This window comes from Peromyscus californicus, unplaced genomic scaffold (genome assembly GCF_007827085.1).
Source record: "Peromyscus californicus insignis strain IS unplaced genomic scaffold, ASM782708v3 Scaffold_6__1_contigs__length_162567912, whole genome shotgun sequence".
NCBI classification, from domain to species: Eukaryota; Metazoa; Chordata; class Mammalia; order Rodentia; family Cricetidae; genus Peromyscus; species Peromyscus californicus.
Window position 1 is genome coordinate 101,785,759 of NW_026294584.1, and position 144,179 is coordinate 101,929,937.

General features: G+C 42.6%; 3 protein-coding genes across 9 annotated transcripts in view; all 3 read right to left on the reverse strand.

Annotated features, from left to right (window-relative positions):
• Positions 1 to 13,805: 13,805 nt before the first annotated feature.
• Gfpt1 (glutamine--fructose-6-phosphate transaminase 1) lies at positions 13,806 to 77,027 on the reverse strand. The gene is made up of 19 exons (XM_052719950.1): positions 76,860 to 77,027; positions 68,592 to 68,699; positions 65,161 to 65,268; positions 64,273 to 64,398; positions 61,787 to 61,845; positions 60,283 to 60,417; positions 58,261 to 58,322; positions 57,565 to 57,644; positions 52,265 to 52,370; positions 50,488 to 50,651; positions 48,623 to 48,718; positions 34,611 to 34,708; positions 31,713 to 31,833; positions 31,007 to 31,164; positions 23,055 to 23,169; positions 20,395 to 20,522; positions 19,281 to 19,448; positions 18,457 to 18,618; positions 13,806 to 17,698 (listed from the first exon to the last, which is right to left on the reverse strand). Exons 1-19 carry the CDS (start codon positions 76,864 to 76,866, stop codon positions 17,654 to 17,656), a joined length of 2,046 nt encoding a protein of 681 aa, XP_052575910.1. The 5' UTR covers positions 76,867 to 77,027; the 3' UTR covers positions 13,806 to 17,653.
• A 14,302-nt stretch (positions 77,028 to 91,329) lies between these two features.
• Positions 91,330 to 118,129, reverse strand: Nfu1 (NFU1 iron-sulfur cluster scaffold). Of its 2 annotated transcripts, XM_052720582.1 has the most exons (8): positions 118,005 to 118,129; positions 114,739 to 114,839; positions 112,057 to 112,192; positions 108,622 to 108,688; positions 106,878 to 106,992; positions 101,129 to 101,189; positions 95,983 to 96,157; positions 91,330 to 91,491 (listed from the first exon to the last, which is right to left on the reverse strand). In XM_052720582.1, the coding sequence occupies exons 1-8, from the start codon at positions 118,064 to 118,066 to the stop codon at positions 91,447 to 91,449; spliced, it is 762 nt and encodes a 253-aa protein (XP_052576542.1). In that variant the 5' UTR covers positions 118,067 to 118,129; the 3' UTR covers positions 91,330 to 91,446. The 2 variants fall into 2 exon arrangements, with proteins under 2 accessions (XP_052576542.1, XP_052576543.1); XM_052720583.1 differs by lacking the exons at positions 112,057 to 112,192; positions 118,005 to 118,129 and having other exon boundaries at positions 114,739 to 114,819.
• A 2,089-nt stretch (positions 118,130 to 120,218) lies between these two features.
• Aak1 (AP2 associated kinase 1) overlaps positions 120,219 to 144,179 on the reverse strand; it is a 168,846-nt gene continuing 144,885 nt past the window's right edge. For 3 of the 6 annotated variants that reach the window (XM_052719352.1, XM_052719353.1, XM_052719351.1), the window contains 5 exons: positions 142,375 to 142,476; positions 141,120 to 141,221; positions 139,665 to 139,775; positions 137,905 to 138,015; positions 132,258 to 137,064 (listed from right to left, as the gene is read on the reverse strand). In XM_052719352.1, coding sequence (XP_052575312.1) covers positions 136,970 to 137,064; positions 137,905 to 138,015; positions 139,665 to 139,775; positions 141,120 to 141,221; positions 142,375 to 142,476 — 521 coding nt within the window. In that variant the 3' untranslated portion in view covers positions 132,258 to 136,969. Of the gene's footprint in view, positions 127,447 to 132,257; positions 137,065 to 137,904; positions 138,016 to 139,664; positions 139,776 to 141,119; positions 141,222 to 142,374; positions 142,477 to 144,179 lie in introns of those variants that run through there. The other 3 variants (XM_052719349.1, XM_052719350.1, XM_052719348.1) reach the window with 1 other exon arrangement.

Genomic DNA, 144,179 nt, shown 5'->3' on the forward strand with positions numbered 1-144,179 from the left:
AGCCTCCATCACCACAGCCAGCTGCGCTTTCCTCACACCAGTGACGAGTTAAGAGGGTGTCAGTTGCCCCCTTCATGTATATATATATATATATATATATATATATATATATACATGAATGAAGGCTCCTCAGACCCTCTGGCAAACGGCTCTTGTACAGTTCTCAGACTGGCCTCTCAGACTAACCCGCATGTAAGATTTATAAGGGTGATCTGTTTTGACGTTTTAAAATAACGGTCTTTTCCGTTATTGTTGATAAAGTGTTGATTGAACATAAAAGAGAAAGCTAGTGAGTGATGATGACATGGTATCCCAGCCCTTGCCTTCCGGGAAGAACTGTGACCCCAGAAATGGCCTCTGTGGAGAAGTCTGTGCCTGAGCTTGGAAACGGGCCCTCCCCACTCCCCACTGGCCTAGAGGCCCCAGAAAGCATAGACAAGGACCCTGGGAGGGTAATGGACTGCTCCCAGATCCTGGCCAGCTGAGAGGAAAGCACTATTCTGGATAAAATGCAAATGAGTTTACTCCAGCTGCTGAGTTTTCTGGCCACTTTGTAAATTCCCAGGTCAAGGGTGCCCAAAAGCACTTCCCTCCGAACTCAAATTTCCAAACCTTGTAAGCTGAGTGGGTAGCTCGCTGGCGGGGCACTCACTCACCCAGCATATACGAGGCCCTGATCCTCAGAACTGAAACAAGAAAACTGTCCTAGAGACTGGAGTTGGGAATGGTAGCCAATGCAGACCAGGCAGGATCCGTTGGTTCCTGGATCTTATGTCTTCTCCAGCTGTGTGATCCAAAAATAAACCCTTTTCAGTTACCAGAACCCATCAATCCTCCTCTGCGTCAGTCCAGGAGTCAAGTATTATTACAACGGTGTCTTCTCACCACACAGGCATTTAAGATTTCACAGATAACCAGACAGGACTTAAAACGGGGAGTGGGTGCGCCTCTAAACAGTGCCCATGAAGGCTGCAGGGCCCTGGAGAGAAAGATGGGTGAGTGGCACACAGGTTTTGAACAGCACATGAACAGAATCAAAAGAGAAATCTCCACCACCACCACCCCGCAACCCCCCCCCCCAAATGCTCCGTTGGGGGCCAGGCCAGTAGACTCCAGCTCTGCGAAAGGCCTGCTTTGTGTTTTCATGTTGCTTGACCATGGCCCACAGCCCCTCCACACACCTCTCCCCAAGCACCTCTTGTTCTGCCCTTCTAGGTATCTGTACTTAATACTCTATTTCCAAGTGTTTTGGGTGTCGGAAAGCAACTCAATAATAAAATTCTTTGCAAGTTAGAATGGCATGAAGAGGCCCCTGTGGACTGAGGTTTATTAAATATGAAGTATGCTTGTCAGGGAAAAAAAAAACCTTTGTTTTTATAAACAGTAGAAGCATTGCCATGGTAACACTGCTTGGTTTGCTCTGCAACCCATAGAAGCCTGCAAGCCAAATTATGGCCGCCTTTCTCTCTGCTTGCCTACATTTCTAGAAAGATCGAAGCCAAAATTCCATGATCTGCCTGCCTGCTTTCCAAGCCCAGAAAATATCATTTAAAAGTATTAGGGACACAGAGGAAGCCACTGCCAAAGTTTCTAAATGAAAGTTATTTCTCACATATACACAAAGACAAATTCTGTCTGCCAAACTACAGTATGCCTGTCCTTTTTCAAATTTCTATTTTATGTAACCCAAGTTTCCTTGGGCCTTACAAGCTCTTGGGGCTAATGAAATAGCATTAGCATGTGACCCATAGTGACTCCTATTCCCCTCTCTCTGAGTTTTTCTCCCACCTGCTCACAAAGGCTATGAGCCTCCTGTATATGCTCCTGAGAACCTGGGGTGAGGGCTGGTGGTGATCACATGTGGTGCAGACAAAAATCTACTTCCAGGAGCAGGGTAGCCTATCAGCATCCGTGTCCCCAGCATCTCCCATCCATGCTGAGATTGTCCCAGAAGCTAAGCAAGCACTTGACAATGTGTGAAGCAGCCTGGAAAAGTACCCCCCATCTCTGTGTGTCACTCCATGCCCTCTGTCATGTTGGCATTTTTCAGTGGTAGGCTTAAACTGTGACTCACACACCCCGCAATGCAGAGAACCCAGCACCCATCCAATGGCCAGGGATCTGGACTCTTCCACGTAGCCACACTGGAAGCATGCCTGTACCCTTATCCCCAAGTAGGGATTCCCTTGTTCGTGTGACAAGAGACCACTAATGTAACAGTGACAGCCACCCTGCATCTGATGGAGTGGAGGAGAGCTGGCACCCAGCAGTGGAGGAAAGGGTTGCTCCACTCCAAGAGAAAAGCAAGTGGACAGCAGATTATTTTCCTACAGTGCGTCCCACTTCAGTCCAACTCATTGGTAACAAAGTCAACGGGATGGAGAACTTTATTGCTTGCAAGCACATAGAGTATGAGATTTATGGCTGAGCCTGGGAGATGGCTTTGACCTGAAACAGTCTCAGAGATACCAGGGAGATGTCCTGGCATGGAACTAGACTTTCAGACTCTGATCCTGCAATAAATCAAGTTACAGTTGTTTATCAAGTTTGGGCAGATTTCGGGTTTCTCTATTTTTCTTATTTGGGTCACTATAGTTTTCCTTTCTTTTTCCATGTTTTTAAAGTCCTAAAGAAAGAAGCAGGCCACCCCTCTCAAATACCTGCTCCGTGTTCACATTTTGAATGAGCGTTACCTCCCGTGTGTTACATACATTACTGCACTGAAAGGCCTTTTTAAGAGACATTTAAAAGCTTTAAGACTGCAGTTTATTATCTGTTTTCAGTATCCGCTCAGGCTTCAAGTCACACATCTCTAATTCCAGGGAGGGTAGCTGGGAACCAAGATGGCACAGAGGAGAGTACATTCTGGAGGTTCAGTCCAGTAGAGAAGGAAAGGGCAGCTCTGCTCTGGCACCACCCAAAGAGCAGGGAGAGAGACACTAGACTGTTTGGAATCCGTTAGGATTTCCGCATCACTGTTTTCCTCAAAGTATTATAAACATTTGAGCATTAAGGGCAAGGAACTTCTGATCTCATTTCCTTGAGATTGAGATCTGCAGGAGCGTGCAGGCTCCCTCCATGCAGAGGTTTAGAAGGTCAAGAGGACATAAGTAAACTGCCCATGTATGTGAAGAGGTGAACAGTGCTGACTGGGCTCCCTGTTGTAAGATCTGGAGCTGTGACTCCGGCACACTCTGGCCGCAGGTTAATGGTGGACTCAATCAAGTATGAGAGCAAAAGATGGTGTTGTGTGCCTCTGCCCTCTCTGCCTGCTCATCATTGGTGATTGTTAAAAATGCAGATTCCTGGCTGGGCAGTGGTGTCGCACAGCCTTTGATCCCAGCACTTGGGAAGCAGAGGCAGATGGATCTCTGAGTTCGAGCCAGCCTGGTCTACAGAGCTAGTTCTAGGACAGCTAGAGCTGCACAGGGAAACCCTGTTTTGAAAAACAAACAAACAAAAATGCAAATTCCTACAACCACCAGAGAACCTCGGCTGTTGGCCAGGAGTCTGTCCCTCAGACATAATAACTTTTAAGAGCTAGCTCTCTTTATGAGGCTGGACTCTGCCGGGAACCATTGATGACCAGGACACCAACATAGTCTTTGAGGATCCAGAACTGTGCAGATCTGAGACACAAATTTACATCATCAAAGGTACAGCCAAAAGCCAGGCGTGCAGGAAGCAGCTTTGGGCTTGAGAGTCTCTGGCACATCATAGACCAAAGCGAATGCTCTTAAAGAATTCCCAGAAGTAATTTCCCAAGAATAACAAAGTACACAAGAAACCAAACACTAGGACCTAGTATAGACAGTCCAAATACCTGTTACCAACCTAAAATGACACACACATCATGCTTAAAGAAGTAAAAATGATGACGCTCAGAAAAAGACATAATGGTAATAATAGTAATAATAACATTAATAACAATGACTGAGATGCACTTAACCAAAATGAGCCTGGCTGAAAGCACAAGAAAGTAAGGTGTGAGGGGCTATGGCAGAAGAACTACAAGTCTGAAGCTAGCCTAGACCCTATCTCAAAAAATGCAAATGTATATATCCCTGATATCTGACATTTAAAGTCAGTGTATGGATTGTAGTGCAGCACTATGAGAACACTCAAAGCTCACAGGACCCGAAGAGTTTCCTCATAGACCTGTTGTAAGGCTGGAGAGAAGGTTCAGCAGTTAAGCACACATACTGCTTTTTTCCAAGGACCTGAGTTCAGATCCCAGCACCCACCCACACCAAGCAATTCAAAAGCACCGGTAACTCCAGCTCCAGGGGATCCAACACCTCTGACCTCCAGGAGCATCTGCACCAAGGACATCCACAGGAAGCCAGCCCATAGAGGAAGCTGAAGAGATAGGGCAAAAATAAAGACAAATGTGGGGAAATCTAAATGAACACTGACAGCATACAGTGGTTTTGTGATGTTAAGTAGAAGTATTATTTATATGTTAACAATGACATGTGAGTAAGGAAGAGATAGAGGACACTTTCTAAGGCCATCCTCTCTGGGACATGCCAAGCAAAACAGTGAAGTTCATATTTGGATGTGTTGGACCTGGATTCTGTAATTTCTACTAACCCCTAAGAGAACAGAAGCAGGGTGCCACAGCCAGGCAAGCAGATAAGAGAAAGTGATGATGTTTAGTCCCTTGGGGGCCAAACAGAAAACACAAATAAGATCACAGATGTAAACTATTTTCAATGGAAAGACATACATGTAAAAGACAATTTCAAGCTCATTTCTGTCCAGTAATATGTTGTTTATATGAATTCATATCTAAGATAAAGATTCAAAAGGCTGAAAATAGAGATTTAAAGTGAGTATTAGCTAGGCACGGTGTGGTGCATGCCTGCAGTCCCTGCACTTGATGGTGTGGTGCATGCCTGCAGTCCCAGCACTTGATGGTGTGGTGCATGCCTGCAGTCCCAGCACTTGATGGTGTGGTGCATGCCTGCAGTCCCTGCACTTGATGGTGTGGTGCATGCCTGCAGTCCCTGTACTTGATGGTGTGGTGCATGCCTGCAGTCCCTGCACTTGATGGTGTGATGCATTCCTGCAGTCACAGCCGTGGGGAGGTAGAGGGGGAAGGGTCTCTGTCAGCTCTAGGCCAGGCAGAGATACATAGTGTGAGACCCATCTCAAAATAACAAATAACAAATAATAAAAATATGTATCTATATACAAATATCAGCCAGAAAGAAGTTAGTGAATTCCATTCCTAGCCAACAGGCTACATTTTCAAGTGAAAACTGTAACTAATGGATTAATCTCTTTCATAAGAAACGATCCATAAGAACTTTAAGTGGGCATTTCCTGAAGAACAACGGCAAACTGAAAGAAAAGGCACACACGAAAGAAACAGCAATGAGAAGGAATGAGACAAGCCCCTATGGAAGAGCGAAGCAACTCCCCCAGCAGCAGACAGAACAAACAGGGCTTCAATGAGAACAACGTGATTGGAGGAGCACACAAATGACAGGTGACATTGCGGGCATCAGTAGAACTCCCCATGAGATCTGGGGAATCCTGGAGAACACTGTCCGTCCACCACACTGACAGCTAGTTCCAAGAGTAGAAAGATAACAACACCCTAGAGCCTGTGCCCTGGCCATGCTGAGTTCAGAGACAGAGATAAACAAAAGCACATGTGTGGAAATTAAGAAACACTTCCAAGGAACTATGAGTCAAAAACCTCATAAGGCTAATTTGAACATATCTTGAACTGAATAACTCAAATATATATTATAAAGCAACCCATAAAGGGAAATTTTCAGTCCCCAAACAACCAAATTGATTATCCCGGAAGACAATGTCATCCAACTCACAGATAAAAGATAGGCTTGGCTGATGTGATAGTTTGAATATAATTGGCCCCTATAATCTCATAGGGAGTGGCACTATTAGGAGGTGTGGCTTTGCTGGAGTGGGTGTGGCCTTGTTGAAGGAAGAGTGTCACTGTAGGGGTGAGCTTTGAGGTTTCCTATGTTCAGCATACTGCCCAGTGTCTCAGTCAACTTCCTGTTGCCCACAAGATAGAGGACTCTCAGCCACTACTCCAGTCTGCCTGCACGCTGCCATGCTGTCTACCATGATGATAATGGACTGAACGGCTGAAACTGTAAGCCACCACCTCAATTAAATGTTTCCTTTATAAGAGTTGTGGTAGTCATGGTGTCTCTTCACAGCAATAGAAACCCTAACTAAGACAACCAAGCACCTATAATCCCACATTGTGTAATAGTTTCCTCCAAGATTGAAACATTCCATCCGGAGGGGACACTCTTTTCAACAGAAAGTAAACAACTCAAAAATAGCTTCAGGAAGTCCCTGAAACTGACCAGATTCACTAGACCCCTCCCTGCCAGATTAAGTGAAGCTGATCTGAGAAGACAGGCGGAGCGGCGGAGCTGCCAAGACCACCCTGGAAGCTGAGCTGCAAACACAAGCCAAGCTACAAAGTCACTAGGAAAGGGCACTCTCCAACCTGTTGAGCTGCCTTGGTGATGCTGCTGTCCTTTCTGCTTTTGTAACCCCTCACCCATACTCCTGTAAGTAGCTCCAGTAAAACTCACTGGCTCATCAAGTTGGACTTTGGTGGTATCATACTTTAATCTGTCATAAGATTCCTATCTGGGGTAAGTGTGTTGTGGCTCTCCAAGGAGAGTTTTGTCACACAACACCCCAGCACTGGGGTGAGGGACAGAGACAGGAGGATCCAGCAACCCTTGCCAAAACAAACCACAGAGCTCCAGATTCAGGGAAAGAACCTGTCTCAGAGGAGTAACGTGAAGAGACACCCAATACCCTACTCTAGCCTCTGCATGCACAGGCCAGGGTATGAGGACTCACACACACACACACACACACACACACACACACACACACACACACACACAGATAAATGTTGCACGAATCCTAAACAGTCTTATAATAGAAACCTGGAACCAGATATAAGGGTAAAAGCTGAAAGATCAGAGAAGCAGAGCAAGCACAGCCATCACCTCTTTACCTCACCAACTCCTCAGCCTGAAAGAGCATGAATTCCAGTCTTTCTCTGCCCAGCCATATCCTGTCTCAACCTTCTTAGTGCTGGGATTAAAGGTGTATGATCCCAAGTGCTGGAATTAAAGATGTGTATCACCACTGCCTGGCTCTGTTTCTCTTTCAGACTGGATTAATCTCATGTAGCCCAGTGTGGCCTTGAACTCACAGAAATCCAGACAGATCTCTGCCTCTGCCTCCCAAGTGCTAGGGGTGTGCCACCACTGCCTGATCTCTATGGCTAACTCTGGCTAGCTCTGTCCTCTGATCTTCAGGCACCCTTATTTCCTAGATTACAAACAATATATAACCGCAGATAAAAGAAGGGCTCGGGACACCCCTCCATTAGGAGAATGCTCACTAGCATTCATGAAGCACCAAATAAACTGGATGCATCTGTGTACACCACTAATCCCACCAAAGGCAGGAAGATTTGAAATTCAAGGTCATCCTCAGCTACACAGTGAGTTCAAGGCCAACCTGGGACTCAGAAATCCTGTCTTTCAAACAAACAAAAAGGAAGCAGAGAAGGGACGGAGGGAGGAGAAATAACAGGAAGAAAAAAATCAAAACAAAAAAATCTTTTATAAAAATCAAGACTAGTAAAGGATTAAACAAAACACAAGCCCCTGGAACTGAGGGTGTGGCTCAGTGATACCGTGCTGGGGCGGTGTGGCTTCTGGAACCTGATAAAGTATCATATATGTGGTAACTCTGGGCTCTGTAACTTCAGAGCCAGCAGTCAGTTCAGAGTCTCTTCCTTAAGCATTCTTTTTTTTTTTTTTTTTTTTTTTTTTTTTGAGACAGGGTTTCTCTGTGTAGCTTTGCGCCTTTCCTGGAACTCACTTGGTAGTCCAGGCTGGCCTCGAACTCACAGAGATCCTCCTGCCTCTGCCTCCCGAGTGCTGGGATTAAAGGCGTGCGCCACCACCGCCCGGCTCCTTAAGCATTCTTATTGCAGTCCCGGGTTTCCTTTCAGCTGTCTCTAAAGTCTCCCTTATCTTTTTGCTCCTCTGCCATGTTTGAAGGAGACCCCCCCCCCAAAAAAAAGTGGGGGCTTCCTCCCAGACCCGGGATTAGGCACAAACTACACCCAAACACCTGTTTCCCTCTATTAAGCAGGAAAAAGAAAGTGGCCGCTTTCTGACTCAGCAGAAAAGAGCAGCCAATGACCTTGCAGGTGTAATTGTTAAGAGAAGAAGGGGAGGTCTGTGTTAGAATGGGCTAGGATGCAGTGGTAAAGGAGATAGGGGATGAGGGAGAAGGGGAAGGGACAGTAAGAGAGGGAAGGGGCATTTGTCCTGGAGGAACAAAGGACTGACTGCCTCTGGATGGAGGGGAGACAGATGCGGCACATAGGCAAATGCTTTATAAAGGTACCGGGGGAAACCCCATATTAGGATGAGGTGTTCAATTTTTTTTTTTTTTTTTTTTTTTGGTTTTTCGAGACAGGGTTTCTCTGTGTAGCTTTGCGCCTTTCCTGGAACTCACTTGGTAGCCCAGGCTGGCCTCGAACTCACAGAGATCCGCCTGGCTCTGCCTCCCGAGTGCTGGGATTAAAGGCGTGCGCCACCACCGCCCGGCTGAGGTGTTCAATTTTAATTGGGCATGTTAATTAGGTGAACCAAAGGGGGCTTCTGATTGCTGGACTTCTGTAGTGAGTCTCAAGAGGAGGAAGTGGCCTAATAAGGGAATATTAAATAATTAAATAAAGTGGCTAGCTTTAGGAATGTAACCTAATGGTTTTTTTTTTTTTTCCTTTTTTTTATTTTTTTTTATTAATTTATTTTGCAATACAATTCAGTTCTACATATCAGCCACGGATTCCCTTGTTCTCCCCCCTCCCGTCCCCCTCACCTTCCCCCCAACCCCGCCCCCCCCCCCCCCATTCCCATCTCCTCCAGGGCAAAGCCTTCCCCACAGACTGAGGTCAACCTGGTAGACTCAGTCCAGGTAGGTCTAGTCCCCTCCTCCCAGGCCGAGCCAAACAATCCTGCATAGGCCCCAGGTTTCAAACAGCCAACTCATGCAATGAGCACAAGATCTGGTCCCACTGCCTGGATGCCTCCCAAACAGATCAAGCAAATCAACTGTCTCACCCATTCGGAGGGCCTGATCCAGTGTGGACCCCTCAGCCATTGGTTCATAGTTCATGTGTTTCCATTCATTTGGCTATTTGTCCCTGTGCTTTATCCAACCTTGGTCTCAACAATTCTCGATCATATAAACCCTCCTCATTCTCGCTAATTGGACTCCCAGACACCTTATGCTGGAGAGGATGTGGAGCTAGGGGAACTCTCCTCCACTGCTGGTGGGAATGCAAGCTTGTACAACCACTTTGGAAATCAATATGGCGCTTTCTTAGAAAATTGGGAATCAATCTCCCCCAAGATCCAGCTATACCACTCTTGGGCATATACCCAAGAAATGCTCAACCACACCATAAGAGCACTTGTTCAGTTATGTTCATATCAGCATTGTTTGTAATAGCCAGAACATGGAAACAACCCAGATGCCCTTCAACTGAAGAATGGATAAACAAAATGTGGTACATATACACAATGGAATACTACTCAGCAGAGAAAAACAATGGCATCATGAGGTTTGCAGACAAATGGATGGATCTAGAAAAAATCATCCTGAGTGAGGTAACCCAGACTCAGAAAGACAAACATGGTATGTACTCACTCATAGCAGGATACTAGACATGTAACCTAATGGTTTTTAGCAAGGCAGAGGGAACGGGGAAAGGGCAACGCCCGCCAGAGCCATGCTCGCCACACTCCTGTCACTTCTGCACAGTTTTGGAGGCTCTGTAAATTTGAGTCGATCATTTGCCATTTTACGTTCTGGATTCTGAGCTTGTGGGAAGTGCTCTAAAGCTTGTGTTCTAAGTACGTTATTCTAGAAAGGGGTTTGGGGTTGCTTTTAAAGTGCTTGGGGCACTACTGAGAGTCATGGTAAATAAGCCCAGCTGGAGACTTTTCGGCGGGAGTTCTGTTGGGAGACTTCTGCCCCTAGTGCTGAGGCCTGCATCATCCATCCCTCTCATATGCATCTGACGAGCTTCATTTGTAGCATGACCTGGTTAGGATGCCATGTTCTACTCTGCTCAGACTTCCTGTCTTTAACCAGCTTTATCTGTTTCCTGACTTGGTGTCCAGCCACTAAAATAGACACCTAACAGATGCCCCTCCTGGAAAGCCAGAGGCTTCTGTACTTGGTACTCTCTGTTCTTTGTGCTTCTTAGGAGTCTTTTATTTCTTGATAGGTCACCTATTTAATTTGAATTTGGGGGTTCAAGGTTGTTTTTGTGTTCATTTTTAGCCAGCCTAAGTTTTCTGAGTAAGTTTCTTGGGTTACCCACCCATCAGACATTCCTTAAGACACACACACACTCAGTACAGCCTTGCTAGAAAGAGGAAATTCACATCCTGTGCTGATGAGTCACAACCACCTGGTGTACAGTAAAAGGCACAAAGATAACAGAAGATAAAATAGATACATATAATACTCTTGGGTATTTGTGTATATTAAATAAACACTTGCAAAATTAGAATCTTACTGGCAATACTTAACTCTCTTACTTGAAGCTTGCCCTCAAAGTGCTGGAAGGTGCTATACAGACTGCTGGGAGAAAACTGTCATCAATAGTATGGACCCTGCAAACAACACTGACCAGCCAGGCCTGATGGGCCCATTGATGCAAGTGGCAAGTTTGTTGGTCGAGAGTAATAAAAATACTTACTGGATTTGAGGCCACTCCCCACGGAGGGAATTCACATTTGGTACTGTAAACTCATTCAGAAGCCCAGGGCTGGGAAAGCCATAGGCCCTAGGGCAGAATCTGCTGCAGTTAGATTGCCTTCTAAGTAAGTATGCTTACATCTGTAGATTCGAGCTGCTGTCAGCTTTGATGAAAGAAACTTCTTGCAGTGGCCAGTACAAATGCAGAAAGCCATCCCTGGTTAAAGTCATGAGAGTGACTGCATTGAATGGGTCACCTACAGCACCCCCTTGGAGGCTCAGGGAACATGGAAGAAGGGCAAAGAACCTGAAAGCTGAAGGGAGGGGGAGGGGGAGTGGATGGAGCACTGATATCTGTACATCATGGCTGGTGCACTCTTGAACTCACAGCATCTACGGTTACCTGCTCAAGACTTGGCCTGTCAATATCCTGTCGTGGAGGAGGAAGGTACTCATGGCACCCCACTCTTCCCTTAAGGATTTATATGTAGTGACGATTACCAAGAGAGGAAAGACATTTTCTCATATGGTGTAGCCACTGGTGAGGTGCCCATGTTTGTGTGAACAAACCCTTGCTCATGCGCCTGTAAACAACCCTAATGAGACTCACTGAGTTACAAAAAAAGAACTGAAAGTAGAAGAGGCTAATTGAGAAAATGAAAGGTCAACAGACCGTAATAGGATGGTGATTATGATCAAAACACAATATACACAACAAAAATGTCACAATGGAACCCATCATTGTGTAAAATTAATATATAATATGGACCACTTTAAAAATACCTTGGGGACTGGAGAGATGGCTCACCAGTTAAGAGCACTTAATGTTCTTCTAGAGGACCTGTGTTCAATTATTAGCACTCACATCGGGTCACTCACAACCATGTAATTCCAGCTCTAGGGAATCTGACCTCCTCTGCTGGTCTCTGCAGGTACCTGCACACATGGCATACAATCACACAGCCACACATACACACAAAAACAAAATGTTTCCAAGTCCCATGGTGTAACTTACTTGTTGCTTTGTTTTTTAAGTGCTACATACTTTCTTTCTTAAAAGATTTTGGATTTATTTTTAATCATATATATATATATATATATATATATATATATATATATATATATATATATATATATTTTGTGAGAGTACACATGAGTCTGGTGCCTGTGAACGGCAAAAGAGGGTATAGGATCCCATGAAGCTGGAGTTACAGTGGTTGTGAGCTGCCCTACATAGGTGCTGAGAACCACGCTCAGGTCTTCTTGTAGTGAGTAGCCTTTTGGAATGATCTTTGTAACATACCATTTACCTACGCTCTAGACTTCTCTGGAACCTTCTTATTTAGACAAAAAGGGGGAGATATAGTGGGTAGCCATTCCAGCTTTGGTCTGGAAGTTCCAACCCCCATTGAGGCTCCAGTAACTATCACGCCTACAAGGCGGGGCCAAGGGAGGGCCCTGAAAACCGAGATGAGAATGTGCCATGCTCTCTTCCTGCTTGGACCGTGGACGCTAGAGGTAGACCAAGGAGAGTTCTCCAGAGAACACCGCCGGACTGCGCTGCGTCTTTCCCAGAACCCGCCACCTACCTATCCCTTCATTTGTAAGTTACGCCATTAAATAAATCTCCCTTTTAACTACATGGAGTGGCCTTAATAATTTCACCAATATCTTCTAAAAGAGCAGTACAAGCTCTTAACCACTGAGCCATCTCTCCAGCCCATTAGATGTGTCTAAACCACTCAGCATACCACTGAAATTAACAAAATTAAATGTTTTACTTGTCTTCACCCCAATGAGCATGAGCTTCTAAATTTACTCAAAACATATAGAGGTATACTGGTAAACAAATGGGAATAATAACTGTATCCAGAAAGTTTTCTGATTATTTGAAGGCTTTTTTTCAATCCATATTGTCAATTAACATCCATACTTCATATTCAAAATCTCCTGAATACTGTATATGGTTCTATCTAAGCACTCTCTGACAGAATTCCTAGGTGACCTTTGGCATCTGAGCCAAAGAGTTAACATCCAGCTCACCAGTGCGCCCTTCAGTCTTGGAAATAACTTGTGCTCACAGTCACTCAAGAATGGCAACCTCACAGGTACATGCTCACTTCCTGCAAGCATCATCTGGGAAGGCCACTCACAGTCTAGTAACTTCCCTCTACTTTAGCAGGTGTATTGCTAGTAAGTGAAAAAGAGAGACTAATTTACCTTCAGACCTCTGCTGTGTCCCCTCATCGGGGCAGCTGAAGACCCTTCTGCTCTCAGTGCCACCCCCGGGAAAGCAGATTCACTTTTAGGACTCTAAGTGCTCAGTAAAACCAACATGCAACTGAGGCAAATTTAAAGAGATTGAGTTTTATATCAAAACCATGGTGAGGAGGTGAGGAGGTACATGATCCTTGTAGCAGAGAGCAGAGGAAAAGAAGAGGGGAGCAACAAATGCCGAGGTTGAGCTGTGTGAGTGGCAGCCAGCCTGGGGACACGTCAGCATGGACCTGCTGTTTCAGCTCTACAGCGAACATCTTATCTATGACGGGCCAAGTGCCAGGCCAGGTATGACAGCCACACCCCTCACTCTTCCTGCTCTTGCAGCTATCGGTGCACTTTAAACTTTCTGACCACTATTGTCCAAACCTGCTAACAAATTATTTTTAAAAAATGTAAAGTGCTATGTGAAAGTATATATATGGACTGTGATATCAGAGTTTTATCTAATGATTCTTCACAAAACAACTGGGAAGCTGGGGTATAGACATGTGGTTCTGGATATTTGCATAATCATTTATTTTTTTTGAAGCAACAGAAATAAAACACGAGCAATGCTTACTAACAATGAAAGCAAAACACTGGCTATATTAAGGCAGTACCAATTTTAAAATGCTACATGTGTGTGTTTCAAACACCGGTAAATCCTTCAAAATGATTGTAGCCTAGCGTGTAAGGCCTGGGATGCCGTCCCATGCCCTACCAAAAAGGAGTAAACACACAGCAAGGTTTCGGGTAATTTATTCACAGTTCCGGTGTAGTCACTGGATTGAACAGGACATGAGGATGAAATAACCATCTGGCTCAGAAAACTAAACATTCATTTAAAAGAATACAAAATCAAAACAGAGCAATGATTATTCTAAACCCCCAGTCCCACAGAAGTATAATTTAAACAAATATCAAAACTTTATTAATGGAAAAACACATTCAACCAGAGGACATTCAAAAAGTTAACAGGACCATTTCTACCCCCGCTCTGGAAACTAGTACAGAAAACAAGATAATGTGAGAATTTCTAGCTAAGATGTCCTCAGCCTTGTGGTGGCTTTTACAACACATCAGTCTCAAGCTAGTATGGACTTACAGTTAACACAGCAGAACTGAACAGTCTTGCTTAACTATGGACACTACTACTGGAAGCCAATGTCAGTTTCACTATTTGTCACCATCCCAGATCTGAGGGTATGTTTAACTCAACAAGCTATGATGATACTGAAACACATAACAATCTTTAAATACAGTGAGAAAGACCAACTTATATGCTACAACTTTTCAACTTGAGAGTAAACAGAGTCATGGGAAGTCCGTCTCCAAGTTGACGGATTCTTGGAGACACAACTCACTAAACATGTGGATGTCATGAACCAAAATGTCTTTACCACTCCCTTCCATTTCTTTGGCCTTTCTAAATTCAATGTGAATTATGAATTCTCTTTTAATAAACACTTTCCAATGACATTGTGCTTTTAATTTTTTTAGAAAAATCATACCAGTTATAGTATATAATAAACAGAATACCTTAGTTTCCTTTATTGCTATAGAATATCCTAATTGTAAAAAAGATAAAAGACTGACCCCCCCAACTGAAAGTGTGTTTGTTAAAGTTCAGCTGGTCTCCTTCTCTAAAGGGTGACAAATGACTCTCAGAGGAGTATTACAAGGGACCAGAAGTGGGCTCCTTTCCCCCACCTTCACCACTCCTCAGGTAAGAGCCCTGGACTCAAAGGGAGACAGATGACTGGATCATCTCACAAACAACCCGCGACACAGAAAAGCTCATGTGCAGGAGCTAACAGCCTCCTGCACAGTACCCTGTGACATCCCTCTGAGGAGCAGGGACACACATCTTGGCCTATTATTAACTACTGTTCTTTATAGTACCATAGATCCATGTATCATGGACAGACTGGGACAGCTGCTTATGAACATGTTCCAAAATGTAAACCACTGTTTTAGTAAACAAATCCATTCACAGCATTTAACACCTCCGTCCAACTCCATCTTTCCACTCTCCCACCTGTGCCTTCACAAGAACAGGTCCACCAGGGACAGACAAAACTGCTCTGAAGATGTAGTTCTGCTGCCCAGCACAGCAACCTGCTCACAGCAGGTGTTCATCCACAGCTGCTGACAGTCACAAACTAAGAGTGAGCAGTGCACTTTCTGCAGCCATTTTACTCCTATGGCATAGATGATTTTCTTTTTTAAAGCTGACTTCAAAGTAGCCATCAACTGGGCCATGTATCAGGTGCCCCACAGTTCTCCCTGCCTGGAAAAGGCTCCCAGGAAACGATGTATGTGTGAACTTAAACTTTAAACACACTACACAAAAGAACTTTTATAGAAAGCCTCTCTTTTGCAGGGTATTTTTGTTTTGAAAATTAGATTTCCATGCCCTGTATTATATCAATTTTAACTGGGCCTACCCATTACTCAATGGCTTGCCTCACTAAAGTATCGGGGTGTTAAGAATTAACTTAATAAGAGAATTTAAAATCATTACATTAACCAGGATAGAAAGCAAAATGCGATAGGAAGGAGAATAATATTTGTTTAGAAAATATTCCTCTGGTCTTCATTTGGGCTTCTGACTGTTTGGTTTTAGGATTGTCCTAGCTTGGAGTGTGTATGGAAGGGAAAACTGGTGAGTGGATTCTAAGTCAGAGCCCGAGAGAAGAGAGTTCCAATGTTCCATGACACAGGGTGATTAGCAGAACTGAGCTGTCTAATTCAAAACGGCTCCAAGAGGACTCTGGGTTTGTAACTGAGGTGATGGATGACCTAAGAACACTGTGATCATTTCACAATGTCTCAGTGTACCAACATCACCCTTTACTCCAGAGCAACACATGAAAAAAACCAACAACAACAAAAAACACACACAACCATGTGTAGCCATGCTATTACATCAAACATAAGAAATGACATTATACACATGCTAAGCTAACATAAAATCTGGAAATAATTAGAACACAGAAACATAACTAATACTGCTACATGGGGTAGAAACTGTGGCCCTGTCTTACGTTTTAAAAAAAATCAGGTTTCCAGTCTCGTCGATGCGAGTGACGCCTTCCCAAACACCTCAACTCTGTCTTCACCCCACCTACACAAGAAGCCTACACTTCTGTCACAGCATGAGCTGCTTCTCAAGTTCAAACACAAAGAGTGAGCTACCAACTCCACTATTCACTTTCACGTTGTAAAAGTGAAAGCTTTTGAAAGATATGGACCTGACTGAACATAACATACCTCTACAGCCCACATGATCTGACCCAAATAGATCCATGAAGAAATTATTCCACACATTTTTGAGGTGTTAAACAATGCTCTATTTTAAATACTTTATCCCAATTGTTGACACCCATTTCTGACACTATCAGTGTGAAGGCATGTCAACATCACTTACTTATATTGCATTCATTCCTAAACAGGAGTCAAGACAATACAAAGGAAAGCAACCCTAAATTTCATGTCATTCCACAGTGGAAAGTATATGATGTTCGAAGCCTCATCTACAACATACATTGAAGATCTAATCACCAGTGAAAGTGTGCAAATCTCACAAGGAATCAAAAAGAACCTCCAAACTGGCACCAAGGGATACTTTGCTGCAAAAAGGCAGGGAAGGAATTAAAATTAACCTGCAGGAAACTCGTGGGACAAAGCTGGAGAGAACTGAACATGCCAATACCAATTTGAGACACTTGATAGCAACTCTGTGCTGTGATTTCAAAGGAAACAAAGTATGTCATTCAACAGTACTTTTTGTTTTTGTTTTTAATTAAGCTCTACAGCTTCAAGGAAATACAAACCTCTCTTAGGAGATGAAGAAACATGAGTAGGATGTCCATGTCCTATCTTCAAATGTCCAGCCACACTGTCAGTGTCTAAAGCAGTTCAGATTTGTAGTGCTACAAAACTCTGCATGGTCTTCTAGTCAAGTGTGGGGGACACAGTTGTAACACACACACACCCTACATTCCCTCGACCTACAGATGACAGCCATGTTTAGACCATTTAACTGAACTTAGACACAAATCTCACCAGGTTTTTTAGGTGTACAGTTTGATTTAAAAACAAGACAGAGACGAGCTTCAAAATAAACCACAGCCTCTTCTACTTATAAATAATGTAGCAAAGCCTTGAGCAGGTGTCCAGGCACTAGCACACACTGGCTTTTGACTTTGAGTACTCCAATTAAATGCACAGGTCTTTCAACAGTCTAACTGAATCCAGGCATGGTAAAACAACAATCATCTCAAAACCTCATCAATCCTCCTTGACTGAGTGGAGGACCAAGAAATTCATTATCCAGTTCTTTAAACAACACTGCAGCTAAAATCTCTCTGATTTTAGGTTTAGATTTAAATTCTATTAATCAAACTCCCCCATGGATTATTGAAAATGAGGCAATTGCACAAAAATCATTAATTGAGTGGGATAATTATAACTGATATATAAATAAGAATTTACTTAAAAAGGCTTTCAGGCAGCAACAGTTTAAATCAAAAATTTAAATACAAAAGGAGTCTTATGTTGCTTAACTGTCTTAAGTTTCAGATGCCTTTTACTCTACAGTTACAGATTTGGCAAGATTCCGTGGGAAATCAACCTGCAAAAAAGAGAATTACATTAGAAAATACAGTCACATAATTTATCTTGGAAAAATAACTGAAAAACAATAGAAGAAGGTGCTAACATACACAGGGAGAGCTACCTCGGTCCCTCTATGGAGATGGACCTCACAGGGAACCCTGGAAATACAACAGGTTATTTTGGTTCCCACACTAGCAAGAGGACTAAGAATGCTACAAGTCCATCAGCCCTCACTGTGGCAGAGATCCAAACAACATAGACTTGCCCCACCCCGAAATGCCAATCACTGCCTAGTAAGAAAACAGCCCCTGCCCCCAGTCAGTCTCAGGCCTGGAGTAAACACCAAGGTTTCTTCAAGTCCTATGGGTAAGAAGAAACCAGTGTAAACTATGAACTGGGCTGTGAGAAGATACAGGTGTAACGTAGATGGGATAGATTTTCAAGTGCTACTGTTAAAACGTTGGGAGGGGCTGGTGAGATAGAGCAAGCAGAGGTGCTTGCTACCAAACCTGAGTTCAATTCTTAGGACCCACATGATGGAAGGAAAGAACCGATTCCCACAAGTTGTCCTCTGACCTCCACCCATGAACTGTGACACATGTATACACACACACACACACACACACACACACACACACACACACACACACACACAAACAAAATACATACATACATACATACATAAATTTTTTTTTTTTAAAGGGTGGGACTAACTGTACCAAGATGCACCCGAGTCAAAAGCCACCCCAGACTTCTACAGAGGCGGTCACTCACGTCATAGCCTCTCAGCACAGCCAGATGGAAAGCCAGGAGCTGTAAAGGGATCACACTGAGAATGCCCTGCAAGCAGTCCACTGAGTGGGGCACCTTGATTGTCCTTTTTGTGTTCTTAATGGTCTCAGTATCTTCCTTATCACAGATCACGACAGGACGCCCCTGGGAAGAAAACCACATGCAGCCACAATCACCAGGAAGTACATACTGGGCAACAAGTGGGCATGTGCTCCACACTGCAGGATACACAGAAACGCTCTGACAGCTCAGGTAGACGGAGACAGAAACAGGTTTGTGGAACTCAGTAGATTTTTTTTTCAAAAAACTGACACAGGAAAGAAACACCAAGCTTAGTACTTGAATACAGGTCCACCTTGCTTTGAAGTTCAAGTTTATTTCCAATACACTGTGTTTAGGGAGAAATAGCTTCTGGAATTAAAATATAAACTAGTTGATGGGGGGAGAATAAAAGCCACAGCATTCATGATGTTAGTGTAAACTAAACATTAGGGGTTTTTTTTGAAGGAAATACTTAATAATGTTAAAGTAAAAAGAAAGCACTGTGTTAACCAACAGAAGAAAGAATCTCAAGACCAGGGCCTAGTTTTGGTTTAGTTCTTATATTATGAGAGAAAAGATGGTCAGGTACCATCAAAATCTGAGCGTCTGGCTCCCTACATATAACCAACAAAGTAAAGGCGGTGACTAGCAGACATGGTCTGCAGTCATCTAGCGGGTCCTGGTCTATCACCGTTAGATAACTGACCTGTGCTTTAGAACCCTACTCATAGATCTCTAGGCTCTCCTCACAGCACTCCACCTACCTGCCGTGCAACCACCTGCTGTAGAGCGTTCTGGCACTTGGCATAAGTGTGGTCCCGCATGATGATCATGATGACAGGCATCAACTTGTCCACCAAGGCCAGAGGGCCGTGCTTTAGCTCACCAGCAAGGATGCCTTCAGAGTGCATGTAAGTAATCTCCTTGATTTTCTAATATGAAAGAACCAGATAAGTCCTTAGCTCACTTTTCAAAATTCCACTTTTAAGGAAATATTGCACAAAGCATCTGAGATGGTTAGGTCTACTGAGAAGTATTAAAGGCTATTGATCTGTCCCTGTTGCTAAACAAGTTGACCAATCATTACATCCAAAACACCAACAAGCACAGTGTTGAAGCTCTACAAGAATATCTTAAGGATCCAGACTGCCAGAGCAGCCATCAAACTTAAATTGCTAACACCAAGTTACCAGGTAAATACTCTTCTTGCTTTCACTTTTGAAGTAAGTCCTGTGGCACCTCCCTTTTTTTTTTTTTAAGATTTTATTTATTTGTTTGTTTGTTTATTATGCATACAGTGTTCTGCCTGCATGTACACCTGCAGGCCAGAAGAGGGCACCAGATCTCATTACAGATGGTTGTGAGCTACCATGTGGTTGCTGGGAATTGAACTCATGATCTCTGGAAGACCAGTTAGTGCTCTTAATCTCTGAGCCATCTCTCCAGCCCCTGTGGCACCTTCTTAAGGTAAACAAACCATAATGAACACACACAAAGGCATTTTAAATATTCTACCTATTTCAATTCATTTATTCTATAAGTATGTGAGGAGTCAGCAAGATAAGTATGCTTGCCACCAAGCCTGACAATCCAAGTTGGATGCCCAGGATTCAAATGGTTGGAAGGAGAAAACTGACTCCAGCTTAAGCTGTCCCCTGATTTCCATACATGCACTGTAGCACACCACTACCACCACCACCACCATACACACACACACACACACACATTCATTCACTCTAAATGAATGGCGAGGCTCAGTGATGTGTTGATTGTCTGGCTCTCTGTGGGTTAAATCTCTAGCACTGCAGAATAAGTAAAAGTATGTTTCCTGTCCCTAAGTCATTAGACTAAAATCAACTTGTAAGTGAGAAAATGTACCAGGGCTCCTTCGAGACACGTAGCATAATGATAGCCTCGTCCCATTATCAGGACTGACTTCTGGTGGTAAAGCTCTGTTGCCAGCTTCTGAATTTCATCATCCATGCTCAGCACTTCCTTAATCAAGTCTGTTAAGAGAAAGATTAACCCAGCCTATGAAAAAGGAACAGCACACTGAACACATAAAGTAACAATGCCATATTGGAAGCAAACAACAAAGTGACCAGGATTTCCTCTCTTCTGTGATATCAGCATGAACTCTTAACACAAGGAGGCAAAAGCATAAAGATCTTCTTAACTATGCAACTACAAACCACAGCTTCAAGAGTAAGATGAGAACTTCATCTATTGTTCATTCCCTTCCACATCAAATGTATAGAAAATAAAATAAAGAGCCTTAGTTTGGACTTCCAGGTAGGATGGTGGGCCAGAAGCTGCCTCCTGTGACACGGTCAGGGAGAATTGGTAGAGTGCTTGCCTAGTATGCACAATGGCTTGGGTTCAATCTCCATAACAGCATAAAACTGGGCATAGTGGATAACGCCCGTAATCCAAGCACTCAGGAGGTAGAGGCAGGAGAATCAAGAGTTCAAGGTCATCCTCCCCTACATCCTGAGTTAAAGTCCACCTGGGATACAAGAGACCCAGTCTCAAAAAACAACAACAAAACCAAACATAAAAACAAAAACCCCACTATTCCAAAGAGAGAAAAGACTTTCAAAACATAAAGGATCAGAAAAGCCACCAGGTAAAAAGTACCAAATGGAGCACAGCTCTAGACCCACGGATCCCTTACTGGGAGAAAGGAAAGAGAAATTTCATCCAAAAAGTAAGTCAGACAGCCCTAAAAAGAGATGAGAAGTCCTACGCACAGGACAAACTACAGCCCTTACAGCCTCAGGTCAGGTACTGGTCTGCAGACAGTGAATCCTCCAGCAGCGGGGTTCCATTCTGTCACTGTCTATGACTCAGAGGGCAGTGGCCAGATACCATCTTAGAAAGAAACCTACTTCTGAAAACTGAGCTAACCAGAGCTAGAGAAATAGCTTATTGGCTAAGAGCACTGGTTGCTCTTTCAGAGGACAGGTTCAATTCTCAGCACCCACATAGCGGCTCACAACTATCTATAATTCCAGTTCCAGGGGATCCGAGGTCCTCTTCTGGCCTCTACAGGAACCTGCATGCATGTGGTACACAGATATACATGCAGACAAAATACCTATACACATAAAATAAAATAATTAAATTTAAAAACTGTACTACTCTAGGCCTAAGACTAGAGAACAGTCTCAAGTAAGGAGCTGGAGCTCAACCTGCCACACACTGGTGGGAGACAGCTGGAGAGGGAGGGGACAGATTCTGACAAGCCAAACAAGTACAAGCAGCAGGAGGCTCTGCCCAGGCAGTGAAGTGTGGGGGAAAGTAGCACTGATCTAGGTCCCAGGAAAGAACTCTGGAGTAGACAGGCCTGAGCCAGTTCTCTGCTGGGCACTGCTGTGGAGTTCAGGAACTTGGAAGCGCTAGCACAGTGGTTCTCAACCTGTGGGTCCAACCCCTGATGGTCAAAGGACCCTTTCTCAGGGGCTGCCTAAGACCATTGGAAAACACAGCTATTTATATTACAATTCATAACAGCAGCAAAATACATTATGAAGTAGAAACAAAAATCATTTTATGGTTGGGGTCACCACAACATGAGGAACTGTATTAAAGGGTCACAGCGTTAGGAGAGTTGAGAACCACTGCTCTAGCAGAACATAAAAAGCACAAAAGATTCCAACTATCCAAAGCCATCCTAAGCAGAAAGGGTAATGCAGGAGGGAGGCTTCAGACTGTACTACAAAGCGACAGTGACTAACAGGTGGCATGAACATAAACCCAACATGCAGACCAACAGAACAGAAGGTCCAAGGATGGACCACAAGGTTGCAGTCACCATTTCTAACAAAAATGTGAGAAAAATCACCTCTGAAGAAAAATTACCTCCTCAATATCCAAACATGAATACTGACATATAAATAAACTTAGATTCATTATTTTTCACATTGAAGAAAAACCAAACCCTGAAATTACTGGAGAAAAACATATTGTGAAAATACTTCAAGATATTGGCACAGGCAAAGACAAGGACTTCCTCACAAGGACTCCTACAGGAAACGATCAAAAGACAAGCAGGACTTCATGAAATTCAAGTTTCTGCAGCTTTGCACAGTGCAGAATGGCAGCTGATGAGGTTTACCCAGAGTGTGATTATTGCTAATTAAGAAACTTCTGTACAGCAAAGGAAACAATTAACAAGGTGAAGAAACAGCCTATAAAACAGAGTCTTTGCCAACTGTGATCTAATAGATTAATATTTATAGTCTATAAAGCATTCCAGGGCTGGGGATGAGGCTCTGGTGTTAGAATGCTTGTCTAACATGTACAAAGCCCTGGGCTCAATCCACAACACTGCATAAACCAGGCATAATGTCACGCCTGTTATTTCAGTACTCAGGAGGCAGAAGCAGTTAAATTTGAGGCCAATCTCAGCATGTGAGACCCTGCCTCAAAAACAAACAAACAAACAAAACCAAAAAAAGAAAGAAAAAGAAAGAAAACTTCTATGCTAAGAAAAAATACATTTTAAAACACCTCCAAAAATATAAGGCTCTTCATACCTGGCAGCCGCTTTAATCCAAGCATGATCTCTTTACGCCTCTCTTGCATGGAGATCCTGTCATCACACATCATGAGGGCAAACATCACAAGGGACACAAACTGGCTGGTGTACGCCTAAAACACCAGAGGGGAAAAAATTAATTCCAGGTGCATTTTAAGAACCTGGAAACTTTAACAAAAAGATGAAAATTAGATCCCAATCCTTCACAGTATACACTGTCAATGCTGACCTGGTTCACAAAGTACTTAACTCCTGTGTCTCAGACGCACATAGCCTCTCATAAAACACTAGTGCTTATGAGCCTCCTCATATCCCTCAGAAGGAAGGGAAAAGAAAGAGAATGAAGGAAGGTTCAGATAATCTGAAAGTGCCTAACTACAGTGAGGAGAAAGGACAGGTGTAGGAGGCTGTGGGAGTATACAGCAGGTGACAACTAGTATTTAACAGGTTGACCCACCAGACCCATCTGATAGGGAGCCCCACCGGGCAAAGCTGTGGAGTCACTAACTGGAAATGACCGGTTGCTCTTGTCTGTAATTCTTCTCATGTGCTACTTCATTTCTTCCCTAATAACAGCTATGGGTATTTTCCCCACTGCTTGTGTGTTTATCTCGTAAAAATATTCCATCTTTGGGCAACATACTGCTGTAGATGGTCAGGAAGATGATTTCTGCTTGAGTTGTATAGTTCTAATAATATCAGAATATCTTTCATACATGATACAGGAAACTAATAGTATTTTCAGTCACAAAGACAGCTAATTTTAGACTTCAGAACATATTCAAAGCAAACTGGTTGCCCCTGCAGACAAATATACTAGAATTAATTCCCCCAGGTGTTGTTTATCGCTGATTCAAGGTCAGGCTTGAAGCAACTTTGGTAGACATAACTCCCTGCAGTAATTGACTTTTTGCACATAGTCCCAGCCTCAGTTTATGTTACAGGCTCAAGGTTCAGCTAACTGTTTACTTTCTGTCTGGGAACCCTCGCCAACTTAGAGCTATGTGAATGACCAAGTGTTACTCACTGGGCAGTCAATGTGACCTACCTAGCCTGAGAGAAACTTTGGGACTTACCATGAGAATGGGTTGGACCCTGAAAATGTAACATATAATTGTCCAGAGTTTGGCTATGAGAGGAGCAGTGGTGTAGAGAGAGGGGCTATGTAGAGCTATGTGGAGGAGCTCTGAAAAGGAGCTGGGCAGTGAGAGGCAGAGCGAGTGAGTGAGTGTGAGAGTGCAGGTGGGTATGCGCTGAGTGCGGAATGTAGCTGAAGGGGCAGAGAGAAGAAGAGGTGTGAGAATGTGTGCGTGAACATGAGAGAGCTGCTGTAAAAAGAGCTGTACAGTGTGAGTGTGTTAAGAGTGTGTGTGAGTGTACAGGAGTAATGTGAGAGAGTGAATGAATGAGAAGAGAGTGAATAAATGATGTAGTAATATGTGAAGGAATGTAGCAGAACAGAGAGAAGAAATATGTATAGAAGAGAGATGTGGAGCTAAATAAAAAATTTATGTCAAGGAAAATAAAGCTATACAGAAAAGAGATGTAACTGCAAAAGAGGTATGTGGCTGTGTGGAGAATGTAATAATGTGGCATGTATCTATGTGGAGACAGATTTTCAGAGAAAGAGATTTTTTTAAAGATGAAGTGAAAGAGAAAATTAGCATCAGAAAGCATTGTGTTTCCTTATTTATCTGTTAGGTAGATAGAAACTTATTTCTAAATACCCTTAGATAAAAAGGTTTCCTAAAGTCCCGCGATTCTGAGGTCTTCTATTCATGACCCTGGAGCAGTTCCTGGAGAGCTGGCTTCCCCCAGACTGCGTTAGACAGGCCTGGGGCTTCTGACACTAGAGATCTTTAAATAGTTATAAAATGCCCCACTCCTGGCCCCTAACCTTTGCCTACTGGCTGTTCCTCATTTTCACCTTTTTTTTTTTTAAAGACAGAGTCATACTCTATACCCCAGGTTAGACTCAAAGTAATCCTCCTGCCTCATTCTCCCAAGTGCATAGAGTACAGGTGTGAGCTACCACATTTAGCTCATTCTCTCTTTGCCCTTGAGTTATAGGAAAAGGGAGCCTTGGGGCAAGATTTACCTAAGTGTGCATGTGGAGGCTGGAGATCAACCTTAGGTATTCCTCAGTAGCTGCCCACTTTGGTGGTGGTTGTTGTTGTTGTTGAGACAGTCTCTCACTGGGACCTAGGGCTCACTGATTATGCTATACTGGAACAGCAAGCCCTAGAGACCCACCCATCTCCATTTCCACAGTGTTGAGATGATAAGCACACACCACCGGGCACAGCTGCTTACAAAGGTACCAGAAACTTAACTCAGATCCTCATGCTTGAGTACCAAGCACTGTCCAGACACAGGTCCTCATTCTTACTTTTTTAACAAGCAAAAATCAACTAAAAGATAAAAATCAAAATATATGTATATAAATAAAAATAAAGTGCACGCATACACACACACACACACACGCACGCACGCACGCACACACGCGCATATACGGAGGTCAGAGGACAACCTCTAGAAGTCAGTTCTCTCCTACTATGGGAGTCCAAAGGATCAAACAAGTCAGGCTTGCCAGCAAGCACCTTTATTCACTTAGCTACCTTGCTGGCCCTAGTTTTTCTTTCTTTATATTAAGTATTTTAAAAAAACTATTTTCAATAAAAGAAATTATTAAGATGGCTGTTTGTACATATGGTGGTACACACCCATAATCCCAAGGCTTGGAGGGCAGGACCAGGAAGATTAGGAACCCAAGACCCTCCTTAGCTACAGAACAAGCTCAAGGCTAGCCTGAGATACATGAAATCCTATCTCAAAAAACATTCAATTAAAACATAAGCATTACTGAGCAGTGGTGGCGCACACCTTTAATCCCAGCACTCGGGAGGCAGAGCCAGGTGGATCTCTGTGAGTTTGAGGCCAGCCTGGTCTACAGAGCGAGTTCCAGGACAGGCTCCAAAGCTACACAGAGAAATCCTGTCTCGGAAACACCCTCGATCCCAAAAAAAAACATAAGCATTAAGTGGCAGAATTTTATAACTTTTGTAGCTCTTTTATAGCTAACATCTTAGCACTTTCCTGTTTAGTGGTGTGTAGAGCCTTGAGCCATTTTCTTCCCTATTGCCTCTGATGTCCTATATGTTAAGGGTTCAAAAACTCAAGACTGTCTTAAGAATTACCTCAGACACATAAAGCATCCAGTACAATTCTTGATATACAGCCAGAACACATCAAATAGCACTGGTAGGAATTGCACTAAAGACATTTTTTCTAAGAATACAATGTGAATCTTCCAGTTTACAGACATTGCAAGCTACTTTCTCATCAGCTGTATATGAATGCAAGATTCTCCGTTCTGTCACAGTTTGTCAAAAAGTCAGAATTATCTTTTAAACAAATGACTACCATTTTGACATTTTTTAAAAATGTTTATTTGGAGTTGGTGGCACACGTGCTTGTCCTGACAGGCATGTGAAAGTCAGAGGACAATCTGTGAGAGTCAGTTCTTTCCTCTCACCATGTGGGAGAGTCTTCTACTGAGCCATTGTGCTGTCCTCCTCACCCCCCCTTTTAAGGACAGAATCTCCCTAGGTTGCCAAGCTGATCTCAAACCTGAGGGCTCAAGTTTCCCCAACTGCAGCATTCCTAGCTTCTGGGACTAGAGGTGCAGCCACCACATCAGCCTAGCATTCACAGCTTCAGTACAAAGAAATTCAGATTGCTTTTCATGTGTGTTAGCTATTTAATAGTCTCTCTTTTGACAATTTTATTTTATCTGTTTTTCTTTTTCTCTTACTTTTGTGGGGTTTTCTGTTTGCTTGTTTGTTTGTTTTTGGGAGACAGGGTTTCTCTGTGTGGTCTTGGACGTCCTGGAGGCCTTGGACGTCCTGGAACACTCTGTCGACCAGGTTAGCCTTAAATTCAGAGATCTGCATGCCTCTGCCTCCCCAGTGCTGGGATTAAAGTCGTGTGCCACTATGCCTGGATGACACAATATTATTGCAAAGAAAGCTTTCATGTTTTAGGTCTTTGGGGCTTTTACTTAATTTTCATTGCTAAATTGTCAGGCATATTGTGCTGTGCACAAGTCTTTATCAGGAAGTGTATTATGGTTTTACACCCAGTTTCCAGCATTCTTCCCTGAGTCACTTCCTCATGCTGAGGAGACACCTCGGCCCAACTCCTCCCTGAGACCCTGCCACCTCGGCTGGACCCCCTGGTCTCCATAGCCACTTGTCCCCATTTTGTCCCCTGGGCAGACTGGAACCACGGCACATGCTGAAGTATGCGTGGAGCCTGTGTTCTAAGTTCCAGGTCTCAACTCCCCCTTGTCACTATGGGTGTGCCTTTCAATAAACAGAGAATCACTAACAGGCTCTTGGTCCCCTGACATATGAAGCTGTTCCAAATCCAACTTGATTTGGCAACAAGCACTCAGTCTAGCCCCTCCAGACTACCACTAAAATAATGTTACTCTACCACTGTGTATCCCAGCCACCATATTTTTCATTTCATCTGTGCATACCAAGAAATTCATTATGATAAAAATAAGCAACACCTCACATTTACAGTCTACTAAGGTCTGAAAAAAATTTACCTAGAAAATGTTGACTGAACTTTTCAACTTGATTTTCTTTTTGTTCAGTCCAAAACTAAATTACATTAAAAAAAAATCAACCTAAGTCAGCAGTGTGGTAAAATTCTAAACACCTGCAATAACAAAAACAGCAAATTCTGCACATTGACACCATCTTCCTAAAGAAATACCAAATTATCTATGGTCTGATATTATGTGAAAGTCGGGAACAGTCTTCTAAACCGACCATTTTTCCTGGCAGAGTTGGAAACTTGTACACAGGCTCATCACTGAGCCAGTGATGGGGAGCAACAATCAACTTCTGTGATTACTTAGAACATGTAAACTCACATTTACCATTCATAAACTGCTATAATAAAATACCCCAGAGCTTATCTTATAGAACTCCAAGCTAAAAATATCTAAGACAGGTGAAAACAAAATTACTTTGGAGTCCAGGAAAAATGAAGCTGTATTACACTGCCAAACTTATTAAAAGATTTTACATTTATTTATTTAGAGGGGCGGGGGGTGTGCACCACAGTACATGTGTGGAGGTCAGAAGACAACTCACAGGGCGTCAGTTCTCTCCTTCCCCTCTACAGGTTCTAGGGCTCACACTCAGATTATCAGGCTTGGCTGATGTTGGCAGTGGACACCTTTACCTGCTACGTCATCTTGTCAATACTCACTCTTACTAAAGCAGACAGTCGCTTTATAAAGAAATCACATACTATAGAAGACGCTTGCTTCCTTATCCAGGACGGAAGCACTGGGGAACTGGGTGAAGGGTACATGGAACTTCTCCGCACTGGGGCTACGGCCAGGGCACCAGTCCATGTGTTAAAGGTCCCTGGGGTGGCCTCCCGGAAGATTACAGACCTCCTCCTCTTGGGAGCTGATGTCTAGTAAAGCGTCCTTGGTTACCTGGGAAAAAAGTCCTTGGTGGAGCCTGTGGGACCTCTGACTCCCAGGTATCTCTGCCTCCTGGCTCATTGCCCCCAGCATGATATGACTGCCTTACCAGAGGCACAGAACAACGAGGCTGCCTAATTTTGGACTGGAACTCCAGAGCTATGAACCAAAACAAACCTCTTTCCTTCTAAACTAGTTGCCTCGGCTATTTTGTTGTTATAATGTGCAGCTGACTGATAATACAACTTTGCAACTTCCTATAAATCTGTACTTGTTTCAAACTTTAAAAAAATTTAAAAGGATTTGCTTTCAAAGAAAGAACTACTGATACTAACAATAACATGAACAAGCTTCAAAGGATTCATGCTAAATGAAAGCCAGTTACAAAAGACATGTATCATAAAACTCCCATTCATGAGAAGTATCTGGAAACTGACACAATCTTTTAGCAAGAGAAAGCAGTAGTCATGGGCATGAGGCTAGAGGTTAGGAGCAGGCACTGACTGGCAAGAGCACAAAGGACAAATGCTGTTCTGTGAACAAAGTCTCCTAATACTCCCTGTGGTGACAGCTGCACAACCAAGTAAGTTTTCCACACGACAGGGCAAGCTGCACCTTCATAAAACTGTAGAAAAAGGTCAATGGTGGAATCTAGGCAGTGGGTAGTGGGTGTTAAATCATTATAACTGCTACATGCATGAAAACTTTCATAATAAAATGATGGAGGAAATTGAAGCTCTCATAAACTAAAGAATTAAGAATTCTTTTTTAAAAGTGCATCCCTTGCAACTCATCATCCTGTATGCCCATACGTGCTGAAGTGTAGTGGTTCATGATGTGCTGTGGATATGGAGCTCTGTGTTCCTATATCTGATCAGAGCTGTCTGGACACTGCTACAAACAGCTAGTTATTCATCCGACAGGATGGCCCTAAGCACAAGCATCTTACATGTTTTAATCACCATATGGGGGAAATCCATATTTTAGCTACATGTAATAGTAATATCAAGACTCCCAATTAAAACAAAAACAAAAAACTTTTTTAACGTAAGAATCACAAATTTTCCACAAGTTTTCCATGAGATTTGAGGATTAAAGCCTAAACCACTGACACATATCTTATCAGACAACCAACGAAAAATATTAAGCTTGGGCCAGGCGGTGGTGGCGCACGCCTTTAATCCCAGCACTCGGGAGGCAGAGCCAGGCGGATCTCTGTGAGTTCGAGGCCAGCCTGGGCTACAAAGTGAGTTCCAGGAAAGGCGCAAAGCTACACAGAGAAACCCTGTCTCAGAAAAACCAAAAAAAAAAAAAAAAAAAGAAAAAGAAAAATATTAAGCTTAAGCAGAAAAACAGAGATGCTAAAATTTCAAATATCATAAAAATAACATATTTGTAGAGATAAACCTTCTATATTTATACAACTTGCAAAGAGCTGCATATCTCAACTTCAGAGAGCAAAGCAATTTTACACAACTTTAAGACAAAAGTATTTTTAAACTTCTACAGATGCAATATCTAAACAGAAATAGATACTGTCCTGTAATGTCTACTTTTGAAACTTAAAACTATATATATTCTATTCATTTGACTGTGTTGGGAAGAGAGAAGTGTACACTGTGAGTGTGCATGCATGTATCCATGCACGAACAAAGGTGACCAGGCTGTAAGTACCTTGTTCTACCACTCTGACTTACTGAGACACAGTTGCTCACTGAACCTGGAGCTAAGTTGATGGCTGACAAGCTCCAGGATGCTCCTGTCTCCACACACCAACCCCATAACCATAGCAACAGGTCACAGGCAGACATGATCAAGCTTTTTTGTTTGTTTGTTTGTTTGTTTGTTTCCCAGACAGGGTTTCTCTGTGTAGCTTTGGAGCCTGTCCTGGAACTCACTCTGTTCCCGAGTGCTGGGATTAAAGGAGTGCGGCCCCACTGCCCAGGAATCAAGCTTTTTATATGGGTGCTGGGAATCTGAACTCCGATCTCAAGCTTATACAACAAGCATTCTTAAACGATTAGCATCTACCCAGCCCCCAATCAGCTTTTTTTAAAACTGTCAATTTTACAAAGTATAATCCTTGTTACAGTTTTTCAAAAGTAGTGTCATATTCTGACATACTTAAGGAAACCAGAATACGTAAATAAAAATATCAGTAATTATTTGGATTAAACTCTCCATTTCTAATTTACTGCTTTTCTAATCCCAACTACAATAGTAACAGGGGGGTGTTATGACTGCTTGGAATTACTGTGATTGGAGAGTAGATTGTGCATGATGAACAAGAAAAGCTAGCAGAGATCTTTTCAAAGCAGACCTGTTAAGCACTGTAAGCTGTACACTACAGTAGGGAAAAGAACACATCAGCTGGCCCAAAGACCAGCACCCCTCCCCACCAGCATGGTTAATAACGTCTGTGGAAGAAACCAAGGATTTACCTTTGTACTGGCCACGCCAACCTCAGGACCAGCATTAATATGAACCCCACAATCTGTCTCCCTTGATATAGAACTGCCGACTGTATTTGTGATCCCCACAGTTAAGGCTCCTCTCTCCTTACAGTAACGAAGAGCCATCAGGGTGTCAGCTGTCTCACCTGTGTAGAACAGACAACAGGAACACACAGAGCAGTTTCAGAGTACGCCATTCTTACATGAAAAACTGACCGGCCACACTGTCAGTGTTATCATTTGTTTTAAGTAAAGCATGAGGCAAGCTCTTACTAAACTTACAAGATATAGTGAGGCAGGGTGGCACACACCTTTAATCCCAGTACTTGGGTGGAAGAGACAGGCAGATCACTGAGTTGGAGGCCAGCCTGGTCTACTTAGTGAGTTCAGGCCAGTCAAGTCTACACAGTGAGACCCTGTCTCAAACAACAACAAAAACCATACATTTACAAGACGTTGGCTTTCAAGGATCTCTTGTTTCTTATCTGAAAATTAAGCTCTTTAAGCCATATGTAAAATGGTGTTCATTTTTACTAAGTCATAAAGAATGTATTAGTATGACTGAAGTCAATCTATGTTTACCGAGTCATTGAAATACCAGTTTAAATATCAGTTCTTACAAGGTATGCTAGACTTATTAGGAAAATTGACTTACAATGACTTTTTTCCCTCTTCAAGTCTAAAATGAACATACCTGATTGACTAATGAAAAAGCAAACATCATCTCGAAAGACTGGAGTGTTTCTATCCAAGAAGTCACTAGCGAGCTCCACCATCACCGGCAACTCTGTCAGCTCCTCCAGAACCTGACGGGTCTACAGAGGAAAGAGAACACAATCTGCCTTCAGACAGTCTTTTTCAATGAACTTCTTTGATCTTAATGTACAGTTTCTACTTTTCTGGTTATAAAAAGTAACATACAAACTAGAGGTATAGCTCAGTGGTAAACTTGCTATAAAAAAGCATGTACAAGGCCAACCCCATCACTGGTTCCAACTCCAGCACTACCAAAAAAAAGGGCATAAATTTGGAAAACATTAAGTAATATAAATTAATGAATAAAAAATTAAAAGTATGCAACATTCCACTAATCAAGAGATAAGCATTGCCAACACTTTAGTACAAGTCTTTTAAAAACAACTACCAATGCATATGTCCTATTTTGTTCAAGACTAGACTTGTCTGGAACTCACTATGTAGTCCAAGCTGGCCTCAAATTTGCCGTAAGGTTCCTATCTCAGCCTTCTGAGTGCTGGGATTACAAGGTGTGAGCCATAATTCCAAGCTTCATGGAAACATTCTTATAAGCAAATATATCCACACATACCAAACATTTCGAGGAGAAAAAGCACTGTTCTGAATCAACTTGTGTGTTATCTCTAACTCTCCAATTCCTAATATTTAAAATTTAAATAATGTATATATTCCTCCTACTCCAAATGTCAGAAAATTAGAAACAACAGAAAACAAACTTTTGGGCACCACAATCTTTTAAGCCCTACAGATGTACAGGCACATGGCGGTGCTTTAACACTGACAACAGACGTTCTCGGTCACCAGCCCTTCACCTGTTTCTTCGGCCACCCCCGCCAGCCTGTCTCTAGCCTCATCTGCACGTTCCTCCTTTACAGCAATAAAACCACAAAGGGTGGTGCAGGAGAGCTGCGAGCAGAGGACCCGAGTTTCTTTCCCAGCACCCAGGACTAGTGGCTCACCACCACCTACACCTCCAGTTCCAAGGAGTCCTACACACACTATTCTGACTTCTGTGGGCACCGATACATGTGTCACACATGCACGCACAGAGAGGAACAGAGAAGAAGGGAGGGAGAGAGAGAAAGCGAGGGTGGGAGAGAGAGCTTTAAACCCAAAAACTCCTGCAAAGTTGCCCTTACTCCACAGCTCTGGAACTTTTACTTGTCCACAAACTGAAACAGAATTGCTTTGTTGTACTTGGTTCTAGAATGATTCTAGTCTGGCACAACATTGCAGCAACATGATAATAACAGTGACAGTATTATAGAACATGAATGCCAAGTATCTGAAAATTAAATGCTCTTACTTTTAATTACTTTTCTAATGGTGTCATTTATTTATAATTATTCATTAAATTAGATACTGACACTAACAAGCTAAATGTTTTCCTTCAAATAAATGTAAGCAAAAAATTTCCCCCTGGATTACAAATTATTACATTGGAATTTTATCTTCAAACAAACCTAACAACCTACCAGATATTAAAAATTAACATAACTCAGCGGGCAGTGGCAGCCCACACTTGGGAGGTAGAGGCAGCCGGATCTTTGGGTGTTTGAGGCCAGCCTGGTCTAGAGAGTACGTTCCAGGACAGCCAGGGCTACAGAGAAACCCTGTCTCAAATAAACAAAAAGAAAAAAAAAATTAGATCCCACAGGGTAAGATAAATATTTGTGTCACAACAAATAAAAAATTTACACGAACTTTGGAAATCAATCTTAAAGCAGAAACTGAGTGCAAGAGACCTGTGTATGCCAGTGTGTAATCTACTTCCTTATGAAAAAACTACAGCTGGATCCAATTTATTAAGAGGTCATCATGTCCCAGTTTCTTTACTGACAACCAATGTAAGTCCCTAACACAGGACTTTCAGCTTCTAAATGCTAATTTAACAAAGTCTGGGTTGGAGAGATCGCTTAGTAGTCAAGAACATCAGCTGCTCTTGCAGAGAACTCAGGTCTAGTTCCCAGCTGCCACAGGGCAACTCACAGCCATCAGTAACTCCAGGAGAGCCAATGCCCTCTTCTGACCTGCAAGGGCACCAGGCACACACATGGTACACAGACATACTTGCAGGCAAAACGCTCACACACATAAAACAAATAAATCTAAAATTCAAAAAAATAACAAAAACTAAGTGTGTTAATAAGCAGACTTCCTTTCTTTGCAGAAATGTACCTGTAAAGCAAACCCTGCTGAGATTTACAGAAGTCACTGGCCATCTTTTTGAGTCTATTGGGCAATTCTAAGAAATAAGCAAACCCCAAAAGCCATATTAAGAGGTTGAGGAAGAAGGATCTTGGGCCTGGTCTCAACAAAACACTTAATGACTACAAGAAGGCATGCTCTGTGGGCTACTTACGACAGTACAAAGCCCTTCCCTCTCTGGTTATGATGTCAATCAAAGGCAGCCTATGTGCATATGTAAAGACTTTCTATAGCGTATCTTCCATTAACAAATAATTCAAGCAACTAGGAATCCCTCTGTCCTTTTCCTGAAATGTCATGTAAAAAAATGACACAATAACATGTTTTAACAAAAGATAGCTTTACAAGGCTAAAGCAAGAAGGCTCAATAGGTAAAGGCACTTGTCATACAAGCCTGGAGACCAGAATGAATCCTCAAAACCCACATAAAGGTGGAAGGAGAGAACCTACTCCACAGCTACCCCCTGACCTTCACATACATGCTTCCCTACACATATCATACATGCATACAAAAATAATTTTTAAAGTTTTAAAGATAGTTTTACATGGTATGTTACTAGAAATACTACTGATCTGCAGATATCCTGATTCCAATAAGACATAACTAAAATGTAAAGAGGCTACTTACTGCCATACCAGCGTGGTAACTTGTGCCACAAGCAATAAGAATCAACCGCCGACACCGCTGGATCTCCTTAATGTGGTCTTTCAAACCTCCCAAATTCACTGAAATAGAAATTTGTGGATATAATTATTTATATCCACAAAGAACCATATAAAACAGGCAATCCTTTTCATAAGTATCCACTGTCAATCTGAAAAATCAATACTACTGTTTTAAGAAATTCATATTCCTTTTTGGAAGAATATTTTGCTATAGTTATATAAATTAACAGTGCACAGCTTAACTGGTCCCTCACCAAATCTGCACTCACCTCACTCAACCACCAAGGAGTCAAACAGGCATTGATTCACTTCAAGTCACTTTCCATCCCTCTCTGAGATGAAAAGTTACCTCAAAGGAAAAACTATAGGGACAGAACCAGCAGATCTGCTGGCACTGAAAGCTGGATTTGGAGAGAAGACGACAACAGGGGCATAAGGAAGTTTCCAGAATGATAGCGCTGTTCTATATCTTGACTCTGTTGAGGTCATAATCATAACTGTTATGAAGTTCTGTCAAAACCCAGAATCTTACTAGGAAGCTGAGGTAATGGAGCCATTTGACACTAGTAATTCAAGACCAGCCTAGGCAGCATAGCAAGATTCTGGTGCTGTGGGATGTTCTGTATGGCAAATGTGTTGCTGATTGGTCAATAAATAAAACACTGATTGGCCATTGGCTAGGCAGGAAGTGTAGGTGGGACAAGGAGGAGAATAAAGCTGGGAAGTGGAAGGCTGAGTCGGAGAGACACACTGCCAGCCGCCACGATGAGAAACAGCATGTGAAGATGCCGGTAAGCCACGAGCCATGTGGCAAGGTATAGATTTATGGAAATGGATTAATTTAAGCTGTAAGAACAGTTAGCAAGAAGCCTGCCACGGCCATACAGTTTGTAACCAATATAAGTCTCTGTGTTTACTTGGTCGGGTCTGAGCGTCTGTGGGACTGGCAGGTGAGGGACTGGCAGGTGAGAGAGATTTGTCCTGACTGTGGGTCAGGCAGGAAAACTCTAGCTACATTCTGGCTTAGAAGAAAATTAAACAGAATGTTACATTTAGAATGATGAATTTGGGGCTGGAGAGATGGCTCAGTGGTCAAGAGGACTTACTGCTCTTCCAGAGGACTTGGGTTCAGTCCCCAGGACCCACACAGCAGCTACAACTGTCTGTAATTCCAGTTCTAGAGGATTTGACATCTTCTAACATCAGGAATGCACATGCACACGATGCATATACCTACATTCAGGCAAAACATGCGTACACATAAAATAAATAAATTTTTAAAAAATAGTTTTTGTTTTTTTTTTTGTTTTTTTTTTTTTTTTTTTGGTTTTTCGAGACAGGGTTTCTCTGTGTAGCTTTGCACCTCTCCTGGAACTCACTTGGTAGCCCAGGCTGGCCTCAAACTCACAGAGATCCGCCTGGCTCTGCCTCCCGAGTGCTGGGATTAAAGGTGTGCGCCACCACCGCCCGGCTTTTTTTTTTTTTTTTTTTTTGGAATTTTTTTTTTTAAATGATGAATTTGGGTAGGTGAAATGACTTAGCAAGTAAAGGCACTTGCTGCCGAGCCTGATGACCTAAATTCTACTCCCAGGACCCACATGATAGAAGGAGAAAACCAACTCCTACAAATTATCCTCTGACCTCTACCTGCATGCCATGACATATGTGCCTACTTACATACATAAAACAAATCAAAGTAAGAAAATAAATGATAAATGTATGGGTGGAAATATAGGCTAATCCATAAAGTGCTTGCCACACAAGCATGAGTTTGATCTCCAGAATCCATGTAAAAAGCTGGGCATGATGGGATGTGCTTATAATCCCAGTACCGGGGAGAGAGACAGAAGGATCCCTTGGGCTCACTGCCAGCCAGACTAGCCTAATCCACAAATGCCAAGACTCAGTGACAGAACCTATCTCAATAAACAAACTAACAAAAACAAAACGAAGTGGAATAAGCCTGAGAAACAACACCCAAGGTTGGCCTCTGGCTTCCACATAAGCACATGCACATAAGTACACACACACACACAGAGAGAGAGAGAGCTAAATGTGGGTATGTACAATCACACATACAAAATGATTATTTTCATTATGTCTAATTATATTTCAGTAAAGCTACCTAGAAATCTATCTTCATTATGTTTACTTCTACAAACTCCAAACTATGGTGATACATTTTTCTAAAAATACTTCTTGTCTTCAATGAGACTGAATTACTGCCAGACCCTACAGCCAAATTAATAATATGCATTGAGATCATTTAAGACTGTACATTCAACCTGCTATCCTACTGTATGCTCAGCCTGCTCAACCTGCCTTTAAGAGAATAACATTACCAACATTAATATGCCTTGGACTTCTCATACAATCAGCTTTTACAACTTAAGCTAAATGCACAGTTTTAATCTTAAATATGTACTTTCCATGCCCCTGACCCAGAATAATGCATGTGTGCTGTGGTAATCATTTGTCAAAAGCAGCAAACAGGTTGGAAGCAAGCTTAAACCAAAAACACATAATGTTGGAAGCAACATGTGCATATAGATCTGTTTGAGGTTTTGAGTGCTGTTCTGGGTCAATAAAGTAACTTCTTCCCTGGTAAAACTCAAAGAATTTTATAAAGAATCCCTCATTTCTTTCCCATACCATGTTTTCTGTGTTGTTCAATATAGAGCAAAGCTCTGTTAGGGACAGCACAACACAGAGACAGATCAGGCACAACAGAGAACCAACAGGGACAGATCACTCATTCGTTGGTAGAATAGACATGCTACCAACATGCCAGTAACCACGAATGGAAGACACAGGGAGAGAAGCAGAGAATTCAAATTTGAGCTCTTTCTTGGTCAAACTACTCCAAGAGGAAGTTTCAGTTCTTATTCCTTAATGCAACACTGATGCATTTTGTGCTCCACCCCCAGGTTTCTTTAATGTGGTATCAATGTACCAACACTGTAGTACTGTTTGTATACAAGCCCACTCTTCTCTCAGTCTTTGTCACTGCCACGTACCTAACTGCTCCAGTTCCAATGTTGGCATTTCCTGGATTGCTTAGACACCCCCATCTCTGCCCACCTACCACATCCCTCTACTGAAATCCCTTTGGATCATCTCTCTGAAGATGATGGCAACAACATTCTCTCATCTCTCTCTTTTTTAATTAAAAAAACAGGCTGGAGATGGTTCCATGGGTAGTGTTTGCTGTGCAAGCATGAGGACCTTATTTTGGATCTCTAGCACTCACATAAAAAGCTGGGCATAAAAATGGGTGCCTGTAACCCCATCATTAAGAAGGTGGAGACAGGCAAATTCCAATATTAGGAAGCTCAATGACCAGCCAATCTAACCAATCAGTGAGCTCCAGTATGGTGATATTTTATTTGTATTAAAATGTTATTTGTATGTTAATAAATAAAGTTGCCCGGGGGTCAGAGCTATTAGCAAGCCATAGGAAAGCAGGGCAGTGGTGGCGTACACTTGTAATCCCAGCACTTGGTAGGCAGAGCTGGGTAAGTCTCTGTGTGTTCAAGGATACAGCCATTATCGGATACACATGCCTTTAATCTCAATACCAATCATGGAAAACCTGGAGGCCTATACAGACAGGCTGTGAGGAGGCAGTCATGTGGTTGGGTTTACAACCAATGAGAAGGCAGGACAGGAACTCTATATAAAGACTTTAACACAGGGGTAGCTCTGGTTTGGAGAGGTAGGACCACTGCAGGAGGAAGGGTAAGGTTTTAGCTCTTAGCTCTGACCTCTTGGCTTTCTTCTTTGCATTGGTTCTGTGTTTCTTATTTAATAAGAAGGTTGGTTACATCTACATTTGGCGCCCAACGTGACAAGAATCCATTAAAAACCGCTTGGCTTGGCGGCAGGTCTGGTTTCCCGCCAGGGCAGCCCAGCTGCCGCCCAGGCCTGACTGACCCGCAGCTGGAGCTACTTGCAACTGCTACAAACAACTCAGGCCTGCCCTGCTGAATAGGGCCCCTGCCTGTAAAGCCTAGGCTTGACTCGGCTCAAGCGGCTACGCTTTCTCTCTCTCTCTCTCTCTCTCTCTCTCTCTCTCTGGAGTCACACCTCGAACACCAGGTGACTGTTTTGAAATTCCCTGGGATTCTACTGTTCTACCCAGACTTGGTAAGTCAATTAACATATCTATTTAAAAGAGAATTTTTTTCTACATTAAAAAAAAATGGGCTTTATGTGTACATTGGAAGAAAATTGGGCTTTGTTTGAAATTTTAGGCACTCTGACAATGGAACAACTATATGAAAAGATTAATATTGATTGAATGATTCAGTTTATTACTTTTCTTATCCTCATTTTACTATTTAAAAAGATAGTCAACTTAAGTGCCAGGATAACAGTCTTAGAAAAACCTGTTAAACCGGTAAAAATGAATTATAGAGAAATTCAAATTCAGACAGAAGAAATAAATAGTGAAGTTGTTTCAAAATTGGATCATAAGGTTACAGAAAGAAAGCCAGTTTTCACACAATCACCCTTAATTTATCCGGTAGCCGTACAGCAGCTACCTGATGAAGAGAATGAACAAAATACTTGGGTTCCAGTTAAAATGTTAGACTTACGAAGATTTAAGGAGGCAATAGCATCTTATGGCATGCACTCCCCATATGTAAAGCAAATGTTAAACACCTGGTCAACTTGTAATAGGATTCTACCAAAGGACTGATGGGAATTGGCACAGGCTGTTCTTGAACCCGGACAAAATCTCCAGTGGAAAATGTGGTTCAATAATGAGGCTAAAAATATAGAAAAACAATGGAGGGATAGCAGAATACAAGTCTGCCAGGATCAGCTTATTGGAGAAGGCCAATATGCTTCAGTACAAACACAATGTTCATATGATGTCCAAACCCTAGTTCTATGTCGAACGGCAGCTTTGAATGCATGGGACAGAGTTGAAGAACCAGGAAAAAAAACTGAGTCATTTACAAAAGTTATACAGGGCCCAAAAGAATCTTTCACAGATTTCTTACAAAGATTGACTTCAGCAGTACAAAAAATGGTCCCGAATTCAGAGGCTAGTCAGATAATAATTGAATCTTTAGCCTTTGAGAATACAAATGCAGCATGCAAAAGAATAATCAGGCCGTTAAAGGCAAGATCTGCACCTTTGGAAGATTGGATTAGAGATACAGTTAATGTTGAGGCTTATGACCATGATGATATGTGGGTAGGAAAAGCAATTTCAAAAGGTTTGAGCAATGTTAGATGTTTTGGATGTGGAAAGCAAGGACATTTGAAAAGGGATTATAAACAGGTCATTCCTAGAAATAATGTTTCTTCAAGGAACACTGGCAACAGAATGCCCCTTCCTTCTGGAGTATGCAGAAGGTGTGGTAAGGGAAAACACTGGACCAATGAATGTAGATCAACAAGGGACAGACAGGGTAATTCTCTGCCTCGAGCTTCGGGAAACTCCCAGAGGGGCCTCAGGCAGGCCCCCACAGTAAATCCAGTTCAAACCTTTCCTGCAGTTGTAGAGGAAACCCCTACTCAAAGCAACTAAATAACCAAATGTCTATTGGAATAAATCATGTTAGTCGAGATGAAGAAACAGAGAAAATAGGAAATTCAGGAGAAAACATAAAGAAAAATTTTTGGTAAACTTCTATTAATGAACAAAGACCAAAACTAACAATAAAGAAAAATGGTGTTTTGTTGTCTGGTCTGGTAGACACAGGTGCTGACATTACCATAATTGCACCAGAATTTTGGCATCCAACTTGGCCTCTTCAGGAGGTAAATGCTCAACTGTTAGGAATTGGGACATTATCTCGAGTGAAACAAAGTGCAAGATGGCTTGAATGTATAGGTCCAGAAGGACAGAAAGGAAAATTAAAACCATATATGGCTAACATAGCTATGAACCTGTGGGGTCGAGACTTGTTACAACAATGGAATACTCAGATTAATATCCCTCCAACCTCAGAAACAAATCATAAATTAGTACATGTTTCTGAGAGAAATATTAAAAGATATTATTCTAATGAGTGCTCACCAGCCATCCATGTCATACAAGAACAGGGCACAACTGATAATTTTCCAAAAACACCAACAGCTCTACCTTTAAAATGGTCAACAGACAAGCCTGTATGGGTTCAGCAATAGCCTTTAACAACACAGAAACTCCAGGCTTTACAAGAGCTGGTGGAAGAAAGTTAAATGCTCATCATATTGAAGAATCAACCAGCCCTTGGAATTCTCCTGTATTTGTTATTAAAAAGAAATCTGGTAAATGGAGAATGGTAACAGACCTTAGAGCAATTAACAAAGTAATTCAGCCAATGGGCTCTTTACAATCTGGAATTCCTTTGCCTACTCTGTTACCAAAAGGATGGCCTCTCATAGTTATTGATTTAAAAGACTGTTTCTTTTCAATACCCTTACAAGAAAAAGACAGAGAAAGATGTGCTTTCACAGTGCCTACTTATAATAATTCTCAACCGGTTAAAAGATTTCAATGGAGGGTTCTCTCACAGGGAATGTTGAATAGTCCAACTTTGTGCCAATATTTTGTAAAACAGCCATTAGAAGTGGTACGTAAAAAATTTCCTAAATCTATAATTTATCATTATATGGATGATATTTTATTAGCTGACTCAAATGCAGATACTTTAGAAAGAATGTTTGAAGAAGTAAAGAAAATTTTGCCTTGCTGGGGATTACAAATTGCTCCTGAAAAGATACAAAGAGGAGATTCTATTAACTATTTAGGATATAAAATAGAACTTCAAAAAATTAGACCTCAAAAGGTGCAAATTAGGAGAGATCGACTACAGACTCTTAATGACTTTCAAAGATTATTTGGAGACATTTCTCATCTAAGAACTATTGTTGGGGTAAAAAATGATTAACTAAATAATTTGTTTAAAACCTTAGAAGGTGACAAGGACTTAAATAGTCCAAAAGAATTATCACCTGAAGCTCAAAAAGAATTGGCCTTGGTAGAAAAGAAAGTACATGAAGGGCACGTAGATCGTATTGATCCAAAGCTGGATTGCATTTTGGTTATTTTACTTCTAGGCATTCCCCAACAGGAATATTAATGCAAAGGGAAGATATTATATTGGAATAGATATTTTTACCAAATAAACCAAATAAAAAATTAAAAACTTATGTGGAAAAAATCTGACTTGATTTGGAAAGGAAAATTGAGACTTCGTCAATTAGCAGGAATAGACCCAGCAGAAATTGTCATACCTTTAACTAAGGAGGACATTGAAAAATTATGGATAGAAAATGAAGCTTGGCAAAAAGCTTGTAGTAATTTTTTGGGAGAAATTAACAGCAAATATCCCAAAAGCAATAGAATTGATCTTATAAAGAGAGCTGATTGGATCTTGCCTCGAATTGTGAGGAAAAAACCCATATCTGGAGTGTGTACATTTTATACAGATGCCAACAAACAAGGAAAGGCAGGTTACAAATCAGAAAATTTAAGTAAAGTGGTTCAAAGTCCTTATAATTCAGTTCAAAAATCAGAATTGTATGCTATTCTGTTGGTATTAATGGATTTTTCAGAACCTCTCAATGTAGTAACTGACTCTCAGTATGCTGAAAGAGTAGTATTACATATTGAGACTGCAGAATTTATCCACAATGCTTCAGAATTAACTTCATTATTTATTCAATTACAAGATACAATCAGAAAAAGGAGTCATCCTTTATATATAACTCACATCCGATCCCATATTGGTCTGCCAGGCCCTCTAGCACAAGGCAATGATGAGATTGATAAATTATTGATAGGAAATGTGCTGGAGGCCTCAGAATTTCATAAAAAACATCATGTAAATAGTAAAGGTTTAAAAAAGGATTTTTCCAAAACCTGGCAATAAGCCAAAGAAATAGTAAAGAAATGTCCTACTTGTTCCTTCTACAATCAAACACCATTACCAGCAGGATGTAACCCAAAGGGTACTCAGAGGAATGAAATCTGGCAGATGGACGTGTTTCACTTTGCAGAATTTGGAAAATTGAAACATGTACACCACACTATCGATCCTTATTCAGGATTTCAATGGGCAACTGCTTTGGGTTCTGAAAAAGCTGATTCTATAATCACTCATTTGCTAGAAGTTATGGCCATTATGGGTATACCTGCACAAATCAAAACTGATAATGCTCCATCATATGTCTCTGTTAAAATGAAACAGTTTTTTGCTTATTATAATATAAACCATATTACAGGTATACCACATAATCCTACAGGTCAAGCAGTTATAGAAAGATCAAACAGAACTCTAAAGGATATGCTAAATAAACAAAAAGGAGTAACAAAAACCCCCAGAAATAGACTACATAATGCTCTATTAACTTTGAATTTTCTCAATGCCAATGAGAAAGGAACAACAGCTGCAGAGAGACATTGGATAATAGAAAAAACTACAGAATTAAATCAACCTATATACTTTAAGGATGTGCTGACCTCAGAATGGAAACCAGGATATGTGTTACATTGGGGACGAGGTTTTGCTTTTATTTCTACAGGAGAAGCTAAGCTGTGGGTACCATCAAAATTGATAAAGGTTCGATTTGAACAAGGTAACTATATCCTTCGTTATCCAGTCTGTGTATAATGCCAAAGTTCAGGGTTTATTTCAAATCCTTATTCAAATAGTCTTTGAGACTGGATCATCTCAGCTAGCTCTCTCAAAATTGCTCTGAGCACTTTGTAGTTCAAAGCTAATCTGTAGATGATGTTTGTCAGCTTAGTGATGTTATTATTGTCCACGTGGAATTGTTGTTGTTGTGGTTACCTCTTAATTAGAGGAGGTGATAGTTCATCAACTATCATGAACATCCAATTTAAACTAACTTATACCAGTAACACATGCCTTTTCATTTAATCAGATAATAACTTGCCAAAAAGGAACATCCCCAAAAAACCTTGGGGAAAGGTTTTTGTTTTTGTCTTTTAGGAGAATGAAGGTTAAGGAATCTGAAGAACACTGGACAAATGAGACAACTGAAGAGAAGGGACAAATCGTCTATCCTAAGAAACAGAGTGAAATGGCGTATGGGTATGTTATCTAAAAAAATTTTATGTCTTCCTAAATGTTTGTTTCTGCTTTTCTTTAAAGATTTAACACTATTTAACTTCTAATAGTCCCAGTTCAATTAAAATTTAAAGCTGACTTTGGAGTTGGAGAATGGCTCTCTCCTTCTTTAAACTCAAGCATGTTGTTAAAAGGAAAATGCAAACTCCCTGTATCATGCCAGAAGAAAAGAGCCATCTTCTGCTATGGGACAGGAGAAAAGCCAAATTAATTAAGGGACTATTCTATTACTAATCTCAACTCTTTGATTCTATTCTGATTCTTTAAACTTTTCTTAAAGTATGAATTTTATATCAAAATTTACAAGATTAATATATATAGATATATATACATTTTAAACTTTGTTAAGATATAAATGGTCATATAGAGTATTAACTAATTCTAAAAAGTCGCATATATAGTCTTTGTGTTCGAGTCTCTTATCAGTTTTTTTTCAGGAAATCACGGTCAGGCCTAACATCAACTGAAGTCTCCAGGAAGAAGATGGGGCCCCACAACAACAACAATTCCACGTGGACAATAATAACATCACTAAGCTGACAAACATCATCTACAGATTAGCTTTGAACTACAAAGTGCTCAGAGCAATTTTTTTTTTTTTTTTTTTGTTTTTGTTTTTCGAGACAGGGTTTCTCTGTGTAGCTTTGCGCCTTTTCCTTTTGAGAGAGCTAGCTGAGATGATCCAGTCTCAAAGACTATTTGAATAAGGATTTGAAATAAACCCTGAACTTTGGCATTATACACAGACTGGATAACGAAGGATATAGTTACCTTTCCTAGAATTTGACAATTAACCTAAAATTTTTTTTTCAGGATAAAGATACCTTCACCCATACCCAGCAGGAAGCAATTTCAAGAATACAACGCCCACATTCCCAAAGAGGTGGTGTGGGGCGGTTGGTTTTTTTGGTCTTTTAATGGGTTTTGGGTCTGGGATAATTTTCATTGATTAGGGGGGTTGGTTACAAGTTGTTGTCAAGGGTGAGGAAAAGGGCTAAGCAAAGGAGATTAGATTTAAGGTTCTTATTTAAAAAAAAAAAAGAAAGAAAAGAAAAGAAAAATGTAAATACTTTACATTGGATTGGATTGTTTTATATTATATACAAATTATATATATTGAAATTGATATTGTTAGAAAATGTTATATGTATATTTCTAATTGTACCGTTCATCTAACAATGTAATGCAATTTTCTGATCCTTGAATGTTATTACCAACTATGAGGATATAAAGAAATGAAAGTTAGTAGTTAGACATTATAATAGAACTTGTAGTTATATTAGGTATGTTTTCAAGATTGAGTAGATATATTTTAGATAGACAGGTTATCTTCAAACCCTTCAGAGATCTACAGAATATGACACTTAAAATGTTTTAATAACTTAGAAAATTTTTTTTTTTGTTATGACTATGAGACATGTCGGCTCCTAGCAGTACCAATCTACTTCAGAGAAAATATGGGCATTGAAAAAAAAAACTGCAATTGGAGTTAACTTTCATTGTGGCAAAAGTTAGCCACTGGACAACAAAGTATCCTCGAATCAACTGCTGACAAACAGGACAGACAGGACACGAAACAAAGGACTAATGATTCTTGTAAAAACAAGTGTGGTTATGGCTTTCTCAAAAGGCATCTTCTGAGTCCAGGACAATATGGCACCATCCCTGAAGTGGTCTTCGCAATCCGGGAAAGGTACAGTGCCTGTAATAAAGTGTCTATGGTGGGGAGGAAAAGCTGAAAATTTAGCCATAGAAGCTTAGCCATGGTGAGAAAGCTCAACTGGGAACTCCAGCTGACCGCCTCAACATCCCAGGTCAGTTTCTGCTACATCCAATTTGACAATGTCATCTCCACTGTTACTTAGAAGCCTCCACTCTCTTGAGGGACCATTCTACTCAGACTAGACTCCAAGTAACTGAGTTAAGAGGCTTTCCCAGTTAGTTTCTGCTAGATGTTTTGAGGGCCCAATTTGATATTTTGTTCTATCAACAATGTATCCATCATTTTCTATTTATTCTTTTACTTTTACTTGCCATATACTTAATAAACTCATTCAAAACCAAATGTATGGTTATAAAACAGGAAAAAAAATAGCTGAAGGCTGGGGTGGGGTCATACAAAAGCAAGTTAGGAAACTCAATATAAAAACAGACAAACTGGCTGGGCGTTGGTGGCACACGCCTTTAATCCCAGCACTAGGGAGGCAGAGGCAGGTGGATCTCTGTGAGTTCGAGGCCAGCCTGGACTACCAAGTGAGTTCTAGGAAAGGCGCAAAGCTACACAGAGAAACCCTGTCTCGAAAAACCAAAAAAAAAAAAAAAAAAAAAGAGACAAACTGGCATGGTGGGGGCATACCTTTAATTCCAGCACTCCAGAGGTAGAGGTAGGTAGATCTCTGTGTGTCTGAGGCTAGCCTGATCTTCAAAGTGAGTTCCAAGGCATTCAGGGCTACCTACCAGCCTACCCCACCTCCCAAAGGAGCAGAGTCTACCAGAGAGGCTAACCCTGCAGATGGAGATCAAGAATGACAGGCAGGTTAAGCTGTGGTTAGCTAAATACCATGTTTCCTAAACTTGGTCCTAGCAAATCCCCTGACAGCTTTTAGGATAATCTTAGGAGTCCTCCAAGGTCTGAAATGTCTTATATACAGTCTGTGAGAGAGACAGATTCTCACTATGTAAACCAGGTGGGTCTCAAACTCAATGTTCCTGCCTCAGCCTTCCACACATGTGTCATTATATCTGGATAATGCTTTAGACTAATTTTGATGACTTAAGCCATAACTAATGGAAATAGCAAGAAAACCTGGGAGATGGCGGGTAGTACTCAGGAAGAATACTGAGCACACACACATGAAGACAAGTCTGGCTCCATGAATATGACCTTTGACAAGACATTTAAAGTGACAGAGCCCTGATGTCTTTGCCTTAAAAACATAAGACAACTGCTATCCCGTTTATATTAGACAACTTGTATACACGTAATACATGTAAGTTTTTAAAACAGTAAATGTCTCAGACCTGAGGGTATAACTCAGTAGTAGACTACACGCTTAGTATATGCAAGACCCTAGTTTTGATCCCTTGGATGCAGGGCGGAGGCACAGGACAACACAACACAACATGAAGTTCTCAAAGTCAGTCTCATTCTCTTCCCTTAACGAACAAATCCTTTTCCACAAGTCCTTTGAGCACTGTTTTCTGGTCCTCCCTGAGTCTCCCCACTCACATAGATATGGGTCTTTACTGTCTTGCTCCTGTCTCTCCCCTGGATCCCTCTCTCTCTCTCTTTTCGTGGTGTCCCAGACAGATCAACATCCTACTGATACATGTTTATAACCCAGGCTCTCACTCCTTCCGTACCCTGGAGACTGGCACCCAGTCTTTTAAAGCTCTTCAGTTCTTTAACAGAGGCACCTCCACTGAGCTCTCCCCTCCACCTCTTCAGGACAGTTCCTCTCCCCTTTTACAGCTCTTCAGATACTAGATCTGGAACACACCCTAGAATGACAGCCTCCTAATGGTTTTCCCACCAATGTCCTTAGCTAATGCTCTTCTAGCCAGCTGAGTGTTTCCATCTGTCATCCACTTATTTATATCTTCCATATTGTCCTTCATCACAACATCCCTTTCCACAAACAGACTCATTCTTCATATTTCCTAAATTCAGTATTAAACTTTAAGCATTTTCTAGTGCTAGGATCATATTCTACTTTTCTTGAAATTGTTAGTTATATATTGATCTCCTTTATACAAGATTAAAATATTTTGCTAAAGATTTATTTATTAATTATGTATACTGTGTTCTGTCTGCATATATCCCTGCAGGCCAGAAGAGGGCACAAGATCTCATTATAGATGGTTGTGAGCCACCATGTGGTTGCTCGGAGTTGAACTCAGGACCTCTGGAAAAGCAGCCAGTGTTCTTAACCTCTGAGCCATCTCTCCACACCCACATGATTAAAATATTGAGGGCAAGACTACATCAGAAACTTTACTATAGTCTACTCCTATGACATGAGTTGAAGACTAAGTCTTATGGCCATAAGATGTCTGTAAGCTCCTGTATGTTCTACAGACTAGTGTTGCACTTTGACTTCTCCCTTAAACATGGAGTAAGGTGCAAACCTCTGCAAGAAAGACCTCTGCAGCAGTTCATGCTTTTGCTTACTTATGAAAGAAACCCAGGGACTAAAGAGATGACTCAGTGGTTAAGAGCACCTGCTGTTCTTACAGAAGACTTGGGTTCTGTTCTCAGGACCCACATGATGGCTCACAATTATATGCAACTCCAGTTCCAGAGGATCTGACATCCTCTTCTAACCTCCAAGAACACCAGGCACACATACATACAGGCAGCCAAAGCTCTCATACACATAAAACAAATAAATCTGAAGGAAAAAATTCAGAAAGAAATCTAGCCTGGCTGATTCATGTAACCTGAGCAAGTAGACAGGTTCTTTTCAGAATCCACAATGTCCAAGACATGCAAAGAACTATCCCTGACAGCCACAGCAGGAACCCAGTATGTGACAGTCACCCCCCTTTGCCATTTTTAAATATGCCATTCAGTGGGATTACATACATTCACACTGTTGGGCCCTCACTACTATCCAACTCTACAACTTTTCGTCATCTCCAGGGGAAACTACCTAAGAAATAAATCATGACTCTCCACCATCATCCCAGCACCTGGTAACCATCAGCCCACTTCCTGTCTCTGAGTCTGACTACTGTGACTCCACCCTGAGGTGCAATCACACTTTGATGTCTGGCAATCCCAGCTGTTCCACAGATCTACGTGAAGGACAATAAACTTCCCAGTTGCTAATGGCACTCCTACAAGAGACTGGGGTGAAGAAGTAGTAAATACCATTACCAGTATAGTCATCAAAATTGACTCTTCCTCTCATTGTGTTCACAACGGATTCTGGCTGCTCAAAAATTTCTTTCTGCATGAATGAACTAAAGTTGCCTACAAAAATAGAAATTACATAATTAAAACAACAGTAAATGAGCTAAAGGATATGAAATCTGTACACAATCAAGTCTATCTCTTTTCAACATAATCTTGATAGATGAAACAAAAGGTCATGCAATAAAGAAATCAGGTTAACTTCCTAGAAGCTTGCAAGAGTGTTTTACTCTACATGAAAATGAACAAGGAAGAAAGCCACTTTTATTTACTTAGTAGCTAAAATCCATAGTTACACAAAAACAGGGGCATAAGATAATTTTTGAGTCAAATTTAAGTTTAGACTCATCAAGCTGTCCTTTACTATGTCAACTGCAAAAATTCCTTACGAGTAAGATCAGTATGTACTTCCTGGTATGGATTATAGTGTGGCTCATGGGACTTTGCAGACAGTAGTTCTACAATATAATTCCTACTACAACACAATCAGAAAGGAGAATAAAAATCCTAACCGTTGTGTATATGTACCACATTTTGTTTATCCATTCTTCAGTTGAAGGGCATCTGGGTTGTTTCCATGTTCTGGCTATTACAAACAATGCTGATATGAACATAACTGAACAAGTGCTCTTATGGTGTGGTTGAGCATTTCTTGGGTATATGCCCAAGAGTGGTATAGCTGGATCTTGGGGGAGATTGATTCCCAATTTTCTAAGAAAGCGCCATATTGATTTCCAAAGTGGTTGTACAAGCTTGCATTCCCACCAGCAGTGGAGGAGAGTTCCCCTAGCTCCACATCCTCTCCAGCATAAGGTGTCTTCAGTGTTTTTGATCTTAGCCATTCTGACAGGCGTAAGGTGGTATCTCAGAGTTGTTTTGATTTGCATTTCCCTGATGATTAGGGATGTTGAGCAGTTCCTTAAATGTCTTTCGGCCATTTGAGTTTCCTCTGTTGAGAATTCTCTGTTTAGTTCTATAGCCCATTTCTTAATTGGACTGTTGGGCATTTTGATGTCTAATTTCTTGGGTCCCCACTGGATCAGGCCCTCTGAATGGATGAGACAGTTGATTGGCTTGATCTGTTTGGGAGGCACCCAGGCAGTGGGACCAGATCTTGTGCTCATTGCATGAGTTGGCTGTTTGAAACCTGGGGCCTATGCAGGATTGTTTGGCTCGGCCTGGGAGGAGGGGACTAGACCTACCTGGACTGAGTCTACCAGGTTGACCTCAGTCTGTGGGGAAGGCTTTGCCCTGGAGGAGATGGGAATGGGGGGGGGGGGGGGTTGGGGGGAAGGTGAGGGGGACGGGAGGGGGGAGAAAAGGGAATCCGTGGCTGATATGTAGAACTGAATTGTATTGCAAAATAAATTAATAAAAAAAAAAAAAAAAAAAAAAAAATCCTAACCGTTAATGGCAGTACACATTATGTAGGATACACTCATATCAGGTACCGTTCTAAGAGCTTTATTCAGACAGCCTTCTTGATCTTCAACACAACCTTAATAAGATGGATTCTATTTTCCCCTCTTAATACATGAGAAGCCTGAAGCACAGAGAGAATACAAGAATAGTACTGAACAGAGCATGAGCCATAGTCACCCTTAGAAAGCATCTTTAAACATGTGGTACTATCTCCTTTTTACAAAGTTAAAAACAAACCATGACTTAGTTTCAAGAACTCTTCTAAGACTAGCAGATAATTTCTACAGAGGCAGCCCTTTTCCTGGGTTAACCATCCACTCATCATATAGAAGCTTCATAAGCAGGGCGGGAAGTAGAATGCTTCTTTTCTTTAAGCATCCCAAGTCCTAACATCACAAGATACTCACCCTTCATGATCTGCTGGAGTTCCATCTGGAGGGTTTGCACAGCTCGGCCAGGATGATCTCCTGCAGTTCGTTTAATTCGATGGATGGAAAGACGGCCATCCACCACTGCTGCAACATCGTCATCTTCGAGAAAGATGACACGATTGGTGTGCTCTATCACAGCACTACAAAACAGTCAAGGAGATGTTATCATCAATAACCAAGGATCACTGTCACCAAGAAAGCTATCATTAGAATACCAGACCAAGCTCAAACACCAAGTCTCATTTACACCACATGTTAACTGCCAATGCCTTCACAACCTTCAGAGCCATATTGAGGATGTGGTCATTGTGAAAAAAAAATAAAATTAAATAAATAAATAAATAAATAAAAAAGTAAACCTTTGTACAGCAACCTAACCAATTAGAAAAATCAGAAGGCATGGCTATTTCCACCTCATTCCAGCTCTCACTAAGCCTGTCATTTTAACCCCTATTTCTGAACAGTTCCATGTCACTGTCACTGATGAACACAAGCTGCCACCAGCTCTTTGGCTGGCTTCTGCAACACCCTCCTAACTACCCACTACTTCTCTTACCTCCCTACCTGTTCTCCTTTTCTGTTCAAGTCAACATCAAAAGGTAATGCTAATCAAAAATTTTTCTTCACCCAACAAATCACTTTTCAGCTCCCACTGGCTCTCAGGGAAACTTCAAATTGTCTCAAATGTCCCATCGAGCATCCTCTCTTCTACTAAGCAGTTTGATACCCTTCCCAAACTCACAGGTGAGTCACCTGTACAGAGTGAATGTTCTTCCCCCAGCCCTTCACCTAATTAGCTCCTGACCGTCACTTGGCTCAGTTGGAGCTTCATTCCCTTAAAAAAGATCTACTCATGAGGGATTAAAAGATCTCGTTAAAGGCAAGCGTTACCTCCTCCGTTATGGCAGAGCCAACAGTATTTTTTCTCACCATTCTCCTGAGGCTAGCACATGGCATTGCTCAATAAGCATTAAGAAAGAATCAAAAGCCAATATGCTCCTGCAGTTTCTAGTCTAGGTCATGACTATCAACTCCGTGTAGCAAACCCACTTAATGACAGCAAAGACAAGTTTGCAAAATCTAGAAAACAGTAAAGTCTGTTTCTCACTCAGATAATACACTCCCAGAAGTACTAAGTGGTACAATTTTCTCATTCTTATTCCCTCTTATTTTCAGTCCCAGTGAATGAATCAAGTATCTGAGAGGTTCTATTTTATCCCTACTCCTACAGTATTGGAATTACCAATGCCTCTAAATATTCCACTACATTTCCTTTTAAAATTTCAGTCTTCCTTTGTAAAAGCATTATGCTGTAAGTCAACTCTAAATGTAAAAGCTACAATGTCCACATGAGACCTAAACTACAGTATCTCAGCAACTATAACTGCTAGAAAAGCCATCCCTCCTCCCTATAATACTTGGGTACACCTCTTGGAAATGAAACAAAATAAAGAAACAAATACTCCAAAGTAAATACATTAGAATAGGTCTCTAAGAATATATTTGTTTTGGTAAAGTGACCAACATGCTTTGAAGGGGTAGAAAAGGTGTTCTTATTGTCCCATGTCTAACAAAGTGACCTCTAATTTCTCAATTGAGAGAATTCTGGAGCTAAGACATCATTAGTAGTAGATTGCTTGCTTGGCATACAGGAGTCAGAGGTTCTATTCTCAGCACCTAGACTTTTGCAAATACATTCATGGTATGGGGAAGTTTTCCTAAAAATTATCTTGACTCAATGAGGGAAACTCACCTTGCATCAGAAGCAAAGTAATATTCAACTGCCTTTTCCTCAACAGGGAAAAGGCATGTTGTGCTGTCCACACGGGAGAGATTGCAGCTTCCTTTCTTGTCTTTGCCTAGAGCACAGAGATAACATAAATCAGCAAGAAAATCATGCTACAATTTAGAAACAGGCTTAACTGTTCATAAAGTCAACACCAAAAAGAAGAAAGAGCAACACAAACAAATTCAGTAGTTCTCAAATCTGAGGTTGCTCTCTGGATTTCCATGCACTAAGCCAGTAAGAGAAGACAGGAAGTGCAGTGAAACAGCGGCTACAAAGACTGCATGGCAGACAGCAGTGTTGCATGGGAAACTCTAAAGTGTCAATTCTTTTCAGGTAGAAAAGAATTTACTGATAAGAACTTATTAATAATAACTTTTAAAAATCTAGAGGCTGCAGGGCTAGAAAAATGGCTCAGAGATTGTGGTGGTTTGAATAGGTATGGCATTCACAGACTCATGTGTTTGAATGCTTGGTCCTTAGGGGGTTGACACTATTAGAGGTGTGGCCTTGTTGGAGTAGGTGTGGCTTTGTTAGAAGTGAGTCACTAGGTTGGTGGGCTTTGATGTCTCAGAAGCTCAAGCCAATTCTCTGCTTGTGATCCAAATGTAGAACTCTCAGCTACTTCTCCAACACCATGTCTGCCTGCATGCTGCCATGCTCCCTGCCATGATGATGATGGACTAATCCTCTGAAACTGTAAGTCAGCTCCAGTTGAATGTTTTTCTTTATAAGAGTTGCTGTGTACGCCAGTCAGTGGTGGCGCACGCCTTTAATCCCAGTACTGGGGAGGCAGAGCCAGGCAGATCTCTGTGACTTTGAGGCCAGCTTGGTCTACAGAGCAAGATCCAGGACAGGCATCAAAACAACACAGAGAAACCCTGTCTCAAAAAAAAAAAAAAAACCCAGTTAAAAAAAATTTTAAAAAAATAGTTGCTGTGGTCATGCTGTCTTATTACAGCAATAGAAACCCTAAGACAAAAATAAAGAACACTCATTGCTATTGCAAAAGGACCCAAGTTTGGTTCAGCACCCATATGGTGGCTCACATCTGTCCATAACTCCAATTCCAAGGGATCAGACTCCCTCTTCTGCCTCCCTGGGGACCAGGTACCCCTGTGATACACATATATGCATGCAGGCAAAACATTCATACATATAAAATGAAATGTTTAAATAAAAAAACACTAAAAAACATAATCAATATGGTGCAATGAAAAATAAAGGCAGACTAGTGCCAAGTTAATTTCTTTAATAAAATCTCTTGAGATTTTAACAGCATGTAAGCACAGCAAGTCAAGCCTAGAATTGCTGTGGGATATCTTTCTGTATGCTGTGAATATATGTTGCTCTGATTGGTTGAAAAATAAAGCTGTTTGGCCAATGGCAAGGCAGAATAAGGTTAGGTGGGATACTCGAACTAAAGAGATGGAAGAAGAAAGGAGAGTGAGAGGAGACACCAGCCTGCCACCTAAAGAGCAACAAGATGCCAGCAGTCCGGTAAAGTCACGGCCACGTGGCAACATACAGATTAATAGAAATGGGTTGAGTTAAGTTATAAGAGCTAGCTAGCAAGAAGCCTGACCCATAGGCCATATAGATTGTAAATAATATAAGCCTCTGTGTGTTTACTTGGGACTAAGTGGCTGCAGGACACAGGTAGGAGAGATTTGTCCTGACTGCAGGGCTGGGCACGACCAGAGAAACTTCCAGCTACATAGAATACTCAATTAAAATCAAAGCAAAGGAGGCTGATGAGATGGCTCAGCAGGTAAAGGTACTAGCCACTAAGCCTGAAGACCTAAGTTCAATCCCCAGGTCCCACATGGTGGAAGAGACTACTAACTCCCACAATCTATCCTCTGACTGCCACACATATGCTGTGGTATGTGCACAGCATATATACACATACACGAATACATAAATGTAATTAAAAAGCAAAGCACATGCCACTTTAACCAGGACATGCTATAAATATGGCACCTACTCCTAGTCACAGGAAATGCTATAAGGCAAGAATCTCTCCTGTCTCAGTAGTGCATTTTTAGTATCTTTTTAATCCTAGTACTTAATTCATCAGTAATAATTGTTTTTCTTTTTATTTTTTGCTAATTCACAACTAACATAGAAATGAGAAAGGATGCTGGAATGACAGATTCTCTAAGTTAAAGCCATGCTTGTAGTCCTAGTACCTGGGAGGTCAGAAGCAGGAAGATTAGTTCAAAGCCAGTTTCAGCTACATAGTTTGAGGTCAAACTGGGCTACCAGGAACAGCTATGCCCTTTCTCAAAAGCCAGAGCATAGTAGAGCTTTATAAACCAAGGGCAGAATAGCCACAGAATACCACAAGTTACTTGTAAAAATTCATATCTTAGCCTCTAAAATGTATGTACAATGACTAAATAATTATTCTTAGAAATATATATCCAAAGGTCTATCTGTGGTTATCTAGAATGATTTAAGCATGAAACCAAAATAGTACTTTCCAGTCAAACTCAAAAGCAGAGAAGATAGTCAAACTGCAAAACGTAAGTATTCATTGACATACTATCAAAAGGTAGCAATTGCTCACAAAGGCATAGATCCAAGGGACTCTACTGCAGTGCTAATTTAATAGCTGCTTGCCTTTGGCAAAAAATCTTAAAACTATCCATCAAAAAGTGAATTTTAAATCAAGGAGCCTAGTGGCACATAACTTTTATCCAGCACTCAAGTTGGCAGAAGCTAGCAGATTTCTGTTGAGTTCAAGGCCAGCCTGTCCTATATAGCAAGTTCTAGGCCAGTCAGAGCTACATAGTGGGATGCTGGAGAGGTGTCTCATTGGTTAACAGCACTGGCTACTCTCCCAGAGGACCTGGGTTATATTTCCAACATCCACAAGGTAGCTCAGAACCATCTGTAACTCTAGAGCCAGGGGATCCAATATCCTCTCTGGGCTCTTCGGGTACTGCATGCATGCACATAGACATATGTGCAGGCAAACACTCATACATGCACAAAAAATAAAACCTCAAAAACTTTTTAATAATTTTTTTAAAAAACCACTGAATTGTTTGTTTCTAAAAAGATTCATGTCACATGTGTGACATGCCTCTAATCCTAGTACTCTGGAAGTTGAGTTGGGGAATCAACAGTTTAAGCCAACCTCAGCTATACAGTAAGACTGTCTCAACACACACAATCTAAATTGAAAAACAAGTAGAAGCAAAGCCTAGAACCAACATTTTAAAAATACAACTAGCTTTGTTTGTTTCTAAAATGTGCTCAAGTTGAGTATAACTCCAAATATTTGTAACTTCATTAAGATAACAGAAGTATATCTGATTGAAATATTTAAAAGAAGCTGAGGCATCACTACCTACAAATACCTATAAAATTCTTTTTCGTTTGGCAATTCTCTTGTTCAACTGAGCAGAGGTGGCTTTAAGTTGGAGACAAAGGCAAAAGTCTGAAAGCCAGCCCAAAGCTCTCTCTACAGTCCTCCCACCAAGACTGTTCTCATGATAGCATGGCACTGAGCTACACACTATCTACCCACTAGAATTAGAGAAACATAGGTATCAATTGTCATCTCCCAGGATAAATGTTTGTCCCAATTTTTAAAGAACTCACTCAGTTTTTTTATTATTATTTCTAAAAGCCACCTAAATAGCCTACAAGATAACATTCATGACACACAACAAGCAATACTGTTATAGGAATCTAGAACTGTGGAACCAGACTGTGTGTTATCATTGGTAGACTAGTCTTTCTGGAATGGACTGGGAAAGAATACAGAAAAAAAAAAAAATGAATATCATCAGGCACTGAAGGTTAAGGAAATAATTTTCTTCCCAGGTAAAACATGAAAGCAGTCATCCAAAGATGAACAGGCTCAGCACTCTTTGGTAACTGCTATTCACGAAGCCAAGAATTACATATTAATAATTAAGGTTTCAATTTTCAGAACCCAGCATTCTCCTACTTACACATAGAAAGTTCTTAGCAGTAAGTAAACAAACAAAAAGTACAATGTTGTTTTCTATTTCTGTGTAATTCAATAAAATGGTTCAGAGTTTGCATAAAGATATACTAAAAACTCAATTTTGGCCATGTGTGGGCATACTGCAGCACTCAGGAGACATGGGCAGGATTATGAGTTAAAAGTCAGCCTTGGCTACATAGCAAGTTTGAGGTTAGTGTAGGCTATGCAAGACCCTGTTTCAACCTCCTCTCAAAAAAGAAAGAAAGAAGGAAAGAAATTGGTGCTGGAGGAATGGCTTACCAGTTCCTAGTATTTCCTGCTCTTTCAGAGGACCCAGGTTTGGTTTCCTGAACCCCTATCAGGCAGCTCACAACCATATATAACTCCAGCCCCAGGGGATTTGGTATCTCTGGCCTCCCAAGGTAACTTCACTCTCATGAACACACCCACATGCAGACATACATGTCTACATGTAATAAAAAAATAATAATAAATCTTCAAAATAAAAAAAAAAAAAAGACAACTGAGGAGCTGAGGATACAAGCCAGTGATAGAACACTTGCCTAGTGTATATAAGGCTCTGGGTTTGAATGCCACCCCAAGACCAATAAATAATAATAAACCCCCAAATATAAATACTAAAATATGACTCCAAATTAAAATAAAACCAATAAAATCTAAAAGTGAAATGTCATGCACTAAGTAAAGCCCATTCAAATCTAGTTTAGTTAAAAGTGAGGCCGAACCACTCAGGAAGCAGCCACGCATGTCCCTTCTCTAATCACAGCATGCGTCCTCTAGGATTTTTAAACAGGAGAGGGAAACAGGCCTGAGATTTGAAATAGTCCTCAAACCTCTCATCTTAACAAAACAGTTATTAAATAATGCAACTTTCAAAATGGCAAAAGCAAACAGACAAAATATATTCTGCAAATTAGGAAAATGTCAAAACATTTCCCCATAAAATAAGCATTTTTAGAGCCTCAGTTCACTTCAAAAACAAAGAATTAGTAAATGAAGGGAAGCAGGTGAAATCCCTCCATCCATGCAGAGTGCATTCCCACCTCTTTCTGCCTGTGATCCCCACCATGTGAATTTTGATCCAATCTGAGTCCTAGCTAAGGATGCACAACAGAGAAAAATTCTTCTTGTCAGAGTGTTCACAACAAACTTTTTATGTCTAGATAGAACTACGTAATTGTATGCACATGTACACACAGATCTAACCAAAAAGCATTTACCGTAGTGTATGGAACAGGGTTCTCAGAGCTGCACTGCCTTACAATGTAAGGCAACAGCTTACCTGTTCTGTACAGAATCGGAATGTGATCTGTAGAAAGCTTATGCTCACTCCGCACACCAATCAAGAGGGGGCTACCTCGCCTGAAATTCAAGATGAGTCACAATCAAACCTTTTTCATAAATAATGCACTAACAATATAAAATTTAAGTATGAATTCAAAATTCATTTTAATTTGAAATTTAATGATGTTCTTCAAATAATTCATTTTAGAAATGATCATGAAGTTCTTAGAGCAGAAAGAACATTTAAGGTCTGCTAACAGATGGATACCTTTAATCTGAAGGCAGGATGCCTGAGGATATATTGGTGTATGTGTACAATTGAATGGAAAGTTCCACTTCACATTAACAGAACAATTTAAAATACAGTGCTATTAAACAATTACTTAGGAATCTGGCACATGTTTCAAAAAAATGTGGAGAAAATTAATGCTTTGGAGCTGAAATTAGAGAATATTCCATATTCAAATTCATAAAGAGCCATTGTGCTCACCAAAGACAAATCATCACAATGCCAAAATGCATTTACTTTACTAAGAGATACTGTTCCAGAGTGGTATAAGAAAGAAGGAGTATAGAGAAATAAGCACAGCCAAACCTCTAAGAAAACAGTAAATGGCCATTCATAGGCAACTGTAAATTATCCTGTAACCCAAATGTGTCAAAGTGCATGTCATTGTTAGTCAATCTATTGTACCTTGTGCCAACTGCTTGCCCAGGAAAATGAACACTTTTAAACACAAGTGCAAAAGCACCTTCCTATGGAGGAAAAGGAAATATCAGCAATACTTCTTAGTAATAATTATCAAACAAAAACATTTAAAACATACTGGCTTCTGCATGGACACTTGTCGTTCACACTAGTGCTCTTTTGAACTAGTTTTTTTTTTTAACAAGTCTCCATTTTAGATGTTGCAGCAAGGTCTCCCTAACATCCAAGTCCACATTTTAGGTAGATATTGTCTCCTAAGCTCTGATGTGAACAAACTAACTTTTATCACCAAGCTTACTTTCAAATACTGCTTCTAAAGGCAGACCAAGTGGAAAGTCAACTGTGTTTGTAGCACATTTTTCAACTGACACATATCTCTCACACTACTAATTTGTTCAGGGAGGACAGAATTAGCAAAGATCCCAAGCTCCACAACCAAAACCCATCCTTGGCCCTCATCATCATATTCCACTACTAACCTCCACTCTTTCTGCCCTCACTCTTGGGCTTAACAAATACACACATTCATAATTATTAAATGGGATGGAGAAGCCAGGTGGTGGTAGCATATGCCTTTAATCCCAGCACTCAGGAGGCAGAGGCAAGTAGATCTCTGTGAGTTCGAGGTCAGCCTGGTCTACAAAGAGAGTTCCAGGACAGACAGGGTTGTTACACAGAGAAACTCTGTCTCAAAAAAAAAAAAAAAATCAAACAATAAATAAACAAACAAACAAATAAATAAATAAGAGATGGCTCTCTGTTAAAAACAGTGCTGATTTTACAGAGGACTTAAGTTTGGTTCCCAGAACCCACATGGAGCAGCTCACAACCACCTGTACGTCTAGCTTCAGAAGGTCCAATCCTCTCTTCTGGCCTCCACAGACACTAATACCGATACCTGACTCTACACATGTGTGCACACAGGTGCATGCATACACACACACCACCACCATTACCACCATAAAAAAAAAAAAAAGAAAGAAAGAAATCTTTGAAAGAAAGGTAAGACATAGGATGTTAGAGGGCACCTTTTCTGAAGTTGGTTCTTTCCTGCTGTGGATTCTAGGGATCAAACTCAGGGTGTCAGGCCTGCACAGCAAGTGCTTTTGCCTACTGAGCCATCTTGCCAGCCCAAACTTACTTTTCAACCTTTAACTATAGTGAAATAATTAGAATACAGCTACTGTGAAGTAAATGGAACGGCAAACGCAGGAAAGCAAGTAATTCAAACAACAGTCTCTCAAAATTCTCTGCAGTGTATGTGTGTGTCTGTGTGTGTGTGTGTTTTCAATAAAGCCTAAAAAACACTCAAAGAAAACAGCATAGGGGCTAGGAGATGGCTCAGTTGATAAAATGCTCGTCATACAAGCATGAGTTCAGTTCCCTAGCACCCACATAAAAAGCTGGGTACAACACAGTTTTAATAAGATACCCAACACCAGCCTCTGCCCTTCACTTACACACCACACACACATACACAGATGCTAACAATAAAACACCTTACAAATGAAGCTGTCTAGTGTCTATAATTTAAAAAAAAAAGTGAATCAGCATAGTTCCTGCTCATTGAACCTCATTTTAAGAAGCTACCTGAAATTAACATTAGCATAAATTACTTTATTTTGCATATGCAGGTATTGGATACACATGTTAGCATGTGTGTGAACACACATGGTTGTGGTTATAGATGTGGGTGTGTAGGCACATATGTGAGTGTAGGTAAAGGCAAGAGGTTTGATGCTGGTTGTCTTATTATTATATACTAAGGTAGGGTCTCTCACTTGAACCCAGAATTTGCTGACTCAGCTAGTACAGCCAACCACACAGCTTGCTCCAGAATCCAGTTCCACCTCCTGGGAGTTGGAACTACAAAGAGGCTTCCATATCCAGCCAGCATTTATGTGGGTGCTGGGAATCCAAACTCTGGTCCTCAAACTTGCAAGTGTTTTATTGCTGAGTCGCTGTCTCAATCCTGACGTACTAATCTTAAAAAGCATGGTTTAGTACCAATTGTTGGATAACTCTCTCCACCAAGGTAGTAAAACTGATGTCCTGGCTTTCCCAGTTGTCATACATGTACTTGACAAGCTTTGCAATGGTTTCTGTGTCTGTCTCAGATTCAAAGTCATAGCCTTTGCTTTCCTGCAAATAGAAAAACAGAAAAAAGACATTTAAATAAATGCAATGTTCAAAGATTTTTTTAACAGTTCCTTTATGTTAACCTTTTAAAATTTTTTACGAGATTTATTTTATGTGTGGATGTTTTGCCTACATAAATGTCTGTGTATGTATGTGATTGGTGCCCTTGGAGGTCAGAAGAGGGCAGCAGATCCCCTGAAACTGGAGTTACAGACAGTTGTTAAATACCATGGGATGTGGTATTTGGGAATGTGGATGTGGATGATGGGAATCAAATCCAGGTACTCTGCAAGAGCAACAGGTGTTCTTTGTTGTTGTTTTTGTTGCTGTTGTTGTTTTCAAAACAAAGTTCCTCTGTGTAGCTTTAGAGCGTGTCCTGGAACTTGCTCTGTAGACCAGCCTAGCCTCGAACTCAGAGATCTGCCTGCCTCTGCCTCCCAAGTGCCGGGATTAAAGGTGTGCGCCACCACCCGGCAGCAACAAGTGTTCTTAACTACTGGGACATATCTCTAGCCCCCATGCAAATATTTTCTAGAATTTTTCTCTCAAAAACCAAGTGAGTTTCTAATTGTGTGTGTGCACATATATTATGTGTGTGCATGTATGGTATGTGAGTACAGGCATAAGTGTGTGTCACAGTGTGTGTTTGGAGGTTAGAGGACAACTTTGAGGAATCAGTTTTCTCTTTCCACCATGTGGGTTTCAGGGAATGAACTCAATGTCGTCAGGTTTCAGTGGCAAACACTTTACCCACTGAGCCATCTCACCATTCCCTAAAATCTTCCTAATTACTAACTTTTTTAGATGTCATACTGAATTTACACAAAATTTAAATTAAAATTAATGTATGATTATAGAGAAACAAAATAATGTTATTGAGTACAACTCAAGACACTTAACATATATACCTCATATGAATTAAATCATAAATAATTAAAATAGTGGAATGTATAATATTCAAAATAGTGGTTTCATAATGAGTAACAATTCTTTGGTGATTCTCAACTGTCCAATAAAGAGCCATTGTTTATATACAGCTATGTAAACTTAAAATTTAAAATCCAGTTTCTCTGTCACAGAAGTTCAGTAGTCCCATATGCACAGCTCCACTATGCTAGATACGGATAGTTCTCATCACTGCAGACACTCAACAGAACATGCTGAGGTGCCACTGTCTCAGTACAGCACACAGCTAGCCCTCAAACGCCCCACAAGAAATTAGAAGTGCTCCACTGTCAACAAAGAGAAATACAATAAACCACACACCCTGTGATTATCTTGGTTATGACTTGAGCAATCTAAATAATGTTGCACATCCCTAACTCTCACAAGTATTCTCAAAGATGGTGTCTTCTGGGGTCACTTTACTTACCAAAAACTTTTTCAAGTCTTTGTAGTTGGTGATGATTCCATTATGAATAACAATAAATTCTAGAAGAGATAAAAGTATTGACAATATAAGAAGTCTGATGAACGCTATGGTTAGCTATGATTGTGGATAGATTTTTGGTTTTGTTTCTGGCAGTGGTGCTGGGGTTTGAACCCAGGACCTCCTACATGTTAGGCAAGCACTCTGCCACTAAACTACCTCCCAGCCCTGCTGTCTGGTATTTTTGAGACAAGGTCTCACTATGTAGGCCAGGCTAGCTTTGAACTAGTGGAAATCATCCAGCTTCTGTCACCCAAGTGCTAGGGTTACAGACACATACCACTACATCTGGTCTACGAATAGATTCTTCTCAAGTCAAAAAGTTAGTATACTAGTGGGTGTCCTCCTGTGTCATGTGCTTCTTACTGTGGCTTGCCATGGAGCAACTCAAGAGCACTGCTTCCGTGCTGATGCAGTGTTGGTGGGCATGTGCATGAGGAAATAGCCCAGGTTGCTTTCTGCTACACTAAACACCTAGCCTAACACTAGGGAATAAAAGGAGCAGAGAAAGTCTCTTGGGTCTGTTTCTGCACTTGCAGAACACTACTCTAGTTGACCACCCTCAGTCTCTGTTCATTTATTCTTTGCTTAAGTTTAAACAGAAGTCTTTTACAACTAAAGCAATCTCAGTGACACTAAATAAAGTTTAAGAACTATTAACTATATAGTTACCAAGTTCTATAAATTGATTTGTGTAAGGTCCAGATGACTTCTAGAATGTCACATGAAAATATCAAAGTAACATTCCAAGAGCAAATAAATATAATCCTGAGAGATCAATTTCATCTCTTTTTATTAAATGATGACTGAAAAATGTTAAAAATAGGTAACCAAGAGTTAACAGTACTATGTGCAGCCATGACAGTATCCACACAGTGTGGCTTTAAATTCACAGATCAAAAGAACAATTATAGCTGGGTGTGGTGACACATGCCTTCAATCTAGCACTCAGAAGGCAGAAGCAGGAGGATTTCTGCATTGAAGGCCAGCCTGGCCTACATAGTGAGTTCCAGGCCAGCCAGAGCCTCATAGTGAGACCCTGTCAAAACAACAAAAAAAAAGAATAATTATTACTAAATACAATGGCTTTGTTGCCCTGACTGGCCTGCACTCCTAGACTTAAGCACTCCCGCCTCAGCCTTCTGTGTAATCAGAACAGGCATTTGTTACTACACCTAATGCAAATCTAATTTTATTATAGTATTCAAAATGTTCTCAGTATACCTAAAGATCTCACATTTGTCTCAAAACCAGAAAGTAATCAAGACTACTGAGCCTACTGGGATCATTTCAAAAAGAAACAGGAACCAACTGGAAAATGCTCCCATTGGAGCAAAACAGGAAAAGTGCTGCAGCAATACAGAGGACTACCTCAGTATACTGAAATAAATCAAGTCTCTACCACAGACTGCTCGGAGGTGCCTCAGTAGTGCAGCATAGCACTTCAGTCTCATGAACTATTTGGGAGCAAGAAAGGGTAAAGACGGAGTGCAGTGTGGGACGTGTAATGACATATGTATGAATGTAACAAGGAAACCCACTTTTTGTATGCTAACTCAAAAATCAACTTTGTTGAAGACACTCCAAAAAATTATCAAGAGTTTATAATAATGGAAAAAAAAACCATTGCTCAGGATAACATTAGAATCACTTAATGTTTAAAAGATGGTAAGTAAAGAAAATAATCAAGCATTCACCCTGCCTTCCCTATACAAGCTTTTCCTCAGGATGACCAAGCAGTTGATGGAAACTTCTCCTTAGAGACATACCTAAATGCAAAACTGAGAGAGGACCTGAGGCACTACACTGCCGCATTTGACAAGCCCTATAATCTCTGCAGTAATCCCCAACGCCTACCGTGACAAACACTGTGAACCTCCAGGTGGAAATACTGGCTGCAGACACATCATGGTAGAGATTTGCCTAGCATCAATACACCCTGGGTTCACTGCCCAGGGCTGGAAAAATAAAACAACACGTCTGTTTAGCAGGGCATGATGGCACACAGCTATAACCTCAGTTCTTGGGAGGCAAGGAAAGGAGGATCAATGCAAGTTCAAGGCCAGCCAGATCTACAGAGTGAGACCATTTTAAAAAACACTCAAACAAAAAAATTGAAACATTAAATATAATTAGCAACACCTAGACTACAGGAAACTTACAGATAAACAATACACTAACTTACAAGAAAAAGAGAGAAAAAGACTGGCATATTGAAGAGTTACCAATTTTTATTACTGGAATCCTAAAATAACCTATACATGGAGGATTGTTGAAATTTGGTGATGATATCAAGTTTTGTACATTCTCTGAATATGTCTTGAAATTTCCAGATAAGAATGTAATTAAAATAACAACATAAGACCTTGATTCTCCTCCCATTACTGGCCCATTAAAATCATATCAAAGCACACACAAGGTATTCATACCATTATTTTTATCAGAGCGTTGAGGGTGACTATTAACAGGATTAGGTTCTCCATGTGTTGCCCAACGGGTATGAGCTATTCCAAGATGTACATCAAATTCTATATCCAAGTCCATATCTTGTTGTTCTGTAGAAGATAAAATTTAAAACTCTCGTATTTGACAATGCTATAGCTGTGAGTTATATTAAGTATAACTATACCAGCCCCCCCATCCACAAGGTTTGTGTTTAAAGATACTCAGTGGATACCTGAAACTGCAGACGGTATAGAGCTCTACAGAGAGCATGTGTTTTCCTACACAATGTCATTGTGTTTTCCACCTTAATGAACTACTGCCTGTGGCCTCTGGCCTGTGGCCTCTGGCCATAGCAGTTTCTGCTTCAGATGTGACAGCAGAACAAGCACCAATTTGTTTTTCCTTCTCAATTTTAGATAGAAGGTTCATCCTTACCATACCTCTTAGCAGACTCAGCATTTGATTTTTCTTCTTTCCTTGTTAAGTAAGAACTTTCACCCCCTCCCTTCACAAGAAGCACCTTCTGGTTTCTCTGGCAGATCAGCAAACCAGCATCAGCATCTTGCATTTGGGGTCATTATCACGCAAAGTAAAAACCACGCCAAGTGGAGACATATGAGCAGGCTACCTATGAGAAGTCCATTCTTAGGATGGCGTTTCTGAAGCTTCTTCACTTAGAGGTCTGAGCTGGCCCTAAACCCACTGCACCTAATTTCCTTCCTGGTTGCTATGATCATTTTTGAAGCTCAGGGACAATTTAAACCCAAGCAGTTAACAAAATTACTTTTCTTCTTTCTCTTCAATTTTTAAGTCTTCCTCAAAATGGGTCCCAAAATAGGGGAGAACGGGAAAAATCAAACTAAATACATTACTGTGAACTTCTTCATCCAGTGCCTTAACTTTTCCTTTCTTCTTAATGAGCTGGATTTTGCAGGCATTGGCTTCCCAGTCTTTGTCATTACCTCCATCAAGTCCCACACCTAAATTAGCAAGAGGTAGATGAGAAAGCAAAACTTAGAAATTGGTTGTTAAGAGTACCAATGAGGCAAATAATAATAATAATAACAACAACAACAATAACAATAATAATAATGGCCAGGAGGTGGTGGCACACACCTTTAATCCCAGCACTCAGGAGGCAGAGCCAGGTGGATCTCTATAAATTCAAGGCCAGTCTGGTCTACAGAGCGAGATCCATGACAGGCACCAAAACTACACAAAGAAACCCTGTCTCGAAGGAAAAAAAAGGGGGGGGGGACTATATATTCATCTAATTAATTCATTTACCAAGTAGATTTTCTGAAAATCTATTATGTGTTGAGATATTGACAGCTGTTTAAAACAAAAAATGAAAATAAGGAGGCAGGGTAGCTCAGTGGTAAAGACCTTATTTAGCATGCATGGGGCTTTGGGTTCAAATCCAGCATCAGAAAAGAGAGTGAGAGAAGGGAGGTCAGGAAAGGGGTTAGAAGAGCTCAATTCTTATCTAACAGTCTGTTCAGAAAACAGACAGAGAAAGAATAATGATTACCAAAATTATTACTTGTACAAGCAATTGCTGCCAGGCAGTGGTGATGCACCCTTTAATCCCAGCACTTAGGAGACAGAGACAGGTGGATCTCTGTGAGTTCAAGGCCAGCCTGGTCTACAGAGCAAGTTCCAGGACAGCCAGGGTTACACAGAGAAAACCTGTGTCAAAAAAATCAAAAACAAACACAAAAACAAGCAATTGCTATATAAATTATAAACCATGGAAAAGTGCCATAGGCACAATGGAGAACTGCAGAAGAGAGGCACTCACCTCCGAAGGGGAAAACAAGTGATAGTCAGGAAAGCATCTCTTGAAATTTTCCTTAAGTTACTAAGGAACTTGAAAAACTTCCTTAGATAGACCCTGCAATCTAAGGAAATAATATGGCAAGAACAATTAGCAAATGCTCTGAAAATGGCACAGAGAGGAGGATGGCACAGAGGTGAGGAAGAAAGAGGACATTACAGCTGCAACAAAGCAAAACTGGAGAAAGTGGCCTGATTTAAACAGGTGATGAAGATGAATGAGAGAGACACAAGAGCCTGGATGGAAGTGAGAAGGTATTGAACAAGGTTCTCCCCTGGGTTCAAAGGATCTGTAGAATGATTACTGATAGAAAGGACATAGAACAGAATGAGGTATGTAGTGAGAACCACAGTGTCCATTTCAATTATGAACCTGCAAAGTGCATTATACTGTGGTCTACCCTGGAAGATACTTCTAGAAGGCAGCTGGAAACACTGGTCTGCAACTCAGGAAGCACACTTGGACTAGAAACACACAAGCCAAGTGTGGTAGCACATACCTGTAATCCTAGCACTCCACAGACTGAGGCAGGAGGATGCCAAGTTTGAGGCCAGTGTGGTCTACAAAGAAGACTGTCTCAAAATGTAAACAAAATACATGGATCTTAAATCACAGTGTATAGGGTTGATGAAGTCATCTCATCATGAAAATACAAAGGCAAGTGGGGTAAGGAAACAATCTCAGTGGCTGGGAGTAGTCATGTCTGTAATCTCAGCACTTGGGAGAAAAGGTCTGTCTGGGCTATAGAGCAGGACCTAATCTCAAATAAATAAGTAAAAAAAAAAATGAAAAAATCTTAAAGAGCATTCCTATTTATGCAGCAGACATAAGAAAAGGAGCCTCTAAAGCTGACAGAAAACTTAATCAACATCCATATGAGAAGTTATGTTGTTGGAAGAGCTAAAAATGGAGAATATGAACAACAAAGGAACAGGACTGGGTATTACTCAGCACTCCCACAGCATTTGTGACCTTGGCTTCCTTTCCCAGTACCCTTAAAACAGGAAATGAGAAACCAACACTGATATCCTTAGACAGACTTTCAAGGTTGGCCCTGGATTGGCATCTAGGATCTTATATTTCAGGGGGATTCCTACCACCTGAAAGGGTGAGCGTAGTTCCTGTGCATGGACTGTTCATGAAAACAGTGTGTCCCTCTGGGATGGACGGCTGCTAGGTGCCAGGCAAACAGTGCTCTGGGCCGTGAATCATCAGGGGCTTACCTAGTAGACAACATCCACATGTACTATCTATCACACTCTGTTGCTAGGAAAATTAAGTATAGCCTGTTCAAAGGCCTCCAGGAAGCTAGAGCTTGCTTTCCTGTAGACTTCATCCTACACCCATTCCCGTTCCTGGTTTTGCTCTGGATTCTTCTGCTGGAGTGAATCACAGAGCTATGTGTTCAACTCTTTGCTGAGACTCATGAGTCACTCTAGGAACCATGGAATGGAGCTCCGGTGGACCCCAACACAGGGAGCTAAAGTCAGACTGACCCTGCCAGAAGGTAATTTTTACTAGACTTGTCATTTATATAAAACAGAAGAATTGTGACTTGGGATATCACTCAGTAGCAGAATGCTTACCTAGCATGTATAAGACTATAAAGCTCAATCTTCCGTACAAAAAGAAAAAAAAACTTTCATGTTTAAATGACGTAGCATGAATCCATGGAGAGAAAAAGAAATGAAAGAAAAATGGATTCACAGGGGCTGGAGAGATGACTCTGAGGGCAAGCACTGTTCTTGCAGGAAACCTGAGTTTAGTTCCTCACACCCAGGTAACTCCAGCACCTGCACTCATGTACACATACACACAAAATTACAAAGAACAAATAATTTATAGGGTAAGGTGTTCTACAACTTGTTCCCATAAAAATGTCTTATGACTTTTTTGTTTGTTTGTTTGTTTGTTTGTTTTGTTTTTGTTTTTTGGAGCTGAGGATCGAACCCTGGGCCTTGCACTCTACCACTGAGCTAAATCCCCAACCCATGAGTTACTTTTTATAGTCAACTTTTGTTTTTTTTTTTTGTTTGTTTTTTTTTTGAGACAAAGTCTCCTGCAAGCTGGGCTCAAACTTAATATGTATCTAAGGATGACTTTGAACTTATCTTCCTGCCTCTACCTGCTCAGTGCCGGGATTACAGGTAGGAACCTCAAATCCAGTTTGTGTGGTGCTAGGGATAAACCCAAGGCTTCAAGTATGCTAACAACTAAGCGACACTCCCAGCCCTATAGTAACTTCTTCATAAAGGAAATTACTGAGAAGTAATAGCCACATAAATAATAATACTGTTGAAATGACATAAGGAAACCCTTTAGACATGATGAAAGGTAAAACTTCTTCAGACTTGGATTTATAAAACAACAAAGCAAACACAGAGTTAAGCCTCCTAAAAATAATAAAAATACTATTTAGATTCAAGAAACAATGCAAACCCCACAGTATATTTTTAAAGAAAATACCAGCAGAATCATATCCTCTGTACTCCAGTCTCTGAAGGCCTTTGATTAGGGTCTCCAAGATTTCTCGTCTTGTTCGGGGAACATGGTAATTTAAATAGGCAAATATACCTGCAAAAAAGAAATAAATATTTAATGGACAACTCTAATGAACCAAATCTGATATAATTATGTTTAGGCTATGCAAAAATATAAAGCTAGATTCCTTTTTTAGAAAAGAAATAAACTCTCATCTCAAATTATTTAGAGCCCATGGAACTTTTTCAAAGGGGATCATCTTATAAACATAAAAGATTAACAAAAATATGTCAAAATAAATGTCTAGTTATTTTCAACAAAGCTTATGAAGTTAATCATTTATTTCCTTAACTGCCACTTTGTCAACTAAAATTTATTATTTAAAAATTAAACAAATTTGTGGGCTATATCCTATATGCTATTACAGTAAACACACATACACCTTCTAATAAATATTTTAAATCACAAATAGTTCCTATAACTATACAGCTAAAATAACTGTTTACTTCCACTAGCAATAATGTTTAGGTATAAAACTGTGTTTAAAAATTTTGTGTTGTGGCTGGGCAGTAGTGGCACAGGCCTTTAATTCCAGCACTCAGGAGGCAGAGCCAGGCGGATCTCTGTGAGTTCGAGGCCAGCCTGGTCTACAGAGCGAGATCCAAGACAGGCACCAAAACTACACAGAGAAACCCTGTGGGGGTGGGGAGGGATATTGTTTTGGTTTGTTGAGACAGGGTTTCTCTGTGTAGCATAGGCTGTCCTGGAACTCGCTCTGTATATCAGGCTGGCCTCCAACCTGCCTCTGCCTCCCTAGTGCTGGGATTAAAGGCATATACCAACACTGCCCGGCGACAATTTAATTCTTTTCCCCAGAACTGGAGTCAAGTGTTCTATCATTCAACTACAACCCAACACAATAATAAAAAAATCTGACCTAAATACATAACTGCCTCAAACGGCTTGAATCAGGTTCAGGTGCCACTGCGGAAGAGAAAAGACTATAGAGCCACAGTAGAGGAGGACAAGAGCAAAACAGTGTCTTCAAGACTTGACAGGACCTCTGCACTCATGAACTCACAATAACTGTGGAGCCTGTTCTTACACGGAGTGGGAAGAGGTTCATGATCCCATCCCTAACTTAAGAGCTACGACAGTTGAGCTATGGCTTCTGAGGAAGAGAGAGTCAGTTGTTTTTAGGGTATAGCTCCTGGGAGGTCTTAGCATCTTTCTGCATCCCTAAAGTCCTTCTTTTCCCTGCCCCCTCCTCTATTCTGTGGTTCTACAAAGGTGACATTGATTTGTATACATAAGTGAGAACATGCATTTGCCATTCTGTGTCTGGTTGGTTTCATTCAATACAATGTCCTGTAGTTTTTCACCCATGTTCTTGCAAATGACAGGGTTTCACTGTTTTATGACTGAGCCGTATTCTATTGTTACAAACACACATTTTCCTTATCCACTCGCCAATTAAAAGCATGATTTGCATTTTGTAAAGTGTTGCAATAAACATGGGGTTGAAATTCTCTTTGGCTTAAGGATTTCATCTCAAATGACCACTAGTGGAAACGCTGAGTAAACATTAGTTTTATTTTGTCTCTCTTTTTTTTTAGAGCTGAGGACCGAACCCAGGGCCTTGCGCTTGCTAGGCAAGCGCTCTACCACTGAGCTAAATCCCCAACCCCTAGTCTTATTTTGAGCTTCTGAGACATGATGTCAGTGCAGGTGTATACATGCCGCAGTGCCTATGTGAAGATCAAAGGGAAACTCTTGGAGCGGGCTCTTCTACCATGGCTTCAGGGGATAGAACTGAGGTCGTCAGGTTTGCAGAGCCAGTACTTTTACGGTCTGAGCCTTTTCACTGGCCTCCCTTTGAGACAGGTCTCACCGGGTAGTCCAGACTGGCACAAATTTACAATCCTCTGCCTTAGCCTCCTGAGTGTTAGGACTACAAATGTAAAGCACCACGCCTGATTTCCTAATACTAATTTATAAAAAAAAAATTAAATACTAACTACATAAACAGAATTTTTTGTTTTTGTTTGCCAGCACAAATACCTGGATTCAAGTAATCCCCAACTCGGTCCAACTCAGTTTCACAAGACCCTAAGACCATCAGCATGTGCCACTACACCCAGCCAAAAGTAAACTCTGAGGCATTAACACTTATTTTTAAAATCTACTACTTAGAAACTATTTTTAAATGTTTTATTACATTTATTTGTGTGCATATCTGCGTATGCACATTTATGTGGAGGTCAAGGACAACTTGAGTCAGTCCTTCCCCTTTCTGTGGGTTCCAAGGATAGAACTCAGGTTGTTCAGCTTGGCAGCAAGCACCCTTACCTACTGAGTCATTTCTCTGGCCCCCAAATATTCTTAAATCATATTTATTTTGTGTGGGTGAATGTGCATATGTGTGTACCACGGTGTGCACATGGAGGACAGAAAACAGGAGTCTTCTTGCAAGAGTTGTTCCTCTCCTTACAGGTGTGTTCTGGGAATTGAACTGAGATCATCAGACTTGGCAGCAAGCAGCACCTTTACCCACTAAACCATCTTGTCAGCCCTGAAAACCCACCCTCCTGTGTCTGATGAATTTCAGATTGCCACGGACAGGACTGTGACAGCACCTGCAGTCACTGAATTTGCATTCATTTTTGTTTTCTCTGATCAGAGAACAATCCTTTGAAGGCAACTCTCTTGAGTCATCTCTCCAAAAGACAGCGCTATCAATCATGTCATATCTTCTGATACTTTCTAAATAACGTGAAATATACAGTTGAAAATTCCCAAGCCACAAAAAACAACACTAAATTTTGCTCAATGCTAAAAAGGGGTAAGATAAAGGTTTCCTAATTAAAGGCTTTAAAAAATTGAGTCAAAGATGGGTATAATGGCCTGTGAGTTCAAAGCTAGCTTGGTCTACAGAGCAAGTTCCAGGACAGCAAGGGCTGTTACACAGAGAAACCTTGTCTTGAAAAACCAATAGTAATAATAATAGTAGTAGTAGTAGTAGTAATAACAATAAAAATAATATAAATAAATAAATTGAGTCAAAGTAATTAGGTTTAGTGTTAAAAGCTTCCAGAACCTTTATTCTTACTAATTTTGGGTCTCCAGGAGCAGACATCACAAACAAGCATTGCAAACCCTTCCCATCTTCTATTGCTCATTTCTATTAGCCTTACCACTGATTATCCTCTCCCTTTCCCAGGAAATGTGCATTAAGCAATTAGTTAATTCCCCCCACAGCTTCTGTATATGCAGTATGATTTCTAAGGAGGTTAAACAGTATTGGCTTTATGAGTCACCCTAGCAGCCAGTTTCAGCATCCCTCAATTACCTGCAAAGCCATTGGACAGTTTAACTACAAAAACAGTTTTTAAAAATATTCCATTCAGGATACTTTCAAATTGAAAGCCCCCTTACTGCTTTTGGGTAGAAAATGTCACTATAAAATATCATTCATATAAAGCATCAGATCGGAAAGATACAACTCCTATTTATTTAATATTCAGCAAAACCCATGAAAAGTAGGAGTAGTTTAAATGATCTGATGATACACACTCAGCAAAACCAAAATTAATATAAATATAATGGGCATAGTATTTCAAAGGACCAAGAGAGGCTAGAGAGATGGCTCAATGGTTAAGAGAGGGCTGGGGTTCTCCCAAAATTAAAAAAGGGCTGGGGAGCTGGGAGTCTAGCAGTTTGGCAGAGTGACTGCCAAGCATGCAAGAAGCCCCGAGTTGATTCCCAGTACCCTGTATGAGACATGGCAGCACATCCCTAAAATCTCAGCCCCTGGGGAGGTAGAGGCAAGATAATCAGAAGTTCAAGGTCATCTTTGGCTATATAGTTAAGTTCCAGCCTGGACTACACCAGAACCTGTCTAAATAAACCAACAAACAAATGAAGAGGGGAGGCAGGGACATGGCACTGGGATATAACTGCTGAGTAGTAGAGTGCTTTGTGAGAGGCCTTGGATTTGTCTCCAGAAACATGAGAAACAAAAACAAAAATGCAGCCAGGAGCTGAGAAGGCTCGGAGGTTGAGAGATCACTTGCTGTTCTTAGACCAGGGTTTGGTGCCCAGCACCTACATGGCAGCTCACAACTGTCTCTAACTCTATTTCCTGGGGATTCAATGCCATCTTCTGGCCTCGTTGGGGATACTGCACACACATGGCACACACACATATATGCAAGCAAAACACTTAGACACATAAATACATAAAAAAATGAAATCACTAAGTTTAAAAAAAATAGAACCAGGCATGATGGTTCACACCTGAAATGCCAGGTGGAAATAGAATTACTGAGTTTCAATTCAGCAGCCTCGACTATATGTAGTATAAGACAGTGTGCTGGTTATTTTTTGTAAATTTGGCATAAACTGAAATCACCTGGGCAGAGACCCTCAATGCCACCATCAGACTGGTCTATGGACATGCCTGTGAGACATTTTCTTAACTAATGATTGATGTGGAAGAGTCAAACCCACTGTGTACAGTACCACTCCTAAACAGGTAGTCCAGTGTCATATGAGAAAGCAAGCTGGACAAGCCATGGAGAACAAGCCAGGAAGCAGCTCCTGTTTCTCCACGATCTCTGCTTTAGTTCCTGTCCTAGCTTTTCTCAATGGGACTCCAACTTGTAAGATGTAATAAACCCTTTCCTCTCCAAGCTGCTTTCATTCATGTTTTATCAAAGCAATATGAAAGCAAACTAGCCTAGGTAAGTGCCTCAAAAATAATGGATAGATAGACAGACAGATAAATAATACTAACATAAGGTATTACTGGGTTAATATATTGCTTCCCAAATTTGCTTGACTACAAAATGTTTTTATTGATGGCCCAAACATACAGTAAATGTTTTGACAGCTTTATCAAAATATAGAATTGAAAAACACATAACATGGAATCTTAGTTCTTATTCTTTTACTTTAACATTTTTGTAAAACGTTTCAGTATTGTATACTGAAAAAAATAACTTTCAGAAAAAATTAGGTAGCAGGAAATTAGTAAATATTCTCACTTTTTCATCAATATCTCTGCCTAAAAATTTTATTTCAACAATTAAAAGACATTGAGATAACTGTTTTTCTAGTTCTAATTCTGTCATGGATTTTTTTCGGTTTTAGCGGTGGATAAATGAATAAAAATATATTCAATAGTGAAAGTGTAAAATCTAATATGGAGCTTCATAGCTTAAGAATGGCTATTGTAACTGTACAGAAATTCATTGAGATGTATAGACTTGGGCAGTGTTAATTTTGGTGTGTGATGTTTATTTGCAAGTTTTTTAATAATGAATTTTATAAAATTAAAATAATTCTAATAAATTTTTTAAAAATTAAACGATAGGGGAGGTAGACATTCCTATAATCCCAATACTTGAGAAGCTGAGGTAGGAGATCAGTTGTGGTGGTTTGAATAAAAATGGCCCCCACAGGCTCATAGAGAGTGGCACTATCAGGGGATGTGGCCCTGTTGGATTAGGAGTGGCTTTATTGGAGGAGGTGTGTCATTAAGGGGTGGGCTTTGGAGGTCTCAGAAGCCCAAGGTAGGCCCACTGGCTCACAGTCTCTTCCTGTTGCCTATGGATCAAGATGTAGAACTCTCAGCTCCTTCTCCAGCACCATGTCGGCCTGCATGCCACCATGTGTCCAACCATGATGACAGAATGGACTAAACCTCTGAAACTGTAATAAGAGTTGTCGTGGTCATGGTGTTTCTGCACAGCAATAAACCCTAACTAAGACATAAGTTCTCAGCCCGAGATACATCAAATCCTGGGGAAGGAAGGAAACAAACCAATACAGAAGAAGAAATAACCTCTCCTCTTTTTAACTTTCAAATTTTAACTTAAAGGAAATGAGTTGAAAGGCAGGATCTTAGAATGTTTCAAATATTGTGTGCTAGCATTATTTATTCTTCATAATCAGTGAAACTCAGTTTAATGGTTGACCTACACTAGTAGCCACTATAACAATCTCCTCCTTCAAAGGCTTCCTTCATGAACTAGATCTGATTTCTTTTTTCTGTTTTACACTCTTCTTCCTGGAACAAGATGAGGAAATAACCTGCAACCAGAATGTCAGGTACTTGACTATGTACACAACTCATCACTCGCACACAGTTAATTAGCTGGGAGTGGTGGCAGAGTCCTTTAATCCCAGCACCTGGAGTGATCAGGAGTTCAAGGTTATTCCCAGTTACATAGTGAGTTCAAAACCAACCAGGGCTACATGAGATCCAGTCTCAAAAGATAAGAAAGAAAACAGTTAAATACCAAATACAACACACTAGTAATTAACTAGCTTGAAAATTCACTACTTACAACTACAAACTAATTTATATGTTTTGCAAAACCAATCTATTAATAGTAAAAGTTAATTATGAAGTCAGCTCTACTCCAATAATTTCAATATAGGTGTTTCTGTTTTGATGTTCTAGAATCTAAACTGTAAACCTGATCTTCGTTTTCAGAAGGTGAAATAATTAAACACAGGGGAAAAAAAACACACTAATGAGTACAATCCACCTCTTATTCAGTTCTTTCAAGTGAAAGACGAATGTTCCTCAACAGCTTCACTTCAATTTCTACAATATCTCTCTTTAAAAAGTGTTCTTTCTTGGGAGTCAGGCATGGTATGGTGGTTCATGCCTAAAATCTCAGCACTCATGAGGGTGAAGGAGAGCTATGATCAAAGCCAGTCTGAGGAACTACATGAGACAGTATCTCTAAAAATGCTCTTTCTTCTGGTAGTAATGTCGTCAATTTTAACAGGAAAGGTAAGAATATAACTCTTTTTATGGACTATTAAGGGCTCATTCCCATTTTAGAGTATTATCAGTCATGTCACACAATTCTCACAGTAACACTTTCAAATAATTTTTTTTTTCTTTTTTGGTTTTTTGAGACAGGGTTTCTCTGTGTAGGTTTGTAGCCTGTCCTGGAACTCGCTCTGTAGACTAGGCTGGCCCGGCTTCAAATAATAATCTTAAAACATGCAATAAAAGAGCCTAACTTTAGCCGGGTGGTGGCGTGGTGGTGGTGGTGGTGGTGGTGGTGGTGGTGGTGGTGGTGGTGGTGGTGGTGGTGGTGGTGGTGGTGGTGGTGGTGGCGGCACACGGATCTATGCAAGTTCAAGGCCAGCCTGGTCTACAGAGTGAGTTCCCGGACTGCCAGGGCTAAACAGAGAGGCCTTGTCTCGAAAAACCAAAAAAAAAAAAAAAAAAAATAGAATCTAACTTAATTTTTTAATGGTTCTAGTAAAGACATATGTTAAACAGGTGCACATGCACGATGTGTGATCACTGGCCAGGACTCTCGCCTTGTCTCTTCCACAAGATCAGCTCTGAGCCCACTTCATCAAGTTATTGATTTAGTAACGGATCCTCTTGAGAGACTTAAGAGTGGCAGGAAGTTAGTGTGTAATATCACTGTCAGAGTTTTAGCTTGAGTTCTATTAGGCCGGCCTAAAATAAAGTGACTAGAATTAAGTATTTTTTAAAATGCAAGATAAATTCAAGAAATGCTATCAGCAAGGTGTCATTCACATTTTTAATCACAGCACTTGGGAGACTGAGGCAGGACACTAAATTCCAGGCCAACCTAGACTACCAAGTGGACCCCGGTTACAAAAAGAAAAAAGGGGGGGGGGGTGAGAAAGGCTGGGGGTGTGGCTAGGGGACAGAGCACTCGCTTAGCAAGCTGACTTTATGAGTTTAACCCCCAGGACCACACAGTATGCCCACAGGTTGCCTCAGTCACCTGGTGGACCCTTCTGTGGACATCCCTCCATACTTCTCTGTCCGCACTTTCAGCCCCGCACTTCCTCTAATGTAGACATTTATCTAGCCTCTGAGCTCTACGCAAAGGTGCCCCTGGAGCGCCCCGACACCCTTCCAGAACACCGACCCCCTCGCCAGCCCCTTTGGCATCCTCTGACTCACCAGGACCCCACAATCTCCTCGGCGGGCCCCTCATCCCCAGCATCCTAACTCCGGCCGCCCCCTCAACCCAGGAATCCCCATCTTGGACTCCCTGCCCCACAGACGCCCTTCTTCCCCAGACACCAGATCCCGGCTCTCCTCAGGACCCTGGCTCTCCTCAGGACGCCCTCCCCACAGACCACCCCTCTCCTCAGGACCCCCGCCCCAAGGCCGCTCGCTGACTCCACCCCTGCCTTCACTGCGCGGGCCCCGCGGCCGCCACACGCCCCCATCGCGGCCCTTACCGCACATGGTGCTGGTCGCGGGGCGAGGGCCGAGCGGTCGGGCGCGCGAGAGCTTCGGAAGCGAGGACGAGCTCGGGCCGGGGTGGCGGCGATGAGGCGGACTCCGGGATGCGACAGCTCGGACACGACTGCCGGACTCGCCGCTCGGCCCTTAACTGCCGCCCCGCCCCCCCCGCCCCCCCCCGGCCACGCGCGCCGCCGCGGCTCTCCCATTGGGCCGCGTCCGCGCCGCTCACGCGCAGGCCCCGCCCCGCCCTGTGCGCGCAGGCGCGGAGCTACGGGTAGCGGAGACGTGGCAGGAGCTCGTCCGGCATCCGGCTCGGGTTCCTGGAGCCGCCCGCCGAGGGCGAGCCGTGCCACGGAGGCGGAGTGGGAGAAAGGGAATGTTTACAGAACAGCTTGCATCCCGCGAGGAAGAGAAAAGACAGCCGGAGGGAGGAAGGGAGAGCCTGGGGCAGACGCCTCTGTGTGCCGCAGGAACGGTGGCCGGAACTGGGCTAGTGGCACAGAGGTGCGCCAGCCTGCAGGCCGCCCTCGGGCTGCCTTTCCGGTGAGGACCTGAGCTGTAGGCAAGGTGCTCGGCGCCCCACCCCTTGCCGCCTTCTGTTCTTTGAGTAGGGTACCACGGCTCAGCGGTCCCAGCACTGCGCCTGGGTTCAGAAAACTGTGGGCGGCGTCCGACTGCCCCCCTGAGAGGACTGGAAGGAGTCTGAGGACACGGTGCACCCGCGATCGCTCATGCCATAAATGAACTCTCCATTGCCAAGAGTGGAGACGAGTTCCTGAGAAGTTAGCGGACGGGCGTTTGCTTCAGGAAGGTTTAAATAGTACCTTCGGGGCAAATGTAGCTGGCTATCAGCTCTCCGTTGATAGCTCTAAAGGAAATGAATAGAGCCAGCAGAAGCTGGTGTGCTGACCGCTGTTGAGTACTCTCAGCCTGTACCCACTTCCTACCCGACGTGTGTGCCCTCTGACCGCACCAGCATTCAAACCTGCACATCTGGGATACTCTGCAGAGTCCCACATCGCTGCCACTTTTAAAGCTTTTTGTCTTCCCCAGAAGGCTTTAACTTCTCATCCTTTGATCTGCCTGAAACAATAGGCTTCTGTGTTAACAGCTTTTTTCTCGCTCCCCACTAAGTTCTAAGTTCCCTTATGATGTAGTGGGTTTTCGTACAACCAACACCTGCCTAGTATAGACCCTAGCAAGAGGTGGCGAATCAAAACTGTTCTGGTGGCTGGAAAGATGGCTCAGGGCATAAACACACTCGCAAGCCTGAGTCCCATCCCTGGGCCCTACAAAGGTGTCTTCTCACTGGCGCGCGCGCGCGCACACACACACACACACACACACACACATCCATGTGACCAGCTCTACCCCAAAACTGAATAAATAAATGTTAAAGAATGTTTTTGAATGAGTGATAAAAGCCAGAGGCACAGAATTGACCGCCAGCTGGTTATAAGTGCAAGGAAGGAAAGGCTTTTCAGTATTTCATCACCTACCTCAAACAGAGGCTAGAAAATGTAGTCAAGGTATTTCTCACCTAAAAATGCTTCATTATTCCAAGCCATTAAACATGTCCCTAGATGATCTTGGCAGTTAACACAGTGGACTGTTAATGGGCAGTGCATTTTTTAGAAATGGACCCCAGATAGACACCATACCCTAAAGACCAGCTGGGAGACGACTAGGATGATACTGCTGGAGAGTCCAGGTGTGGTTCAAATGCTTTAGTAAACCTGTTGATGCCAACAGTAAACCTGTTGATGCCACAAAGAAAATGGCAACAGTACTAGCTAAGTGTTTCAACTACTGCCCGGCGTTTCTGCCTGCTACTGGCTCCATCTCCTATCCAGCTCCATTCTACTGCTATCTTGGTAGGTACTCGGCACCAGCTGAAAGGAAACTTTAAAGGTCAATGTTCTCCAGCCCAGCCTTGAACAAGCTCACTAAACCACCACGACAAAGAACGCTTTGTAACCATGTGCCAGCTGAGACACTGCCCCTCCTCTGTGTAGAGCCCTGCCTTCTCTGGGCCTGTAAAAATAAAGCCTAGAAGAGAAAATAAACGATGTGTGAAGGAAAGAGGCCATCTGAGTCTAATTTGAACATCTGAGACCATGGAAAGGATTTTTTCTCCTAACCAAACAGCACCGAACAAATTGAAGGAAGGAAGGGGATGGGAGAAAGGAGGGAGGGTCTTTGTCTTAGGGCTTCTATTGATGCAATGAAACTCCATGACCAAGAAGCAAGTTGGGGAAGAAAGAATTTATTTGGCTTACATTCTCACATCACAGTCCATCACTGAAGGAAGTCAAGACAGGAACTCAAACAGGGCAGGATCCTGGAGGCAGGATCTGATGTAGAGGCCATGGAGGGGTGCTACTTACTGGTTTGCTCCTACTGGCTTGCTCAGCCTGCTTTCTTACAAAACCCAGAACCACCAGCCCAGGGGTGGCCCCGCCCACAATGGGCTGGGCCCTCCCCATTAATCCATTAATTTAAAAAATGCCTCACAGCTGGATCTTATGGAGGCTTTTCCTCCATTGAGGTTCCCTCCATTCAGGTAACATTTGAAGCTGACTTAGGACTAGCCAGCACAGTGCATTCGTCCTCTCTTCATGGGAGTCTACTTCCCTGTCAACATGCTCAGGCCCCTTAGAGCTGGTGGTGCCATGCTGTGGCCCTACAGTGCAGTCTGAAAGCCTGGAGGTCACCAGAGCTCCAGGTCACAGTCTAAAGAACGGGGGTCCATGAGGTAGCTTAGTGGGTAAAGGCACGTGCTACCCAGCCTGATGACCTGAGTTCCGTCCCCAGGATCCACATGGTGGAAAGAGAACCGACTCCCCAAGCTTAATCCCCAGTCTTCCTTCCTAGTGCTTTGGCACACACCTGTGCACACACACACACACACACACAAATATAAAAATAATGTTTCAGATGAACTATCATGTAAATAGCTCTCAGATTTTTAACCTTCCTCATCTGTGATTTTTGCTACCCCTTATCCAAATTCCAATAAAGAGCACTAAAAGTATTAGTGTGTAGAATGAAAACCAGGTGATAGGGTACATATGTTTGAGATTTCAGGAAATGATGTAGAAAAGTTTTACCCAGTGGGTAGAACAGATGGTGGCAAACAGCAAAGGAAAACAAACTCTGCCTGAGGCCTGTGAGAAGGAAAACACTAAGACTAGAACTCAGGCTGAGGTAAAGTGTCAGAGTTTATGGTCATCCCTGACAGTAAAGAAAGCTCCAGGCGAGCCTGAGCCCCTGTCTCAAAACACACCAGGCTGGAGAGATAACTCAGAGATTTGGAGTGCTTACTGTCCTTCCAAAGGACCAGAGTTCAGCTCCCAGCACCCAAGTGAGGTGACTCACAATGCCTGTAACTCCAGCTCCAGGGTTTCACAGTACCCTCTCCTAGGTTCCACCATTACCTATACACACACACACACACACACACACACACACACACACACACACCACACCACACCACACCATACCACCACCAGTCAGCTGAAGAAAGACCCCTGGACTGGGCCCCTTGGGCTCCACTACTACCCATCTTAATCTGCAGACCTTCTCACCAGAACAGCCCTTTAAATACAGACCCAATCACGTCTCCCTGCTCCAGGCAGGGTACTTGCCCCACAAAGTTAACCCCCCCCCCCCCCCCCCCCCCCCGCACAGAAACAGCACACAGGTCTCCAGACCCCAGTCCTCCAGCAGCCTTGTCAGTGTTCATCCCCTGCTAAACACTTCCAGCACCTTGTAATCCAGCTATCCTGAGCCCAAAGAAGTTCTCTGAGATTACAAAAAAACAGTCTCAAACCATCTCGAGCTTCAAAAATTTTGCTTTTTTTTTTTTTTTTTTTTTTTTTTTTTTGCCAGGGACGGCATATAAAATGCCTGACGTGCTACCAGCAGAGATTGGAGGTGAGGGATCCGAGATTGTGGACCATCAACCCTCCTTGTGTTCCCCTCCGGATCTTCTGCTTAGCATGCCTCTAGCGGGCCAAGGCAAAAATGCCTACATGTCCCGAGGTCATGCTTTATGGCATGCACATGTCATGCTCTCCTCCATATAATTATTTCTTGTAATGCTAATCTTTTTCTTCTATCTGATCTTCATGTTCTGTGTTCCTATATCAATGGTGATTTCTGTGATACAGTAAAGGAGTGAAGTAAATTTCACAGGAAATTATACAAAGGTGATCACCCAGGCTGGGGTCAAGGGAGTTATGCAGGTCATGGGAAAGAACCTGCAGCCTGGGGAAACTTTTCAGGCTTGGATAAACTGTACCTAATGTGTGGTCAACATAGCACATGGTATGATGTATATCAGCACACTGGATTCAAATTGGCCATGATGAATAATTCAGTTTCTGAGGATATTCCAAGGACACTGTGTAAAACTTGAGACCCTAAGGGGTATTGGCTGAAGACTATGGATGGAGTAACATATAGATGGGATGACAAACTAAAAGAGTGGGAACCTAGAATAAGAGGAAAATAGTGGCCTCCACCAAGAAAGGGAGATGGCAACTTTAATCCAGATATTTTGATTCCTCCTGAAGGAGTGTGGAGACAATGTGGCAATGGTTGGAGTGATTGCTGCAAGTTTTATTGGTTCCTAGATTAAAAAGAGCTGCCAGAAAAGGGGAGCTTCCTTTCATGGAAGCTCTGGAAATTGGATCAGGCCTTCCTTGGAATTGTTGGGATAAGAAGAACAGAAGCTGCTGACTTGCAGGGACAGATTTCTTGTCTGAGGTCATTGTAGCCCACCAGTCACGGGGCTTGGTGTTTACAGAGGGCTGAGGAGGAACTTAGGCGGCTACAGGGGTCTTGAGGTCGGAGTAGGCTGTATGAGAAGGAAATGACTGTCTGGTACACTGACCACTGTTCTTACTTTTACCTTTTTTCGAAATGAAATATTGCTAGCTTCTTGGTCAAGTGCTCAGAAGATTGTATAATCATTAATAATAAAAATAAATTATGCTTGCTTTGGTGTTAAGTCTGGGATAGTTCCTATGTTTAGTAAAAGATGATGAAGAATATATTGGTGATTTTCTAAGAATAACCTTTGGAATCATGAGAACATTTTGTATTGGGTGATTTCCCCTTTTCTTTCTGTTTCCCCTTGCTCATGATACTAAAAGGCTGAGGTCACCAGGGCAAAAGCAAAAGCTAACGAAGCAGAGAAGCTACTTAACAACTGCAGAAGCCAGAAGTAACCTGTCAACTTGCACAAACATTGTCTCTGAGTCGTTACTGCGCCTTCCAGGTATCCCATCCTTCGGACCCCCAAAACTGCTGAGGCTGGTCCCCGGCACTTTTTGTGTCGTTTTCTTTTTGAGACAGTGTCTCCCTACATAGCCCAGGCTAGCCTGGAACTTGAGACCTTTCTACTTCCATCACCCTAGTGCTGGGATTATAGGTATACACTACCACATTTAGGTCTTTACATCTGCATTAAAAAAAAATCATTAAAAAGGAAAACAAAAAATTTCCCCCAACTGCCATCTGGTAGCTTTGTCCTGTTGAGAAAACTAAAGCAGTGACAGGTGAGGTCCTCACTTCATATGGCACTTAGTTATGCCTGGCAGAATCAGTCCTGCCTTGGCCTTACCATGGCCTCCTCTCCAGGACCCCTTGCCTCTACCCTCATCTTTCATGACAATGAGGTAACCATCACAGAAGAGAAGATCAATGCCCTCATCGAGGAAGCAGTGTAAAAGTAGAAACGTGGCAAAGGTCTTGACCACCGTGAGCACAACTCTCACATACACTGTGGGGACTGCCAGCAGCTGACACAGCCCCAGGAGGTCCTGCTGAGGAGCAGCAGACACAAATAAAAGATTTCTAGAGTAGGATGCTGACTTGGGCTTTGGCGTTCAGACTCTAGGCTGCAGATGTAGATTGATCGGTAGAGCACTTGGCTAGCGTGCCCCTAACCCTGGGTTAGATTCCCAGGATGACATACAGTGGATGTTGTGGTACAAGCTTGTAATTCTAGCACTCAGAAGCTAGAAGCAGGATCGACTTAGGCTATCCTCAACTAAATGGTGAGTTAGAGGCACCATGTTGCTTGGGTTATATAAAAGACCCTCTCTCCAAAAAGGAAAAAAACTGAACTATGAAGAAAAAAAGATTTACCAGTGAACCATATCCCCAGCCATAGAGGAATAAAGCCTTTTTTAAATTTTATTTTTCTTTTACTTCTGTCTTAGTTATTGTTCTCTTGCTATGATGAAACATCATGACCACGGTAACTTTTAAAGGAAAGCATTTGACTCGGGGCTTGCTTACAGTTTCAGAGGTTACTTCACCGTCATCATGGTGGAGAGTGTGGTGGTAGGTAGGCAGGCATGGCACAGCACTGGACCAGTAGCTGAGAGTTTGCATCCTGATCCGCAGGCAGGAAGTAGAGAGAAAAAGCAAGATGACCTGGTGTGGGCTTTTGAAACTTCAAAGCCCACCTCCAGTGACACACCTCCTCCAACAATGCCACACCTCCTAATCCTTCTCAAACAGTTCTACCAACTGGAGACCAACCATTCAAACATATGAGCCTATGGGGGCCATTCTCATTCACATCACCACAACCAGTGAACCATATTCCCAACCTTAGAAGAACAAAATATATATTATAAGATGTATTTATTTCTATTTTATATGTATAGGTGTTGTCTTAGTTAGGGTTTCTATTGCTGTGAAAAGATACTATGACCACAGCAACTCCTACAAAGGAAGACGTTTAACTGAGATGGTAGCTTGTAGTTTCAGAGGTTCAGTCCATTAGCATCATGGCAGGAAGCATGAAGGCAGGCATGCAGGCAGACACGGTGCAGGCTACATCTTGATCAGAAGGCAACAAGAAGCTGACTGAAAGTCACACTGAGGGAAGCTTGTGCAAAAGAGACCTCAAAGCCCGCCCCCACAGTGACACACTTCCTCCAACAAGGCTATAACTACTTCAACAAGGCCACACCTCCTAATAGTGCCTTTCTCTATGAATTTAGGGGCGGCCAATTACATTCACACCACCACGGGTCTTTTGCCTGCATGTATGTCTGTGCACCATCTGAGTGCAGCACCTGTGGAGGCTTGCAGGTAGAATTGGTTTCCCAGAAGTTAGAACTATACAGATGGTTGTGAGCTACCATGTGGATTCTGGGAACCGAAACCAGATTCTCTGGAAGAGTAGCCAGTGCTCTTAGCTGCTGAGTCTCCAGCCCATAACTCTCCTCTTGAGAAACATCTTTTAATCTACTGCTGGGCTCACTCACAGTTACTAATCACGCAGCCCTTTCCCCACATGCACCAGGTGTTACCTGACCCACTGAGCCGTATTGCTTGGCATGTGTGGCAGCCCTCCATTGCCGCATGAAATCACACAAGCAGCCCCAAAGGCACAAGTCACATAAAGTAGACTATACACCTGTGTGGTCCCCGTTAGGACTGCTCTGCCTTCTCTTGCTCAGCCTCAATAGCCCATGAAGGGAGTAGACTGGGAACAACTGAGGAAGAGAAGACTGGCTTGCACATGGTTCTTCCTGACAAGCAAACACCACCCCATAATAGACACACCCACCAAGACAGAGCCTTCCTGATGTGCCCCCCTGAAGAACAGTGGGGAGAGAATTCTCCCAGGGAGCAAAACTTGGGGGCTTTCATGGCCTACAGCCGATGATTTGGCTAGATGGCCATGGTCTTGGAAGAAACAGGATTGGAAAATTGGAGGCAAGATGTCTGGGGAAGAAACATGTAGGCAGACCTTGCTGATGGGCCACAAAATGTAAAGATGTGCCCCACGTGGTGGCTCCTGCAGTCTCAGCCTAGGACACCTCTAACAAAGCAGGGGAGATGACTTTCTCTGCGGATAGCAGGCAGCCTCTTTCCCAAACACTCTGTCATTGCCAGATGGGCTCATGCACAAAATGACTGTGGCATGGACAGGGACTACCATGGGCTCAGAAACACAGACCACCACCTTTCCTGGCTGACCTGGCTGCAAACACTTCTGGGTGCCCACTGAGCTTTTAAGATGGCACTGGTCCTTTCATCATGGAAGTCATGGTGTTTTAGTACTGGAGTCAACACTCCAGATTTACCTTCTTCACATACCACACTTCCTGTAAAACTCCCACCCACCCACAGATTGACAACCACCATATTCACACACAGCAGCACTTGGAGCAGGGAACTCTTCTCACAGTTGCAGGGCAGCAGTGGGCCTGGCTCATTGACTTCACTGAGCCGTGTTCCCACATGAAGCAGCTGGCTTGGCAGAATGGTGGAATCACTTTTGAAGACTACTTACAGAATCAGAGGGAATTCCCTGATAGGCTATTGAGAGCTGCTGGTAGCAAAAGACCATGGGAGTATACAGCAGGTGACAACTAGTGCTCAGGTCAACCTATCAGAACCAAGGATTCTGTTGGAAGAAACTGTCATGCAAGGCGTTATGGAATTACTGCCTTTTGAATGAATTGGCTGTCTCTTGTTGTAAACTTCTGGTGCAAGAACAGCTATGGCATCTCCCCTTCTACCATGCATCTCCACGTTATGTGTACATGTAATCTCATGACTGCATTTCAATCTTACAGGCACACATAATTGTGGATAGTCTAGAAGATGGTTTCTTATTTAACTGTACAATTTTTATGAGTAGAAACATACTAAAATATGCTTCATACTAGATCTATTTTTCCATATGGACTGTAGAACTTTGAGGTCTTGTTCTCCATCCTTAGCCACTAACAAGGTAAATATTGGCCAAAGTGTCCTCGTAGATCTTTCACAGAGTGGAATTGCAGGTCCCTGGCCTTGTTGGCTCAAAACCCTTCAGAAGAATTGTATTGAACTAGAAGTGATAGTTCAGGTGTCTGGCCTTGGTATATCTTAGTCCTTCTAGAGACCAATAGCACCTATGTTGCCCTAAGCTTCTTCTACCAGCACCTCCCCACTCTGATTCAAGAAACAAGCTGGGTGGTGGCGGCACACGGCTTTAATCCCAGCACTCGGGAGGCACAGCCAGGCAGATCTCTGTGAGTTCGAGGCCAACCTGGTCTACAGAGCGAGACCCAGGACAGGCACCAAAACTATACAGAGAGACCCTGTCTTAAAAAACCTAAAAAAAAAAAAAAATTAACACTTTGTATTTATTTCTACACCAGTTTTTTTTTTTAAATGCAAGATTTTAGACTTAGTAGACTAATTATGTATAGGTCCTGAGATTCAGGTGATTAACAGAAAAAGGCTGTTAACTGAATAACCATGTTTGGATACTATTAATCACATAAAATAGTACACATATTCTTTGCCTTTTCCTTAAATCTCTCATTGGTTTCTTTCCTTGTAACCTTTGTAGCTATCCCTTTAAGAGATAGCCAGAACTTTTCACAAACTACAGCTGTTGTCAGTCACCAATTAAGCTGACCAAGTCTTTGCCAAATGTGACTCTTATCAGAATACTTGTCTCTGAGAGTTTATTTTGTAGTTTTTACTAACAAGCTGTTAATAAATGGACACACACACACACATGCGAGAGGGGAACGGAGATGGTAAGAACTAGATAGAGATGAGAGAACAGCAGAAGGAACTGAGAGCAGGAGGGACTGAGAGCAGGAGGGACTGAGAGGAGCTAAGTATGAGAACAGAAAAGAAACTGTGTAGATGGAATTGACTGAGAAGAATAAAGTCAACGACTAAAGAACTCTGTGCTTAGATTCATTTGATACCCCTCAGATTAGATTCCCAGCTGGTTGTTAGATTCTTCCACAGACTCTGGGAGAAAGCAACAGGGTTGGTGTAGTGGGTAGCCATTCCAGCTTTGATCTGGAAGTTCCAACCCCCATTGAGACTTCGGCAACTGTCACGCCTACAAGGCGTGACACCTCTAGTGTCTTCAGTAATAGGTCAAGGCAAGGGGCCTTGAAGGCTGCCTGTGCCTAGTATGTGATACTTTCTACCACAGCCAAGGCTCAAAGGTCCAGAAAAGGGGCTCCATTTGGGTACGATTAATAACTATCATCCCTAGTGACACACGAGCGAAATTTCTGCTTCCTTATGCTCTGTTGATCTGGAGGTCTTAGTCCCAAAGGAAGGAAAACTTGTATGGGAACACACAACAGTGATTCTATTGGCCCAGAAGGTGACTGTCACCCTGCTGCTCTGGGCTGCTCATGCCTCTAAATCAGTAGGCAGAAAAGGCAAAGGGAGTTACGGTGTCAGACAGAATGAAAGATCCTACCATGCAGAAATTGGACTACTATCTCACAAAACTAAGAAGGAAGGCATCCGGAAGGGAACATCTGTTTCATTTCCCATCGCCTATGATTAATGTCAACGGGAAATTACAACAATGCAATCCAGACAAGACTGCTAATAGGGCACAGTGCAAGGAAGAAGGTTGGGGTTGCCTCAGCAGGTCAAGACCACACCCATCCGAGTTGTTTGCTGAAGGCAAAGGAAATATGAGCTGGGTAGTAGGAGTAAATACCAGCCACAAGCATGTGACCAGTTAGGTGAGAACCATAACTGTCATGCTTCTTCCTTATAAATGTTTGTGTGTGTGTATATGTGCATATACATATATTTATACTCAAGTAAGTTTTCTTCACTTGTATCTCCTACAGGTAACATAAGGTTATGTCTACATTAGCATAAAGCTTTGTTAACTTTACATTATAACACTCAGGCTCCAGACTATCAAGGAAGGACTTGGCATCCTCTTCTGGAGCTAGAGTTTCAGCTATGCATACTGAGTTGGGTGGAAGTATGATCTTGTTGTGACTCTATTTGAAGATTATGATTTAGAGAGATTCATAAAGATGGACAAGGGGTGGACTTGAAATGGTTAATTGTATGTATCAACCTGGCTGGGCCATCATATAGTTATTTAGTCAAATATTCTAGATGACTCTGGAAGGATGCTTTGGACGAGATGAAGCTTTCATTCAGTGGACTTAGAGCAGACTGCTGGGGGTAGACTTCCTCCAATCAGTTGAAGGCCCTACTCGAACAAAAGACCTATCTCCCTAAGCAAGTCTTGGGAGCAGCCAGACTTCAGATCTTAACATCTGCTCTCTCGAGTCTCCAGCGCAGCTCCATCCTTCAGATTTGGAACTTGCCAGGCTCCGCAGCTATTTGTAACTGTATGATCTTTCGCTGCATATTTTACGTGTGTGTATATAAGCACATTCTGGGAAACCAATAATTTTTATTGTTTTTTCCCAAACTTGAACGTGCCTTTTTTTTTTTAACTTTATAAATGACAACAGAAACCTATTTAAACTGGAGGAAGAGGAGGATTTATTAGCTAAAATTAAGTGTGAAAGGCATCTTTGGTCACAAACATCTTTGGTCACATCTATATAGAAACCACAGTCAATACTGTAGAACTGTCACCTATAACCCTGAGGGCAGAGAAATGGCCTCAGTTCTGGAACCACATCTGCAGTTTCCACTCCAAGACTGAGGTTCCTCACCTCCTGCCTTCTAGGTGAGGGTTCTAGGCCAATGTGAGAGTCAGGTGCTCTATTCCTGTGAAAAGGAGGGTTGGGAAATAGTGATTGACAGCTCAGTTTTCCAGAGGAAAAGTGGAAATGTTGCTAAAAGAAAGAAAAAAAAAAATAAAGAGCGAGAGGCCACAAAGGCTGTCTACTACCTTAGACAGACATGGCCTGACTGCTCCTCGTCATTCTAGGACAGTGGGTGCTCACTCCCAATTACAAGCAGAATTTACTTCCATTTTCTTCTCCAGGAGGCAGATGCTAGAAGAGTTTTCGTTTTGCTAAGAAGGGACTTAATACACAGAAAACCAGGAGACCAGGTGTCCTATCTTTACTCTGCCATTTCTGTCCTGTTGCATGTGTTAGAGACAGAATAAGGGTGGGCCATCTAGGGAGCTGCTGAGAGCTGAAAGGCCACTAGAAAAGTAAGGAGACATGTGTGGCGATATTGTGTTCCCCAAAATATTGGACACCCTAATAAAATCTGCGGTCAGAGAACAGAACAGCCACTAGATATAGAGGCTAGAAAACGGTGGTGGACACGCCTTTAATCCTATCACTTGGGAGGCAGAGATCCATCCGGATCTTTCTGAGTTTAAAGCCACACTGGAAACAGACAGGCATGGCGACTCACGCCTTTAATCCCAAGAAGTGAAGGCAGAAAGCAGAAAGATATATAAGGCGTGAAAACCAGGAACTAGGCTGGTTAAGCTTTTGAGCAGCAGTTCAGCTGAGATCCATTTGGATAAGGACTCAGAGGCTTCCAGTCTGAGAAAACAGGATCAGCTGAGGAACTGGCAAGGCGAGTAAGCTGTGGCTTGTTCTGCTTCTCTGATCTTCCAGCATTCACCCCAGTACCTGGCTCCAGGTTTGTTTTTATTAATAAGAACTTTTAAGATTCTGCTACATCTCAGGATAAAATAACTCCTCCCTGGAGCTTCAAAAAGTGGTTTGTGGACAGCCTGTGAACCAGTGTGATATCACAGGTAACTCTGATGTGCAGAAGTACAGTAGAAAGCAGGAGTTTCCAACAACAGAGGTAGACTCCCACTGCAGAGTGGGAGCTTCATATTCAGTGGTAAAACATACCCACATGCACACACTACTGCTCTGGTCTACTGTGGCTCTGCATTGAATAAAGGCAGGGAAGAACCATACCCACCAGGCAGCACTAAGGCCTCCTCCCTCTGTGATGAGGGTCCGGAACCCCGAAAGCAGACCAAGATGGGGACTGTGCACATGGCAATGGAAAATGTCTACCTTGTACCTCCACCATCTCACTATTAAAACAGGGCAATAATTACCTACCTAATGGTATTTAGTAAGTTTCTAACTCTAAGGTGCTATTGCACAGTGAACCATCAGTGGGAATTTACTATTTTTGCATAATTAAACCCACAGGACCTTATATCCAGACCCTCTAGCCAGCATTTCAAATGAAATGCTTAGTGAGAAGTCCACGAGCATTCTACAGAGCACTTTACCCTATACCGTTGGCAAGAAATTTCAGAACCTATCTTATTATTAACCAAGAATCTTAGTTTCACATAACTTCTAAGTTGTCCTAAATTTCCTGTTTTCTGTGCTGGGGAATCAAGCCTAGGGCTTTATTTATTAGGCAGACATCCTATCAGTACAGTATCCTCAGCATTTTACTTTCTTTCTCCCTTGCTCTGTCCCATCTTTCTCTTGAACTTGGGCTCCTCCTGCCTTCACTGGACCGGAACCTGACCTTTATAAAGCATTTTCAATTATATTCATGTAACAAAAGCTTATATATTTCTGGGAAATTTTTGTTTCTATTTTTATTGTAGCTAAACACAGTAATGAGTGTGTTTTTTTTTTAACCATTGTTTTGCTTTCTTTGAGACAGGGTTTCATACAACACATACAGACCTGAACCCTCAGAGCCTGCTGTCTCCACCCCTGGAATACTGGGGTGACAGGTATTCATCATACCAGGCACAACAATAAAAACTATTACTTGATTAAATTACTCCTTATAAGTCAACCACTAACAGAACAACTGTTTCAACCCATTGACTTTATTTTCTAGAGCCAATTAATTGGAAAATACGTATCAATTTGTTTAATTTCAAGGCAGACACTTGGCAGCCTACCACAAATCACAAACCAGTAAAACTGCTGACCAAGGGCTCTATGATCTCTCTCCACCTGCTGGAGTTCAGTAATTGAGAATTTCTGATAAGAGGCTCACCCAGGGAGCCAGGGCCTCATGAGCTGAGCTTTCCACGGGCTGCTCTGGGCTTAGGCTGCTCTCCGTCCCCATGTCTGCACTCATGGGACTGCTCTTTGTGCTCTCATGGAATTGCAGGCTCCCACACCGGGCTACTCAACAGCTGTCATTTTAAACCAGAATTATTTAGTGCTTTCTTTCTTTCTTTCTCTTCTTCTTCTTCTTCTTCTTCTTCTTCTTCTTCTTCTTCTTCTTCTTCTTCTTCTTCTTTCCTTCTCCTCCTCCTCCTCCTTCTCCTTCTTTTTTTTTGGTTTTACGAGACAGGGTTTCTCTGTACAGCTTTGGCACCTTTCCTGGAACTCACTCGGTAGCCCAGGCTGGCTTCAAACTCACAGAGATCCGCCTGCCTCTGCCTACCAAGTGCTGAGATTAAAGATGTGTACCACCACCGCCTGGTTTTATTTTATTCATTTTTTTTAATAAACTAAAAACTGCAGTAAAAAAAATTTTGGATATTTCATAGGGAAATCTAAGTCATTTTAGGATATTTTAAAAGCATTCTTTCTACTTATTTCTGCATATAAAAAGGCAAATGAGTTAAATGGGAAACATATTTTAAGCTGCTTCACATAGCATGCAAAGGAAGAACCAGAAGAGATGAGGAGTAAAAATAAAAAATACCCCTAGATAAAAACCACGTGTGTGAATGATGACTCAGGGTGGTATAAATAACTTGTGAGGTGAAGCAAATGATATTTATATCTTCTGGAGGAAGGAGACATTTTATTAATCAACTTCCATAGCAGAAATTAATACAGGCTCCGTACAGTTAAGTCCAAAGGTTGCAGGCAAAGAAAATGCAGATATTTAAGGTGAATTTGCTTCTTTTTCATCTGATTCATCATCCATCACCTAAAGCCAGAAAACAAAGAGAATTCAAGAGTTAAGAAAAGGGTTAGAAACTTGTTTTCCTGATTTGAACATCACTTGCCTGCCTAAAATAGCCTATGATAATGCACAGCACTCAACAGTAACAAAGCCATTAACAGGCCAAAGCACAGGATTCAGTCTGGGATCCTAAGATAATACAAGTAATTAAATATGTATAAAAGAACTAGATCCCTTTCCTTGTCTCAAAAGAGAGGCCTCCGGCAGTAGAGTCTCAGCTGGGCAGACTGAAAAGGACCGGCTCCAATTCTTCAGTGAAAAGAGTAATATAACGTATTTTTATCTTTTAGAAAATTGTGTGTGGGTGTATGTGGTGGGGGTGGGGGTGTGATGGCGGGGTGTGATGGGGGGTGTGATGGAGGGGGTGTGATGGGGTGGTGTGATGGGGTGGTGTGATGGGGTGGTGTGATGGGGGTGTGATGGAGGTGTGTGTGATGGGGGGTGTGATGGGGTGGTGTGATGGGGTGGTGTGATGGAGTGGTGTGATGGGGTGGTGTGATGGAGTGGTGTGATGGGGTGGTGTGATGGGGTGGTGTGATGGAGTGGTGTGATGGAGTGGTGTGATGGGGTGGTGTGGAGTGGTGTGATGGGGTGGTGTGGAGTGGTGTGATGGGGTGGTGTGGAGTGGTGTGATGGAGTGTGATGGGGTGGTGTGATGGGGTGGTGTGATGGAGTGGTGTGATGGGGTGGTGTGATGGAGTGGTGTGATGGAGTGTGATGGGGTGGTGTGATGGGGTGGTGTGATGGGGTGGTGTGATGGGGTGGTGTGATGGGGTGGTGTGAAGGGGTGGTGTGATGGGGTGGTGTGGAGTGGTGTGATGGGGTGGTGTGGAGTGGTGTGATGGAGTGTGATGGGGTGGTGTGATGGGGTGGTGTGATGGAGTGGTGTGATGGGGTGGTGTGATGGAGTGGTGTGATGGAGTGGTGTGATGGAGTGTGATGGGGTGGTGTGATGGGGTGGTGTGATGGGGTGGTGTGATGGGGTGGTGTGATGGGGTGGTGTGATGGAGTGGTGTGATGGGGTGGTGTGATGGGGTGGTGTGATGGGGTGGTGTGATGGGGTGGTGTGATGGGGTGGTGTGAAGGGGTGGTGTGATGGGGTGGTGTGATGGGGTGGTGTGATGGGGTGGTGTGATGGGGTGGTGTGATGGAGTGGTGTGATGGGGTGGTGTGATGGGGTGGTGTGATGGGGTGGTGTGGAGTGGTGTGATGGGGTGGTGTGATGGGGTGGTGTGATAGGGTGGTGTGATGGGGTGGTGTGATGGGGTGGTGTGGAGTGGTGTGATGGGGTGGTGTGATGGGGTGGTGTGATGGGGTGGTGTGATGGGGTGGTGTGGAGTGGTGTGATGGGGTGGTGTGATGGGGTGGTGTGATGGGGTGGTGTGATGGGGTGGTGTGATGGGGTGGTGTGATGGAGTGGTGTGATGGGGTGGTGTGATGGGGTGGTGTGATGGGGTGGTGTGGAGTGGTGTGATGGGGTGGTGTGATGGGGTGGTGTGATAGGGTGGTGTGATGGGGTGGTGTGATGGGGTGGTGTGGAGTGGTGTGATGGGGTGGTGTGATGGGGTGGTGTGATGGGGTGGTGTGATGGGGTGGTGTGGAGTGGTGTGATGGGGTGGTGTGATGGGGTGGTGTGATGGGGTGGTGTGATGGGGTGGTGTGATGGGGTGGTGTGATGGGGTGGTGTGATGGGGTGGTGTGATGGGGTGGTGTGATGGGGTGGTGTGAAGGGGTGGTGGGCATGCCTTTGCATGTGGAGGCTGGAGGACAACTTTCTGGCGTCAGCTCTCCTGACACCTTTAGTGGTTCAAAGATGGGACCTGGGGTGCAGGCCTGCACAGCGGGTGCTTTCTCCTGTCTAACCATCTTGCCACGTTCTTAAAAGTATCCTCTTTTTGAAAGAAGTTTAAATTATTCTTGTAAACATAATTAATCAAAAAATGAATCCTGACAGGTGTGATAGTGCATGCCTATAATCACAGAATCCAGAGTTCAAGGCCAGCTTCAGTTACAGAGCAAGTTAGTCTAGACAACTTGAGACCTTGCCTCAGAAAACCAACAGGGCCAGCAGAAAGATGGCTCCAGGATAAAGGTTTTGCTGCTGGGTCTGAGACCTGAGTTGGATCCCATGCCCAACATGCTGAAGAAGAGAACGAACTTCTGGAGGTAGGTTTAATTTCAAGGTTCCTCTTGTGCACTGTGGTGTGTGTACATACATACATGAACGTGATAAATAAATGTAATTTAAAAATTTTCAGCAGGGCATGAAGACACACACCTTTATCTCTAGTTCCCAGGAGACAGAGGTAGACAAATTTCTATGAATTCCAGGCTAGGGTGCACCAGCAACACCCAGTGAAAGAGTATTTTTTTAAAAAAGGGGAATTAAAAATAGAAAAAAATACCGTAAACTATTTTGATTTTACTCAAATAAAAATTATTTTAAACCTAAAGAAATACGAAGACTTTCAGGGAAGAAAAATGGTAAGGAATAATACTTAAGGGGAAAAAGAAGACTAGTCCTTCTGTGGGCTGATGAGTTACTGGATAATAAAGGCCAACACCTCTGAAAAGGAAGGGTTATAGAAAGCTATGGAATGTCTCTCTCCTTACCACACCTACTACAATTACATGGCAATTAAAGTTTGTAACCAGTCAATTCTGTACCCACCCTGGACATGGGAATACAAATGCTTCCTCTTTGTTACTCTACTGGCCCCCAACTAATACTAATTTTTTTTTCAAAAGGCACCAGGGATGAAGGAGGAGGGGAGTAATGATATAAAAACAAATCTTGATGACCAGGACACAGTGGCACAGAAGTCCCAGCTACCTGCAGGCTGTGGCAGAATCACTCTAGCCCAGGAGCTCAAGACTAGGCAGGCAGCAGGGCAAAACTTCATCTCAAAACTTAAAGCAAACATGACAGAAACTAAAATGGCCACTGGATGGGTTCTAAAGAGAGACACTGAACAGAGGAATTCTCTCCTCTTAGTTTCTCTTTGAGGTTAACTAAAAATGGTTATTTCACTTTAAAAGAATACTTAATATCTAAATTTCAGCAATATCTAATGCAAACAATTTTGTAAACCAAGTCCTATTTAGGCAGAATCATTCCTAAATTTGGAGTAAGAGTCCCAAGAACTTGTTCACTGTCAGTGTGCAAATGACACTTGTGACCCAGCAGGGCTGCTGCAGAGAAACACAAGGTACAGTCTTTTAGGAGGCCCATGCATATACACAGTGCTGACACACAGAGCTTTGCACCAGCAGAGAACTAATGAGAACTTATACTGGACCAAAAGGCCAGCCTTTAAGACTACTAGAGATAAGTGATTCTCCAGGCAACTGGAAGAAGACACCTTCTAAAGCCACAGAACCCCTCACAAAGTTTCTCAAATCTCTAGTCTCTGTAACTGTCTCCTCCTTGGTAGCCTTTCCTTAAGGCCCTTTCTTAGCTAGCATCACTGCAGTCAGTCACCATGACAACCTTACACACTTAGAGACAAAACATTCCAACATGCTATAGCCAAAGCCAAACTGTGTACAACTTTCACTGTACAAAACTATGTTTCCTTGGTGGTGCATGCCTGTAATTCCAGCTTCCAGGAGGCTGAGGCAGGAGGATTATGAGTTTCAGGCCAACCTGGAGTACATAGCAAGCTCCAGGCCAGTCTAGATTTTAGAGAGAAATTCTGTCTCACTAAACAAAAACTGGGACTAGCAAGATGGTTCAGGGGTAAAGACACTTGGTGCCAAGGCTGATGACCTGAATTCTATCCCAGTAATGCACAAAAAGTGAAGGAGAGAACCAATTCCACAAGTTATCCTCTCCCTGTACATGCACAGCAGTGTGCACACCCACATACACAAGCATGAACATGTACACACACAAATGTAATAAAAATTTTTGATAAAGGCTAGGTGTGGTGGCACACATCTACAATCCCAGCACTTGGTGGGCAGGAGTTCAAGGCCATCCTCAGCTACATACGGAGTTCAAGGTCATCCTGGGTCACACAAGACCTACCTTTTGTTGTTGTTGTCTTTTTGTTTGTTTGTTTTGTTTTTTGAAACAGGGTTTCTCTGTGTAGCTTTGGAGCCTGTCCTGAATCTCGCTCTGTAGACCAGGCTGGCCTTGAACTCAGAGATCTGCCTGGTTCTGCCTCCCAAGTGCTGGGATTAAAGGCGTGCACCACCACTGCCCAGCACACAAGACCTATCTTAAAAGAAAAAATGGTGTTGGGAGTAGAGTAAGGGAAGAATAAGAAGTTGGTAAATTACACGAGTTTCTCCACTCTTATATTCATCTATATATAATTGCATGGTGTTTTTAATCCCTTCCTAACAACTGCAATCAGAACAGAACCACCTATGGAGCTTTCCCCAGTAAAGACAGGTTATAGACTTGGTCCCCCCTCACCATTAAACCCAAACTGCCACAGTATTACCTACCTGCTCTACACCTTCCACTTCTGGAATGTAAAACTGCAACATGTTCTGAATCCCGCTTTTCAGGGTGATGATGGAGCTGGGACAGCTGGTACAGGAGCCCTGGAGCTTCAGCCGCACGATGCCATCTTCAAAGCCTCTGTAGATCACGTCACCCCCATCCTCCTGCACAGTAGGCCTGAGGCCACAAGACATTCATAACATATTTAAAACAGATGCACAAGACATTCATAACATATTTAAAACAACAGATGCATGCCTTCAATGAAAAAGATTAAGATAGTTCATTGTTTTGTGTGTGTGTGTGTGTGTGTGTGTGTGTGTGTGTGTGTGTGTGTGTGTGTGTATAGTTCATGGATCGGGGTTCATGAGTATGTGTAGTGCAGAGGCCAGAAGTCAACTTTGAGTGCTGTTCCTTAGGCACTACCCACCTTGGTTTGTGAAGAAGGGTCTCTCACTGAACAGGAACCCATTTACTAGGCTAAGTTATTTCTGCCCCAAGCACAGGGATTACAAACACACATCCCACACCCAGCTCTCTTAATGTGGGTTCTGGGGACTGAACTCAGGACATCATGCTTACATGACAAATACTTTACCATCCTGGCTATCTCCCCAGCCCCATAACTTCGATTAAATTTAATTAAAATTTTTCTGCATGTGTGCGGTCTATGTGCGGTCAGGTGAAACCTTCCAGAGTCACCTCCTTCTCCATGTAGGTTCTGGGGATGGAACTCAGGGCAGCAGGCTTGATAGCAAGGGACTTCCCTGCTGAGCATCCTCATTGCCCTGATTTTTAATTTTAAACCAGTCGTGTGTATCCAGCTACTTTCCTCTCTGTATGACTCAGTCTTGTTGAGTATGATAAGAGCCTACCCATCTCACAGCTGCATAGTATTCCACTACAATAATATGGCAGGTTGATTACCCATCCTGCTGTTGATAGGTATTGGACTTATACACACAACGTGGCTGTAAAGATTCATCTGTGCATCTTTTGGTGTGGATAGGTATTATGACTGGGCATATACCTGAGGGCAAAACTCCTGGAGCAGGACTCTGAATATAAGCTAGGAGTGGAGGCTCGTGTCTGTAATCCTAGCACTGAAAGGCTGAAGCAGGAGGACTGCCATGAGTTCAAGGCTAGACTAGGCTACAAACTCAGTTCCAAGCCAGCCTAAATTACAGGGCGAGAACCCGCTCAACAAAACTGTAACTATTTAGATTTAAACAATAGCAAACATTTTCCTAGAATTACCCACCCTTACATGCGCCCAGACCAGGTGAGCACTCCACTGTTTCCTGTTCTCACCAGCCACTGGTGTCAATCAAAATGGATGACCCCGCCTGCTGGATCTGAAGTGACAGTTTATAAGGAGCTAGAAGGCTGCACACTCTTCGCTCTTCCATAGTTAGTGGCTGTCTGGTCACTGTCTTTTGCCATGTTCGTGCTCCAGCCTCTATTTTATTTTTTCCTTGTCTATTTGTAGTTCTTATATATTCCGTCATACACACTACAAAACCTTTAAAAAAAGGTATTTATGTGTAAGTGTGTGTGCCTGAGTATATGTATGTGCACCACATAGGTGCAGGAGCCCTTGGAGGATAGAAGAGGGCATCAGATCCCCCAGGATTAGTGTTAGAGGTGGTTGTGCGCCACCATGTGGATGCTGGGAACTGAATCTGGCTCCTTTATAAGAGCAGTGAGTACTCTTAACCAGTGAGCCATCTCTTCGGCCCTCTGATTTTGTTTGATATTTGTTTTGTGTATGTGTGTGTGCTTGCACACATTTTTACATTTGTTCTGTGTATGTGTGTGTGCTTGCACACATGCACCACAGCATGCATGTGGAAACTGAGCATAATTTAGGAGTTGGCTCTCTACTTCTATCATGTGGGTTCTGGAATAGAATTTGGGTTGCCAGGGTTGGAGAGACGGCTCAGTGGTTAAGAGTACTTGCTGCTCTTCCAGAGGACCCGGGCTCAATTCCCAGCACCCACATGGCAGCTCACAACTGTCTGTAACTCCAGTTCCAGGGGATCCAACACCCTCACACAGACATGAATGCAGACAAAACATCAAGGCCCATAAAATAAAATTAAATAAAATCTTAAAAAAAAAAAAAGGACTTGGGTTGCCAAGCTTCGCAGCAGGTACCTTCATCCACCAATCCATCTCGTAAGTCCTATTCACTATAAAATCTTCTATTCTGCCTTTTCATGAGAAAGGCAGAATTTTACTACTGTCTAATTTGTCTTTCCCTTGATTTCCCCAATTTTCTTGTATCCTCGTGAATAAAAACAAACAAAACAAACCTGTCTAGCCAAGGTCATGCAGATATTAATTAATTTGATTTATTGTATTTATTTGTTCTGGGGGTATGTATATACTGCTGTGTGCCTATGAAGACCACAGGTCAACTTTCAGGAATCCGTCTTCTCAATCTACCATGTGGGTCTCAGAGATGAAACTCAGGTCATCAGACTTGGCAACAAGTAACTTAACTAGTGACCTATCCCACCGGCCCCATATTATCCCATTTTAAGTATCATCGTGATTTCTGTGTTGACTTAGACTAATACTGATTCTGTCACCCCCATCCTACCCCACTCCACTCCACCCCACCACACCCCACCTCACCCTACTTCAGCCTTTGGTATTCTTAACACTCTATCACTGAACTACATACCCAGCCTAACCACAAGCCATTCTGAAGAGCACTCAGCTCCACTGTAGTCAGGAAACAGTATTCCCAGGATGGGGGAGAGGCTCAGTTGTAGAGTACATGCTTAAGAAGTGCTCAAGACCCTGGATTAACCCCCAGAACCAAATAACAAAACCTGGTATTCTCAATGAATTTAACTCTGAAACTAGATAAGAGTTGCTTTATGAACATGCATACAAGCTACTTTAGTGCACGATCCATGTACACATTAAATTTATATTTCATTCTTGCCGAGTACATTATACATATGTCAACATTTAGTCAATTGTTAATCACGTGTTCAAAACTCTATCTTAGCCTGGGAATGGTGGTTAATGCCTTTAATTCCAACTATCAGAAGGCAGAGGCAAATGGATCTCTTGAGTGAGAGATCTATCTGGTGCATTTATACCAAGTTTCAGGCCAGTCAGGGCTACATAGTGAGACCTTGTCTTGAAAATAAGTAAATAAAAATAATAAGTTTTAACTCTCCCTTGCCCAATTACTTTTTGTGCTTTGTTAGCTGTTAATTTCCTCATTTAACTGTGGGTTATTTGTGTCTCTTTTTATCTTTGTCAAATAGTCTTCATTTATTTTGAATCTGTGTTATTAGATGATTCGAATATGACCTGGGTAGCAAGTATTCTCATTGTGTGGTGACACTAACAGCTGTCGGGTACACTGTCTTCTGGTGTCTGTGTGACTTCAGTAGCTCTCCTCTCCTCACTGTCTCAATGCCATGCCTTTCTCCAGCTTCTCATTTCCAACATTTCTGTCCTTATATTGAAGCAGTGCAACCCCTATGAGGCGCATGTAGTTGGCTTTCTCACATTCTGACAATTTCACCCAGTGCTAGCCATTCTATGTACCTTTAAATGTATCTGCCAAACCTTCAGGCCTATTATCATCAGCCATTTGTTTCCAATCTGCATTCTTGTGCACTGCCCAAGCACTCTTTCGTCTGTCCTCTTTTCTACACAGCTGTTTGTTATATAATGTTTCACGGCTCGCCTCACCTAACATACTTACTTCATATTTTTAACTCTACTACAAATGATTACTTTTACCATGTCTCAAATAATGTCAAGACTCAGAATACTTCTGCTCACACTCACCTTCTATTTAGGTCATTTCTCTTGCTTTGATACAATTAACCCTTAGGACACTAGACGTGCTTTTCTGCATGCATGAAGCCTTATGCTCTTTTCCTTGCCCCAAACTCCCCCATTCTGTGTGCTTCAGTCTGGGTTTTACTGCTCTTCTATTCTAACACCAATCTCCTCTACAGCTGTGTCAGGGCTCACAGGAAAGGGAGCTGATGAGTTCCTCACTTACTGTATTTGTAGTTCTATCCTCTTCTTTTCTTACAGATTCCTTTTCTTGCAGGAATTCTCATCCTTTCATTTATCTTCTTTCACATTTGAATCACCTCTCTTAAACACCAGTTGCAATATCTCCAGTGTTAAGAATCTACTTCAGTTTCTCTTAGTTCAGTTTCAAGGTAAAACCAGTAGGTTGGTTTGTTTGTTTGTCTGTCTTTTGAAACAGGGTCTCTCTATGGAGCCCTGATGTTCCAGAACTCTGTAGCCCAGGCTGGCCTCAAACGCAGAGATCCACCCGCTTCTGCCTCCTGAGTGCTGGATTAAAGGAGTGCACCACCACACTCTGTCACTTAGCCAGCCTCTTATTAAATTTCTAAATTGTTTCTTTCTTTTTTTTTTTTTTAAAGATTTATTTATTATGTATACAGCATGTATGACTGTAGGTCAGAAGAGGGCACCAGATCTTATTACAGATGGTTGTGAACCACCATGTGGTTGCTGGGAATTGAACTCAGGACCTCTGGAAGAGCAGTCAGTACTCTTAACCTCTGAGCCATCTCTCCAGCCCCTAAATTGTTTCTTAAACTATCTAAAGAAGAAAACATTTTCTCAAAGTCTGGACTTTCTTGTCTGCTGTGAGAAAAGTAGAGACAGGCTGTCCACTAGTCTTGTCTTTATCCTTGTTTTTCTATTTTTTGTTTTGTGTTTGAGACAAAGTCTCACTGTGTGTACCATGCTGGCCTAAAACTCACAGAGCTCCTCCTGCCTTTGCTTCCCTAGGAACTACAGGTGAGTGTCACCATGCCTGGCTCCTGTCTTTATTCTTATTTGGGCAGTTGCTACATGGGTGCTAGTCTCTTCACAATGTTCACGAATATGAAGTTCTTTCCTACACATGTATAGGAAAATTCCTCTTGACTATGAGTTTTAAAGATGTGAGTGAATACTGAGGCACAGGCTTTAAGTTCAGTTGAGGTGATGACCTATGCTGGTTTACACTGACTATCTGTAGCCCTGCTCCAATTTCCTGTGAAAGCATGCAGCTTTAATGAGAGCTGTCTTTGCAGTACTGGATTTCGGCGAGGGGGGGAGGGGAGGGCGTTAGGAGGTTTTAACACATACCGTATTCTAGTATCCAACAGTTCTTTAATCATTGCCACGACTTCATCATCTTCTTCAGAACCTGGAAAAAAATCAAGAGTAAGAATTTTGCAGTTATATAAGCATTAAAACAGAAGGCTTTTCACATAAAAGCACTGCTTAGCATGGTAGCACTCAAGCAGATACAGAAGGATCACAGAAATTCAAGGCCAGCCTAGTCTACACAGTGAGCTCCAGGCTAGCTTGATTTAGCAAGACCTTGTCTCAAAATCCAAAACATAGCAAAAGAAAAAAAAAAACATAGAACACAAAACTTCATAAGGTGACATGGCTCATGTGGTTCACAAAAGAAAGACCAAGGAAAAATGGTCACTTAATATTCGGTAATACAGGGAATAAATCCTACAGTGAAACCTGATCATGTTGGGGCTGAGATGAGGGAGGGGCCTGTGAGGAACAAACTAACATTCTCAAGGACCAAAGAGCAGCACAGAAATATGTCATCTGATTTCACTGTAACTGTGAGATGGAAAGGCATGGCTACTTAGGAAGTAAGTTTTTAATCTTCAGCTTCTCAATTTAGTCATTTTTCAAGATAACTGTATCAAATACAGATGTAGGCCTTCTGGAAACTTCTAAATACTTTACAAATCTGAGCCAAGAATGGTGTTTCGTTTTGGTTTTGCTTTATCATGTGTGTGCATGTCTGTGTGTGTGAGTGCATATGTGTGTGGTGCTGGGAGGAACCTATGGCCTTGCACATGGAGCACATACTATACCACTGAGCTATATCCTTGGCCACTGCTTGAATTTTGTAAAGCTGTATATAAGTTTTACCAATGCCTGTATATAATACGTAAATCTTTTTTCAAGAAATGTATTTATCTGTGAAAAATATAGATTCCATGCTGTTCTGTAATAAATATTAAATTCCTAGCGACCTCACAAGTAGTTTATATTAAGCTATACTAACCTTTGAGTCCATTTTCATAAAAGAAATAAAATACGATGAAGTTCAAATCTCTTAGAGCAGCAGTCCTAAGCTGCCCTCCCCGTCCCCATTACTACTGAGTACAGGGCTTCCTCCAAGCATGTGCACATTTCCATGTGTAAATTTACACAGGTGAGATCAGGCTTTACCTGATCCACACTTCACGCCTAGAGTCCCTTGAAAGTCTTTCCATCAGTACATGAAAATAGGCTCATTATAAAGAGATCTTGGTAGAGCTTTGCCTTGCTGGCTTTTGGACTGTTTTAGTATCTAACCCTGAGCAACATCCTTGCTTCTAAGCACACTAATGAGATAAATTCCTGCTGATGGAATATTTGAGCCAGTCAGCTTGTGGTTTCTTTCTTTCTTTTTGAGGTACTGGGGACTGAACACAGGGTTTTGTGTTTGCTAGACAAAGGCTCTACCTCTGAACTAAACCCCAAGCCCAAATTTTGTGTATTTTTATTTTTGGTAGGCATAGTTAACTTGTTCTTTGTTTTGTTTTGTTTTAGACAGTGTAGCTGTCCTGGCTGTCCTGGAACTCACTCTGTAGACCAGGCTGGCCTCAAACTCAGAGATCTGCCTGCCTCTGCCTCCCAAGTGTTGGGATAAAAGGCGTGTACCACCACTACCTGGCCTTAAATAAGTCTTTTGTTTTTCACTTTGTGGTAAGGGTGTGTGTATGTGTGTGCGTGAGCATATACTGAGGATGTACTTCACCACTGAGCTACCTTTAGCCTCTAGCCATGATTAGGAAGAATTAGTTATAACTATTTCATAGCTCAGAACACACATAGACCCCACACATGCACACACAGTGTGCAGGTACATGTGTAGTGGGGTTGTGCATGTACAAGTGAGACAAGTAGGCTAAGATGGCTGGCTAGAGAGCCTGCTTCCACCTCCCCAGTGCTGAGATTACGAGTGTGCACACGCTACAACTTTATGATGTGGATTCTGGAGACTGTACTCAGTCAGAACCTTGACTGAACTATCTTCCAAACATACCTAGAATATTTTTTTTAAATCTACTAAATCAATATAAAAAAAGACATAAGACTTACTTCTAAAAAAAGAAAATGACTAGGAAATTTACTGACGTGGAAAGCTTATAAAGTGAAACAAGATAGAGAAACCCCCAGGATCAGGGTCAATACAAGAATGAAACTAAACCAAGACACTGCCAGCCTGGTGACACAGATCTGTGATTCCAGCTCCCCAGGAGGCAGAGGCAGGATGACAGTAAGTTGGGTCTGCCTGGCTACAGACTATATAGTTGTTAGCCTGGGCAGCCTAGTAAGACACAGCCTCCAAAGTAAAAAAAGGACTGACTCAGTGGTAGAGCACTTGCCTAGATGTTCACAGCCCTGAGTTCAATCCCTGGAACTGTAGGAACAAACAAACGAACAGACAGTAAGTAAGATACCATTTTAGACCTAACATACTGTATGGTGGTTTGAATGAAAATGGCCCCACAGGCTTATAGGGAGTGGCACTATTAGGAGGTGTGGCCTTGTTGGAAGAAGTGTGTCACTGGGGGTGGGCTTTGAGGTTTAAACGCTCAAGCCAGGTCCATATCTTTCTTCCTGCTGTCTGCTGATCCAGATGTAGAACTCTCAGCTCCCTCTCCAGCACCATGTCTGCCTGTGTGTTGCTATGCTCCCTGCCATGCCAACAATGGACTAAACAAACCTCTGAACTGTAAGCCAGCCCCAATTAAATGTTTTCCTTTATAAGAACTGCTGTGGTCATGGTGTCTCTTCACAGCAATAGAACCCTAACTAAGACATTCTGGTTTAAATAAATGTAGCTGGCTGGGTAGTAGTCATATTTATAAAAACCTAGCACTTAGTGGACTGAGACAAGAGGATTCAAAGTTCAAGGCCAGCCCACATTACACAGCAAGTTGGAGACCAGCCTGGACTACAAAGTGAGACCCTGGTTCAAAAACCAAAGCAAAACAAAGGGAATGATGGCACATGCCTTTAATTCCAGCACTCAGGAGCTAGAGGCAGTCAGATCTCTATGAGTTCAAGGCTAGCCTGGTCTACAGTTAAGTTCCAGGATAGCCAAGGCTACACAGAGAGATCCTGTCTCAGGAGGTGAGATGGGGGGAGCAAAAGAGGTGGGAGTTGGCTTGGTAGTGGAACGCAGGTCAAGCTCTCTAGAGTCTCTAAGCACCAAAGGAACAAAGAGAAAGGAAAGAAAAAAAAGACATGAAGTGATGAGAAAGTCTAAGAAAACAGAAACTCTTACACACTGCTAATGAGCACAGTAATTAGCTGCTGCTTCCCTACAGGAAAGTATACAACCCACTCACGCCCCTCCACAGAAGCAGTGTGTCCACGGCAGCAGTGTTTGTAATGGACGTCAGCACAAATAGCTCACACAGTGAAGAACAGTCCACAGACGCCTGCACCAGGATGTCCACAGCAGCATTTGTAACACACTGGCACCAGCAATGTCCACAGTGAAAGGACAAATTCACTGCACTCTATTCATTCCAGTGGACTAACACAGTGCTTAAAATAAATAAATTAGACCTTCAAATAAATTAGATTATAATCAGTGAAAGGCAAGCTGTGGTAGAACACAAGTTACTTGAAGTTTAAGAATAAAACCCAGAAACTGGGTATGGAGATGCACACCCATAATCTCAGCATGGAGAAGGAGGCAGGATTGTAAATTTCAGGCCAACCTGGGCTACAAAGCAAGATCCTGTCTCAAAAACACTAAAAATAACAAGAAAAAGAATGGACACCAATTCTACCCATTCATTTCAGCTTACTGGCACAGTAAAATACAAACCAACCAAGCTCACACCCAGCAGCAAGGGAGGGGTAGACATAGAACATTACCTCGTTCTTTCTCTCTCTTTTCTCCCTCTCTTCCTCCCCCTACTTCACTTTTTTGAAACAGGCTCTCACCAGAAAGCCTTGGTTGGCTTGGAACTTGCCATATAGAGCAAGCTGGCCAGTTACTTACAGCAATATTTCTGCCTCTGCCTCTCATGTGCTGAGATAAGTGTGCACCACCACACACTGGTTTGTGTCCTTAATATTTCATTTAAAAAAGGGTCTAAAGCAACTATGGAAAATTTTACATTTATTTGTTTCTCAGCACCTTCTTCCAGAAAATGCTAACATCTGTTAAATCTAAGTGGAAGCAAGTTCATGCCTAATATATAATTTTTCTGAATTCTCAAAATTTTTCATAATTAAAATTTTAGTTTTACATAATAGATTCAGTGTTCACACACACAAGTTTTAAGAAAACAATGGGCAGCAGTGGCACATGCCTTTAATCCCAGCACTCGGGAGGCAGAGGCATGCAGATCTCTGTAAGTTCAAGGCCAGCCTGATCTACAGAGTGAGTTCCAGGACAGTCAGGGCTACATAGAGAAACCCTGTCTTGAAAAACCAAAAACAATTTGAGAAAACAATATATACGAAGTTTTGTCCCATCTAGAATTGTTCCCGAGCCAAATGCATTCAAAATACCCCATGCTCTTGGCTGATCCCAAGAACTAGATGGTAAGATCCTCCTGCTGAAGCTCCCTCCCTGTTGGCTAGCTCACAGGGCCACAAGGTGCTGTGTAGGCTGCTGGGAGAGAATTGTCAACCATCTCACTCAGCTGTGGACCATGTGCTACAGCACTGACTAGCCAGGCCAGATGTGCCCACTGGGAAACAGTTACAAGCCTGATGTGGGGTAATCAACTGCTCCCTGACTGGAACTGAGGCCAAGTCCACAGGAGGACGTCAGCTCTGCTGCTGTACCTGGTCAAAAACCTGTGACAGGGAGGCACAGACCCCTGTGGGAAGCTACAGCTGTTTTACTAAAGACATGATGTACTCACCTGTTTCCTTTTTAAGAAACCCTGTTTCTGTCTACGGGTTAGTGCTGCTATCTTTGGTCAGAGAAGCTTCTTCATGCAGTAGGTAGAAGGTACTGCAGAGACTCATAACTTGTCAGTGCTGAGACTAAGTGACTGCTGGATGGTCAGTCTTAAATGGGACATCTTTATCAGCAGGACTCAAAGAGAGCATCACAGAATGTTGAGGGAGAGGCAGAAGGAATCTAAGAGCTGGAGGATGGGGTGGAGAGCTGTAGAATGCTATTTGGTTGCTCTTTCAGTGGACCCAGGCTTGATTCCCAGCATCTACATGGTGCCTCACAACTGTCTATAACTCCACTTCCCGGGAGATCTGATACCCTCTCCTTGCCTCCTCCGGCACCAGGCACATATCTGGTAGTACACAGTCACAGATGAAGGCAAAACACCCATGCACATTAAATACAAAATAACTTTAAAAACTGATCAGGCCCCTGAACATGGAAGGAGGCGGGTCTCATGAAGCTCCATCCTCCTTGAGGACCTGCAGAAGTTCATGGCTGCTGAGGAAGAAGGACCACTGGTGAGGTGCCCAAGCTCCAGCAGGTAACGTCTCACCTGTGCTCCTGTAAGCAGCCCTAACAGCCTTGTTTGAGTCACTCACTAGACAGCGTGAGAGTGAAGTGGGCTAGATGGGAAGGGGAAGAAAACTATCAGGAGTGCGAGGGACACAAGGAAAGAGTAACAGAGGGCGATTATGATCAAAACACATTACACACACGTAAAACACCATACTGACACCCACAATTATGTATAATTAATATATTCTAATAACAACATTTAAAAATCTGTATTCTGGTCACTTCTGAAATCAAGGCAAATGTGAATGAAGTAGGAAATCCAGTAAAATATAGATAAGCATCAATTACCCAGCACAACACTACCTGCTTCTCCTGGAGGTGTTTCCTCAGTCACTAGGGGTAAGCCAGATGCAAAGAAGTCCATAATTGTTGCATAAATATCTGGTTTCAGTAAATTCCAGTCTAATTCTTCATTCTCCTATAATCACGTTGAAGAAACATGTTGCATTTCCAGCCAAGTGCAAAACAAATCCAGACCACCACCTCAGATCTCTCAAGAATCTTTTCTACTTTCTGGTGATCCAGGGTCTCACCGTGCAGCTCTGATTGGCCTGGAACTCACTCTGCAGACCAGACTGACATTGAACTCTCAGAGATCCGCCTGCCTCTGCCTCCTGAATGCTGGGATTAAAGGTGAGCACCACCATGGCCCGGCTCACAGTACTGCTGTGGGACAGTGAACTATGCAAATATGCACATGTGTCTGAAATTAGTCATATGTACACATCAAAAGAATGAGTAAGCATATCCCCTTCAGAGAGGGCGTGTGTACTATGGCATATGACAGACACATACGTAATTTGTTCATAGTATGGACTTGATTCCCTTTTTACTCCATCAACTCACAGAAAGAGTTAGTAAAATTACTACTTAGGGGCAAGCAGACTGCTCAGTGGGTAAAAGCACTTGTCACCAAGTCTGGCAACCTGTATTCCATCCCAGGGATTCACATGGTAGACGGAGAACTACCTCCTGTAAACTGTCCTCTGATCTCCATGTGCATGCCTGAACACACACACACACACACAAATTACACACATAATAAAATTGTTAAAATTTATTTAAATTTTATGAAACATACACACAAACAAACAAATTTTATTTTAGTAACCTGGAAGCTGAAATTCTGGTCCTGCCAAGGTTGCGTCCTGTAGTGGGCTAGCCCTGTAATCCTGGACACTGCATTGAATCTGCTGAGGTTCAAGTGTTTTAACTGAAGGGATGAGGCTACTGGATTACAGTTATACCTGGATCTTAATTAACTGCCGCTAGAAAATCCCTTTCATTAACCTGACAAATCTAAGAAGTAAGCATCACCTGAGATTTTTTTTTTTATGTATTACTTACTTAATTTTATGTGCATGAATGTTTTGCTTGCATGTATGTCTATGTAGCATGTGTGTGGCTGGTGCCCACTGAGGTCGGAAGAGAGCACTAGGTCCCTGGAATTGGAGTTATAGATGGTTGTGAGCAGCCATGTGGGTGTCAGGAATCTAAACTGGCTCTCAGCAAGGGCAGCCAGTGCTGTGAACTGCGGAGCTATTTCTCCAGCTCCTCACCTGGGATTTTTAATATCACAATGTTAGTAAAAACCCTAGCACATGAAGAATGAAAATTCGAGCCGGGCGGTGGTGGCGCACGCCTTTGATCCCAGCACTCGGGAGGCAGAGGCAGGCGGATCTCTGTGAGTTCGAGGCCAGCCTGGTCTACAAAGCAAGTTCCAGGAAAGGCGCCAAAGCTACACAGAGAAACCCTGTCTTGAAAAAACCAAAAAAAAAAAAAAAGGAAGAAAATTCTAGGGTAGAGTGGTGGTACATGTTTGTAATGCCAGCAACAGGGGGCCAAGGAAGGAAGGCCACAGTTTTCAGGCCAGCCTGGACTACAGAGCAAGACTATCTACAAAAAACTGAAGAAGGGAAAATTGAAACCCAAAACAATGAGAATTCTGAAGAGGGGCACTGGACTCAGAAAAAGCTCAAAGGCCGCTAGTCTACCTTTATACTGATTATACTGTGGGCCAGACAGAAAAACTCCAGCTACACTATACCTTTGTGACTGTGATGAAATCTGGTCCAAAGAAGACACTTTTCACTCCTTCAATCCTGAATAACTGCCTGTGAATACAGAAAAGAAAAAAGTCATGAAAGAAGATAAGCATATGCAGAAGTAAAGAGAAAAGTTACTGAACCTCCATGGACTGTCCCTGGTTAAAATGCTATCAACTCAAGAGGCCTTTGTTTCTTCTCATCCTACCAAAGATGCATATGAATCTGAAGAGCAGCCCCCGCCCCAAACATGTCCACCACCTGGCAATCAGTGAAAAGGCTGTGGTACATGCAAAAAATGCAGTATATCTTCACATGAAAAAAGAGGGCACCATGGAGACCCACAAAGAAAGACAGCTCTGAGAACCTTCCTGAAGTAAGATAGTTGTTCACTCACTCCTTCACTCAGCAGATGTCTGGCATCTCTAAGTGCCAGGTTCCAGGAAGACAAAAGACAGGCTGACCTCTCTCAGGAGCTTAGCAAAAACATTCCCTACAATAGCTCAGCAAAGACAAGACCAGTTTGCTTAGTTGCAGATAATAAACTCTGTGAATACAAGAAACAGGAATTTTTTTCCTACATTTTTTTGTGGTGGTAAAAAATTGAACCCAGTGCCTAATCCATGCTCAGTGAGAGCTCTATCATGTAGCTCCCTACATCCCTAGTGAAGCGGTCGGTGTTTTGGTTTTGGGTTTTTTGTTTGTTTGTTCTTGTTTTGGTGTGTGAGTGTGTATGTGTGTTTTAAATAAAGGCCTCACTGTGTAGAGCAAAGGCTGGCCTCAAACACCCAGTACTTCTAATGCCACCTGGGCACTGGGCTTACAGACATGTGTCACCACACTGGGCTACACTAACTCTTTTTGGATGTAAACATTTCAACAATAAAAGGTTAAAGACAGGCATCATAGCATAGTCTCTAATCCCAGAACTCAAGAGATGGAGGGAAAAGGATCAGTAGTTCAAGGCTAGCCTGATCTACTGAGACCCCATCTCAAAAGAGCAAAAATTCTAAAAAGTTAAAATCAAATTAATCAAGAAATTAAAATCCTAGGTTGTCCTTCTGGTGTGCATATTTCTCCAGGAACTTTCATGGAGTGGTGTGCTGTTTTTATTGGAGGGTTATATAAATATTATCACATTGCGCCACTGTTCTGCAACTTGGTTTCTTCACTTAACGGGATGTTATGTCTTGGGCTGGGGCTGTAGATCAGTGGTAGAACTCTTGCCTGGCATGTGCAAGGCCCTAGATTCAATCTCCAGTATTGCAAAACACACAGACACACAGACAGACAGACACAGAGAGAGAGACAGACACACACACACACAGAAGATATGTATCTTTTTGTAAATGTTAGCTTTTAGACTTATTTATTTTATGTGTGTGAGTGTTCTGCCTGCATGCATGCGTGCGTGTGCAACTAGACTAATAAACATCCCTAGGCAAACCTTGCATGCCTGTGTGGTCCCTGAAGTTATATTCTTTAAAAAAACAAAAACAGCCGGGCGGTGGTGGCGCACGCCTTTAATCCCAGCACTTGGGAGGCAGAGCCAGGTGGATCTCTGTGAGTTCGAGGCCAGCCTGGGCTACCAAGTGAGTTCCAGGAAAAGGCGCAAAGCTACACAGAGAAACCCTGTCTCGAAAAACAAAAAAACAAAACAAAACAACAAAAACAAAAACAAAACAAAACAAAAAAAACACACAGTATGGAGCTGTGAAATCAATTAAATAGTGATAAGAACTGCATTATATTTAATAAAACTAAGTAACAAAAAGAAATGAAAAAAAAATATGAGAATGCCTCCCACCTGTTACTTTTTAAGGAATTACTTTATTTATGTGTATATATGTGTGTCTATGTGTATGCACATGAGTGCAGAGTCTCAAGAGGCAAGAAGAGGGCATTGGGTCCCCTCAGAGCTGGAATTACAGGTAGTTGTGAATTGCCTAGGTGTTGGAAACTTGAACTCAAATCCTTTTCAAGAGTGGCAAGTGCCATTAACCACCTCAGCTACTACCTACTGTACAAGTGCAAAGGATGGAAATACCCATCAAACACTTGTTTTACACACATACACACAGGTATGTGCATTAAATTATAATATATACATTTCTAACTGTTTGTATCAAAAGCATGAAAAATAAATGCTCTAAAGTGTATTCTGAGAAACTGCATGTTTAAGTCAGAAAAACTGTACACATTTATCAGCTAGAAATTTGAAAAATTATTTCTGGGCTTCACTTTTGCCTGCCCTCAATGAGGTATACAGAATGCAGGCCATGTACCGGAAACTACCTATGCTGATTTCTAAATGTGCGCAGTAAGCAGTATCAGGGCATAAATTTCATTTAGTGTTAGGGTGCAACTCAGTGGCAGAACACACATTTAGCATGTAAAAGGCCCTGGAGTCAATCACTTTCTGGCACTCAACAAAGAAATAAAGAAGGAAGGAAGGAAGGATAGATGGGACGGACAGATGGATAAAGGATGGACAGGCGGACTGGGGGCAGGGAGAAGAAGCAAGCAAGCAAGACCTTAGCTGATGTGGACTGTAGTAATGTAGTATGGCTTTGGCCACAGGTTCAGGAGAGGCTTGGTATACTTCATGTATTATTCTGACACGCATGTAACATGCTTCTCGGGAACTAAGAAACTGTCCTAATTGATTTTAAAAGGTCATACCACATCTGACAACTGTCATCACTTAATGGTTCTGAATGAAAACCTAGAAACTTAGTTCCTCTTCCTTATGAAATGAACGGAGCACCTTTTCATAGTTCTTGAAAATCAGAGTTTTAAGCTGGGCATAGTGGCAGCCATCTGCAATCCCAACACTAGGAAGTGGAGGCACCAGGAGTTACACGGTGAACTTGTGACCAGCTTAGGCTACAAGAGACGCCCATCTCCCATCTCCAAGGACTCTGAAAAGTGCTGGCGAGAACGACTCAGTGGGTAAAGTACACGGCACACTCGCAAGACGACCTGAGTTCAGCTCCCCAGCAGACATGCGAAGAGCTGGGCATGACAGTATGCACCTGCAACCCCGGCGCTTGAGAGGCAGAGGACCCTGAGGACCTTCTGGTCAGCCAGTCTAGCTAAGTAAGTGGGCAGCAGGTTCCCAGAGGGACCCTGTCTGAAAAACCAAGATGAAGAGTGATAGAGGACACTCAAGGACACTCTCCGGACTCGGTGTGTATGCACACTCACACAGCCACACAAACTCATTCCCACTTGGTTAACTTCTTTCTTAAGTAAAAACATAAATAAAATTTAAGTATTCATGCTACCGAGCTGTCAAATACACTCCCCAGGAGAAAGTGTTTTTAATTTCAACTCAACTCTTCTAAAATCAATCTGCCCACAAAATGTACTAGCTCTGCAAGGCTGCTAAACTACAGAGGCCCTGTGCTTCCAGGAAAAGCCAGCAGAAACTGTACCTGGCCAGAGGGGAGCGGAAGGCTGCAGCTGCTGTGGGGAAGTCCATGGTCCTCGTCTCAAGGACTGGCTTTCCTGGTATAAACTTTAAGCTGTTGGGATTTGGAGTGTCTTGTGTTTGAATAAACATGAATCGTACTGGAAAAGAGAAAGAGTGTTATGCTAGAAAAAACAGTTTAAGTTATGGACAACAAAGTGCTCTTTTTTTTTAAGTTTTTTTTTTTTAATTTTATATGTGCAAACATTTTGCCTGCATGTATGTATATGTATCACGTGTCTGCAGTGCTGCAGAGGCCAGAAGAGGCCATTAGACCCTCTAGAATGGAATCATGGATGGCTGTAAGCTGCCATACGGATGCTGGGAATCAAACCTAGCCTCTGCAAGAGCAGCCAGTGCTCTAACCACTGAGCCATCTCTCTAGCCCCCCAGAGTGCTCCTTTTTAGATAAACAGAAGTAAGAAAAGTTAGGGGAAGGGAAAAGGCCCCACAAGCTTTATTTCCCAAGCTGCTCAGAGAAATCCTAATAAGTTAAAATGCCTGAATTTTGATACTCAGGCATGTCATTGAAAGGCCTGTGCCTCCAACCAAGAAAAATCTGCTTTTACAGGAAACAGAACTTGAAATAAAACTTTAAAGAAAGACTGCCACTACTTTCTGTTCTGAACCAGTCATTTTCTGTAGGTTTGTTTGTTTGTTTGTTTGAGATACAGTCTCACTATGTAGACCAGGCTGGCCTCAAACTCACAGAGATCTGCCTAACTCTGCCTACAGAGTGCTGGGATTAAAAGTGTGGGCTACCAAGCCTGGCTTCATGTTTTATTGTCTTAATAATGTACTGGTAAATAAAGTCACCATACTCATTAGGCATTCTACTGAGGGTTAACCTGGCTTTCTCCTGCTCAGTATACTGGGGTAAATCAGGTCTACAAAAAAGAAGGTCTTAGAAACACCCAAGGATAAAACTATAAGTATAAAAACAAAGACAAAACAAAATTTTGTTTGAAAGCTAGATTCAGATAAATGTAGTTGCCCAGAGCCTTCAGCCCCAGCTTGGGAGGGTTGAGCAAGAGGACCCTGAGTTCATGCTAGTCCCAGCTACACAGCAAGTTCCAGGTTGGCCTTGGAATCTTAGCAAGATTCCAAGAAACCAAACCAAACAACCCATACAATCTATGTACACTGGGGGAGTAAAAATTAAGAAAAATACAGTATCCCCACACAACTCTTCTCTTTTAACATAAATAAGCTACCTCAATACTTATCTGAATAGATATTCAACAAAATCATTCCAGTTGTATTTTTTTTTTTTTTTTCCGAGACAGGGTTTCTCTGTGTAGCTTTGCGCCTTTCCTGGGACTCACTTGGTAGCCCAGGCTGGCCTCGAACTCACAGAGATCCGCCTGGCTCTGCCTCCCGAGTGCTGGGATTAAAGGCGTTCGCCACCACCGCCCGGCTTCCAGTTGTATTTTTAAATTTGGTTTAATTAGTTTTTGTTTTGTTTTGTTTTGTTTTTTTGTTTTTTGGGTTTTCTTTTTTCGAGACAGGGTTTCTCTGTGTAGTTTTGGTGCCTGTCCTGGAACTCACTCTGTAGCCCGGGCTGGCCTCGAACTCACAGAGGTCCGCCTGCCTCTGCCTCCCGAGTGCTGGGATCAAAGGCGTGCACCACCACCGCCTGGCTTAATTAGGTATTTTAAGAACAACTCCACACACATACAAGTAACATATGGACTCAACAGGTTGTACTTAAGAATATACAAATACATACATGCATGTGATAACAACCGATGAAAAAAGAGGCCATGAATTTGAAGGAGAGTAGAAAGAGGTATATGGAAGATTTATAGGGAGGAAAGGGAAGGGAGAAACATTGTAATTAAAATACAACCTCAAAAAAAAAAAATAATCCATGACCACATCAAGCCATGCATACCTCCGCCTCTCTAAGCTTCCCCAACTACACCACAGTGCTCACATTTCAAATTACATTCAAAATCAGACTCTAGAAGGCTTGGATAAAAGCCAGGAATGTACAGTTGTACAGATATTCCCATAGAAATAGAGAAAGCAATAGCTTAAGATACACATGATTCTTTCAAACGCAAATCTACTTGTAACTTCTTTTTTTATAATATTTCATCTTGGAAATCATTTACTTAGCAACTCATGTTCTAAAAACTGTGTCTTGTAAGACAGAGATTTCGTACGTCTACAGATAATGTCCTCTGACTAATTACACTAAAGTATGATTTTACCATGGAGGGGGGAGCAAACAAACAAAAAAATCACTCAATCCTTTTTATAAGCCTCTGAATAGAAGGCAGACAAATTCTTGGGCTGGTAAGATGGCTCAGGAGGTAAAGGTGCTTGCTGCCTAGGTTAAAGACCTACACTCGGGTTGGAGATTTAGCTCAGTGGTAGAGCACTTGCCTAGCAAGCACAAGGCCCTGGGTTCGGTCCTCAACTCCGACTCAATCCCCAGAACCCACACCACGGTGGAAGGAGAGATCTGACTCAAGCTGTCCTCCGGCCTCCACACATGCAGTGTGGCACACTCTCTCTCACACATAAATGCAATAAAAAATTTTAAAGAAACCTTTCAAATCTTGTCTTTTATTACCGTTAACTCTAACACTGTTCCACTGCTTTCTGTAACACAATTTTCTCTGAAGAGGTGAAATGGTACCTGTGTTAGACAAGGCTGCACGCATCGGGAAAAGTGGTCTTCGCACATACTGGTGCAGAGGTTGTTTCTTAAAGGTGTATGGAGTCACCACATGGCAGACCCTACATGTGAAACAATGAATGACACAGTAAGGAGTCTCATCTGTTTTGTTGTTGTTTTGAAACAGGGTATCACTGTGTAGCCAGGTGGCTTCAGGAACTTCTGGGATATTCTTGCCTCTGCTTCCCTATTTCTGGAATCACAGACATGAGTGCCACACCCAGCAAGCAATCTGACCTTTTAAAGTCAATCTATACTTCTCTTGTATATATAAAAGAGCTAAGATTTAAACATAACCAGCAATAAAAATGATAGAGAGTTAACCTCCCATTTTCTATCTATAACATTTTTTTCTACTTTGGTAAATAATACAAACAATTAAAAACAGAGGTAAAGGGCCTGGAGCGATGGCTCAGCAGTTGTGTGCACTTGGTGCTCTTGTAGAGGTCTGGGTTGGTTTCCAGCATCTGTATGGTAGGTCATAATTGTCCGCAGCTCCAGTTCCAAAGGATCCAAAGCCCTCTTCTGACTTTCTTAGGCATCAGGCATGCACATGGCATGTACACACATGTGCAGGCAAACACTCATATGTATAAAATAAAAATGCTGGCAAAACCAGATGGAAACCCATTTGATTGGTAAGTAGAAATACACACTAACATCCAGGCATCAGAAACAGAAATGGACAAATCGATTTAAATCTGCAGTCCCAGACCCTCAGTCACACAATGGCTTTTTATTTTTTCTTTTAAAAATGTTTAAAAATGAGGCAGCAGAGTCTTGTGGCTAACAACAGGTAAGGGAAACAATGTATACAATGAAAAGCTTCCCTTTTCTGACTCATATCACTGTCACCTGGAGAGAACTAGGCTGCCTGTGTTAAGCAGCAACCGCTGGGGATGCAGCTCGGCTGTACGGTGCTGGCCTAACACTTGCAAAGCCCTTGGTTTGAGCATCCCAGCTTTGGGAAGAAAGAGGTGGGGGCGAGGAGGAGTGGAGGGGATGAGTGAGCACCCCTGAACAAAAATCTTAAGCATTCTAAGCTTCAACCCATCGCATACCTGACCTCATGTAAGGGTTCTGCCAAAATCCACTAAAAACGATGCATCCAATTTCCATTATGGGTGAAGTGCACACACACACACACACAAAAAAAATGAATTCTGTGTTTAGACTTGAGTTCTAGCCCCATGGTATCTCATTAAACACAAATGTCCCCAAATCTGAAGTTAGGAACTGTCCTGGAAGAACCAGTTAAGATTAAGGACACTCGGGGTTGGGGATTTAGCTCAGTGGTAGAGCACTTGCCTAGCAAGTGCAAGCCCTGGGTTAGGTCCTCAGCTCTGGAAAAAAAAAAAAAAAAAAAAAAAAAAGAAGATTAAGGACACTCACTTTCATCCCAACATTTCCAAGTCTAAAGTCTGACAGAACACAAACTATCGCCTCTACACTACTAGGGCAACCACCAATCTATATGCTTGATGGGAATCATGAATCCAGGGTGGCACTTCATTTCTCTCTGATAGAGAAACACTGACTGGGTATTTTCATAGTGTCATTAATGTAAAAACAGAGGGAGCTTTGAGAATACCTATTGCTAAAAAAGGAAATAAAAGGACATTTTAGTAGTGAAAAATGTTCCAGCTCTGACTTCAGTTTTTTTTGTTTTGTTTTTTAACTTTTGAGACAAGGTCTCACTGTGTAGCCCTGGCTGCCTGGAATTTGCTTTGTAGACCGGGCTGGCTTTGAACACAGAGAGTCACCTGCCTTAAGTGTTTACTTAAAATTGTTCTCCAAGACCCCTTGTTGGGGAAAGAACAGCAGAAGAGCAAACCAGCCCACGAGAAAAACATCATGCCCTTGGGACCAGGAGAGTAAATTGTCAGAGTAAAACCAGTGCCCCTTGAACAGAGCTGGAAGTAAATCATTCCCAGGCACCTTCCCAAAATACAAGACTCATCTACTGTTTAATCACGTGATATAAAAATGCCTATTATAGAAATGGCTAATTACAAGTCATACCCAGGAAAAAATACTCTGCCTTGGACCTCCTCTGTCCACCAGAGTCCCCAGGTAACTGCTGGTTCCCAGGGCTTCCCCAGTCTGTTCTGCTGGATGGTGTGTCTACTCTGACACTGCCTTCTTGCTGCTTGCTGCCTGATGCTTTTACTGTTTGCTGTATATTTAATAAACGCACTCAAAACAAAAGGCATGTAGAGCACTGCAGATCATTCTCCCTCAAGAGCACCTATCAATTCACACAGTAAGTGCTCAGTAAATGGCAGCTGTTATCACTATGCAGTAAACAGTAACTAACCATTCAATGAATGGAGTGAGAATATTCCAGGATTTGGAAACACCCTGGCACTCCAGTACTGTTCCTTCAACCCCGAAAAAAAGCAGGAGAGTCGATAAATCAGAAGTGTACTCTGGCAGCAAGGTTTGAATTCTAAAAGACCCGGAGGAAAGTAATTCAAGAAAAGTCATCGAGCCAGGCGGTGGTGGCGCACACTCTCATCCCAGCACTCAGATCTCAGTGAGTTCGAGGGCAGCCTGGTCTACGAAGCGAGTTCCAGGACAGCCAGGACTGTTACACAGAGAAACCCTGTCTCGAAAAACAAACAAACAAAAACGGTAATCGAAAACAGGGGAGAAGGGGGCAACCCACAAAATCCTTTTGTTAATCCTCTATTTTTATGAGATGCATTCAGGAGTTTTAAGACAGTGGTCTCATATAACACAGGCTAGCCTCGAACTCCTGGTCTTCCTGCCTTCACCTCTCAAGTGCTGGGATGACACAGGGGTGGGCCCACGTGCCTGGCTCATAAACTGCATTTGAAACTTCAAGGTAACCATCAGCATACTGTTAGGCCCTTTTCTACAGGAGTCACACTTGGGACTGACAGATGCCTGAGGAAGTCAGAACCAGGGTGGCTCTGGAAGAGGAACAAGACACGGCCGGCACAGGCCTGAGCCGTGGGTCCCCTCCAGGCGCTTCCCTCAGAGCCGTGACCTTGGATGTGTCTCCCGGGAACGGGAAGGGAACTACCCGGGAATGTTCTTCCCTTCGGAGCCACATCCCCACGGGGTTTACAAGGGGAAGGGACGTTCGTAGAAGGTGGCCGGGCCTCGGGCTCTGGAGCCAGGACAAGACTCCATCAGACACCAGTCCCCTCCACGTGAGAGGGCGGCGACAGGGAACTGCTGGCCCCGGCGCCGACACCTACCGCCTGCACAGCCGGGCTACATCAGCTACTGCTCCCCACGCCCGCTCCGCGGCCGCCATCATTTCAGTATCAGTGCGCTTGCGCGGACACGCCCCCTTACTTTCCAAGTCCTACTCTGACTCAGGCCTTGGAGAGAGGGCAGTCACGGAAGCGCGCCCTCTACAGGTGGAGGGCGGCGCGGCGGGTGAGCCAAGGCGGGGAAGGTGGGGGGGCGGTGAGGGGAGAGGACAGGCTGTCTTTTTATTTCCCCCTTTTACTGAAAGTAGATCCCCCCCCACATAACATATCCTGATTATAGTTCCCCCTCCCTCTCCTCCCAGTTTTCTTCACCTCCCATCTAGCCCCCACATCCTTAGGTTTTAAGGATTAGAACACTAATATGTGGGTAAACTATGAAGCAACTTCATTAAGTCAATTTAAATCTTAATCACTTGCCTATAGAATGCATGTTTGGATATTATCATTGTTTTGAGACATATTCTTTCCTACATACAATGGAGACTTATTAGTCAACTTTTGGTTCACTGCAAATTTTACAATGATGTGATACCACGCATCCCTAATTCCAGTACAAAGTAGACTGAGGCAGGAAGATCACCCATGAATTTGAGGCCAATCAGGGTAAAAGCCTCTCAAAAAAAAAAATTTTTTTTTTTAAATTCTACATTCTTCCACTGTGTTCTTTCTATATCCTCTATACTTTTTTTTTTTTTTTGGTTTTTCGAGACAGGGTTTCTCTGTGTAGCTTTGCGCCTTTTCCTGGAACTCACTTGGTAGCCCAGGCTGGCCTCGAACTCACAGAGATCCGCCTGGCTCTGCCTCCCGAGTGCTGGGATTAAAGGTGTGCGCCACCACCGCCCAGCGTACCCTCTATACTTTTTGTTTTGTTTTTGTTTTTGTTGTTGGAGGTAGGGTTCTCTGTGTAGCCTTGGCTGTTCTGGAGACCAGGCTGGCGTCTGCCTCCTCAGTGCTGGGATTAAAGGCATGCACAACCATGTCCTACATGTACTCCCTATACTTAATAAATTCAAACATCCCAAGTTAAAATTTGTATTTAAGTCTTGTCAAGGTAGAAGTACGGGTTCCAGCAGCTCTGACTTGAGGAGTGGTCCCCTGGAGACTGGTACAGTGTGCGGAAGGCTGTGGACTGCCTCTGGACTAAGCTTATCTGAGAGCACACCAAGGCGATATCTCCTCTCCTTCCACAGGATACACTCTAACTACAGCCCAGATTTCACTACTCCAATCTAAGGTGAACTCAAGGAAAGACAAGAGTCTAGAGTCATAGGTTTTAGCCATCAGCTAGTGGCATTTTCCTGACTCCTCCCACTGAGAGTCCTGTTCCATAGCTTGGTAGAAAGCTCAGTGGGAGTCTGTCTTCCCCCAGAGCACCTGCAGTCTCAGGTAAGAAAGCAAGCAGCTTTGGTGACTGCTGCTGCAATTTTGAAACACAAAACAGCTGAGGTTTTTTGTTTGGTTTTTTCAAGACATGGTTTCTCTGTGTAGCCCTGGCTGGCCTGCAACTTGCTCTGTGTACTATGTTGGACTTAACTCACAGAGATCCACCTGCCTCTGCCTCTTGAGTGCTGGAGATAAAGGTGTGCACCACCACCACCTGGCAACACTTAAAACTTTAAATCATAAAACTAGCCAGGTATGGTGGCACATGGCTTTAATTCCTGCACTCAGAAGGCAGAAGCAGGCAGAGTTCTGTGAGTATGGGGCTAGCCTGGTCTACATAGTGAGATTCAGGTCAGCCATGGCCACATAATGAGACTCAGGTTCCAAAAAATAAAAAAGAAATCATGGAAGCAGGTGGAGGTTTATATTTAGATGATAAGTAAATTCTCAGAAAATGTGGCCAACTTTGGCTTCACTCATGTTTATTATACCAAAACTCTGGGGCCCTGGATTGTGAACACCATCTCTGAACACAGCATATCGCCAGTTCTTGAATCCTGTTAAGTCAAGCTCAGGAAGTTTAGTTAAATACCACCCTGGCTGTTTTCTTCACAGTTGGAAATAGGCAAGCAGGTTCTCCCTCATGACAGGGAGCTTGGAATGTCCTAGGTTCGTTTCCTGTAGGTTTCTCTGTGCCAACACTGGCTTCTGTTCAGGAATATTAGAATCTATCCCAGGCTCTGTGCTGCTGAAAGGTGCCTGGGGCCCTTTCATCCATAGAAGATTCCACTTAAGAAAAAGCACACCACTTAGTCACTTAATTAGGTTCATTTTAATAGAGTATAGGAGTTTACAACCCAAACAATTATCCATAACAACTATCAGATACATATGACAGATCACACCCAGAGTGAACAACATAATCTAACAGCCTGCAATGAGAGGTATTACAAAAACTGCTAAGAATGACCTTCTGGTTTCCCCAAGATTGTTTGCATGTTAAGGATTCCTGAGGCCTGCTGACCTCAGCACTCCTTCCAGGCTGCTTACAGATCCTCAATCAACTCCAAATACTGCCAGCAGAGGGTGCTCATCTTCCCTCCTCGCAATAGGAATGGTCCTAGGCCTCTGCTATTTGGTTTCTATTCCCTAAAGGTGACATCAAATGTTCCATTCAAAATAACATCTTCAGGCCCTGTGATGCAGGTCACCACTGTCCTCCCAGTGCCAACCACAAGAAGGCGCTTACTTGGGAAGGAGGCTGAAGCAATGGCTAGTCAATTCCCTCACCACAGAGGCAAACAACTCCAATGCTAAATTCGGAGGTTTTGGCAAAGGGAACTGAGTTACTGGTGCCAGCTGCCTGTGGTCCCTCCCAAGTCCTCTTCAGATGATTAACTGGAAGGGCTGGGGTTACCACCACAAAGGAAGCAGGAGGATGCATGTTTGCACACAGACGCTGAGAAACTCTTCATACAAAGCATCTTTGGTAGAGACTCGCAGAACACAGCAGGCTACCATTTCTGAAGGAAACAATTTCACTGTCTCCCATTACCTCAAAGTGAAAGTGCTGGAGACTGGACACGGTCCCCACACAGTCTAAGTATGTGCTATCAGCCAACCCTGATCTATTCTTGACTGATGTTGAAAAGTCCTTTCTGAAATTCCTTTCCAAAAGGAATCTGACCCTTTTTGGAGTATAGACACATGGTTCCATCACAAGGCAGCACAGGTAATGTTTACTATCAACTCAGAACTGTGTAACACTTGCTGAAATACAGCTGAAAAAACACATGGAATTACAAGTTACAGAAACTTTGGCCTAAAACACATGTAGGTAATATTTAGCCTTTTGTGTGTGTGTGTTTTGAGACAAGGTCTTGCTATGTAGCCCAAGCAGGCCTCAAATTCATAGTGAACCTCTTGCCTCATTACAGGCATGTGTCCCCATGGCCAGCACTTAGCTATTTTTGCTATTCTAGAGTCCTCTCACATATATATTCATTCTAGAGCCATGTAGGATCAGGGTGGAGAGTGCTCTCTGGTTACATCTCCACAGAGGAAAGCTGGGGCCTGCCAACTCTCCTCTGTCCTTTATTCTAGGGGAGGGTGAATCATTTCATTGTTAGATTGTCAAGGCTGGCCTGAATCCTAAAATGAAATTTTACAGTAGTAAGGGAAACAACCATAAGCTAGAATGACAGTTCACCACCAATTTATTGGTCTGGTCAAAACAAGAGAATGTTGAGGGAGGAAATTAAGGGGGATTAGGAATGGGGGGGGGGCACACAAAGAACTCTGGGACAGAACAGAAACAACTAGACACTACTTTTTATTTTTAAGCATTTTGAAACTTTTCTTTAGTGAAATTTCTATTAAGTTTTCAAGTGTTCTGGTGGTTAGACCAAAACAAATATTGATTGACAAAGGCTATCACTCAAATGACATAATTTCACTTACAATTCCCAGTGTTTACTCTTTTAGGCAAGCACTGGACAGCTGGAAAACAGGGTGGCCATGGAAAGTGGTAGGGTGCTCTTGCCTTCTACCCCTGTCCTCCTGCAAACTACCTTTCATCAAAAGAAGTTTGATTCTGATAAAAATGCTGTGACCAGCAGCTGTTTTGGAGTTGACTGGGATGTGCTCAAAAGTCTGAATGTGAAAGACACAGCAGGGAGCAACATTTCTTAACATTTGAGGGACCCAAATGGACTCCACTGGAAGTGGCCTCGGTCCTGCTGGGAAGGGCACTGCATCTCCTGCTCCCCAACTTCCCACTTAAGTTTCCTATTTGAAGTAATGTATACATATCATACAATTTGATACACGTTCTGATTCTTTTCATCTACAGAATAAAAATACAGATTTCTTATCATCAAATCACTCTAACACTTTATGCACCAGTGAAGAGCAACTGAAAACACTGACAAGCACATGGTCCAACACTTAATAAATATACACCAGGCCAGAAAGACAGCATTTTTTTTTGAACATTTAAAAGATCTCAGTTGCCAGATGAAACTGAGACAGGACATGGATTAGTTAGCACATGTGTACACACACACACACACACACACACACACACACACACACACACACATGCTGGGGCATGCACCAGTAAATAGGTCTTCAACCCCATTAGTGAGCCAAGACAAAACAGCCTGTATGAACTAAAATCTGCTTTCAGCACCAAGTTCTGTTCATTTTCATGGCTAGATTGCTCACCATCACATGATGGAACCATCTGTGTGCCCTCTGTCTCCCAGTATTGGAGTTAATTAAATCCAGTGGTTGCACATGCTATGTAAGCATTTTATCACCTAACTACATAACCAACCCTCTTTAAATTTTAATATTAAGATCTTGCTAAGCTTCTCAGGCTGGTCTTGATTTGAATTCACAATTCTTTTGCCTCAGCCTCCTAAGTATTGGGATCATAGGTGTACCTGCCCCAGATGTTCATTTCACTATTTCATTTTATTTTGGCGCTAACATGGGTTTGGCGCAAAAGAGCTGTATTGTAAGCTTAAAAAACTGATGAGACAATTTCCATCACACATAAGTTAACTCTGTTAACAGTGCTCATTAGTCAACTAACGGGAGGAAGCGAGGGCCAGCTAGCCTCACACATCATTCAGGAGTTCATCAGTACATGATACGGTTTAAGGCTTTGTCTAAGGACATTCTGACTCATCTCTTTCTGAGTCAAAAGTTCAAAATTTCCTGTTTCCTATGAAAAATATACAAAGTGGCCAGCACAAGCAGAAATGAAAACAAAGTGCAGTACTTTGACAATGATTCCTTTTCCTTATTATTAAACTTTTAGAGGATGGTCACTAGAAACTTGGTATTGGTTCATAGACTTTAAGCACCCCTAATTCCCTGTAAAACAAACTTTTCCAGATTTCCACTCAGGACACCTGATCACTAAAGTACACACTGATCCTGTATCCAGACTCTTCCACAGTATCTCCTTCAGAACTCATCTGCTGGCTAATCTCTTGTCAGATTTCCTTCACAAACTGCTACATAAGAAAAAACCAAAACAATCTGCATGTGGTCACATTCATTCCCGATTCAAAGATGGTAGACAGACTTTCCACTCAGTAGATGAAAAAAGGCCCGAAAGCCCCCCACTTCACAAATGATTCAACTATATAAAATAAAGAGTCCATGATTTTACTCTAATTTGAATTAAATGAATTAAAACCTTGTGAATTAAAGTGACGGATTAGATGGAGTGATACAGTAATCAAAGTTAGAACAGTTTGTAGCACTGTTATGGAGCTCGTTGACCTTGCATTCTGAAATTTCTATTCAAGCAATGGGTCCTTGTATGTTGCCAAAGCTGGCCTTGAGATCCTGGACTCAAGCTGTCCTTCTGCCTCAGTCTTTTAAGTAGCTGAGACTACAGGTATTTGCTGCAACCTGGCAAGAGCTTGTGATATCAAGTGAGGACTCTGTCCGAACATTTCCATCCTTTTTGCACATGCCTTGGAGGACTTCACCTGACAACAAGCATGGGAAGTTTGGTTGCAAAGTTCCATGTACATTAACCAAACTACTCATTTAACAGAAAAACCAGTTTGTATCCACTAGTATACAAAAAATTCAAAACTAATAACTATGAGAAAGCAAATTCCTAGAGAGAATAGTTAGCCTTTACTGAAGTGAAAGGCAGGTTTCTGATGGAGTGGAGCCCTCATTTGGCAACCACTGATGGGGGGGGGGGGGGAGGCGCACGTGTACATACTGCCTTTTATTTAAACAGGTGGAGAATACCAAAAAGAAAAGTACTGAAAAATAGCTCCCTTTCTCCCTCTCAAGATAGGCTTTCACTCACTGGTTGGCTTGGAACTTGCTATGTAGACAAGGCTGGCCTCAAACTCATAGAGATCCACCTGTCTCTGCTTCAAAAGTTCTGGAGTCAAGGTGCATATCACCATACCAGGCCAAAAGTAACCATTCTTACATTACTGTCAAGAGTCCTGGGTTTTATTATTTATTTTTGTGTGTGCCAAGGACAGAACCCGGGGCATGGTGCATGCAAAGCATGTATTCTTCCACTCAGTTGTGCACCCAAACCCTGACTTGCAAATTTAAAGAACATTACAACTAATTGATTGCAAGTGCAGTCTGGCATTTAAGCCTCATTAATGGATAATTTTTCAGTAATTATTTTTTGGGACAGTGTCTCATACAGTCTAGGCTGGCCTTGAACCCCTTCTTTCTGTACCTCCCAAGTGCCCTGCTTACAGGAGTGTGCTAGCATGCCTGGCTTCTAGTAATTTTTCTGTCACTAATGTAGCTTGATGCACAACTCTCCAAACTTTCCCAAGTAAGTGGAGGAACTGTATGCTAGAAGCTGTAAGCATGCACCCTGAGTTTGGTGCAGACTCTTTCCATTAAACTCAACTTCCTCAACAGAAACCTCCCCATGGAGTCGTGAGGTTTTTTTTGTTTGTTTGTTTTGTTTTGTTTTGTTTTTTTAAGGCACTAAAAATGAAGGCTATGAAAACACTAGAAATGAGTCAGTGCTTTCCAGAAATAAAAACACACTTGTGAAAACCCAGCCAGTCACCTGTCTGTTCTACTTTACCATCTGAACGGAACAGATAATTTACAGATCTGCAAGAACAGCTGACCAGCTCTTTTTCATTTCCAACCTACTTCTAGGTTTCAGGTTTGTATCCACTCAAGAGGTAACAGAGGTGTATGGGTAAGAATTTGAGGGAAAAAACAGGCAAACCTGGCTTGTTTTAGGTTCCTGATTAATTAATTTCATAATTTGATTTCATACAATGGAGCCCTGGAAGGATTCCCATCGACTGGAATGCTAAAGATGCTCTTCCCCTATTGCTAGGGGAAACAGAAGGACCAGTGACTTTTTTGGGTTGGAGGAGATATGGTAGCCTGGACTTCAGTATTAAACCCAGGCTAGTCTCTAACTTGTGGTAAACCTCCTGTTTCAGCTTTCCAAGAGCTTGTATTATAGACATGAACTACCATGTCCAGTTTTGAAATTTTGATTTTTTTAAAACTAGGTAAATGGAATTTTAAAAACTCACTCTGAAACCTCAGTTCCAACAGGATTGCCCCATACAGTCCAACAACTTCAATTTTACCATGAGAAAAAAAATCAAGTCAGGTCAACAGGCAAACACAAGAAAATGATTTGATAACGGAGGTAGGCATGGTGGTTTCCCTCGGAGGAAAAAGGTTTCTTGTATGCATGCACACGCATGTATCCATACTAGTCTAAAAAGGAGACTATGGGAGGGCAAAGTGAGCTTTTCCCACCTGTGTGCTCTTTTACATGACAGAGACTCTGACCCATACCATGCACCCAGACACTTGTGCACAAGGGCCAGCTTGGCTCATACAGACTCAGTGACAGATCCCAGAATCCTTTGAGAGCTGCTGGCTCCACAGGAATGAATGATGAGAGGCTGAAGGATTAACTTCTTCAGATGTGCAGGAGACTGATATTGCTCTTTTTATCGGGAAATCTCTCTGTTCCAAGAGTACTGTAGAGTCCTGGAGGGATTCATCCTGACTCTTGGGTTCAAGTGACTCCCAACAGGAGCTGCAGGCATTCCAAGCTGTGGTGCAATACAGCCCCTGTGAACTGGGGGTAAAATATTCCTGGATTAAAAAGGGTTCTGGGCAGAAAAGAATCAGAGTTCTGGGGGCAGGTGGAAGACACCCAGAAATGAGCATGAACAAAAGCAGAAAGTGTAACATAAAGAGCTTCTGCCGAGTCTCACAGCAGCTCCACTAGTTGCCTTGAAGTGATTCTGCTCTGAGGCAGTGACTGCGGGGTCACAGTGGATAGTCCCTGAAAGGCCAGCCAGGAGTGGTGTGATGGGTGCTGGTGGGGTGGGTGGAGGCAGGCCTCGGGCTGCTCTCTGCTCCTAGGGTTTCTGTTTGCCTGCCTTTGAAGGAAAGGGCGCTAAAGCAAAAGGATCAGCGGCGGGCAGCTCTGTAGTCCTGGAGGACAGAGATGTGACAGACACAGAGCCAGCTAGCAGCTGCTTATTGCTTTGTGAGACAATCTTGTAGGCAGCGATGGGCTGGGCTTCTGGACTTGGCTCGTCTTCTGGGCTATAGTGTCGGGAATATTTGGATAAAGCCTGGGGGCGGAATGGCTTGCCAGCCACCGGCCCAGAAAAGGCTTCTTTCTGGGGCTGCAGTCCTCTGTTTCTGTCACTAGGATGACTCCCAGATTCCATGGGAGATCCCCTGGGAGAGCTGCTGTCAAAATGGTCTGCCACCTGGACAGTGTGGGAGGGGAGACCAGGCTGCTGTGCAAAGGCAGTCATAGGATGCTGTGCCTGGGCAGGGGTGTACACGGCTCTATCGCGGCCTGGAAGCAGGGGCCCTTCACCAGGCTGACCGAGGCCAGCCTGCATCGGCAAATCCTGTGAGGAGCCCTGCACGGCCAGTAACTCCTCCACACTCCTCTTCTTGGTAAAAGGAGCTCTGGAGAACACATCCATCTCCTCTGTCTGGGAAGGAGCTACACTGCCCTTGGAGACAAAAGGGGCTTTGGAGAAAATGTCCATGTCATCTGCTGGAACCAGCGAGCTCCTGAAGGGTGCTGTGGCAAAGACATCCGGCTCTCCGAGACCATCTGAGGCCTGCTGGTTGATTGGTAAGAACTGGCTCTTTTTCCCGCCTTGTCCCCCCTTTTCTGGCTCAGCAGACACTCCAGACTCGGAGAACAGAGTGGCTTCTCCCAGCTTCCCCTGGGGTGGCCTGCAGCTCTCATCCTCCTCTTCAGACTCCAGAAGGAGAGGCCGAGACCCGCTGCAGTCCAACATGTCCCCCTCCAGGTCGGTGCCCTCCTCCTCGCTGCTATGGAAGGAGCTATTGCTGGAAGGGCCCTCTCGGGCCAGGGAATCAGACTCTAAGGTGTTCTGGGCCTTTGTTCCAGGAACTCTGCAGGAATCTGGATAGAGGGCGAGGCCTTTGGCACCCACGGGTTCTTTAAAGTGCTCTACAGTAATTACAGGACAAGGACTGGGCTCTCTCTGGAGACCTAGAAAAGCATAAAATTTAGAATTAATGTGGAGGCTGGTTTAGAGTTTTTGGGAACATTTAATGGTCAACCGAGGCAGATACATTGTGGAACCAAATGATAGATGTTGAAAATGGAAAAACAAAAAAAAATAAGAAGTCAAGCAAGCTAAATGCACACAGACTGAAGACACAACCACCATTTCACACTTTGGATCATGATAGACACAAATGAGCAGGAAAGGTGAAAATGTTAGGCACACGGACACTCAGGGCAACTAGGCAACACTCCTACTTGGAGGCCAGGCACAGACACCTGCTCTACCTGGCTCAGTGCCAAATGGAAACAAGCTCAGTCACTCCTCTCTACACACACCAGACAGTCAGTCTGGGGCTATGGAGAACCACTGCTCGGGGATCTGGCATGTGCTCCACGTGTGGAAAGACAGACCCTCTGACAAGCAGAGTTCGGCTGTCAGGAAATGCATGCTTACTTGCTGACACACCGCAGCAGTACTCACAGAGCACTTGGTGCCTGATGCACATATGGAGGGTACTTTCTGAGTCATATCAGATGACATCAAGTTGGCTGGAGTGGCCCTAGAATTTTGTTTTTAGTGTCCCAAGTTAGCAAAGATCTCTGTTTAATGAATCCGCCATTAAGTTCTTTAAGCAGAAATACTAGCAAACTCCAATGTACCAGCACAAGTAGTGATGTAGGTAGAGGTGCCTCTGGGTGCTCTGGCATTTAAAATCAAATAGACAATTATCAGAATGCAATAGAGCTTACCTTCCAAGAAATATTAGCAGGTTAGAAGTATGTCATTGGGCACATGTTAGCAAGAGGGTAGGAAAAAGGCATATGTAACTAAGCAAGAAGAAGCCAGAGAAAGGGTGGGTGGGGGTGGGGGTGAGGGACAAAATAGATTTCATTATGGGCTCAAAAAAGACATACCACCAGAATGTCCCAACCCACCAGGATACTAACTATTGGCCAGTCCCTCCCGACCTGGGCCCTCTCCCATGAATACCTTACCAGACAGGAATTTCTGCCATACATTGCCCTCTACTATCATCCCTGCTTGAACTAAGCACACAGCACAGAGGAGGGGGCTATGAAGCTGGTTTATTAGAAACCAGTCACTTAGTGAGAATTTATACTGTAGAGAACACACAGGGGGGCTGAGCGTTTTATTAAAAGACACCATACAAAACTGTTTTCTGAAACCTGTAACTGATTTTAAAGCAGTGTTTCACTTTAATCAGTTGACAATGATAATTTTCAGGAAGCTTTCCCCCCCTCGCTTTTATTTCCTTTTCTAATAGTGTGAACATATGAATTCTACTCAAAATTTAAGGTGAATCCTGGTTGGGACAGTGTGGCTTTTTAAATGCTATTTGAAGAATGGGAGTTTGAAGAGAATCCATGTTTCCTCACACTGGAACTCTCCTGCATGCAGTTAAGTGTTGACACAGAATCCAGCAGTGGATGAAGACCACCTGCTCCCTCACAGTGGCTATGGATACAACCCTAATTTCTCAGGAAAGAGAACTGAGATTAGATTTATCTCAGAGATGCCCAGGTGACAACTTCTGTGACAGAACTACAGTGAAGGGTGAGGGGAACCACTAACTTTCAAAATAAAACTCACCAAGGAATGTAAGAGGCTCCTGAGTCCACAGGCTATTGCCTCTTATATGTCGGGCAGTCTACAGCCTCATTTGACAAAGTTGAGGTGCACTTCCTCTCCTTCCCCAAACTACCTGAATGTTGTTGCTTCTCCACTGGCTAGGCAGCAGAGCAAAGCATCCTTTAGCACAGAGAGATAGGAGGTAAGTAAGTCAAGCAGTGACTGCTCCTGGTATTGTACGGACTGATTTGATAATGGCACTGCTTTCACTGTACTCAAGTGATTTGAAGGAACAGAAACTGGATTCATTTAAACCAAGTCATGTACAGACTGCAAAAGGCATCTATCTACCTAGAGACCCAGAGCCTGATGCCTTCAATGCTACATTACATTCTGAGAGCTATGGGGTAGCAAGGCAAGAACTCCCTCATCTACAATGGGACAAGAAGAACATGCCTGCCCCATGCAAACTACTTCTGTCAAGTAGCAGGCTTTGAGTCAAGAACCCAGGAGAAAATCCGCCAACTCAAGATATCTTCGAATTTTGAACTGAATAGTGAGGTTTTAAAACACCAACAGCTTTAGAAAGCTCAGAATTGGCTGGGTGTGATGGTTCATGCCTTTAATCCCAACACTCAGAAAGTCAAGGCAGATGAATCTCTGTGAGTTTGAGGCCAGCCTGATCTACATAGTGAGTTCCAGGCCAGCCAAGGATATACAGTGAAAACTTCTTTCCCAAAAAAAAAAAAAAAAAAAAAAAAAAAAAAAAAAAAAAAAAAAAAAAGTTTGGAGTCATAAAACACCACAGCATCAGTTTGAAGGGAAAACCAGTCTCTCATTGTTCAAAAGAAGGCTCACAGCTATTTCCTCCACCTCATTGTGAATCTTCTTAAGACTGGAAGAGTGCATGTGCATCTAACGGGGCTTTCCTGAAAAGTCCATCTCCCAAACTTTCTTGGAGGTGCAGTGTAACTAAGGCAGAGTGACCAGGCCTAGCACTTTGACAGCCAAAGAAATACTAGAGAATATGGAAACCCTAGATGACTACATGACTCTAGGGAGTCCTGATGGTGGTATCACAGGAAACAGGAGTTCAGAGGAGACTCATAAAAACCTTACTAGCAGTTAAAGGTCTTGCTGTTGCTCACTTTAGTGTGTGAATGTGCTCTTACAAGTATTTTTAGGGTAAACAGCCCTTGCAGTGGAAACGGCCTTGAGCCAATAGCAGACTACCTCTGAAGCAGCCTACCTCCTAGGAATCCACCCAACTTACCCTCATGCCATGGTTGAGTTCTTTGGTTATCAATGACAGCCACACAGCAGATACCTTGTAACCAAAGAACTAAAACACAAAACAAAAACAAACAAACAAACAAAAAACCCTCTAGCTTGTTCTCCTAGCCTAGGACCTACCCTCAGTGTATACAAGGCTTTTTTGTTAATCACAAGGCATTCTCTTATTCCCTCAAACTGGGTCATGTCTCTTTTTGTTTTCAAAACTTCTAGAAATAACTCCATCTGGCTCCATTTTGAGGCTGTAAGTTACACAGATTTCAGTAGAACTCACAAACCCTGGAGAGTTATCTTCACCATCCCCTGCACTATCCCATAGATCAAAGTGTGGCATTTTTGGGGATGACTGACCCCAGAAATGCTCTCTGATTGACAGTGAGGTCATCAGACTTCTCTCTAAAGCAGCAAAATCTAAGATTTAAAAAAAGGTTATTACTGTGTTTGAGTACACAAGCATGTGCTACAGTGTTCAAGTAGAGGTCCCAGGACAGTTTGCACAAGTCAGTCCTCCCCTTCCAGCCCACAGGCTCTAACCCAGGTTATCAGGCTTGGCACAGGCACTTTTGCCCAAACAGTCATTTGGCTGGCCCTAAATCTGAAATTTAAATTTCAGGCTGGATACTCTTTAGTGTAGTATGTCAGAATTGTACTTGTCTCTACACTATAGCTGAAATAATAGTGTCAGGGAACATCAATGACAAAATCTTGCCAGTCTGAAGCAATGGCTTGGGTATTTCCTACACCCAGAGACTGAAGCACCTCAATGAGGTGTGTGGCATCAGGTGAAATTTGGTGTCTCAGAACCATACCCAGGAAGCACAAACTCAGTAGCCTGTAGTTCCCACACCCTTTGGTGTTTATCATGAACTTTAGCATTTGGCTCTCCCTTATGTTAGGCAGTAGCAGGAAAGCCCACAGCTGGATGCCAGAAGTAATTAAGGAGAGCCATTTCTCACTGGACATAAACATATTCTTGCCATCCTAGTGTTTAACTCAATTGGCCTGGGTGTATTAAAGACTAAATTAGAGGAGATCAGCTGCAAATTGGTGCCGTTTTATCACTTAAGTATGGTCCTGGCTAATGTGTGTTTTCAGGTTTCTCATTCTTGACCATAAGGGTCGTCATAACTCACTAAACCTAGGCACAACTCACAGATATCCACTAAATATACCTTCCGCAGGACCTCTTGCACAGGTGTGCACTCACTACACCTTCCTCAGGACCTCTTGCACAGGTGTGCACTCACTGACCCTTCCTCAGGACCTCTTGCACAGGTGTGCACTCACTACACCTTCCTCAGGACCTCTTGCACAGGTGTGCACTCACTGACCCTTCCTCAGGACCTCTTGCACAGGTGTGCACTCACTGACCCTTCCTCAGGACCTCTTGCACAGGTGTGCACTCACTGACCCTTCCTCAGGACCTCTTGCACAGGTGTGCACTCACTGACCCTTCCTCAGGACCTCTTGCACAGGTGTGCACTCACTGACCCTTCCTCATGACCTCTTGCACAGGTGTGCACTCACTGACCCTTCCTCAGGACCTCTTGCACAGGTGTGCACTCACTACACCTTCCTCAGGACCTCTTGCACAGGTGTGCACTCACTGACCCTTCCTCAGGACCTCTTGCACAGGTGTGCACTCACTGACCCTTCCTCAGGACCTCTTGCACAGGTGTGCACTCACTGACCCTTCCTCAGGACCTCTTGCACAGGTGTGCACTCACTGACCCTTCCTCAAGACATCTTGCACAGGTGTGCACTCACTGACCCTTCCTCAAGACATCTTGCACAGTTGCCCACACTTTTCTTGTCCACTGGTATTTGCAGCCACTGAGTAATGTGCTCAGGTCCTTCTGGAGTAACATAACAGCTACCTTAAGCTATTTATATATCTAAACATCATGCACTCGTTTGAACAGATAAAAGCTTTATTCCTCTGTATGTTTACATAAGAAATTTGTTTACAGACTTATTTATACAATACTTGCAAAGCAGTGTTCATTTTTCACATTTTACTGCACAAGATAGCTTCATTACATCATTTTGCTTTGCTTCCCTGGGGAAGACAAGTTAAAGACCTAAGGTAGGAATCCATCCAGGTGACAAAGGCATGTACAACAAGGCAGAAGAGAATACCCACAGACGTGAATTCAGGACACTGCATCAAAGTGAGAACCAAGGAAGGCCTTCCCTTCTAGCAACTGTCACCCTTTGGGAACTCTGCATGAGTTAACATTACCCAAGCAGCCTCCAGGCATCCTCCCTCCCACTTAGTGAAAGGAAACCCGGGGGGAAGTACATAGGATATCTTGTTACAGACTGAAATGGAGGCCATCTGGGATTCATTCAGTTCACAAAAGCCAAGCACATCCAACTTGGGAAACATTATCATTGTGGAATGGAAAGGTCTAATTTTTGCACTGGTAAAATTGGTCTCTAGAGAGGGATATAAATTAGCTTGCAGTATCTGAAGTGTTTCACTAAACACTCCACTCTAAACATTCTGTCAGGCAGCCTCTGATTTGCTTAACTCTGTTCTGGGTGATGCTGTCATTCACATCCCCAAACTCCATGTCAGTGGCAACAGAATGCAGTCATCTTGCAGACCAGGAAGGGTAAAGACGCTTGATGCCAGAGGAACCTTGTCACAGGAGACATTAGCTTGACCCAAGGTGTCTCCAGCATCATTTGTTCACTGAGCACAGACCGCCATCCCCATCGCAAAGGTCTCCTCATTCCCAGGGCACTGCTGAAGACAAAACTACCCTGGCCTGGGGGAAGACTATGTTGGTTTGAATCAAAACAAACACTCATCAGGAAATGAGAATTGCAAATCACAAAAATATCACATCTTAAGAAAAACAGATTCCCTTTTGGGTTTGTTTTCTTCCAATTATTAGAAATCCAAGTTCTAGAATTCCAATCTGATCAGCAGGAGCCAAGTCCAAGGTGAAATGCCTACGAGCAGAGTGACAACCTCTGTCAGAGGGGTTTAAAACCTGCATCTTTAAATTTCCTAAAGACCAGAGGACTGCAAACCTCCCCTGTCTCAGTGCTGGGGAAATCTCTCTCAGCTATGAAGTCTTCTCTAGGAAGTGCCTGTGGAGTTTCAAAGTCTTCATCTTATCAGAATGGTTCTGCGTTTTGGAATACTCAGTGTTACTCAGAGGCAGAGGTGTCAGAGAAAAAAACATAAGACTTGTGGATGCTGTGAGTGAGGCTACTGAGAAAACACAACCATATTCTTGCTACCTTATCTGGAGATGTTATGTCTAAGGACAAGAGTTTAAGAGCGACTCAGCTGACACTGGCCTGCTTTGCTAGGATTAGCATTCACTTCCCAAGCAAAATCAGATGCTTCCAGAGGGAACAATCAAACACAAGAAACACTTCTGATCTCTCTACTTCAGAAATCACTGTAACCATTACAATACTACTTAGAAGTGACCACTTAAACCTCATCTCCTCTGAGGACCATATTTTTAGAAACTTTGGGAATTAAATTTGGTTATCTGGGGGAAATACCAATTTGTGATACTTTCTGGTACAGTAATTACTTCCACTCAGCAGAGAAAAGATCAAATAAAAAATGTGTACATTGTATTTGCCCATATTTTAATGGCAAATCCCAGATTACACAGATTGAAATAATAGAAGTCTCTGGATTCTGTTTTACTGTAAAAGGTAAGGTTGTGTGTGCTTAATATTACAGAAGGAAAATCTATCTCCAAGCTTCCGATGATGTGGGCTTTTAGTCAGGTAACCAGCAAGTAGCAACAAGATTAATATTGCTCATTCTAATCCTTTGTTAGTAAATGCTGAAGAAAGCTGTAGGAATGGCAAGAGCATAGAAGTTACCTGAAGGACATCCAGATTATATGATCCTTCATAGTCCTTCTAAATACAATAGCATAACAATGCTACGCTTCTACTGTCTCACACATTCTCTATCCAAAACCATCCTGCGTAAAAATCCAACATCAGTTCTGAGGCATCAAATGCCTGTTCAAGGTCATAAGCCAGGGTCTAGATGAGTTCCCCGAAGCCTGAGTTGCCCCGGCCCCTTTTCTCAACAGCCTGCCTTCCTCAGTCAGGTCCACACCAGTGAGATGAAATGAATGGACTAGTGGACAGTGTCTGCAGCCCCTCATATAATTCAGTCTTGTTCTGTGCACCTCCAGTTACCACACAGCATGCTCTTCTCAAGCCACTCCCTCAGTTAGGATGATACAAAGGAAGGCTGTGCTGGCCCAGGCACTAGGATGTATGTCTCCACAGAGGAGTAGCTCTGCCCGCCCAAGCTCTACTCCTGAAGGACCAGCCTAGGTCTCTTGTTGTTCTCTCACCCAGGCTTTACCATCTTCCCTGGCGACAGTCTGCTCATTTTCCTTAGTGTCTCCATTAAGCCTTACTGAGCCAAATGACTACACAATAGATCTCAATATAATTCCGGTGACACATGAAGAAGTGGTTTAGAGACACTTAACCTAATTTCTAGACTGTACTCTTCATAGCTGCAATTAAACTGAGAAAGTAGACATTTCATTATATTGCTAACGTTTTCATGAGGAAAAAAACAAATATGAAAACACGGACCTAAAACATTAGCCTTATTTAAAAATAAACATTTCCTTCATTAGTTTATACATTCTTTCTATGTCCAGGAAAGAGGACATAACCATTTCCTGTCCACCAAGGGGTTAACCAAGTCCTGCTTTCCTGCAGCCCACTTGTGGAGAGCTCTTCGTGACATCTCCTGCTCCATCCTCGCTGCACACCGTGCCTCGCTCACCTGTGGAAACCATCTCTTCTAGCAGAGGCCTTTCCTCAGCTCCTTCGGGTTCAGCTGCCCCAGGAAGGATTTTAAGTCAGAAGGCAGACTGAGTGTCCACTCCTGCTGCTGTCCCATTGCTGGAGACAACGGTGGCCCTCCAGAGGGCAGTGCTTGCAGGCTGCTGCTGCTGCTGCTGCTGCTGCTGCTGCTGCTGGTTCCCCACCACTTAAAGTGCAAGTGTGAGCAAGGAACAAAGTAGTAGGAGAGAACAAGCAAGCAGATTTGGGATCTTACTTATACAAATCTGACGAACTGAAGCGCTTCCCTTCCAACCCCAGAGGACGGCACTGCAGGAAGGGACTCTGTGCCCACTCCTCTTCCAAAGGGTGATTTTACAAAAGTGCTCTCCACACACGGCAATGAGACACACCTTGGTGAGTAAGTACACAGAGGGTGACCGGGAGTGCATGTGGTAGGGCGAGGGCAGGGTCTTTATGGAAATCTATGAACAACAGTCTAAGGTTAGTGCTAGCGGAGCTACTCTTTGTTTGCTCCTTTCACTCTGGGAAGCCAAGGAAAGGCAGCTGCACATACTCCATCCGCTTCAGCCGTCTATTTCAACACCAGAGAGAAGGGAAGCAGCCACAGGCAAACTGGGCCCAGCACACTTATTTCTGATTATCTGAAAACAAACAACATGCTTGTTCTACAGAGACAAAGGCCTGCTGAAAGCTTAGAGCAAGACATACACTCTACTTAAAACAGTTCCATGGGTTACACTGTAGGACTGCTATGTGGTTATACAAGCGAAGAGATCAAAACCCTGTACAGACACCTGATGTCAGACTGGAAATGCCAAGTGGAAACAGAACTATTCAGCATCTTCATTTATACACAATTTACAATATTTGATTCAAAATAAAAAAATCACAAGAAAAATACATCTGTTTCTGCTACAATTCCTTCCCTTCCCCATCCACCCCCCATGAAAAGTCTTCTAGTAAAAGGTATCATGTTCCCACCACTGTCTTGTTTTGGTCTAATTCTGGGATCCCAGCTTGGGCCAGGTAACATGGAAGGATAGCAATGCTTGGTATTTATATCACATACGTATTTATTCAAGGATCTCAAGCATTTGCAGTCACGCCTCCAGATTTGAGAAATCACAATTCAATGGAAGCCAGAGAGCTAGACAAACTAGATAGCTGGGAAGGTTGCATGGGTGTAAGATCCCCTAGCTCAGTCTATTACCAAACAAGGTCCAAGTTAGCTGGCTAGAGCTGAGCCCAGTTTCTCTTCACAAACATATCCTATTAGTTTTGCCCTGTTTAAACTGCACACCTGTCTCCAGACTATTGCCTGGGGATAAGACCAGCTATAGCTGCCATAGCCTCATGATACTGCATCAGGATAAAAAGCAAGAATGGACACACATTCATCAGCATCTGGGAGACAGGCTATGTAGGACTGTCATGGGGCAATTCCTAGCAAGAATGAGACAAAGTGTCCGTCATGAGCTCAATGACAGTCAAGCTTCTGTGAGTGGATTCCAGCAGAGGTGAAGCTCAGGGCAGCTAGCGCTTGAGTTAAGGTAATGCTATTGAAGAAGGGGAATGAGAAAACACAGCAAACTAACGAGAAGAGTCGGCCAAGGAACGGATCTGGAGGGTCAGAGATTTTTCTTTCCTTATCATTTCTATAGGAGAAGGCAAGGGGTAGGAGAAAGGGGCTTGAGGGCCCCTTATTTGCAGATTTAAAAAAAAATCATTTTTCTCATAACTCCGTAATGAAAATGTGTATTACGGCATGAAGGTTACAGAACTGCGTCTGCTACTGGCTCACGGCTACAGGTCTATGAGCTGATCCACCAGCAGCAAAGACCTGGCTAGGTTGGGAAGACTGGACTCAGAGCTCCCACTGCTGTTTCTAGAGTGCCCACCTGGAAGTGGAAAGATAGGATTCAGTACAAAACACAGAGGGTTAGGGTTAGATGTGCAGAGCAAGCAAAGGAGAAAAAGAAAAACAAAGAAATCCAGAGAAGCAACATTTCACATTTAAAAAGTCTTACATGTTGATTTCTAAACATAGCCATTGACCAGCCACCACCTCCCACCAGAAGTTCACTCCATGCACACCACAGTAGTAGAGGCAGGACACTGTAGAGATACCAATGGTTCCAAACCAACTCATTTGCCTAAGAAGTTCTGGCTGTCTACTAGCCTACCAACAGCAAGCCATCTCCCTATAAAGTACAGATCAATTTCTGCTTTGGGGAGAATTAGTTATTAGGATACTGCAATAAGAACATGCTTTTAAAAATAAATAGGTGATGTGTTTTAGTGTTTTGTGCATGCTCAAATGATTCAATCCACCAAAGAGGAAAAGAATGGTCCATAAAGTCTACTGATGTAGCAGACAGCAAAATACCACTGTTAGCTTTCTGGGAAGAACATCTATTACAGATTTTCTAATCATGATAAAAATGTTCAACACTTCTGACATATACCTACAGGCTTCTACCAACTAGAGAACACTTTCTTTTTGGCTTGACATTTCATAAAAACTAATTATTCTCTAATTAAACCCTAAATCAATGAGGTTTTAAACCACATAGATCAGCATCTCCACCTGCCTCTCATGTGGGTCCAGCCTATACTGACTGTCATCACCCAGTGTCCTTCACCAAATGGCGATGCTCCCACAAACCATGCAGGCTAGAGACAGTGTTTTGATGAGAACCGATGTCAAGCTCTTTTCTTTCCTCCAGCCTCTCTCTTACCTTGTGTGTTTTTGGTTATCAGTACAGGAATAGGGTCAAACTCATCTTCTGCCACCTTTTCCGAGCCCTCAGCGGCACCGAAACCTGAGATGAGGTTACTATCTTCTGCAGCTTAATACAGAATGCAAGCACACAAGCAGAAACAACACAAGAAGAGATTAGCCAAGGAGAGAATAGGAAAGAGGTGCCAAGCCTTCAACTATGAACAATCACTGTTCTGAAAGGTGAAAATACTTAGATTATCCTGAGTTGAAATAAAAGTAAAGCTGGAGCCGGGTGGTGGTGGCACACACCTTTAATCCTAGCACTCGGGAGGCAGAGCCAGGCGGATCTCTGTGAGTTCGAGGCCAGCCTGGTCTCCAAAGCAAGTTCCAGGAAAGGCGCAAAGCTACACAGAGAAACCCTGTCTCGAAAAAACAAAACAAACAAACAAACAAAAAAAAAAAGTAAAGCTGGAAAACACAGGTATATAGAAGTAAAAACTTTTAGAACTTACAATGTTAAGATTTCATAAATGGTTAAGAAATGGGCTCTTAGAAGAATTCTCTACTCTGCAGAAGACCATAATTCCAATTGTGAAGTTCTCTCTGAAATGTGCACTATCTTTATTGAATTAACAGAGGCCTTACTAACACCACCTCAAACACTAAAAGGCTGGGGCACGGTTCAGTGGCAGAGTGTGCCTTAGCAAGTGCAAGGTCCTGAGTTTGACCCCATGACCCAAAACCAACAACGGACGAGAAGTAACCAATATGTACAAGGCAAGCAAAATGCCAAGACTCCCTTTCTGTGAAAAAAGACTTTTAAATAACTCAGAATACTGGGGTAAAAAAGACCACCAGCATAAGTTTCTTAGACTACCTCCCCCATTTTTTTAGTGGTTGTTATTCTTTTGTTTTGTTTTGTTTGAGACAGCTTATTCTAAATTCTATATCCCCCAGCAAATGCTAGCTGAGCACTTATTTGGCAGACAATGCTTCTCTATGGTTACACATTGCTACCAACAGACTCCTGCCAGCCATTGATATCTATACAGGTAACTTCCTGTGCCAGCTGTAAAACAAACCCAGCTATCATTGCTGCTACCCATGAGCTCATTGTTTTTAGTCATCTCTGGAGGCTTTCTTCTTGACTTTCCTTTGGAAAGGGCTTAACCTGTTCATTTTCTAATACTCCTTAAACACAGAAATAAGCTTGCCATATGCAAGCAAGCTATCACAACAGACCTCAGAACCCAACCCAAGCTACTCTGGCAGAAAAAGCTCAAAGCAGACCACGCCAAGACTAAGAAGTGAAAATGGCAGGTTAGAGTAAGAAACTCAGTAATCAATTATGACTCAAAGGCAAAATAATACTCAAAACTTTCACAAGTTCAATTTTTGAGGAATGATTTTTGAGGGTTGTGTTTCTTTACATTCAAAAACCTTGAATCAGATTTGATGAAATGACTTTACTTTCTAAGGTCATATTAATAATCACGATCGATCAGTTGGCTCACCTGTCTATGTGGTTGCCCCTAAAGGCCCGTGGCTCTCAAAGGTAACATGGACCATCTGTATCCTAGTTCTCGTCAGAAAGTGATCTCTGCACCTCTCTGTAGTTGTTAGGGCTTATTAACTACTCAGAGAAGAACTGACTGCAACAGTGGCTAAGGATACAAAGCCATGTTTCCATAGAAATGGACAGCTTGAACACTACTAACAAGGACTTTTGGTAAGGGGGACTCCCCAGGACACATGTGGGCCCAAGAAAGACTTTACCTTTACGAGCGGGAGCAGAGAGTGCTATGGGGGCGAACTCTTCCAGGAGGTCAGCAGTGGGGTTAGAAAGCAGAGCGCAGTCAAGCAGAGAGTCTTCCCCCGTGAGAGAGTCTGAGTCCAGTTACCAGCATCCCCCGCAATGGTGGCATTAAACAGCACACAACAATATTGTGAGGTTATATCTTGACTTTTAAATTATTGTATTTATAGGCCATATGTACAAGCAAGGTGCAGAAAGAAAAATCAAAAGAAACATGTTAAGCTCTCTGAACTTCTAACCACAAAAACATATATCCTAGATTCTATTTGATAGTAAACATAAATGTAAGATTGAACTGCTGTTCAAACAAGTTTGTGATTCAAATGTCAATACAACTTAACAACCCAGTTCTCAGCAAATACCATTTGGAAAAAGGACTTTGTAACTTGAGTTTCACTTAACTTTTCCCCACTCAGGAAGAAAGTTACTACTAAGTGAAGTGCTGAAACTCTCAAGAAGGAACCCTCCATGACACTCCTAGGTTGCCATTCAAAATGCCTCTTCCTATTATTCTTTAAATGTGAATTCTCCTTTGAACACAGTGTATTCTTTCATGTCAAGAATTAGGGGAGGTAAAATTCAGAGATGAAAAAGTTGAGCAGGGAGTGTTTCCTGGGAGAAAACATCCAAATGAGTGAAAACAAGAAGAACCACAATGCTTTTGGGGTGATTTTTTTCCCTATAAGCATTAGTTTGTTATCTCCCTAAGGCAGACAATCAGACAATCTTATCAAGGTAATTAGGACTCACTAAAATGAATGCAATCAGATTTGTTCATGTGTGGCTAATGACTTGGACAAGGACTGAAATTTTCAAATAAGAGCAAAAGCAATACTGGATCCAAGACTGATTTCAATTCTGCCTAAAGTGAAAGGAAAATCACCTCTAGATGGTGAAGCTCTGATCTAGAAAAGAGTATCAACAGCAGGAGATGAGCTCCATAGATCCAGATGCCAGTACTGTATACGGTGAAGTGGAGGACTTGTCTGCCTAACAGCTGGAAGAATTACGGCAGCCATTAATCTGAGCAGACTTGTGTTAAAGAGGTAGAGGGAACCTGCCACCAGTGAAGACGATCTTTTTTCTTTTTCTTTCTGGTGTTGGGGATTAATTGATAGTCAAGCACTCTGTCACTGAGCTATATCCCCAGGGCTGGGAAAAGAATATCGAATAATAAAATTCTGTAATCAGAGCAAGCCCAGGAGTCACTCTTAGGAAAAACATGGCTCCAAAAAGTACTCAGTTCTTTAGCACAAGGACACTCAATATCTAGAAGCCAGGCCTGTAAGAACAACTCATAGCATCCATTGTAAAACCAACCAGAATGCAAATAAAAAGAGGTTCATCTGTCATAGGTGGGAAGCCCTGAGGCTACTGCACTAACCAACTTTGCAGCTACATGGACCCTGACTGACCTGTGCGGTTCGAGGTCACAGACTCCGTCTGAGATGGGAGGCGCTGGGCAACAGGCGGCTCCAGTCCAGGTATGAGACTCTCAACAGCAACATCGGCCTTTTCTTTTGTATCAGGGGTATTAACAGTGGAGAGGAAAGGGTAAGAAAAGAAGTCAGATGCTGCTCAGGAAAACCCATGGAGGCTTGCTTCCACAAGTCTCAGGCAAGCTGCAGAGCACAGCCTGTGACTTATTTCTGCCGCTGTCTAGGCTTCGATGACAGAGCATGCATGTACAAGGATAACTACCAGGAAAGTGCAATGATCACCAGGTCCTACGAATATGTGTGGGAGACAAGCAACTTTCAAACAGCAAATTCTTCCATGTCAGAAAAGATCGGCTTCAAGACAGACAATGGTGGCTCACACCTGTAATCCAACAACTACAGAGGTTAAGACAAGAGGACTGCCATGAGTTTGAGGCCAGCCAGGCTACACAGTGATGCCCTACTTCAAAAAGCCAATGATGACCAAAACAGCTTCATTCAAAATTAGTCTGGGCAATTTTTCCCTTTTAATGGGCCAGACTTGGAGTAAACATCCTCCAGTCTAACGCACAACCTTAAAACGTACCCCACCTATCCCATGACGTAGCAGGGAAGTGCTCTGCGCACTGTGATATCTCACAAATGGAGGCCTATCTTTCTGTGAGGCCATGGCATTCCTGAGTGCTAGCATTTCTTGTCTAAAGTCTAGTGACTAAACCTTTCAGGAGTCAGTTTATACTTTTTGCTTATATAGCATAAAAAATATTAACAGAGTAAGCAGACCAAGCCATTGCCCTGGTCTGTCATGGGGCTGAACTGCTAGGCAGACTTCCTGGTATGGGTATTTGTTACAAGCATTGACCTTTTAAGAAGAATCAGCCCAAGTCTATTAAGTTCAGTGAAGCTCTCAGAGCCAACTAGAAACCGACTGTTTTCACAAAAGTTTTATTTCCCCATATTCTTCCTTATTCATAAGAAATTTACTGGAGAAATCACAGGACATCAGTAAAGACCACAGTCACAGGTTGTACACATGGAAAGCAGAAAAAGACACTTCATTTGTACTAGCATAAACAGAGTTAACAGCCTTGACTGCGGGCGTCAAACCATGCACAAGAGCTACAGAGCATCAGGGCACTTCTGCCCTCTACCCCCTCCCCATGCCAGAGTTACCCCACCACCACCACACACACATATATCAGAAGACTGAAGAAAAAGACAGGGATTTTACCAATCACAGCATCGGAAGTGCTGCCAAAAGGATCTGTCATAGGCAAGAGGTCAGGGAGCAGAAGAGAAGTATCAGGAGATTTGAGTCCCTCAATTAGTTTTTCTAGGTTGGGAAAGAGGTAAAGAAAAGGCAAAAATGCAATGAGATCATAAAACAAGTGGATCATTTACTGTTCCATGAAAACACAGTTTAGGGATCCTCACTTTAAAGAGTCACCATAAAAACAGAGACCATTATTATCTTGTTAACAATAAGCTTTTCCAGGGCTAGCAAGATGGTTCAGTGGATAAAGATGTTTGCCACCACATATGAAAAACTGAGTTCAGTTCCAGGGACCTACCCAGTAAAGGAGAGAACAGACTTCTACAAGTGACCTTCTGAGTTCCATATATGTACTCACATATAACACAAAATAATAAATAAACATAATTTTAAAAATGCCCCCCCAAGACTTTCCAAATGAGAAGGTTAAAAGGGTACTTCCCCAGGTGAAGTGGAACTCAAGGTTCACTCAAGGTGAGACCCTTGGGTATATTTATCCATTGTTTCTATTTGAAGCATATCATATAATAACCATCACAAATTTTAAATGTATACAACATGGTGAATGTTGACAAATTTATACATTCATGTAATTACCACTGAAGTAATGATATAGACCATTTCCAACCCTTTCAGACACCTATATACCTTATAGTAAAGGCTTCCTTTTCACCACAGGCACTGGCAACAACAGGCCTCTCTGTCCATAAAGTTTTGTCTTTTCCAGATTCCCATCTCCTCCTACTCTTTTAAATACATGGTCTCGCCGGGCGGTGGTGGCGCACGCCTTTAATCCCAGCACTCGGGAGGCAGAGCCAGGCGGATCTCTGTGAGTTCGAGGCCAGCCTGGGCTACCAAGTGAGTTCCAGGAAAAAGGCGCAAAGCTACACAGAGAAACCCTGTCTCGAAAAAAACCAAAAAAAAAAAAAAAAAAAAAAATACATGGTCTCATATAGCCCAGGCTGACCTTGAACTTGTTACATAACCAATGATGACAGTGAACTTCTAATCCTTCTGTTTGTATGTGACCATGTCAGAGGAGCAGCAGATAGCAATTGAAGTTCAAGGTGTCAGCCCACCAGGATGAAAACTCTCTGATGGGTCAATCTCATTTTAAGTAAGGCTATGAGATCACAGACTTCAGAATGTCTTTTGCTTCTGCTGTGCTTTTATGTGTTTGCTGCTACAATCTTTCCCTGGTATCTGGCATGGTGTGAGTGAATGTGGGAATACCCTCACTGCCTGTAATGTTGTATGTTTATCTCATAAAAATATCCCGATCTATTGGGCATTTTTATCTGTGGATTGTCAAGAAGATGATTCCTCCCTAAAGCTGTACTGTCTAATTGATATAACAATGTTAGCTTATACAGTTTTGATGAAAAAAATAGACACAAGAATATGCTTCATAGCTAAGGCCTATGAATTCCACCTAGGAGCTGCTTTTGATCACAGCTCAGGTTTATGATTAAGGAAAGCAACTGAATTCTCCCCAGGAGCCAGGCTGGCTCTAATTCTCTTAATGCTGAAAACATGCAGTCACAGGTTTCAATGTGCACCATTAGCTGAAACAAAGCTTCAAAATAACTTTAGATTAGACCAGATGCCTTGCTAATGGTTTTTAAGATAAACTATCTCAGAAAAACAATCTATAGTTTCCAAGGACACATAGCTAAGCTGTTTGATTAATTTAGGCTAGAGTCGTAAATACAAAACAGCCCAATTATTGTTGGCTGATGGGTGATTACTTCCTGGCACCCATT

What these genes read in the sequence shown, in the direction of transcription:
- Gfpt1 (XM_052719950.1), bottom strand. An exon ending in AGAGAGTTATCCAACAATTG is followed by an intron (nt 58,323 to 60,282) that starts GTACTAAACCAT and finishes TTTCCTCCATAG; the next exon opens with GAAGGTGCTTTTGCACTTGT. An exon ending in CTTTTTCATTAGTCAATCAG is followed by an intron (nt 31,165 to 31,712) that starts GTATGTTCATTT and finishes TGTTCTACACAG; the next exon opens with GTGAGACAGCTGACACCCTG.
- Nfu1 (XM_052720582.1), bottom strand. Translation starts at nt 118,066, where the DNA reads ATGATGGCGGCCGCGGAGCGGGCGTGGGGAGCAGTAGCTGATGTAGCC. An exon ending in ATTTCATCACAGTCACAAAG is followed by an intron (nt 106,993 to 108,621) that starts GTATAGTGTAGC and finishes ACGTGATTATAG; the next exon opens with GAGAATGAAGAATTAGACTG. An exon ending in CTGTTGGATACTAGAATACG is followed by an intron (nt 96,158 to 101,128) that starts GTATGTGTTAAA and finishes TTGTGGCCTCAG; the next exon opens with GCCTACTGTGCAGGAGGATG.